The sequence below is a fragment of the Diospyros lotus genome, chromosome 3 (genome assembly GCF_014633365.1).
Source record: "Diospyros lotus cultivar Yz01 chromosome 3, ASM1463336v1, whole genome shotgun sequence".
Classification (NCBI taxonomy): domain Eukaryota; kingdom Viridiplantae; phylum Streptophyta; class Magnoliopsida; order Ericales; family Ebenaceae; genus Diospyros; species Diospyros lotus.
This window is the reverse complement of record NC_068340.1, coordinates 27,644,143-27,750,004: the sequence shown is the minus strand read 5'-3', so window position 1 is coordinate 27,750,004 and position 105,862 is coordinate 27,644,143. Positions and strand designations below refer to the sequence as shown.

At 37.6% G+C, this 105,862-nt stretch overlaps 3 protein-coding genes and 3 non-coding genes across 8 annotated transcripts; 3 read left to right on the top strand and 3 right to left on the bottom strand.

Moving 5' to 3' along the window:
• Positions 1-352: 352 nt before the first annotated feature.
• LOC127797395 (UDP-D-apiose/UDP-D-xylose synthase 2-like) lies at positions 353-5,631 on the top strand. The gene is made up of 9 exons (XM_052330256.1): positions 353-783; positions 1,211-1,303; positions 1,478-1,585; positions 3,711-3,825; positions 3,911-4,044; positions 4,143-4,244; positions 4,323-4,415; positions 4,493-4,628; positions 5,116-5,631. The coding sequence occupies exons 1-9, from the start codon at positions 508-510 to the stop codon at positions 5,226-5,228; spliced, it is 1,170 nt and encodes a 389-aa protein (XP_052186216.1). The 5' UTR covers positions 353-507; the 3' UTR covers positions 5,229-5,631.
• Positions 5,632-5,889: 258 nt separating this feature from the next.
• TRNAR-UCU (transfer RNA arginine (anticodon UCU)) lies at positions 5,890-5,962 on the bottom strand. The gene has a single exon. It is a non-coding gene; the product is annotated as a tRNA-Arg (tRNA).
• Positions 5,963-12,121: 6,159 nt separating this feature from the next.
• Positions 12,122-64,783, top strand: LOC127796685 (AP-2 complex subunit alpha-1-like). 3 transcript variants are annotated; one of them, XM_052328967.1, is made up of 27 exons: positions 12,122-12,489; positions 15,340-15,471; positions 29,857-29,982; positions 34,715-34,777; positions 34,853-34,950; positions 35,029-35,236; positions 35,884-35,955; positions 36,036-36,128; positions 37,227-37,328; positions 37,480-37,577; positions 38,195-38,276; positions 38,422-38,510; positions 45,086-45,191; positions 45,283-45,348; positions 45,965-46,071; positions 46,167-46,271; positions 46,392-46,512; positions 47,192-47,371; positions 47,523-47,765; positions 60,120-60,200; positions 60,344-60,508; positions 60,595-60,681; positions 60,766-60,891; positions 63,402-63,482; positions 63,565-63,636; positions 64,035-64,114; positions 64,198-64,783. In XM_052328967.1, the coding sequence occupies exons 1-27, from the start codon at positions 12,358-12,360 to the stop codon at positions 64,340-64,342; spliced, it is 3,060 nt and encodes a 1,019-aa protein (XP_052184927.1). In that variant the 5' UTR covers positions 12,122-12,357; the 3' UTR covers positions 64,343-64,783. The 3 variants fall into 3 exon arrangements, with proteins under 3 accessions (XP_052184927.1, XP_052184926.1, XP_052184925.1); XM_052328966.1 differs by having other exon boundaries at positions 47,505-47,765; XM_052328965.1 differs by having other exon boundaries at positions 47,496-47,765.
• Positions 64,784-65,142: 359 nt separating this feature from the next.
• On the bottom strand, positions 65,143-87,789 carry LOC127796684 (DDT domain-containing protein PTM-like). The gene is made up of 9 exons (XM_052328964.1): positions 86,757-87,789; positions 85,645-86,343; positions 84,283-85,444; positions 69,711-70,005; positions 69,446-69,570; positions 68,850-69,316; positions 68,733-68,761; positions 66,462-66,947; positions 65,143-66,360 (listed from the first exon to the last, which is right to left on the bottom strand). The coding sequence occupies exons 1-9, from the start codon at positions 87,572-87,574 to the stop codon at positions 65,438-65,440; spliced, it is 5,004 nt and encodes a 1,667-aa protein (XP_052184924.1). The 5' UTR covers positions 87,575-87,789; the 3' UTR covers positions 65,143-65,437.
• Positions 87,790-97,975: 10,186 nt separating this feature from the next.
• TRNAG-UCC (transfer RNA glycine (anticodon UCC)) lies at positions 97,976-98,047 on the top strand. The gene has a single exon. It is a non-coding gene; the product is annotated as a tRNA-Gly (tRNA).
• Positions 98,048-98,182: 135 nt separating this feature from the next.
• Positions 98,183-98,265, bottom strand: TRNAL-UAA (transfer RNA leucine (anticodon UAA)). The gene has a single exon. It is a non-coding gene; the product is annotated as a tRNA-Leu (tRNA).
• Between the last annotated feature and the right edge of the window lie 7,597 nt (positions 98,266-105,862).

Genomic DNA, 105,862 nt, shown 5'->3' with positions numbered 1-105,862 from the left:
TATTCTGTCAGTATATATAGTACGATCTTTCATTTTTATTGAAAAGTACTATAATAACTAAATTTCTAATACCCTTAAAAATAACAAATTACTAATTTAAGTATTAGAATCTTTTCTGAGTTTTCACTAAGTGAACATGAGCCTACAATACCTCTTTAACTATTTTGTTAATTATTTTCATGGAGAAAATTGTGTAATAGTCTATTATTATTATTATGTGACCCTAATTTGCTTTTTTTTTTTAATTATCAATGAATTATAATTTATAGATATATTTTTTTATTGTTGGACTTGAAATGTTATCACTTGAATACTAACGAGTACGACAACAATCAGAGCCACAGACGTTGGGACTCTTCTCGCCTCTCCTCTCCTCCCCTCCCTCCTTTTTCCGTGCTTTAAATATCCCCAGACGAGACGACGCCAGTTTGATATTCTAGAGACGACGGAAAGAGAGGCGATAGATTTAGAAAGAGAAAGCGCGCATTTGTAGAAAGAGAGAGAGGCATGGCGTCGGTGGCTAACAGAGTAGATCTGGACGGAAACCCTATCAAGCGTTTCACGATATGCATGATTGGGGCGGGGGGATTCATTGGCTCGCACCTCTGCGAGAAGCTGATGGCGGAGACGCCGCACACGGTGCTCGCCGTCGACGTCTACAGCGACAAGATCCAGCACCTTCTTGAAGCGCCATCCCTCCCCTGGGCCGGTCGTATCCATTTCCACCGCCTCAACATCAAGAATGACTCCAGGCTCGAAGGGCTCATCAAGATGGCAGATCTCGTATTATTCTCTCTCCCCTTCACTGTCTCCAACTCTGCATGCGTTCTAATTCCGGATTCCCCGTTCAAATGGTTTTGGATGTCTGTGGAACTTGAATGCACGTTTAAATTATGCGCTTCTCCATCGGCATCCCTTAAATTAAGCTCGGTTCTTTTTTCGTTTTTTCAACTTTCCCCAAATGAATACACTTTCTTGATGGTTCCTTCTCTTTTCCTTTTTCAATACTTCTTGTGATTTTAGGTCTATGTTGATCTATGTGCATTGAAACTCGAAGGGCGAATGATTTCTTGAACTTTTTTGCCTCTCAATCACGCTATTTACGTTTCACGCATTTCTATTTCTGTTAGCAAGCGGTTTGGTGCCAATTAGTTCATACGCGCTGCATGCATACAATTCTTGCTCGTTGTTGATCCTTTTTGTCATGTAGACCATAAATCTTGCGGCGATCTGTACTCCAGCGGATTACAACACACGTCCTCTTGATACGATTTACAGCAATTTCATCGATGCGCTTCCAGTGGTATGCATTTTAGATTCTGATTGCTGGTGTTGAATTTGAATGGAGTTCAAGTTTCTGATGTCAACTGCGGTGGCTCTTGACATCTTTTCTGTCAATTACTCAATGTTACGAAGTTAAGGATTTCTTGCTGTGATTGGTTGAAGTTGACGCGGGTTTTGGCTGTTTGCTGTTTAGGTTAAGTACTGTTCAGAAAACAACAAGCGTCTCATTCATTTCTCTACATGTGAAGTCTATGGGAAAACAATTGGAAGCTTTCTTCCTAAAGATCACCCTCTGCGGCAGGTGAGGCTTCATTTTCTCTTCCCTTTTCCCACTCACCGAATTATTCTCATATGAAATAGATCTATGTCATTTTTCTTTTCATACTTGGGTCATATGCTGGTAACTTACGCACCCTGAGGTTTTATATGATTATTTATTTGTTTTCATTTCTTATTTAATACGTAACTTTTGCTAGTTGGGCAGCGTCCTAAGTGATTGGTCTGAAAGTCAGAAGCGTGTTTGTTAGTTGGAATGCAGCGTGTGGACGATTAGCATTCCTCTAAAACCATCTCCTTTCCCAACATGCAGTTTTCTTTTCTTTGTGGTTAGCACAGTGGCAAATCTCACTGGAGAGTTCTCCTTTCCCAAAACTGAGTTTTAACTAGGGGGCAGTTTCCTTCCAGTGTGATCTTTTGCAAATCAAAATTAATTGAAACATTTCCATTTTAGTTCCTTTTATTGTTATTCATGATGAAATCCGGTCAAACCAGCATTATGTAAGAAAAGGACTGGCTTGAGACGTTAGGTGTGTCATATATAATAGATCAGGCATACTAAAAATTCTTTGATTCAATCATTTGAATTATTTTAGTTTGTGTTTTGGAAGGATTTTAGCATCATTTCAATAGTGTTCTAGAATGATTGATATGACTGGAGCAATTTATTCATATTCATGCAAAGTCTTAATCTACTAAATGACACCCATTAGATAGCATTCGTTAAATTTTTTTGCTTCTTGTTTGAATGACATATTTTATCAGTGAGTAAAAAATACTTCAGAAATGTTGATCCAAAAAAAAAATTGGGAGTGATTATTAAATCGATTCACATAGTTTTTCATCTAAAATATGTTACTTGGCTAAAGAGTTGACAAATTACATATTGTTGTAACTAATGAGTTTTACTTTGAAATTACAATACCATAGGACGTAGACAAGAATGTACTTTATTTTTTTATATGCATAAAAAGTGTCAATTGAATTTGTTTTAGGTTAAAGGGGAGTGTCTTGCTTCTAGAGTTTGAAATATTAGAAGCGACTAAACAGTTAGATGAAAACAAAAGTTTGGTGCTAGAGGTTATTACCCCTTAAATTAAAATTTATGTGATAGATGATTAAATCTTTGAACTGTGAAAAGAATGTAATATGATGGTTCAGAAACAAAATTTGTGGGTTGATGGTAGCCCAAGTGGTTTATGGCGGTTGGTAATGTTCTCAAGGTTAAGTGTTTGAATCTTGGGGGTGCCTCTTTCACTACCTCTCATGGCTTGGTGGTGCCCTGGCCATATGATCCATGAGTTTAATGGGGTGGGGGCTCATGATGTTACTAAGGAGGACCTAAGTGTAGGAGGTTTGACTTGGGAGCTATGGACGGTCAGGTGTCCAACCCATGGGTTTAACGGGGTGGGGGTTTTTTATGGTACCAAAGAGGCCCTAGAAGGGGTTTTACTTAAAAGTCATGGGCAGTCAGGTAGCTAGAATAAATTTTTGTGTAAATGCACACACGGGCACACCACATGGGGTGCCTACCCTCTCAGGCAGCAATTGAATGGCCTCACCAGGTTAACCATACTCTTGATTGAGCAAAAGAACAAAAACAAAATTTGCACATCTAACTAGGTTGGTGTAAAATTGAAAAGCAAATGAAACTAAAACTACTTGCTCAACTAGTATAATCATGGGGCCCTCTTATGGTGCTTGCATTTAAATATTTTGATCAGCAGAAAGTGCTTAACCTTTTTGAGTTTATGTATTGCTGGGCTGATGTGATCTTTATGTCAATATCATTAACATGCTAATGGTCTTCTAATTGCAGTTCCCCTTGGAATTTCATAACCTTTTATCTCTTTTATGAAATTTGTTTTAGATGATCATTAACTAGTTATTTATATTGTTTTTATGGAAACATGGCCTAGTTATAGATTACCATAAGATATATGTTTGGACCATGGTAGCATTCGTAACATTGATGTTGCATGTGTAAATAGCTATCCCAATTGACTTTTTATTTCTCGTTCCTATATTTGTAGTTTTAGGATGATGATAACTTGTAACTTTGTATCAGAATTGGCATCATCTCAGTGTTTTCTAACATAGTTCATGCAACCAAGTGGAAGTTCTGAATATGTGTTGCTGTGATCAAATAGGACCCTGCTTATTATGTTCTTAAAGAGGATGCTTCCCCCTGCATTTTTGGCCCCATTGAGAAGCAGAGGTGGTCCTATGCTTGTGCAAAGCAATTGATAGAGAGGCTGATTTATGGCAAGTTCACCGTTAAGCTGCACTGGCTGCTTGCAAGCCTTTCTTAGTGTACTATTCTTATTTACTTATATTTTGTTGCTCACAGCTGAGGGTGCGGAAAATGGACTTGAATTCACAATTGTGAGACCTTTCAATTGGATTGGTCCCAGGATGGACTTCATTCCTGGCATTGATGGTCCCAGTGAGGGGGTTCCAAGAGTTTTGGCATGCTTTAGTAATGTATATATTCGAATCCCTCCCAAAAGAATTTGAAACTAGTTTTTGTGTTTCTGTAGTTTTTTTATACTTTGTACTAATCTTGCTCTTTTCTGCTTCAGAATCTTCTTAGAGGTGAGCCCCTCAAGCTTGTGGATGGTGGCCAATCACAGAGAACCTTTGTTTTTATCAAGGATGCTATTGAAGCAGTCCTGTTGATGATTGTACGTGTATTTTCCTTCCAATTTTGGTTGTCTTGATTGATCCAAGAAATAGTATTTGATTGGTGGTGTTGCTCACAGGAAAATCCGGCCAGGGCCAATGGTCACATATTCAATGTGGGCAACCCTAACAATGAGGTCACCGTGCGGCAGCTTGCTGAAATGATGACCAAGGTGAATGAGACTCATTTTTCATCCTGGCGGTTTTTTTCCGGCATTAGTTTTCACAATATAATTCTTTCTTGAGACAGGTTTATTCTAAGGTGAGCGGAGAACCTCCTCTGGAATCACCCACCATTGATGTAAGCTCTAAGGAATTCTATGGAGAAGGTTACGATGACAGTGACAAGAGGATTCCTGATATGACCATAATCAATAAACAACTTGGTATGCACTGCGGCCACTCGCTTATAGTCATTATTTCAAGGAAAAATCTTACTGAGCCTCTTATAGAAAGAGGGCAAAAAGACAAAATTGCCCCCTCAAACTTTGCAAATTTGCAAAGCATCACCCCTGCCCCTGCTCTCTACTCGCTCCCCTCCCATGGCTGCGCCTTTGCTACCTTCGCCACGTCGTCGCCTCGCCGACCGTCGCTGCATCTTCCAGAGACGGCTGGCGATGGCAGTGAGGCGACGACGACATGGCAGCGAGGCGCTGTGGAGAGGCGAAGGCAGCGGAGGGCGCGGCCATGGGAGGGGAGCGAGCAGAGAGTAGGGGCAGTGCTTTGCAAATTTACAAAGTTTGAGGGGCAATTTTGTCTTTTTACCTTCTTTCTATAAGACACTCGGGTAAGTGCATCTGGCCCCGTAATAAGACTCTTATTTCAAGGGTCGGTAATAGTCTGACAGAAGGGTTGGTTTTGTTCAAATACCAGGTTGGAATCCCAAAACATCTATTTGGGACTTGCTTGAATCCACCCTTACCTATCAGCATCAGACATATGCGGAGGCCATAAAGAATGTCACCTCAAAACCAGTTGCAAACTAAGGGAAGAAACTTTATTAGTCTGCAAACTAAGGGACGTGGCGTATTGATGTTGTGCTCAACCCCATTAATCATGTATGCGACACTATTTTTCCATATGTCTTGTGTTGCTGCTCAATGGTTACATAAAAGTTAAAACCCGGTAATTTGTATTTCTAATACTTCCAGAAGACAGTAGATTCTATTAGCGAGTATATTTTGAAATCTTGTGTTAGGGTCTTTATTTTTTTTCCCCAGTGATACGTTGAGTGGGGGGATTATACAAAGCAAAAAGGCTGGTTCATTTCTTTGTTGGATTTGTTTGGATCCTGGGATTTTGCTTCTCCTTTGAAAGGAGCATGTTGTACCATTTGATTTGACCCATTGAGGATCCTTCCTTAGATAAGATTTAAGTTATTTCTTTCCATGATTAGTGGACTATGCATTACAATATAATATCATATATTTGGATCAATTATACCACGCTCCCTCAGAATTGGCATGAATATAGACTCATGTTTTAGAATAGAAATTATATTAATTACTCTTATGGTTGGCATATATCAAGAACGGCGTGAATTTACGCAGCAAAACATAACAAATCTTATTAATAATGGTGGATTAGCAAAACTCGAAAACTATTATATTATATATAGGAACATACACACACTCACGGGCGGACGCACACGCCCGGTGGGACTCGAACCCACAATCGCCTGATTAGAAGTCAGACGCCTTATCCATTAGGCCACGGGCGCCGGTTATTTAGTTAGATATTTATTATAATATTGTGTTTGTAAATCTACAAACTGATCATAACACACAATAAAAAACTTGATAAAATGAAAATTTTAAATTTTTATCCTATATTTTACGGGTTTTTTCACGTGATTATTTATTTATTTTTTTATTATACATCTGAACTAATTTTATAATTAATTTAATCTCTATATTTTATTTTTTATTTTTTTTAGTAATTCAAACTTTTTGTTTTTTAATTATTTTTTAATCCATTTAACCTTTAAATTGAGTAAAAAATATAGATTCAATAATGTAATTAAGATAATAAAAATTTTAAATGAACACACAAAAAAATTATAGAAGTATAAGAATAAAAATATAAATTTGATCAATATAAAAATATTAAAAAAAAATTAACTGCTTGAAAAGGTACAACAAAATTATAAGTCTAACTAAATATCATATTATTAAGAAATTTATAAGGAACTTAGAGATAAAAAAAAAAAATTATTTTACTTTCCAAAACACTTGATCCCATTGTTCATATAAATTTTGTCAATAAAATTCACTTAAATTAATAACATTATAATGTAATGTCATTTTAAATATTAATAAAATTAAAATTTGAATTTATAAACTTAAATTCGGACCAATTCATATATATATATATATTATTTTTATTCTATTAAGCTACCATCTTTACATGATTGGTTTGATTTCGAATTTGCATCCCAACTAACCTCATAATCGCTCCACATTCTTTTTCTGAAAATGCAAATAAAACCCAATTAGCGAGGGCAAATAAGTGATTTACTACAAAGATGCCCATCCACTACATACTTGATGATGTGTTATGCATTGATGCGTTATATTTTATATTATATAAATATTTAAATATTATAAAAAAATATTACAATTTAATATTTGAATAATATTTTTATAAAATTTATGAACCATGGTGAATTTATAATTTTATAAAGTTTGGGTAATTAAATTTAATTTTTTAATTCTTAACTATGACATTTAATTTGGTGGACTGGAACCACTAAAATAAAATAGTGGGTAAAATATATGAACCAACCTAGATACTACACATAATTCTATGGTCCATTTATTCATGATTTAAAAGTTGTGTTATCAATTATTTTTATTGTAATTTTTTTTTTAAATATGGAAAATGTCTTATTTGATAGCGTTTTATTTCTCTTTCTCTCAATTTATCTTTATGTCATCCTTTTCTTTTTCTTTTTTTCTAGCAATGAGATGTGACTTTTTTTTTCATCATTTGTTCAAAAATTTAATGGTGATGAGTTTTCTTTGATTTAAATAACTTATAATATGTTATATATATTTTTTGCTTGCATGAAACATGAAACGAGTTGGACTTAATCCAACAAGTCGCCCCAATTTCCTAAAGCCCACATAGGCCCAAGGCCTAGGTTGTTAGATACAAGTTGCACGTCACTTACTCCTAGCTCAGACTGGGCAATCATGCGAGCTCCCAATAACGCATTAAGCTCGCAAACCGTGGAACCAACCTAGCTCGCAGGTCGACCATTCAGCTCGCATATGCAAGAAGGCCACAAAATAACTAGAGAACAATCATGGGCTAGACATCATTCTAGCTAAACCGTCTAGGCCCAATCTAGCCCATTTCTCTCGACCCATGCCGGTCTCATCCTGGCCCTATACCCGCATGCAGCAATATCATTGCAGCCTCTACTGGGTATCTATGTGCCCGCCTACATCCACTTTAATGAGGGTTCTGTCAACACCATGTTGTCACTTGGGAACCCCTACCGGCACCGATATTCAGTCTCATCACCTACAAAAGCATGATGCAAACAGAGAGGATATCTCCTCATATATGAGCAGGCTCTCTTCAAGGTCAGGGTATGTTTTCCCTGTTAGCCTACTGATACACAGTTTCTCCCTACTTTTTTACTTACTTCAGCATTGGAGTGCTTGCAGGTACCGGTGACCGGAACACTGATTGAACCACAAAAAGTTCCCTGATGCGTCTTCTCTTCTCCCATTTCATGTCCATTTCTCAGAGCGGGCAAACAAATCACGGTCGACCAAATCCGCACGTTGACATTTTGGCGCTAGAGGAATGGCCCGTTCTGATCGCCGATCATGGTGAGAGGAAGGAACACACGAATCTCTAATGCAGTGGTCGATTTGCAGGAGATTCACTGCGGTCAACCTCATGATGTTCCGCCAGTCTTGAGAACCCATTGTTTCTACAACGGGTGCCTCTGTTCCGCCACCAACTGGGGTTACCGTCGGTGTGCCCCCATGGGCTCCTACCCAACCTATTGCTTCGATCCTAGGGATGGAGACGATCCATGCCTGGCAACAATGCTAGGAAGCGCTGGAAGGTATGGTCACACAGCTCGCTAACGTGGTTAGGACATTGGCTCAAATGCAAGCTCATGCAGCCCAAAAGCATGTCGAGATTATGCCATCCAATGGTGTCTCTTAGCTTCGGGGTAAAAGACATGTTCCAGACAAAAGAGAAGCTAAAAGAGCATCTCAACGAGTTGAATCAGTGCATTCCTCAAATTTGCGATCTCTAGTGACGAAAGAACAATGATGTTGTGATGGCAAGCTGGAGGTGCACCCCACAAACCTGAGGATGAGGGTGAATCGTTATGGAGATCGCAGTGAGGAGGTTCATCAAAGGAATCGACGACGTGAAAATTCGTGCCGGGAAGAAAACTCGGTTAGGGTTAGCCAAGACCATGCCACATGTCGCAACTCCCGAGACCCCGAGAATAGAAGACGGCGTATGCCGTGAGATCGCCATTCCTCGAAGCAAGCCAACGGATGGGAGAAGCAATCTCATACCGGGCGATCTACGGATCCAAACCCCACCGTGGAGGGATTACTGCAGAGGGTCCAACAGCTGGAGGCAAGACACGAGATCCATGATCGGAGGGAAGGTCGCGAATAGAGGACCCCACTCTCTAGAGAAATCAAACTAGAGCCTCTCCTTCGCAGACTCAATACCCCCAATATCCCTCAATACAACAGAGACGTCGATCCATATAATCATCTGGATGCGTTTAACGTCCAAATGAACCTTTAGACTTTAAGTTCACTAGTAAAGTGTTGCGTCTTCCCCGCGACCTTGGGAGATATACCTCAGACCTGGATAAGGAGTCTCTGTCCTCACAGCATTTGTAGCTGGGAGGAGTATCAGAAAAAGTTTATAAGTTGATACAGGTTGCTTATGAGGCAGCTCGCCCCGACATGTCACATCACTACAGTGTTTCAGCAGCCCAATGAATCCTTGAAAGATTACATTGAGAGGTTCAGGCATGAAGTCAATAATGTTGAGAACCCATCGGATGAAAGTACTCTGATTGTGATATCTGCGGGGCTCCAAAAGGATGAGAAGCTCTATGAGAGCATCTACAAATCCCCTGTGATGGACCGGGGCAAGTTCTACGAATGAGTTGCGAAGGAGATTAGATGGGAAGAGACATTTTGCTCGAAGAAGTCGGGTGACCAGACGGATGAGACTATAAGCACCAGCCAGAACGAGAAGAGGGATAATGGCGACAATGATCAGGTAGCTAAGAACTCAAGGAATGAGCTAGGAGAAATGCAACCTGCGCATCGAGGTCACTACGAGAACTACAACATCCTATTTGACACTTAAGATATGATCTTCGCTATTGAGAAGAGCTAAGAGGATTTTGGGAGCCCTAATCCCATAAGGACTCCAAACATATTCAGAAATAAGGACAAATTTTGTGCTTACCACAACGAGACGAGGCACAATACCTCTTAATGTTGGGCACTAAAGGACGCAATTGAGGATTTGATCAGGAGAGGTCGCTTGCATGATTATGTGGAGCAACCAGAAAGCTAGCAGTCTCAACAGCCAGCTTAAGCTCTCGAGTAGGATTGAACACCTGCGTTAAGAACTATTTTTGCTATCCATGGTGGGCCTTGAATTGCAAGAACATCTAACAGGTCGTGTGAGGGTGATTGCTTATCAACTGCGGGCTGCGAGGTATTACAAACAGGAGGATTCAAGTTTGGTCCTATGACGTCGGTGATCTCGGGCTACGCATTGTTCTTCATGGAGCTCGCAAGGTCAGCAACCGAACACTAGGCCTGAACTGCGAAGGCCCCTATATTATCAAAGAAAGCCTGGGAAATGGAGCGTATCGCTTCACAAATAAGGATGGAACTGTTCTCCCAAGTGCTTGAAATGCGGAACACCTTCGTCCTTCCTCTCGACAAGCGTAACTGATTCTTACTTATGCTCCAACTTTTTTGTTACAATTAATTCCCGCAATTCTGATTGGAATTTATAAATGTTCATTCATCAATTTTATTGCACTTTATGCTTGTTAATATTCGATTGAATGTCCTTAAAAATGGGGGTAGAGACACCATGGTTTGCGAGTTGGGGCCCATTTATCTTAGTCTCTGTGCTATGGTTTGCAGCTTATATGAGCATTCATCTTGGTCCTCCCCCGGGTCGTGGTTTGCGAGATGAGACTTATTTCTCTTGATTTAATGTCATGGTTTGGCACCTACTGAGCAACCACTTCCATTAATGATTTCAAGTTAAGGGTTCACTAGTTGGGGTCATTTCCTCTTGACTCAGGTCGTGGTTTATGGCCTACCTAGGTGTTCCTTCTCGGCTCGTTAAAAGTAAGTAAAAGCCATGGTATGTTAGCTGGGATCACACCACGATCTACCTGGACATATATGTTGGCAGGATTTCTGATATGATTCAGATATTATCTCTCTATGACGTATCAACCAAGACTCAGATCGATCTAATTATCATCACATAAATCAACCATTCTTATCTTGCCATTACGGCTAAAAGCCATGATATGTTAGCTGAGATCGTAACACGATCGTCTTGAACATATAGCTTGTCAATGTAAGTCAGAATCATATTATGTAAGTGGGGATCTGTTATTGCTTGCCCGAATGATTACATTCCATGATCTGTTAGACGTGTAGCACGAGATGACATGATTAGTAGCGATTGGGCAGAAGTCAGAAAGGCAGATCGACAGATCGCATAGCTTGCTTCAACCAACATGCATTAGCTCTCAGTCTGTGGGTCGCACTAAGAGCTGGGGGGGCTAATGTTATATGTATTTTCTGCTCGCATGAAGCGGGCTGGACTTGATCTAGCATGTTGACCCAATCTCCTGAAGCCTACATAGGCCCAAGGCCAAGGTCGTCAAATACAGGTCGCACGTCGCTTACTCTGAGCTCAGACCACGCAATCATGCGAGCTCCTATTAACTTATTAAGCTCGCAGACCGTGGAACCAAGCTAGCTCCCAGTGACGCGTTCAGCTTGCAGGCCGACCATTCAGCTCGCATATGCAAGAGGGCCACGAAATAACTAGAGAACAGTCACGGGCTATGCATCATTCTAGTTAGACTGTCCAGGCCCAATTTGGCCCCTTTCTCTTGGCCCATGCCGGTCCTATCCTGACCCTATACCCACCTGCAGCAATATCATTGCAGCCTCTACTGGGTATCTACGTGCTCGTCTACATCCACATTAATGAGGATCCTGTCAACACCATGCTATCACCTAGGAACCTTTGCCAGAGTTGATATTCAATGCCATCACCTGCAAAAGCACGATACAAACGGAGATGATATCTCCTCCTATATGAGCAGACTCTCTTCTGGGTATGCTTTCCTTGCTAGCTTACTGATACATAGTTGCTCCCTACTCTTTTACTTACTTGAACATCGAAGTGTTTGCAGGTACTAGCAGTCGAAACATTGATTGAACTACAAAAATTTTCCTAGTGTGTCTTCTCTTCTCCCCTTTCGTGTCCATTTCTTATAATGGGCAAACGAATCACGATCGACCAAATTCACACATCGACAATATTAAAATTGAATTTAATACCCTATAATTATTTATATAATCATTTACTATAGGACTTATAAGTGAGGTAAAGAAACAAATAACTCATCACATGGGTTTTTCTTAATATTTTAAATGATTAATAAGTTAGCCTATATATGTTGAATCCCAAATTAAAAGATAATACGTCATCTCCAAATTGATCCAATGTTTCATTTTCTTAAGAAAAAAAGATAAAGAAAGCAGAGGTAACAAATTAAAAAAAATTAAAAAAAAATTGAAACACAGAGAAGTCGTCTCGTCTGGTGCTGCAGAGCAGACTTGTCCGAAATTTAGTCCTCGGTCTCACCTCCCTCTCTCGATCATAGTCCCCTCGCTTCCGTATTTGAACATTTCACACCTCTTCCATATTCGACGACGATATTCAACAGCATCGCTGTCGTCTTCGTCGCATTGATCATCCAACGCCCCGCGACGATCCACAGAGAGAATCGAAGGAGTAGCACCGGCTCTCAAGCGTCTGCTCCGGCGGATCTGAGCGGAGATGGCGCTGTCCGGCATGAGGGGCCTCTCCGTGTTCATCAGCGACATCCGGAATTGCCAGAACAAAGAGCAGGAGCGCCTTCGCGTCGATAAAGAGCTCGGCAACGTCCGCACTCGTTTCAAAAACGAGAAGGTTAGGGGTCTAAAATACGCATTTATGTATATGTGCAAGTATGATGTTGTTGCTGTCATTCGTTTTTAAAGTAATTCTGATTAGTTCCAAGGTCCTTTTGATTAGAGTGTATTTCAGCTTTTTGGAAATTGAGTCAGCTCGGGCTTTGACGTTGCTACACATGGACGAGTGAGACTTTGATTTGATGTCGAGACCGTAATCTGTGGTTTTGCATTGGTTGGGACAGGCAATGAGAAGCGCTGCTATGAGGAATTTTTCCTCCTTGGGAGTTTCTGTTTAGGCATGTTTAACTTTAGCACTAATGGAACTGTTAATGACTTCATTCAGCAGAACATTTGCATTTCATAAACAGGTCAATGCTGAGCTGTATAGTTTAGTGACCTTTCTAATTCATGATGTTATGCAAGTCATTAGTTGGACAAGCAGAGTTTGATGGACCTTGACCAATAGAGAGGAGTGGATATTGAACACAACTGGGTTGAGTATATCCGTGAAAGTTCTTTTTGTTCCTTCTACCTTGATGAATTACTAGATGACACCTAACCTTGAATTACCAATTCTCAGCTGTGCAGCCTTAATTTGCATGCTTGGCGCCTGGGCTTCTTCAAGTAATTATTGAAAATCATTAGTTAAGAGTTAAGACTGACTAATGAATAAGAAAGTCCACCTATTGGATTAGCAATGATAATGGGCAACATGTGGAGATGGAATGGTTCCATTTGGATTTGAAGGATTATTTTTTTAAGCAATAGTTCACATGTGTCAGATCCTAAGGGATACGGCAATTATCAATCCAGATCTTCTATGAATTGATAGAGCTTACAGAGGAATTGAGAGAATTCCCGAAGGAAAATGAGAGAGAAAGAGAAGATAGAATTGCAGAAAGAGAGAGAGAGAATTGAAGGGAGAATTCAAGAATATTTCATTAACAATCTAGATGCTTTCCAAAGTGGGGTAGGCTGCAATTTATAACCTTCCCCTCATATGTAAGTTCTTGCCCAAAGTCTGATAATTGCTTATGTACTTCCTCCTTATGCTCTACCTGCATACAATCTACTAAAGCACAAACCAAATTCTGTTTTATTTACTATTATCACCTTTACTAATGCCACTTGCAATTACAACGACGTAAGTACACAAAATACCGTAAGTACATAATAATACCCTCCCCTTGAAACATTTATTATCCTCAAGAAATAGTTAGTAGGCTGGTTGCTCTAGGGAATTGATTGAGTAGGTCTGAGAGGTACTCCTAGGTGTTGTTGTCCTCATGTGTGTGGGACCACTTCACTAGTACTTGCATGATCAGTGCCCCTTGCTGATACATCACCCTATCCACAATAGCAGCTGGTTCAGGGGAATCACTGACCTCCAAAGCTCCCAGAGGTAAGTGGGGACTCATATGCTGTCCCCGTACTGCCTTCTTCGGCAAAGATACATGAAAGATCAAGTGTATCTGGGTACTCTCTGGTAATTGAAGCCTATAGGCTATACTTCCAAGCTTGGCTACAATAGGAAAGGGACCAAAATACCTGGGGGTGAGTTTACAGATATCTTTGTTACAACAAACAAAGGTATATAGTGATAGTAAATCAACAATCAACATTGTGAAGAATCCGGTTCAACATGATCGCATGAAGCATGTGAGAATAGATGGAAGTTTTATAAAGAGGGAGATTGAGGAAGGAGGAATTAATCTATCCTATATTTCCACAACCAATCAAGTAGCTAATGTATTTACAAAAGCCATGGCAAGACTAGGTTTCGAAGCATTAATTGGCAAGTTGGGAATGACATGTATCTATTCTCCAGTTTGAGGAGGAGTGTTGGACGAGATTAAGGAATTCAAAGTTTAAAAAAGAGGATAAAGTGGTTGGATAAGATGAAGATTTTAAAAGAAAGTTTGGTAGATGGATAAAGCTCCAAGAATCAAGGAAGGAATTCAAGTTTTGAAGTTTAAATCTAGAAGATAATGGACAACCTAATTTGAATGTTAGTTACTGTTTTTAAGTTTGAATTTACTTCTATTTTCTAGGGGATAAAGTAGCATTTAACTTGTATAAATAGCTTCTCTCGGATTCAATAAATCGTCAAGTAAACTTTCAAGAATTTTAAGCTTATTTCAGTAATCCTCCTCTAACCCTCACTAAGTGGGGAACCTCATTCACTAGGGATGCCCTTATGGGATATACACCCAAAGCTTATATTATCACCCAATGCTTATTTTGTTTCATGAAGTATGCTCTGCATTAGCATCTTTTGTTTAAATTTCTTATAGTTGTTATTGTTAAAATTTATAATGGAGGTTAGTCAATGTTTTTTTTCTTCATTTACTTATTTATTCCTATGCCCCCAACTCTCTGTCTTTCTTCTGTATGGGTCCTCTCTCTCCCCCCCCCCACCCCACTCTGTTTACTGACCTTTTTCTTAATGTGGTTATTTCCGGGGGCACTTGACCGAATACTGTGTCATGTGGGAAATAAAGTTTGATTTACATCTGGAATCTTTAGAGGTTCGGCAAAAATAGTGGGCTGGCTCATTTTGGCAGATTTGGTGGTTCAGGGAAAAAAATTCTGTTGCATATTTTTAGCAGTCAGTTCTTTTGCTGAAGTGAAGCTTTTTTGGGCCCCACATTTTGAATTATTCTGCTGCTGTCTTTCTGGCAGTAATATATTTCATACTACTATTGTTTTCAATAAAATATGCCATGTTATATACTTTCTTTCGTTATTTATTCATGAGAATGAGTGCCTGATTTCCCATGCCCTTCTAAATGCTTACTTTCTGTTTACTTTATCGTGTGGTGTTAATGCGCTTGGTGGTTGTTTTGTTTTTTCTTGTTTTTGACAGGGTTTGACACATTATGAAAAGAAGAAATATGTTTGGAAAATGCTTTACATCTATATGCTGGGTTATGACGTTGATTTTGGTCAAATGGAAGCTGTTTCTTTGATATCTGCACCTAAGTATCCAGAGAAACAGGTCATGCATATCCAAATTATCCCTCTAATTTCTTTTACAATAATCCATCAGTTTCTTATTTTATTATGTAATTGGTTTCTGTTATAATATTGAAGGTGGCATGCAGTCAACATAAGTTGACTAATTGAATGCTAAGTTTGTCCTATTGATTGTTAGTCACTGTGCTTCGTAAATTTACTTACTGATACATTACGATCCAGTTTGACTAGGTCTGAATAAGACTTAGAAAATGAGATTAAGAATATTTTTACAATTATTACCATTTGTGAATCATACTTAAAATTGTATCAACAAATATGATAGGTTATATTGCATTAAAATTGTTAAAAGGAAAATGATAAAATATACTTTCAGATTTCAATTCTTATTGTGTAACTTACAAGAATCTATGATATCTATCCTATCATACCACATTCGAAAATATGTGCGCATCACATCTCCATTATTCATGCATTGAACTGGAACAATCTGCAGTGGCCAGCTCAAAGTGTGCAATGTATCAGTCCTAAATTGCATATATGAACAGTGATGCGCTTTGTTAGATAGGTAGGCTTCTTTATAGATGTTGAATACAACCAAGGCAAAGTAGTTTAAACAATAAGGCCTTGTTCTCTTTGCTATTTTCAGTTTTCCAAAACAGTGAAAACATGTTCAATTTTATATTTTTAAAAACACATTTTCTAAAACAAAGAAATTTTTTGTAAAGAAAACTCAAAATAATAAAAAGTTATTTTGGCCGTTTTCATCACAAACACGCTCAAAATTTCCAAAATGTAGAAAATGCTACAGACAAAAAGAACACGTTTTCAACAATCTCAAAATAGACACTCAAAACACAAAAACTGAAAATAAATTTAAAACTGAAAACTGAAAACTGAAACATGAAAAGAACAACCCCTAAATAGTTAAAAGCTACTAGTTTACTAAATTTCAGTTTCTAGGGGGCTGTTGCTTTCCAAGATTGCAGCCATTTCCCTTTCTTATTGGTTCCCTTTATGTTTTGACAAAAATTATCAAGTATCTCTTATCTCCTTGATTTCTACACAGCTCGTGTGAGAGGGATTGGGAGAAAAAAGGGGAGAGATTAGTCTCTCAATTCTATTATTTATAGGCTAATTACAATAAATGAGTCCTAAATAATGGAGCTAATCATGGAGATAATTACAACCTAAATCATGGAGACGGTAGAAAATACTTCTTTGCATAATTCTCAAAGAATGTACACGACCCTTTTTTATGGAGGGAGAATGAATACAAGAAAGGAAACAAAAAAGATAAGAAGAAAGGAAAACTACATATTTACAAAGGAAAACAATATACACAAACATTAGGAAACTTTCCTAAGACCAGATTAGGAAGTATCCTAATCTAGTTATAGAAACTTCCAAAGAGGCGTGATCACTTCTTCAAGACTTCCCATAACTAGGTTGCCGTATCCTTACTATAACTAGAGTTGTTGTATCCGCTAACAGAGACTAATTACCCTAATTATTAGCTAATTACCAATTGACTATGTACACATTCTATACATGTCTAAATACATGAAAGGAAATAAATCTCACACTCCTGCTTAATTTGGAGCATGTATATCATATGCGCTAAGATTGTTACAAATGTAATTTATCCGAAGATCCCTAAGTGACTTTGTGAAGGCATTTGCTAGTTGATAATTGGAGTTAACAAACTTAGTGACAATAACACCTTCAGCTAGTTTTTCTTTGATAAAGTGACAGTCAATCTCAATATGCTTGGTTCTTTAATGAAATAATGGATTTGAGGTAATATGGAGTGCAGCTTGATTGTCACACACAAGCTTCATGGGAGACGTTGCACACAATTGTCAAATCCCAGATCTGATAGGAAAATTCTTGGCTAACTGAGAATGAATTTGGTAGGGAAACGAGAGGGAAAGGTTGTAGAATTAGAGAGAGAGAGAAGGGGGGGGGGGGGAATTGAGGAGGGAATTTGAATTCTCTGATTGATCATTCATGCTTTGCAATGGCTGGGCCATGACATTTTATACTGACCTCATTAACAGATTGGTGCCAAAACGGTTACCAATCTAATACAACTTGCACCACTTGCCATGTTGGAACATTCCTCCAGCTATGCAATCTATTTTTATTCATAAGGCCTAATAGCCAAAGTATGTGACAACTTTCCCCTCCCTTTTAGCCATTTCTTGTCCTCAAGAAATGTGTAGTAGGCTGACAGTGTTGGGAAACTGCCTTAAGAGATCTGATAAGTACTCCCAAGTGTTGTTGTCCAAGTGAAGGGAATACCATTTGATGAGTACTTGGGTGAGAGGGGCTCCTTGTCTTTAAACAATTCGTTTGTTTAGGATAGTTGTTGGTACCACCGATCCCATTTCCTTCCTGAGGATAGGAGGGAGTGCTTGGTTGGCAACTTGTGTTCCAGTCGCTTTCTTAAGTAGGGAGATGTGAAATACAGGATGGATTTGCGATCTATCAGGTAATTGCGACCAATAGGCCATCGACCCTATCTTGGCAAGAATCGGGAAGGGCCCATAGAATCTGGGACTCAATTTAGATATTGGCTAGCAAGTTAGGGCCCTGACATATGGGTGGCTCAATTTTAAGTAGATTTCTTCCCCTACTGAGAATTCTCTTTCACTTCGCCTCTTGTCTGCCATTTGCTTCATCCTATTCTGTGCCTTAGCCAATTTCGTCTTTAATAATCTTAGGATATCCTGCCTTTGTTGCATATACGCCTCAACAGTTGCCACTGTGGATTGCCCGCCTATAGTTGGTAAGAGGGTTGGTTTGTAGCCTTAAAGGGGTTCAAATGGAGTCATTTTGATTGAATTGTGGTAACTTGAATTGTACCACCATTAAGCCATTGATACCCATTTATGCCACCCTTTTGGCTGAAGGAAACATAGGCATCTTAGGTATGATTCTAGGCACCGATTAACCCTTTCCAATTGACTGTCTGTCTTCGAGTGATGGGCGGTGGACATATGTAATTTTGTGCCCATAGATCATAGCAATTCTTTCCAAAATAAACTGGTGAACAACTTGTCTCTGCCGGGTATTATGGAGTGTGGTACCCCATGCAACTTCACCACATTATCCAAAAAAACTCTAGCAACTTCCTGTGATGTAAAGGGGTGAGATAGCCCAATGAAATGGATAAACTTCGTAAATCTGTCAACCACCACCAGAGTACAATCCGTCCTTTCAGATCTTGGTAAGCCTTCTATAAAATCCAGTCACATTAGTCCATGCATGCTTCGAAATGGCTAAGGGTTGTAGGAGACCTGGATGAGCCACTGTCTCATGTTTGCATCATTTGCAAACGTCATAGTTCATCATGTATTCCCAGATGTATTTTTTTAATCATGGCCAATAGAAAACTTGATTCACCTTCTAGTAAATATTTTGTATGCCAGAGTGTCCTCCCATTGGTGATCCATGCAATGATTGTAGGATTATGTTCTTTAAGACCTCACATTCCCCATTCACCAACCTACCCTTGTATCTTATCAATCCATTAACCAAAGCATAGTTAGGCCTGCTATTAGCATCCATGCTCAATTGCTCCAATAACTCCTTAGTCCATGCCCTCTTTTGATAGCTATCTGTCACTTCTTGGAGCCAATCTAGTACTATTGCTGTAATTGCAGCTGCCATTCCTTCCTCTTGGTAGCAAGACAATGCATCCGCTGCCACATTTACCTTCCCTCTTCTGAAGTGTATTTCATAATCAAATCCCATTAATTTGGCCATCCCTTTCTTTTGTAAATGAGTATGCAACCTTTGTTACAGTAGAAACTTTAGGCTCTCGTGATTTGTTTTGATGATGAACTGTCCTCCCTCTAAGTAGTGTTGCCATTTGTCCACTGCCATTAGGATTGCCATCAATTCCTTGTCATAGATGCTAAGTCCTTGGTGTCTTGGGGCTAGGGCTTGGCTAAGGAAGGCTAATGGTCTACCATCTTGTGAGAGGACTGCCCCTATTCCTATGTTGTTGGCGTCTATTTCCAGCGTGAAGGTTTGTTGAAGTCTAGTAACCCTAGCACAGGAACTTTACTCATTGCTTGCTTAAGTTGTTCAGAGGCCTTCTGTGCCTTGTGGTCCCAATTAAACCCATCTTTCTTTAATTGATCTATTAGTGGCTTGCTAATCAATCCATAATTCTTCACAAATTTCTTGTAATAACCGGTGAGCTCCAAGAATCCCCTTAGAGCCTTTATGTTAGTGGGCCTAAGCCATGCAGTTATTGCCTCAATCTTCTTGGGATCCATCCCCATTTGAGCACTATAAATAATATGCCCAAGGTATTCTACTTGTTTCTATGCAAAGGTACATTTTGACTGTTTGATGAACAACTAGTTGAATCTTAGGATCTCAAAAATAGTCCTAAGGTGCTTCAGGTGTTGGTCAAATGAAGGGCTATAGATTAGGATATCGTAAAAAAAGACTAGTACAAATTTTCTGAGGTAGGGTTCAAATATACTGTTCATAAATGCTTGGAATGTGGTTGGGGCATTGGTTAGGTCAAATGGCATTACAATGAATTCAGTGTGGCCATGGTGTGAAAAGTTGTTTTGGTATATCAATTGGGTTCATCCGAATCTGATGATTGCTTGACCTTAGGTCCAATTTAGAAAATACGGATGCACGTTTGAGCTTGTCTAGCAAGTCTTCAATGATAGGGATTGGAAACTTGTCTTTGATAGTGATGGTGTTGAGTTATCTGTAATCAACACAAAAACACCATGTCCCATCTTTCTTTTTAACCAAAAGGATTGGGAGGCAAAGGGCTATGGCTTGGTTTAATCACGGATTGGTTTAGCATATCTCTCACAAGCTTTTCAATTTTAGATTTAAGCTTGGGAGGATACTTGTAGGATTGAATGTTGATTGGTTCAGCATTTGGTTGGAGGGGTATGGAATGGTCCAAAGACCTCTCAGGTGGTAGTGACTTAGGCTTTATAAAGAGGTCTTGATATTTTACCAGTAATACATCAAATAAGGCCAATTCATGTACTTGCCATGTAACCTGAGGCTGTTTGTTGCTAATCACAGTGCATTTTCCTTCTTCTCCATCATAGTACTCAGTTTCCTCCCTGGCTTCAATTGAAAATAGTTGTGCCACTTGAGATATCTTCCTCCTGAATAGTTGTTGCAGCCTCTTCTCGTTAATCAACTTGCAAGTTCCCATCTCCACATTCCCTTAAAGAACTACCCTCCTTCCTTCCTTTTCAAGAGATACCTCAATCTTGTTAAAATCAAAATAGATCAAACTTATTGCTTTCATCCAATCGACCCCCAATACTATGTGGCAACTCCCGAGTTTTAATAACCTCAAATTAGCTTCTAATATTTCCCCTTGCATTTCCCAACAGAAACCCAAACAAACGGATGCACTCACCACCTTATTCCCATTAGCCACTATGACTGATAGTGGTTGTGTACTTGCCAACTGTCAGTTCATCTTCTTAGCTGTCCCTTCATCAATGAAACTGTGGGTGCTCCCATTGTCAATCAGAACCATTAGGGTGCTATCCTGCACTCTCCCTTCCACTTTGATTATTTTACTACTGGCCATTCGCTTGATTGCATGTAAGGATATCGCACCATTGTCTTCTTCTTCAAATTCTTCCACTATCGCTAGGCCTTTATCTTCTTCCTCTTTTTCTCCTTCCAATAGAAGCAATTGCTTCTTGCACTAATGTTTGGGAGAGTACTTATCCCCACATCTAAAACACAATCCTACTTGTCTTCTATGAGTTTGTCCTTTTGTTGCAAGGTTGGGGCAGATGGTGGACTATTTGGTATCGAATTCTTGTCCTTGTCTTCAGGAATTCCCTACCTTGTATTTTCCCACCAGATTGTATCAGCCCTTGATTCTCTCCTTTATTTTGTACCCTTTGTTTCCTCATAAGTGCCTCTACTGATAGCTCATGTAAAGAGGCCCCTTTTGCTGCCTCTTGAATAGTCTTCGGTTTTAGCATCTTCACTGCTAGCCAAAGCTTATCACTCAACCCCCCTACAAAACTTGACACTAAGTATTCCTCTAAGATGGTTTGGTCATGTGAGAAGGAGACCAAGAGACGTTCCTGTGAGGAGAGTTGATGAAATAGAACAATTAGTCAAAAAAAGATGTAGAGGCAGACCCAAGAAGACTTTGGGAGAGACATTAAAGTTTGATATGAAGTGTATGGACCTAAATGAAGATATGACAAAAGACAGAAATATATGGAAGTCTAGAATTCATGTAACCGACCCCACATAGTGGGATAAATGCTGGATATGTTGTTGTTGTTGTGTTGTACTCTTGTATAGTCCCTTCCTGTTTCAACCAATTGAATTACTCTGCCATGTCCATCATGCCTCGTTTGAAAATCTCCCACACAGCCAGCCCCTTGATAAAATCATCCCAATTATAGTTATCCCTCACCCTGGACCATCCTTGGAACCTAGATCACCCACATCATTGAGATAAGCCGATGCCATGGCCACTCTCTGGCTTTCTGCTACTTGGTGAATGCTACACAGTTTGTCGCATCACCCTATCCACAATTGAGGCTTCTGTCCCTCGAATGTAGGTAATTCCAGTTTTGGTACTGGAAAACCAAATTGATGTGGTGTAGTGTGTGTCTCTTGTCTCTTTTCAACAACATTTTCTCCCATCGTAGCTAGATCCACCTCAAACTTCGAAGATTCGGCATTTCGGTTATTAGTTCCAACCCCAGGTAGGATTGGTTCCTCCCTATCTCTGGGGGAAAAATCAGGTGAGATTCTTACTTGAATTTGGTTGGAAAACATAAGCATGAATTGTTGCAATTGATCGCGCAACATGTTGCCTTACTCCCGCATCTCCTCTCGTATGTGATTACGCATATCCCCTTGCAATCTTTTCGCAATTGCTTCGACCTTCCTCTCAACTGCCGATCTGATCTTGTCCTCCATAGATCCAGCTTGATTCTGTATCTCCGTCATTGTTGCTGTTACTTGTTGCAACTATGACTCCATTTCGTTTCATTTGGGTACCGTTGGCCATGATAACTGATCGCTTGTAATTTTGCCTACTAGGAACTTGCTCTAATACCAGAATGTTAGATCTTAGATATGATAGGAAAATTCTCGGCTAACTGAGAATGAATTTGGTAGGGAAACGAGAGGGAAAGGGTGTAGAATAAGAGAATAGAGAGAGAGAGGGAGAGAGAGAGAGAGAGGGAATTTGAATTCTCTGATTGATCATTCATGCTTTGCAATGGCTGGGACAGGACATTTTATACTAACCTTAGTAACAGATTGGCGCCAAAACGATTACCAATCTAATGCAACTTGCACCACTTGCCATGCTAGAATATTCCTCCAGCTATGCAATCTATTTTTATTCATAAGGCCTAATTGCCAAAGCACGTGACAACAACTTTAGTTATTATAGAAGTTGCTTAAGCCATATAAGCTCACATGTCGCATTAGCCATGGCTCGGTACTCTGCTTCAACACTTGACCTTGCTACTACAATCTGTTTTTTGCTTTTCTAATAAACCAAATTACCTCAAATCAAAACATAGTACCTTAAAGTAGATTTTTTATCAGAAGGAGATCCTGCCCAGTTAGCATTTGAATAGCACCAAATCTCTGAGTGTCCCCTATCCTCATAGAGTAATCATTTCCTCGATGCACTCTCGATATACTTTAGAATACGGAGAATAACATCCCAGTGAGAGTTGCATGGGGAGTTGAGAAACTGACTGACCACACTCACTGTGAAAGAGATGTTTGGTCTTGTTATTGTGAGGTAATTCAGCTTTCCCACCAGTCTTCGATATCTCCCAGGATTTGACAATGGCTCCCCCTAACCTGGTAGGAGTTTGACGTTAGGATCCATTAGAGTGTCGACTGGTTTGGAATCTAATAGACCAGTTTTTTCCAGGATATCCAATGCATATTTTCTCTGTGATATAGGAACACCTTCTCTCGACTGTGCCACCTTAATACCCAAGAAGTATCTAAGCTGCCCCATATCTTTTGTCTGAAAATGTTTGAACAGGTGTTCCTTCAACTACTGTACGCCTACTTGATCTCTCCTCGTGATGACAATGTCATCTGCATAAACCATGAGGTAGATGCATTGTTATGATGGTGAGTGTTGATAAAAGATAGAGTGATCGGCTTCACTCCAGGTCATTCCAAATGCTTGAACCACAGTACTAAACGAGTTAGACCATGTTCGCGGAGATTGTTTCAATCCATAGAGAGACTTACGGAGTTTGCAAACTAACCCAGACTCTTCTTAAACAACAAACCCAGGTGGTTGCTCCAGGTACACTCCTTCAAGTCACTATAAAGGAACACATTTTTAATATCAAGCTGATAGAGTGGCCAATGATGCATAGCAGCCAGAGAAAGGAATATACGAATAGAGGCCATCTTGGCCACTGAAGAGAAGGTATCACTATAATCCAACTCATAGATCTGAGTATGCCTTTTAGCGACCAAACGTGCTTTGAGACGATCAATGGTTCCATTAGGGCCAATCTTGGGAGTAAAAGTCCATCAACAACCAACTGTGGTCTTTCCTTGCAAGAGAGGAACCAAGTCCCACATCGCATTAGAGTGCAAGGCTTCCATCTCATCAATCAGAACAACTAAGATGGGATAAAGTTTCACCTGTATCTTTAGGAATGGGGACATAAGAAAGACTCAAAACAAAGGCACAATAAGTAGGTGGTAGGTGGTCATATTTCAAAAAATGATAAATGGGGAAAGGATTGAGAATAGACCGTTTACCTTTGCGTTGGGTAATAGGGAGACTGTCTAGGTTTAGATCCATGGTAGGAGGGACGTCTGGCGGAGAGAGTGAGTCCTCATGGGTTGGCTCAGTTGGTTAGCTGGCTCTAGGAGCAGGGTAAGGACGACAATGGTAAGTGAGAAGTGGAGGATCTGTGGGAGAAAAGATAGGCAAATCCTCTAAAGGGAATAAAAGGGAATGGACAAAACCTGATCAATGCTTGAAGAGTCGGGTTGAGCAACTAGAAAGAAAGACTGTTGTTCAAAAAAAGTGACATCAGCTGACATGGTGTATCTGTTTAACTTAGGAGAATAGCATTTATATAGCCCTCCTATAACCAAGAATAGCCTAGGGAAATACATTTAAGAGCCTTAGTAGTGAGCTTGTCCTGTCCAGGAGTTAGACAATGCACAAAACAAACACAACCAAAGGAGATGAAGAGAAAGGAAATAAAGTGGTTGAGTAGGAAACACAATACTATGAGGGATTTGATCATGCAGAACGGAAGAGGGTATGCAATTAATAAGATAACAGGTAGTAAGAACCGTGTCACCCCAAAATTAAGAAGGAAGATTAGCATGCAATAATAGTTCGGACTCTCTTAATGAAATGACGATTTTTCCTTTTAGCTACTCCATTCTATTATGGAGTATATGGACAAGAAGATTGGTGTAAAATGCCTAGAGTAGCCATAAATGTTGTAAATTGAGATGAGAAATATTTTGGAGCATTATCACAATGTAAGGCACAAATAGTTCTGCCAAACTGAGTCTTTATTTCAGCACAAAAGTTTGAAATATGGAAAACAACTCTGAATGACTTTTCAATAAAAAGAGCCAAGTACAACGAGAATAATCGTCAATAAAGGTAACAAAGTAAGAAAAACCCAAAGTAGAGTTAACACGGCTAGGACTCCATACATTTGTGTGAATAAGAGAGAAAGGGGACTCGGCTCGATTGGGGACTCTACGGGGAAAATGACTACGAGTGTGTTTTCCACGTTGACAAGACTCACAATTTAAAACAGATAAAGAGGATAAATTTGGAACCAATTTCTTGAGTTCAGAGAGACTCGAGTGAGCAAGGCGATGATGGACAAGTTCGGGAGAGGTGATACTGGTGCAGGCTACCGTCAAACGAGGCGTAGCAATATGGTAGTGATCCTACGACTCATGGCCAACACCAATCGTCTGCCCCGCACCTCGGTCCTGTATACAAACAGAGTTAGGAGTGAAGGTGACTGAGCAACTAAGGGTTTTAGTGAGATGGCTAAGAGTTGGGTGTGGCTTGACTTATCCCTTCAACTGCAATTTTGGTGCCATTAGCAAGGGTATCAGTCGGCAAAGTATTATAATAGGTAAGTGAGGAGAGAAGAAGTTTATTACCACACATATGGTCAGAATCTAGGACCAAGAGATGGACCTTTAGTAATGTATCCAATGAGGTTACTAGGGTGAGACTTTTGTGCGGCCTGGAATTTTGGGAAAGCATCATACTTGGCTGTAGACATAGGTATCAACTGTGAACTTTGTGGAGATGGGGCAGGACTAGGATTACTTTGAAACACACTAGCTGCACTGGTAGACAATGCAGGCGGAGCAACTGGGCGACCATGTTTCTTCTAGCATTTTCCCTCAAGATGACCTATTTTCTCGCAAAAGGTGCACTGTGGATATGGACGATTATTATTACATCCCTTGTTTCCTCCTAAGTTGGAGGCCTGAGATACAAGAGCCAAAGATTTGGATAGAGGAACAATAGTAGATGAAGAGGACACACAGTGCACACTTTTCTTGTTCAACAACCTTTTGAAAGAATCCTTCACAATAGGATTAGTGGAGCTAGTCAGGATTTGATGTCTGATAGTGTCAAATTCAGGTTTCAGTCTAGAGAGAGTAATAACCATGAAAAACTTATCTCTTTGTGCAATTTGTTCAGTGTGGGTGGTAGTAAGAGGAGAAGAGGATCAAATTCCTGCATGAGTGCTCGAACCTGCCCCAGATAAGATTCCATGGATGTCTCTTGTTTGAGATTCTTGATATTGGAGACCATGGCATACAAGCGTTGGATATCATTAGTATAGCACTTTTTAGCTTCTTTCCATACGTCAGCATAAGTTTCAAAGGGGCAAAAGAGCTGCAAGATTGATGGATCAATGGATTGCCATGAGATACTGCATAACCGGGCATCAACTTGTTCCCATCTAGCCCGATTGGTTGTTGGCACACTTTTAGCCTTTGTGGTAAGATGATTGGCTTGGTCTTGTCTTTTAAATCGTATTTTGGCAAAGGCTATCCATGAGAGATAGTTGGTAGACTCTATCAACTTAATAGTGGTGATCTTGGGTGTCCTTAGATTGGAGACAACAAAGGTTTGAGAGGCAGAGGAGGTGTCAGATGCTGAAATAGGCTTAGGGGGTGCTAGAGGTCCGATCTGGAGTGACCAGAGGCAAGATGACGACGGATGTGCCTACATGGAGGCACAAGCAAACTATGTGCGGTGGCGTAACACTTGGGGTAGGCAGATCGGAAGTGTCTAGGGATGATGGTGTTGTTGGTTTTGCGGAAAAGCACCAGAAAAAGTGCCAATAGGCTCAGCTAGTTGGTGGTAGAGAGAAAGAATAGGGTTTGAGTAGGGTTGAATTTGAGTCGGGTTGTGCTGAGCTGAGCTTAGTAGGGTTGAATTCAAGTCGAGTTGAGCCAAGCTTCGCTAAGCTCGGCAAACCTAAGCATTGGCTCGGGCTCAGCTTGTTAATTCAGTTGATGAGTCAAGCTCGGGCTTGCCATAGAGAGGAGGATGAGCGGCAGAGAGGGAGAAGTGTGTAGCAGTGGCAGAGATGGAGGATGAGCGGCGGTCAACAGCAAGAGGCAAGGCTATGGCGAGAAGCAAGGCGACAGAGAGAGGTGAGGCAACGACAAGGGGCGAGGCGATGGCGAGAGGAAGGCAGCGAAGGGAAGATGGTTGGAGAAGAAGAGTAACAGATGGAAGGGAAGAAGAGAGAGCAACAGACGACCAAGGGAAGGGAAGAAACAAGGAGAGGGAGGAAGAGGAAAAGTGTGTTAGATTTGAAAAGCTATGGCACACACCAAGAGGGGGGGGGGGGGAGTGAATTGTTATATTAAAAATTCTTTTAATGAAAAGGAGATGTCGTCTATGAAGACCTTGGCTTTGTTAAACCTCAAGACCTTGAAATGGCATGATGAGGTATCAACCGAATAAAGACAATCTCGTTTTGACAATTAAGAACACAAGAATGAAAAATATGAAATCTTTTTCAATGAAAGGTTTAAATGTATGAATCAAGTGAGGCAAAAGAAATGTTTTGAAAAGATAAATAAGTAAAGATTGCAAGCACAAAAGAATACAATGATTTATAGTGGTTCGGCTTAACTAAGCCTAGTCCACTACCTTAGTTCCTCACTAAGGATTTTCAAGCAAAACACTATAACTCTCCTATCACGCCGGATAGGCCCTCTAGCACTAAGCTAGGAAAATAGAAACCTCTTGCTTGAACAAGCAAGCCCTCTAGCAAAGTTAGGTATCACAAAAACCTTCTACAAGCAAAGTAGGCCCTTTAGCAAGACAAGGTAGGAAAATACAAAATGTTGCAAAATACGAGAGGCTCCGAGAAACAATATTCTCAGTTACAGTTCTCTCAAAGATGAAGACAAGGCTCGAACAAGAATTACACAAAATAAATAAATACAATGCCTTGAGAAGAGAACAAATTTACCAATGAAGCACAACAATGATTTTAGCACTTGGGAGCTTGTAGATAGATTGCTTGGGTGATTTGAAACTTCCTTGCGACTTGTATTTATAGCCTCTTGAAAGCCCATGTTTGAATCAAGCCATTGTTAGTGGAGAAAGCACTTGAGTGCAAATGATGAACTAGTCGTTATGTGTTTCTGCGAAGCAAACGGTTGACAGATGCAAGGCATCGGTCGACAGATTAGTAAAAATTCAAAATTCGATTGATAGATCATTTGCAACTGTTGACAGTTCCTTGAGCAAGCATACTGTCGGTCGACAGATGGCTAGGCATCGGTTGACAGATGGCTTGCTCACCATAAAAGCATCAAGGATTGGCATTTTGTCGGTCGACCGATGCTCTTGCATCGGTCGACAGATGAAGCCATTCTTTTAGAACACACATACTGCCAGTCGACAGATGCAAAAGTATTGGTCGATAGCTAAAGATCAATACAAAGGACCGGTCGACAGATTACAAGCAATCTGTCGACAGATGCATAAGCATCGGTCGACAACTGGGCCAAAATTTAAAAAAACGGTCGACAGATCATATTGACCAGTCGACAGATGGCCTACTAAATTTGGAGAAAATGCTTCTTTTGGAACTTATTTTGACTAACTGCACTTACGACCTTTTGAATACGGTTTTTCATAAGAGTATGCTTTGAAGATATTTTGTTTTTGATAATGACAAATCGTTTTTAATAAATTTTGCAAAAGGAAGAGATGTTTTTCATCATTAAAACTAAAGTTAGAAAATTTGAATCATAGATCTTATCATGTGATTCATCAAAGTGGGTTTCCTCTTGGGCAGAGAGAGTAGGTTTCTTGGGGAGAGAAAAGTGATATAATATGTATGTATGTATGTATGTATGTATGTATATGTATGCATGTTAAATAATATATCTATAAAATATATATCTAATATATTATACATATATTTTATTATATCTAATCGTGAACTTCCAATTGGGCCTGTTCACAAGCCTCTAATTGAGCCAGCTTATGAGCTAACGAACTGAGTTTTACTGAGTTCAAGCTCGGCTCATTTACAAATCAAGCTTCAAATTTAGGCTCAAACTCGACTTGTTTACCTTAATAAACGAACTTGAACGAGTTTTTTTTGAGCCGAGCCATTCATTTGTAACCGTAGGTTTGAGTTGCAAGTAGAGAGAGAGCATAGGGTTTGAGTGCTGCTGGAAATAGAGACACAACAGGGGACTTTAGAATTTTCTCAACACAGGCTCTAATATCATGTGAGAGTGATTGGGAGAGAAAGCTTGGGAGATTAGTCTCTCAATTCTATTATTTATAGGCTAATTACAATAAATGAGTCATAAATAATGGAGATAATTACAGAGATAATTATAGCCTAAATCATGGAGACTAATTACCCTAATTATCAGCTAATTATACTGACTATATACACATTCTACACATGTCTAAATATATGGAAAGAAATAAATCTCACAGCTTGCTTTGGTTTTCAGTACTTGAAAGACATTTACTTTCTTATTGAAGCTTACTAACTAAATATAGGTCCAACAAGTTTTCGAATCTTTGTTATCAAATGGGAATGTTTATTCTTTGCTCATTTAATAGGTGAAGTGAGTCAGCTCTGTCCAAATGTCTTTTTGTTAGCCTCTGTGTTAGTACACTTGATAATGATCGCAAATGAAGCAAGATACTGTGACATTGGGTACAGTATCACTATATTTCCAAAATGCAATTTAAAGTTGATGATATGTTCCCTGGGTGATAATTGGGTTTTCATGCATGCTAGACTATTTTCTTGCTTTTGTGTTTGGGGAAGGGTTATGATTCTTTCCCAATAAAGTTGACTGTTTACAATGACTGCAGGTTGGGTACATAGTGACATCATGTTTGCTCAATGAAAATCATGATTTTTTAAGATTAGCAATTAATGCTGTCCGCAACGATATTATTGGCCGCAATGAAACTTTTCAGTGCCTCGCATTGACTTTGGTATGGATATGAATCCCTGCATTTTCATTATTTTTCAGTTTATTATGGGTCCTATAATTTATTTCTTGCAATCCTGCAACTGTCATGAACATATGCATCATATGCATCATCTTATTTATGTTTTGAAGCACTTCTGTCCTAAACTTTGTCCAAGGTATTCAAAGCATTGGCCATTCATAAGCTTGATCTTTTATTTCCTTTTCTTTTTGGGTAGTAGCACTGCACATTCCTAGCTCTTTGATTATTTTCTTCCCCTCTATATTCTTTCTTAATATTTACTAGGGTAATGGTAGTGCTTTTCCAAAACCACAAATATTCCGGAGCCAGAATGTTTTACACTTTATGTTGATACCAGTATGCAGCTTCTGTCTTTATCATGGATTTTGTTATGCAGGTTGTGTAATGCCTTACGTGTTTCTTAACAATTTCCATAATTTATTTACAGGAAAAAAAACAATTTCCGTCATTTATTATAACCACGACCTCTGCATAAGCTTGAACTCTTTCTATAGGGTAATTACAACCTCCTTTGTTTCGCCCAAACTGTGGTACAAAACTGAACCCATGATGCTTATGTAATCCAGATAATCTGTAAAATGGACTGAAGTTTGTTAGTAACTATGCATGTTCTGCCCGAGTGAATGACCTGGAGATATAATTTTCTAAGTGGACCACTATAAGGATGATTTCCCCTCTTTATGACATATATGACCTCAGAATCTTTTTTCTCATGCTATGCTTCTCCTTTTCACACTTTATTCTTCCTTCTTTCTTCTATAACAGATTCAACCAAATTGGATATTCCTCATTTTTCTCTTTTGTCTTCCTTGTTCCTTCTTCCTATCAATGTAACTCTCCCCCTTTCCCCCACCCCCCAAACCCAAAAAAAAAAAAAAAAATCATTATTTTGCATTGTCATCTGAACCTCTCTGCCCTTACAGCTGCCACCATCCCACTTTCCTTCCAAAAGATATCTTACTGTTAGTTTTATAGTGTTGTACGGGCTTAGCCTTGTACATAGTTATTAGCTTTCCTAAGTTGTACCTTGTAGAGTAGTGTGTATACCTAACACATGAATAAAATAAGATACTTTTTGTCTCTTCCTCAAAACACTTACAATTATTTGTTATCCATTAACCTATTATTGCAACCCATCACCATGCTGCTATATCTCAACTATTTGTTGAACTATTTCCCAAAACCATTCTCAGTCCTGTTGCCCATAAAGCCTTCCAAAACCAAGGAGACATGCACAGATCCATATAGATATACACCTCCCCACCATCAGGCAACTACTCAACGTCAATAGTAAATTAGATTGCAGCCCTTCTGTTTGTTCTTCATTTTCTAAGTTCTCATACCTATTTCACTGGAACCCAGAAACACACTGAAAGATGCATGTATATGTGTATGTGTAAATATAGATGTACTTTATATCCATTTACATGCTTAGGCCACCAGGGCCGCCACCAGTAGGGGGGGCAGGTACCCTTTTTGATTAGTGTTCCATGCTCAGCTTCAGATTGGTGTCATGAGGTGGCAGAGAGTTATGAAATGGATGACCAGACCAAGGCCCTACTGGAATAGCTAATTGTGGACCCTACGAGCAAGAAGGGGTATACTCTAGTGAATGGTTTGATACGATATCAGGGAAGGCTAGTCACTGGGGACTGTGAAGCACTCAAGAAGAAGAGCCTACAAACCTTGCTTGAATCTCCCCTGGGGGGACATTTGAGAATACAAAACACCTATCATAAGGTGAAGCAGTTTTTCCATTGGCCTAAGCTCAAGGAATCGGTGATCAAGTTTGTTATGGCTTGTGATGTGTGTAAGAGGTGCAAGAATGAGACGGTGGCTTCAGCTGGACTGTTACAAACATTGACAATCCTAGGATAGGCATGGGAGAGTGTCTCAATGGACTTTACAGAGGGGCTGCCAAAATTTGAGGGAAGGGATTGCATTTTTGTAGTGGTGGATCGGTTTACGAAGTTTGCTCATTTCCTAAGGCTCGCCCACCCATACATAGCTTAGGAAGTGGCTAGAATTTTCCTACACCAAGTGGTTAAGTTACATGGCATCCCCAAGACTAGTATCAGACAGAGATAAGGTGTTCACTAGTCTACTGTGGCAGTCACTGTTGAGATCCCTAGGGGCTAAACTGAGCATGTCATCAACCTACCATCCCCAAACCGATGGATAGACTGAGAGGGTCAATCAATGTCTAGAGACTTACCTATGGTGCCTATGCTTCCTACACCCTAAGGGCTGGCACAAATGGCTGTCTCTAACCCAATGGTAGTATAATTCTAGCCACCATAGTTCCATTAAAATGTCTCCCTTTGAAGCATTATTTGGGTACAAACCACCCCTCTTATTGGCCCTCCTAGAAACTGCAACTGTGGCAATAGTGGTTGAGCACCTTCAACAGAGATAGTAGGTCCTACATCAACTAAAAAGTGACTCGGTCAGTGCTTAGAATCGTATGAAACAATTAGCAGATAAAGGGCGAAGTGAAAGGGAATTCACAATTGGGGAGGAAGTCTACCTTAAGCTAAGGGCACCCCACCTCAAAACACTAGCAACATGCCCCATTTTCAAACTGAGTCTCTGGCATTATGGCCCTTTCCCTATCACGCCAAAATTTGGGAGTGTGGCTTACAAACTCCAATTACCTGAAGGATCCCAAATTCATCCGGTGTTCCACGTGTCATTGCTTAAGAAGTCTGCAAGATTATAGCTTGTGAGCCCTACTCTACCCCCGGGAGTCATAGACACTAGCCCCCCTCCAGAGCCCACTGCTATATTAGACAAAAGGGTCATCTACAGATAAGAAGCTCCAATAACTCCAAGTGTTAGTAAAGTGGTTGAACCTACACTCGAATAACAATACTTGGGAGTACTTTCTGGATTTACTCAACCAATTTCCCAAGGTTGCCAGTTTGCTCACCATTTTTGGAGGACAAGAAATTCCTCAAAGGGAGGGTAATTGTCATGTACTTGCAAATTGTACTCGTGTTATATAGGTGTATGGAAGGTAGTTATAGACTGCTATTGTATGTTGTGCCTAGGAAATGCCTTAACATGTTGTACACAAGCGGTTAGGCTTTTGGGTGGGAAAATGCCCATGTGATAAGAGGATCAGTATAAAAAACGTTGATCCAACTATTGGAGGCATCCAGAGAAAGTTCAATCAAATTCAGTTTTGAATTTCTCCCTCCAATTCTCTCTCTCTCTCATTCTTTCTCTCTTGATCTCTCGTGATTTCTATCCTATCGGAGGAGATCAATTGCCAGATCCCTTAAGATCTGATAGTGTTCTTTGCACAAGATAGATGAATGAGCTTTGATTGTATGGCTGGATTTGAAGTATCAATTTATTCATTAATCTATGTATAATTTCCCTTTTGCAATTTTGCTTTAATAGTAAAACAATTTCTTTTTGCCTACCATGTATTTTGTAATAGATGGATAATTGTTAATAGTGGATATCTACATATTAAAAAGACTTTGACTAGACACTATAATACAACATACCAGCCTTTATCCCACTATGTGGGGTAGGCTTCATGTTTGTTTTTTTGATCCAATGAGTTTGACGTTGGCTACCTAACATGATCCTCCTTTGTTTATTTGACCAGACACTATAATATTTTTAAATATTTAATTTCTCTTTTTCTGTGTTTATTATATCGGGAGCTTATTTAATACTAACTTCCCCTGAGCAATTATTATCTGGAGATTCTAATGAAGTTCTACATGTCAATTTTCCATGAAGATGAAGTGTTCCTCAAGTGTATATAATTAAGATCATATCTTTTGCAACTACATGCCGCAAGTATTCATATTTCCCTCCATATCCTCCTGGAAGTGTAGGAATATCAAAATAAATTATTATATTGTGGAAGTAATATCCTTAATATCATGAACTGGTGCTACTAAAGTTGACTCGTACTTGGGAAAAATCAAACTCACTCCCTCTTGATAAGCCCTCAGCAGTGTTCTAAAATGTGGCCTAGGCGGCCACTTAGGTGCCGTCGAGGCGTTAGGCGGCCCTTGACCGCTGTGAATACGGGGAAGTCGATCTCCTAGGTGCCAAGCCCGATTAATCGGACTCAATCGGCGCCTAGGCGGTGCCTAGCCACTGGTCTCCTGACTTTTTTTTGAGGGCGTCGTTTTGGCCAAAGGCCAAAATGATGTCGATCCCCATAGAAATTCCCCCTTTTCCCTACTTCGCGTGATACTTCAACCTTTTCCTCAAAGAAATCCCTAATTCTCCTCACTTTTCCCCCTTTGCTGTTGCCACTACAGCCTACATCCATCGTCTCTTTCCCCCATCGCCACCAAATCGTTCTCTTCTCCCTTCGCTGCTATGCAAGTCTCCTCCAACTCGTTGTCGTTCTCCTCTTCGAATCGGTCCTGCCGTCATTCTCTTCTCCGAACCTAAACCAACCCATCTTCGCCATCTTCTCATCATCGCCGTTCTGTTTGCACTTTGCAGGTATATTTTTTAATCCTAACTGGGGCTACATTTGTGATTGAGTATGAATGCTAGATCTTTTTGGATGTCTTTTTCTGTAAATATCTTTTTCGATATGTCAAGGGCTAGGTTAAAGATCTTAACCCTATTATTGGCACATGCTGGCAGTGTAAAACAAGCAATCATGCTATTTATGCATCCAATATCTTGTATACTTTGCCTTAATGATTTCCACTTTTTGGTTTTTATGCTGCAGGTTGGGAATATTGGTGGGAGAGAGTTTGCTGAATCATTAGCACCTGATGTTCAGAAGTTACTTGTAAGTGCACAACATTTTAGGAGTTAAATTGAAACTGATTTGAAATGATGATAAGTCTTTATTTTATTCCTTCAGACTTCCAGTAGTTGCAGACCACTTGTGAGGAAGAAGGCTGCCTTGTGTCTCCTTCGCCTGTATAGGAAGAACCCTGATGTTGTTAATGTTGACGGTTGGTAAGTGTGGCTGAGATTCTTGGGGCAGGATTGTGGTAACTTAAGCTTTCATGATTAGGTCTTTCACCTTCTTTTCAGGTCAGATCGGATGGCACAACTATTAGATGAACGTGATCTGGGTGTTTTGACATCTTCTATGAGCCTTCTTGTTGCTTTAGTGGCAAATAATTATGAGACCTATTGGAGTTGTCTTCCAAAATGTGTTAAAATATTGGAAAGGCTTGCTAGGAACCAGGATATTCCACCAGAGTACACTTACTATGGTATCCCATCTCCCTGGCTTCAGGTTTGTATTGCTTTCATTTAAACTCTATTAGTATTATGAGGGCCAAAGACAAATCCAAAGATGAAGCTGAATCAGCTGATATGTGAATGATACCCTCATAGGTTAAGTTCATTTGCAGGATAAGTTAATGGGGTAACCAATATTATGGGATAATTAATAAAATTAAATTTCTTGATGGATTATTATAATATGTATTGTCAAAGTGGAATAGTGGACATAAATAGAAGGGGGAAGGTTTTTTGGCTGCAGAACTGGGGATGGATATAACTTGGAACCTAGTAATATTACTCTCCAGTGATATTATAAATCCCCAAAATAAAGAGAGGGAATAGTTTTGGTACTTGGGATTGAGGATGGAGATAAACCACAAACCCCCCGCCCCTTGCGAGCAATGGTGTTTGCAAACCCCCATTTTTAGGGGGCAGTCATCTAGTTCGGAGGACAAATCCTGGACCATTTTTATAATTGTCCCAAAAATGGGAAGTTTTGCTGCCAGTTGATGCTGTTGGAATCAATGCAAGCTGGATGTTCAAATTTTAATGTATTTATGTTCCTTAAATAATAGCTTTATGGAACCATCTGAAAGTTTGACTGTGTATAGTACAGCAAACTTATAATTGATCCTTACTAGTATTTGGTCAATGCAGGTTAAGACAATGAGAGCCCTTCAGTATTTTCCAACTGTGGAAGATCCAAATGCTAGACAAACATTGTTTGAGGTCCCTTTTCTTCTCCAGGAAAATCATTTATTTGTCAACTGATTTTGTCATTCTAAAAGAAACCCTTTTGCTTACTGTAGGTTTTGCAAAGGATACTATTGGGAACTGATGTTGTAAAAAATGTAAACAAAAATAATGCGTCACATGCTGTCCTCTTTGAAGCCCTTGCTCTTGTAAGTTTTCTTCCTTTTCTTAAAGCTGGTTTGGTTATAGTGTGTGAAAGTGGCTGTATGATTGATATGGCTAAGCAATTTTTCATTATGTGATCAGTTATAATACAATTTGTCATGCAGGTTAAGACCATGAGGGCCCTTAATTATTTGGCTGAGAGTTTTTTGATGTGTTTTATTGTGTTCTAATTCTATCTATTCTTGAGTTCATATCCATGCTTCTCATCTAGAGATTCTCTGTTTATGTATTGGTGAAATATCCATCTGGAAGGATCTTTTATTCAAGCAATGTTGTCTATTGATTTTATCTTGGAAAAATATTATTGGACAATTTTTCTTTGTTCTAGTCTAAATGGGAGTTCACCGAAAGAGCATTACTAGACACAGGCCAATCTAAAAAGGACATCTGTATGACTTTGACTTTTGGAGGGACTTTTAACTTTTCAGTTTTCTTCTGTAGTGGGATAAAATGATAGATGTGCTGTAGTTTCCTGAATCTCTTTGTTCCTTTTTGTTCACTTTAGTTGTATTGCTTTTAGAATAAGTAATTATAATATTTTGAAGCTACTGTTAAAACATTTAACTTCTAGCCTGAGAAACACAAACTGTTGTCACGTTTCTGACAAGTGGGCTCCAGGATATGTCGGGTTTCATTGAAACTCCACTGTTTCTCATTATCTTTATTCAAACAGAATTTGCATTTGATTGGAGCTGTGAATGACCCTACTGATATTTTTCCTCTCCTTTTTTGAGAAAAGTTTCTGAAGTAAATGTAGTAGACAGTGGATTCTATTGTCAATGCTGCATGCAATACTGGCAGGCTTGTTTGTAGCATTTAAACTAGTTGCCAGTCAATCAGTGTTCCTGCTTGAGTCTCAGTGCTTCTTCCATATCTGAGTTCTTCTTTCAGTGTTAGTGATTGTGGAATGCAATTTTTTTCCACCTCCCTTCTCTGTCCTTCACAACACACACATACACACAGAAGCAAAGGGCTATTGGTGTTAGTTATTTTGCAATTTGTGTTGACATTAACCTCTTTGCCTTGCTAAGGGTTTTTAGCAATTCTTTATGCTTTTTAATGTTCGAATTGTCTTATCACAGGTCATGCATCTTGATGCTGAAAAAGAAATGATGTCTCAGTGTGTTGCCTTGCTTGGAAAATTCCTTACTGTTCGTGAGCCAAATATTCGATATCTTGGTTTGGTATGTTCTGGGAATACAAGAGTTCTGCTATCTAGTCTTTTCTATTACTTATTTATGTAACTTATGTTTAAATCATGTTAAGTTGAACATGCAAATGTTGTAGTTTGAAAGGCCTGTCTGGTTGCATAAGTTATTGCTTACCCTAATGCAGGAGAACATGACCCGGATGTTGATGGTTTCAGATGTTCAGGATATCATCAAAAGGCATCAAGCACAAATCATCACTTCATTGAAGGATCCAGACATCAGGTTACTTAATGTGCTTCAAATTTTGTTGGAGATACTTTCTCCTCCACCTCTAGGAGTAATGGTTAGTTACACATTAGGAACAGTAGCATTAAAGCAGTGGTTAGTTACATGTTAAGTAACAGTAGCATGAAACCCCTTTTCCATACTCTATGCATGCTGGTTTCTATGTTGAAATAAACATGAAGCATTTTGTAGGTTTCAAGCTGTTCTTTTACCTGGATCTCTTTTCCTAGCATTGTAGCTTGTGGTTCTTCTAATACTTACAATGCATACTTAAGAAAAATAGTGATGCATCAGTTAGGCTAGTTATCATATTAGTTATTATCAAGGATATTTGAGATACTTCATTCATCATGATTGTAGAATGCTACTGATTCTAACTGATAGTCATATAACTACCATCAGTTAGGCTAGTTAGGCTAGTTTTAAGTGTCTCCTAGCTGGACTCCCAAAAACATTAGGGGTGCAAGTTCCCTTGATATCCATCAAATGAAAAATAAAAAATCTTGTTCATTATTTGATCTCATAGTGTGGTTGCTATTCTCTGGAAAGGTTGTAATTTAAGTTGTTGTTCTAAATTACTGCATCTTACTGAAACTGATTTGCCCCTTACTCAGTATTCGGAGACGTGCTCTTGATCTGCTTTATGGCATGTGTGATGTTTCTAATGCAAAGGACATAGTTGAAGAATTGTTGCAGGTAAAAAATCACCGGACATGACATTGTAACTACTGATCTCAGTTTACAGTTCTTTCTGATGCTCCTTATGATTTGCTACTGATGATAGATTGAGTATGTTTCTGTTAGAAGCGTGAGATGCATGCCACTGACAGTTTGTTTTCAGTATCTTAACACAGCAGATTTTGCTATGCGTGAAGAATTGTCTCTAAAAGCTGCTATTCTAGCAGAAAAGTTTGCGCCTGACCTGTCATGGTAAGTATTGTAATCTGTGTGATGGATAGGTCATATTTCATTATGTGAAGGAGCTGCATCCATGATACTGTTGAATGCAATTCTCAGTTCCTGCATAGTTGGCACTGATACTAGTAAGCTTATGGATGCTTTTGAATATTTAATCTTTGTTGTGCTTTACATAAAATTAATTACTCTTTTTAGCAAATACAATCAGTCTGTAAGGGCCCTTTTGGTTCACTGGAATAGAAGTAGAGGGAATGGAATGACCATTCCATTATATTTTCATGTTTGGTACAATCAGTAATAGAATGGCCATTCCACTCCATTGTTATGTTTGGTACATTAGACCTTGGATGGAATGAAATGGAAAAAAATAACTCTATGACGAAAATGGCCTTAGACTAAAAAGTAATAAAATATTTTTTGGGTTAATAAAAAATTATATCCATTTTTTTGGTGCTAATAAAATATGATTTTTATTTTTTGGGTGCTAATAAAATATGATTTTTATTTTTTGGGTGCTAATAAAATATTATTTTTATTTTTGGGTGCTAATAAATATTATTTTTATTTTTTGGTTGTTAATAAAATATTATTTTTATTGTTTGGGTGCTAATGAAATATTATTTTTTATTTTTTGTCTAAGGAGATTTAGTTATTTTCGAAAAAATGTAAAAAAGTAATTGCAACAATTTTTGATGGAATGGGATGAGGATTCCATCCATATTTGGAGGGAATTCCTATTCCCACATATGACAGAATGCACTGGGCATTCCCTAGAGAGCGGTCATTCTCTTTCCAAAGCCATACGCACTTACCTCATGCCCATTCCCTTCATCCCCATTCCAGCGAACAAAATGCTACCTAAGGCTTTGTTTGGGAGAGATTTAGTAATGGAATGGAATGAACCAAACACTGCCTTGGGAAATTTGGAGCTTGTTTCTCTCTATTTTTGGTGTCTAGTGGGTTATGCTTGCTATGGTCTTGGAGCTCAAAGTTTGGGCAGTGCATGTCCTAGAAAAGAGGTTATGCTTGTTTGATCACTCCTTTTGTACCATGCTGTTTATTTGGTTTGAGTGTAATTTGTAGAGCTTTTCAGGGTATAGAAAGATAGGTTTTAGTTCAAGGAAAATATTCTTGTTTCCTTTTTTTTATTTATTTGGGCTGGATGTACCTTTTTCATTGGATACTCGACTCTTTTGGGTGATGTTTCCATTTAAGTAGTTCTGTTGGTTTTCTCTTTAATTTCTTTCCAGTTGTGCACTGTCCATCCCCTCTCTACTGGTGTTTCTTTTTTATTATCTTTTCTTTGATGCTTATAAAAATAAATAAGTAAATGACAAGTATTTAAAATGTTGAAATTTAGCTTTGTCCTTGTGACCTTGGATTTGAGAATTAGGCAAGTTTGACGCTTGTACCTACACCTAGCACCCAGGCATTTGAAAATTAGGCAAGTTTGACGCTTGTACCTACACCTAGCACCCAGATTGTAGTCCATGTAAAATAGCTTAAATATCCAGATATCTGAATGCTCTCACAAGATTGATCTATTGTTCACATTCTCTATTCTGAGGAAGAAATGCATGTTCTCTGCGTAAAACTACAGCATTTTGAACTGCCAGGAGCCTAAGAACATCTCTATGCCACTTAAGATCATCTTAGAAGCTTTAATCTTTTGCCAAATCAAGCTCGGGATACCTTATACCTTGTACTCCCTCTTCCAATCATCTTATGCAGAGAGCAACTTATAGCTGTATGTTCTCGAATCTGATGGGTGAATTCTCCACCTAATAAAGTAGGAAGTCCTCAGACACTGATCCATGAAACAATCACGGAGCCACATTGGACATGTTCCTTCCAATCAATCAATACAAAAAGATATCAATTCTAGACATCGAAGGCTTCTCCTGATCATCATCATGTAATGGAACTTCCTGAAAAAGGAAGTCTGTGAGGCCTCTATCACATTCCTAGGGTTTTCCTAGGACTCTAAATAGAATTAGGGAATAGATCGGAAGTGAGAGAACGGAAAGGAAGGAAGAAACTAGAAGGAGGGAAAATTTAGAGAATGGAGGGACAATTTCTAAAGAATCGAGAGACAAGAATTTCAAATTCATTCATTCAGTCATATCCTCTAGTCTGAACTCGTTAGCCTATTTATGGGCTGTTGCATCCCTTTTAGTTGTAACAAACTGAAAGTACAATCCTTTAACAGCCTGAGGTACAACAAAGAAAATTACATGCAAAAGAACAATTACTCCTAATGCCCTTGGGGTCTTGATGATTCCCCCCCCCCCCCCCCCCCCCCTTGAGAGGTTTCTTGTTCCCAAGAAACTTATTACCACTAAGCTGTTGTTTCTTTATCCAATTCCCGTTTTCGCTATTTGGTTTATCCTGCGCCTTTTCTTGCTCTTTCTCTTACTTTCCTTTTCCTTCGTTTTTCCTTCTGTTTTTCTTCAACAATTTTATCTAGCCAAGACTGGATTTGATGCTGCAGCTCACCAAAGGAAATATGAACAATAGAAATAGCAAGACCCTTGTTCCCAATAGCAAAAAACTCTTCCAATCCTCCCTTCATCTTGTTTCAATTTTTCTTTCTGCATCCTCCTCTGTTCCAAATCATGAATGTACTGTTGAAGAATTTCAATGTGATCAAATTTGTCCAAACGCGAGCATCCTCCATCAACCTCTAACCAAACTTGAATTCTCCATCATTCACTGCCATTAAGGCACGAGTTTCTTTACAATTGACTGATTTTTCAGTCGGAGTTACCTCATCCCGTGTAGGTAATTCCGCAACGTCTTTCGGTCCTGATGATGGATTGTCTTTTTCTTCAAGAACAGCAGATTTAAGATCTTCAAAATTTAAGGCTGTTGTGATCTTTTCCATTATGTAGAAAATACTTCTTTGCATAATTCTCAAAGAATGTACACGACCTCTTTTATGGAGGGAGAATGAATACAAGAAAGGAAACAAAGAAGATACAAAGAAAGGAAAGCTACATATTTGCAAAGGAAAACAATATACACAAACATTAGGAAACTTTCCTAAGACTAGATTAGGAAGTATCCTAATCTGGTTATAGAAACTTCCAAAGAGGCATGATCACTTCTTCAAGACTTCCCATAACTAGGCTGCCGTATCCTTACCATAACTAGAGTTGCCATATCCATTAACACATTCCAATATCTTTGGCTTTCGGATTGCTGGCGAACATCTCAATTTCATCTTCAACAGTTACCTCCTCCAATGGTGTCACGTTGATATTTCCGGCAACTGCTTTGGCATCCAGAATTGCCTGATTCGATTCTTGCTGCACACCTGAGGTAACAGGTTCTGCTAGAATCAGTTCAGCAGTGGATGTTGAAAGAGGTTCCACTGGTAGGCTGATCTAGTATTTCTTTTACCTCAAAATTAATAGGCCTTCCAGCTTGTGGGGGAGGTTAACAAGTTGATTGCATGCTTCCTTGATTTCTTTTCTTGTCACAGTGCATTCTTCTGTGATTGCTTTTCTTGTTGCGGCACATTTTTCTCATAGCAACTCGCCTCCACTTGGAGCTGTCCGAAACCTATTACCAGATTGTTTGTCCTAGTTTCCAATCGTTTCATCTGATTTTCTTCTTCCATAACCAGTGCTTGCCTCATTGGTACACCTTCTGCCATCTCCGATGTCGCCACAACATTTGACTGACCACTTTGAAGAGCCCCTGAAGGTCTCCTGCAGACTGCCTAACTCACAGCCAAGGACCGATCGAACATTAACTGCCGAGAAGTGTCGGGAAGCACCGGTCGAGTATTGTCAGGAATTAATAGTTGGGGAGAAAATCGTCACTGAGAATCAGCCTGTAGGTATCGCCTCTCAGATTTGTTGCTTATCGTCGACTTGATCGCTTGGATTTGCGTTGGACGGGGATTGCCTAGCCCTAAATAGCTTCAATCAGATTTGCTGCTCACCATCGATTTGATTGCTTGAATTTGCTGCTCATCGTCAATTTCGGAAACCTGTTGTGCAACTTTTGAAACCAACACTTCCGAAAATCGTTGGCCTGTCAAATTTTCTAAAATCACTGATCTGAACAGCTTCAATCAGCTTCCAGGAAACAGTAGGCTTTTGCAATTCGCCTAAGAGAATTTGAGCTTCCGAGAACCAGTGGCTCTGATACCAATTGTCACATTCCTAGGATTTTCCTAGTACTTTGAATGGAATTAAGGAATAGATTGAGAGTGAAAAAATGGAAAGGAAGGAAGAAATCAGAAGGAGGGATAATTCAGAGAATGGAGGGAGAATTTTAGAAGAATCGAGAGAGAGAACAAAATTTCAAATTCATTCATTCAGTCATATCCTCTAGTCTCTACTCGTTAGCCTATTTATAGGCTGTTGCATCCCTTTCAAGTGTAACAAACTGAAAGTACAATCCTTTAATAGCCTAAGGTACAACAAAGAAAAGGGAAATTCTATATGCAGCCACCCCTTTTGCTTTGACAACAACATTCTAATATGACTAAAATAACCTAAACGGAAAAGCCATTTTTACCCTCTATTCTTCCACTTGCTCACCCAGATTTGCTTTCTCTCGAACTGTAGAGTTCTCAAGTCATCCCAGAGTTCGAGGCATCCCAGGGAGTTTTGTGGTTTGCTGATGGCTAAGTTTGTTTTTTCCCACACCCAAGAGTTCGGGAAGTTGGCTTTCCCCGAACTCTAGGGTTCGAGAGTTTTGCTTTCTCTTGCACCCTAGAGTTCGGGAAGTTGGCTTTCCCCAAACTCTAGGGTTCGGGAGTTTTGCTTTCTCCCGCACCCTAGAGTTTGGGAAGTTTTCCTTCTCCCGAATTCTAGGGTTCGGGAGGTTTGATTTCTCCCAAACTCTAGGGTTCGGGAGTTTTTCTTTCTCCCAAACTCTAGGGTTCTAGAAGTTTGATTTCTATTTTTGCATATTTGCGAATTACAATTGTTCTATTTATGTTTCTATCTTCTATGTTCCTCTGCTTGTTTCTTTTTGTAATTATTTTTACGAATATGGGAATGATCAATAAAATTTAGAGAACGAATTTTGCTTAAAAGTCGTATTTTGCTTGTAGTTTGGGAGCCTGCAATTGTTCCTCTCAAACTTCTTTCAATAGCAGCAATTCCTCTATTGTGGTCCCATGTGGCTCTACTAGCCTTTCTACTATCCATATTGACATGTCAACAGTACACAAGCCTCTTAAAGAAAATTTGAAAACATAAGCAATAAAGAAGAAAAAGCAAAAGAAAAAGCTCCCATGCAATATTGTCTCAACTGACCTAGAAAACATTTATTATGGAAGTTTAGAATTTGAAACTAGTTTTGTTAAGAATACTCATGTTGAGATTGATTCTTTTCCATGTGCAACTCGGCGAACAATTTCATTGCCTGTGCTCAGTGACCACATCAATGATTTTGAAGGAAATAGTAGTGGCACCATTACCTCTTCTGAAACACGAGAGACATACGTATCTTACATTGATGAAGTGGATGAACATCCTCCATCTTATTCTAGAACTAATGTTCAAACTAGTTTTCCAAAGTTTTCTATATTAAGTGGATTGCAGGATACTCGAACCTTGGGGTCCAGGTGCGGTGGTTCTCTAGCATGTTGTCGTCTTCTTCGACGTGATGGGCGTTTGTCGATCTAGAAGCCGCTATGGCTGTGTGATGGGCATTTGTGATCCGGTGCGTTGCCATCTTCTCTGAGGTGATGGGTGGCCGTCGGCGTTTTGCCTTCTTTTTGTTCGATTTTTCCCTTGTGATGGGCGGCCGTGTTTGTTGCGGCCAATGGAGGTCCATTCAAGTTGTCGGCGACCGCTATGGTGGCGACCCTTTGCCTTCCGCTCGCTGTTGCCGTCTTCTCCATGTGGGTTTCGCCATGGCCACCGATTTGTTGCCTTTGTTCGTTTGATTTTGCCCTTTCCTGTTCTGTTCTTCGATTTTGCCTTCTGTGAAAAATCCAAACCCAAAGGTTCAGGTGTTCTATGCATAATTAAAAAGGATGAACGCCTACCTCTCTAAAGCGCGTCTTTGTCACAAAGCACCGGCGGGCAATTCGATTGGGTTGTTAGGGTTTGAGGGAAAAAATTGTTGTGGGATGGTTGTGTGCGAGAGGATATTTTGGAAAAAAAATGGCTGCGAAGAGTATTTGAGCGTGGGTGCGAAGAGCGAGTGTAGCATGTTGTTGTAGAGAGTAAAAGAAGTTGCTGCATATAGAATTCCCCAAAGAAAATTACATGCAAAAGAACAATTACTCCTAATGCCCTTGGGGTCATGACAGTCTCAATCATCAATAAAAAGGAAAAAAATTCTTATATGCTTGGGCAAGTAGGAATAGGCCAAGGTCTATTAGGTGAAGTGAATAATGTTAAAATCAACTACCAAATGCCAAACGTCCTCCCCTCTGAATGAAATCACAGATAATTCCTCCCGCAATGGTTCCCTGAGGAGTCCACTTGAAAATGTAAACCTGGGACCACCAACCAGAAGCCATCATCACTCTTGAGCTGCAGGACACAAAGTATTATTGTAACCATTCTGATGTAGTGATACAGTACTAAAAATATTATCTTGTAAACAATTTGCAGGTATGTGGATGTGATCCTTCAGCTGATTGACAAGGCAGGAGATTTTGTTAGTGATGATATTTGGTTTCGTGTTGTGCAGTTTGTTACAAACAACGAGGACCTACAGGTGACTAAAACCTTTCTTAACATTTCACTTTTCTTCATTTTTAATTGAAATTCATCGCATGGCTATATGCTTAGACTTCATATTTAATTAGCCTTATGCAGCAGTAAAAGCCAGAGAGTTTCTTGACAAGCCTGCTTTACATGAGACTATGGTCAAGGTAATTTAATTTTGTATCTTATTGTGAAACAATGATATGTTTTTAGTATTTGGAGGTGCTATTTTCCATGTTAAATGGAGGATGTCTATATTTCCTCTGCCATATCCATTGTTATGGTATCCTTTCCTTTAGTTGAGCTTGTCTGAACCTTTTTTAGCATTGCATGTAAACTGACAATAAAAATTAATATTTGGGCAATATACTGATGCTTATCAAGAAGGATGCTATCATAGGTGAGAGCAGAAAATCCTGAATTGAGATGAAGGTGACATCCAGGAAATTTAAGCAGAAACCATTTATGTTTCCTCTCTCCATTGGACTACAATATTGTACCTTTAGTAGTTTGCTGATTTGAAAATTACATATTATATTTTTTACAGCAGAGGGTTATCTTGGCAGCTCCATGATCACTAATAGGATGATTTAATCATTTTGCCTCTCTTTGAGCATTTAGACCAAGTTCTGAAACATTTCATAACTTAATTACATAGCTATAATTAATAATTGATTCTACTCTTTTTTTTTTGGGGGGGGGGGGGGGGGGGGGGTGGGGGGGCATCAAATCAACTTCAAGGCATAAGTATATTTGGCATTTTTCTTTCCTTTCTTGGAGCAGGTCAGTGCTTATATCCTAGGAGAATACAGCCACCTCCTGGCCAGACGACCTGGGTGTAGTCCAAAGGAAATTTTTACCATCCTACATGAGAAGCTTCCTACAGTTTCGTAAGGGCACTTGAATTTCTGCTGTTCTATCCGTTTTTCTCTGTAGTATGTGACATTTGTCATTACCTATCTTACTGGGCATTTTGGATCAACAGGACATCTATGATTCCCATTCTTCTTTCAACGTATGCTAAGATTTTAATGCGCACTCAACCCACTGACCCAGAACTGCAGAATCAAATTTGGGCAATTTTTCACAAGTGAGATTAATATATTTCAAACAGTTATTCCTTTTTCCCTTCTTTTTTTATCGGAGCCTGTTATTCATGCTTTCTCACAAAATTCCTTCAAATTCTTGCACTTATTCTGCACTTTTTCAGATATGAAAGTTGTATTGATATTGAAACGCAGCAAAGGGCTGTGGAATATATTGCATTGAGTAGAAAAGGTGCAGCCTTAGTGGATATAATGGCTGAAATGCCTAAATTCCCCGAGCGCCGGGTATGTGCTTTAGTATCTGTGTGCAATCAGCGTCAGCTCATTCTCTTGTGGGTTCTGTTGGTCTAGTTCGTCAATCTGTTTGATGGAACATGAAAACCCCTATATTTGTTATTAGCATGATTGACATGGTGAGAGAGTAGCGCATATATATATATATATATATAGAGAGAGAGAGAGAGAGAGAGAGAGAGAGAGAGAGAGATTTATAGTGGTTCAGAGCATGATTTGTGCTTGCCAACCATATTAATTTAATTACAAGCAAAAAATAAAACATGTATGGCTAAACAATAAAGTAAAACCAAAAATTATAAGTATATTGTTAACTATGGTTATTAGCCTTTTGCATAAGCAGCATTTTTTTTTTATTTTTTTTTTTGGAGATAGTAAGAAATGGAGCTCAGCTTAAGACAATTGATGGCCATGCTGTATGTTGAGAGTTACGGTAGCAGAATATAGCAGACTTGAACACTATAACAAGTTCATTTGTAACGTTTATCTTGAACTCTTTTATGTTAAATGCCAGACAGAATTCCGTGGTAAAATGATATAAATCTAACTGAAGAATAAATTTTTTATTTTTACTGACGTGAGAATGACATAATGAATATTTTTGCTCATATTTGTTTATCTGTATGTAGACGTTGTATGAGACTAATTGTGGTATTTTCTTGATACATAGTCAGCATTGATCCAAAAAGCTGAAGAGACTGAAGCTGATACAGCAGAGCAAAGTGCTATTAGGTTGCGAGCACAGCAACAGACTTCTAGTGCTCTGGTCATGACTGAGCAACGCCCTGCCAACGGAATGCCACCTGTTAGCCAGCATAGTCTGGTAAAAGTGTCTAGGATGAGCAATGAGGTGAGATTTTTTTACGGGATTTTGTGAAACCATTGAGTTGGAATTTGGAAATTTAAAAATTTTTTAGTACATAATCAAAAGAAGTTATTTTTGAGATCCTATAAAAATTAGCTTAGTTTCGAAGGTGATCCAGGGTGGAGTATTTCAACAGGACCCTAATACAGCAGGTCAAGGGGTGACTCAAGCAAATGGGACTCTGAGTGTGGTGGATCCCCAACCTCCTGAGCCTTCAGCTGATCTCCTTGGTGATCTCTTTAGTCCACTAGCTATTGAAGGACCTCCAGGTGCTGCAGTGAAATCTAAGCATAATATGGCGTCTGGACCACAAGGTGCTCCAAATGAAGAAGAGATTCTAGCACTTGCACCTGTCGAAGAGCAGACAAACCCTGTTCAGGTTTTGTTGCTATCTTGCGTTGTCTATTTAATCTTGAAAATAATTTCCTGTTGAGTCCCTGCTAGACTGCAAAACTAAGACTTTTTTACCAAAATGGAGCTTGTTACCATGAAATGTTCTGCTTTTATGACCTCTTAAAACGTGCTCAAAGCAAAACTAATCATATTGTTCGGTTATGATAAACCCTCAAACTTTTGGGCATGTGAAGCTCTTTAATAACTAATGTGCCCATCAACATATTATCTTATGGTCTAACATGTGCTTGCTTCATGACATTGAAGTTTGTAGAGAATGTGTCTTTTGAGTCTTGACCATCCTCTCAAAGTATCAGCATGTTGCCCGTGAAATTAACTCTTCCATGAATGTGCTAACACCTAACTCTTTGCATAGATTGACAATAATACAACAACATATCAAGCCTATGCTCCACTATGTGGGGTTAGCTATTGATATGCCTCTAGTGCAGCGGACCTATTAGAGACGCTTCAAGAGGCAAGGGCAGAATAGTAACACAGCTGAGCTTGCATAACAGCCAGCATGTGCACCAGGGGTAGAATAGGAACATAGCTGGCTGGCGTAACAACCAGCATGTGCGTAATCAGATGCAGTTATAGAGGAAAGAAACAACCTATAAATAGGAGGAAAAAGAGAGAGAGTGGTAGGCAAGAATTTGAGTGTAAATCAAGGAGAGTTCTGGGCCTCTCAAATGCCCATTTTCTTTCATTTGTTGTAGTCTCGGATTGATACTCTAGCTGTGTTTCTTTACACTTATGGTAATCCTATCAATTTTTTCGGTGATTCCATCATTTTGGTATCAGAGCCCAACAATCCCAATGGTGAATCTAACAAACAGAGTTGGGGAATTGGAGGTGAAGATGGAGGGTATGTAGAAGGGAGTTGAAGCCATGAGAGGGGAGGTGTAGACGATGGAGAAGAATGTCGTGATCATGCTAGACCAGTTCGCATACATGAGAAGTAGATGGGAGGAACAAGAACAGGAGAGGAAGAACAAAGGGAAAGAAGGGGAGCTGCCAAGTGAATTCCGAGGTGTCACTGAGAATTGGAGTGAGCAGGGAGTTTGAGGGCGGATTCAGAGGAAATTTGCAGCCAAAAGTTCGTGGTAGAAGGCTGGAGATGCCGATCTTTGAGGGAGAGAATCCTGATGAATGGATTTTTTGAGTCGAGTAGTACTTTGCTATAAATCAGCTATCAGAGAAGGAGAAAGTTGAGACAATTGTTCTGTGTTTCGAAGCTGGAGCACTTGCATGGTTCTAGTGGGAGACAAGGCAGAAGGGGGTCCGAAGCTGGGATGAACTCAAACAGGGGATTCGCAACAGATTTCGTTCCACCCAAGAAGGAACGTTGGAGGAGCGTTTCTTGGCTCTCCAGCAAGAGGGGTTCGTTAGAGATTACCATTTGTTGTTTGAGACGTTGGCCATGCCAGTTACAGAAGTTTTGGACGTGTTTTTGGAGGGCCATTTCATCGTCAGACTCAAACTCGAGATACGGGCCGAGATCTGGGTACTACAACCCCAAGGGTTGGAGCAAATCATGACAATGGCCCAAAACATCAAAGATAAGAATGTAGCACTCCAAAACTGTTTTGGCTTACCTAGCCCAACAAAGGGTAAGTATTCCCACTTCTCTACTTCAAACCCCACCTGACTCTCCATGGTTCACACTAGAAGCCCAATTTTCTCCCCTAGAACCACAACCCCTCTAGGACCTAGGCCTCGGGCCACTGGAGGTGTTGGTAATCCCCCCTTTTAAGTGGCTTAGTGAAACTGAATGGAGAGCCAAGCATGAGAAGGGCCTATGTTTTCGTTGCGATGAGAAGTATTCTATAGGCCACAAGTGTAAAAACAAAGAACTCCAGGTCATGATGATCTATGATGAAGAGGTAGGAGAAGCAAGGGTTGAGGAGGAAACATTGGAGGCAGAAGAAGGGGAGCTGGTGCGGGGAGGTGAGGTAATTGAACTTTCAATGACTTCTGTCGTGGGATTGACTACACCACAAACGATGAAGCTGAGGGGGCAAATAAAGGGGTTGCCCATAGTGGTTCTTATTAACGGAGGGGTAACACACAATTTCAAAGTTGTTAAACTTTAGGAGAAACTCAATAATCGTATTCATCCCAACTATGAACACAATCAACTCTCTTATAGAGATGGAATACAACAACAAAGGAAACAACAAGAAAGGAAAGATAATCAACAATAAGGAAAAAAGGAAAGATATATACAACCCTTTAAGAAAAAATCCTAATTCTAGTTTAGGAATTAATCCTAACCAGATTCAGATATCTCTAGAAGGAAGGTTTTATATTAGACCAAATCTCCATTGCCTTAGTCTCGGATATCCTCATGATCCAACACATAGCAACCGAGCTGGTGCAGCAGTTGGGTTTACCAAGGACGGAAACAATAATATATGAGATGATAATTGGGACAGGAATGGCAGTGCAAGGGGCAAGTATTTGCAAAGGGGTGAAGCTTACCCTCCAAAATTTGCAAGTTGTGGAAGATTTCCTACCACTTGAATTGGGCAGCTCTGATGTAATACTTGGAATGAAGTGGCTAGTGACGGAAAACCCGTGTATGGCCGTATGGAGAATTTTAAAATTTTATGCACATTAGATGTGCGCAACGGAATATATACATACACGTAACTTGAATATTTAAGCAACACGTATATTCATCATATGAATATAAATACACACATACCTGCAATCCGATAAAGGGTTGGTACAAAAACTATTTTTGTACTGAGACCACTCCACCTCACGTTGTGGTGGTCGTATTCGGCCCACACCTAGCACGCTGGTTGGTACCGTTCTAGTTTCCCCTTCCCAAGCTAGACACAAGGGTTACCATATCCCTTGTACTCGCATCTCAAATTTTCCTCGTGTTAACAGTTACGCATATTAATTTATGGCGGTTACAAAATTTACAGAAACAATAGAAGTAGAAGAAGACAACAGCGTGAAGCAGTAAACACTGCTTCTCTAATTTATTCTACCTGAATTAGCCACTGCCTCACCCCTAACCCCCCTCCAATCGGCTAACACCGTGGCACCCAATTGGAGCGGTAGTTGGGTGACCGAAAGTCGACTTTTGCCTTGGTTGAAGTCGACTTCCGTCACCCCGAAAATTGACTTCCACCATAGGAAAGTCGACTCTCCAGGCCAGCAAGTCAACGTTTGACCCGTCAATTCTTGAGACACTTTGGGCACAAGATGTGGTTACCAGACACGACACTATATGGTGTGTGACTTTTTAGATTCACTGCCCTCTAGCAATCATATAGTACCAAAACCCCTTTCGGTACTGGGCAACTCCTTGACCTATCACCAAAATCTCTCCATATCCTGATGACGATCCGAGAGTTTCTGAATAGCGCCTAGCTGCGGTTCAGGACAGTATAGGTGGTAGTGAAGTCTCACTTCAAGTGAATCTATTTCGGCTGACGATTACCGTGTGCTATAATCCTTCCATCACCTAACGTCCCGACTAAGCGAAAGTCATGGAGTGATAAACTCATAAACTCAATAACTATGTTTCTAATCTCGTCAATGTGACTAAATTACACCTCAAGAAACTCCTTTCCTGATATTTAATCTGCCCCTCAGGGACTGTCCTGTCACACTAACAGTAAATCATATAAGACGTTCATCCCATCAATTACCGACGAGGGTGATGAATCCTATTCCCAACACCCATTTCCATATACCAGCAATACGGAACCACATAGATGAATTTCTCCATCTCCCAATTAGATGGTTCGGCTCATTAGCAAATCTCGCACACCAATATACAAAACAACTGTGCTAGTTCAAGTCCAAGGACCAACACACCATTGCAATCTGATGATAAGACTATTATTCACTATGCCATGTGGTCTATCATTGGCGTTACATTCGGTTGGTTGTTCCCCAACAACCACCCACAGGTCTACTAGCAACATTTCATGTCACATGGCATGTGACACACCACCCTCCCCTCAGTATCCCATACTAAACGAGACAATAACCCCTGTGCTAGTCTAATTGAAATCCCCATCCAAAGAATTTAAGAACTAGGAATAATTTAAGACATCCTGTTATCAGATAATCCTTTTACACAGTCTCAACACTTTGAGAATAAGATTCCTAAACAGAATATCAAGGGACTCATTGATGTGTTAAATTGGAGAGCTTGTGAATGAAGAAATTTGCCTTTTATAAATATATACAAAGATACAATGAATGTGACCAGATACATGCCCGCTAGATGTCATCCAAATCTAGCATATTAGGGCACACAACACTAACAACTAGTTGCTATGGGAAGGATGAATGTAGACTGGAATATCTTAATTATGAAGTTCCAGGTGGGGGGGATGGTCGTAACCTTGGAGGGAGACCCCAGCTTGAGCAAGACCTTGGTCTCCTTGAAGGTTATGATGAAGGCCTTTAAGGAAAATGTAGAAGGGATGCTGCTGGAGTTAGGGATGATGGCTACAAAATTCAATGAGTTTAAGGTAGAAACTCCGTTGTTCCTTGAGGAGGTGTTGGTTGAATTTGAGGGGGTGTTTACAAACCTGGAGGGGTTGCCTCCTTCTAGAAAAAAAGACCATGCAATCAATCTGCTGCCAATCACTGCTCTGATCAATGTACGGCCTTATTGTTACCTTTATCTTCAAAAAAATGAGATTGAGAAAATGGTATGTGAAATGTTAGCAGCAAGGATTATACAACCGAGTTCCACCCTTTCTCTAGTCCAAAGTTGCTTGTTAAGAAGAAGGATGGGGGGTGGCATTTTTGTGTGGACTACAGGGCTTTAAACAAGGTGATAGTCCCTGACAAATTCCCAATTCCGATAATCAAGGAGCTGCTTGATGAGCTACATGGGGCCATGATTTTCTCCAAACTCAATCTAAAGTCGAGTTATTATCAGATTTGGGTCAAAGCAGAAGATGTCTCAAAAATAGCTTTCAGGACACATGAAGGCCACTATGAATTTCTCATCATGCCTTTCGGGTTGGCGAACGCGCCAACCACTTTTCAATCACTAATGAATAACATTCAGGGAGCAATTGAGGCACTTTGTGTTGGTATTCTTCAATGACATACTAGTTTTCAACAGAGATTTTGAGCAGCATACGCGCAACATTTGCGTTGTGTTTAGAAAGTATTGGCAGAAAATCAGTTATTTGCTAACTGGATGAAGTGTTTATTTGGGTAGTTGGAAATTGAATATTTGGGCCACCTCATATCCCAGCGGTGTGTTTCAGCTGATCGCAACAAGGTGTAAGCCATGTTAGATTGACCCACTCCTATAACATTGAAGGAGTTGAGAGGGTTTCTAGGGCTCACGAGGTATTATAGAAGATTTGTGAAGGACTGGCAAATTGGCATGCCCCTCACGGAGAGACTACGGAAGAATAATTTTTTCTGGGATGATGCAGCAAAGCAAGCCTTCTAACGTCTTAAGGCTGCAATGGTGTCTCTACTAGTTTTGGCTTTGCCTGACTTTGGCAAGCCATTTGTGGTGGAATCAGATGCGTCAGGGCAAGGTATGGGAGCAGTATTAATACAGGATAACTGACCTATTGCATATTTCAGCCATGCTTTTAATCAGTTGGGAAGGAGAAAATCTGTTTATGAGAGAGAACTGATGGCCATCGTGTTTGTTGTACAAAAATGGAGATATTACCTTATGGGAAGGAAATTTGTGATTCGAATTGATCAAGAGTCTCAAATTTCTGATGGAGCAGCAGCTAGTGAGTCCTGTATATCAGAAATGGATGATGAAATTAATGGGGTTTCAGTTTGAGATACAATGCCGCCCAGGATTGGAAAATAAAACAGCAGATGGTCTTTCCAGAACTAGCCACTCCACAGCCCTGTTAGCCATAACCGCTCCTAAAGTGATTCAACTTGATCAATTGGCTCGCGAAGTAAAAACAAATGAAAAGCTACAAAGAGTTGTCAGGGACCTCCAGCATGACCCTTCCTCCTGATCCCACTTTCAAATGGTGAACAACCAACTCCTTTACAAAGGACGGTTGTACTTAACAAAGGGCCCTTCTCTCATTCCTCTGCTACTTCATGAGGGTCACAATGGGTGTGGGAAGGCACTCGGGATTTTTGAAAACCTACAAAAGGATTGCAGCTAATGTCTATTGGCCTGGAATGAAATGTGACATCCATCGGTATGTGAGTAATTGTGGTGTTTGTCAACAAAACAAATACCTAGCCCTAACGCTGGGAGGACTCTTACAGCCCCTTTCTATCCCAAATCAAATTTGGGACGATATTGCCATAGATTTCATTGAAGGCTTACTGAGGTCGGGCAAAATGGACTCAATCTTGGTGGTGGTGGACAGACTCAGTAAGTATTGACATTTTATTAGGCTTAAACATCCTTTTACAACAAGAGAGGTGGCAGGGATTTTTATCAAAGAAGTTGTGAGGCTCCACGGCCTGCCTCGATCCATTGTTTCAAATAGAGACAAGATTTTCATGAACAGATTTTGGGAGGAACTGTTTCGCCTCCAAGGCACGAAACTCAACCGTAGCATAGCATACCACCCGCAAACGGATGACCAAATGAAGGTTCTTAATAGAACCCTAGAAACATACCTACGTTGTTTTGCTTCCTCCTAACCTAAAGCGTGGTACTTGTGGCTGCCTTGGGCTGAATTGTGGTACAACGCTTTATATCACACGGCTTCAAGGCTAACTCCATTCCAAACAGAATATGGCGAGAACCACTAGCATTATTGAGGTTTGAAAGGGGATCTACTCCTGTTTCTACAGTTGAGCAACAGTTGATTAAAAGAGATCAAATTTTGGAAAAACTTAAAACGTTGCTGCTAAGGGCCCAAGCGATAATGAAGAAGGGGGTAAACATGAAAAGAAGAGATGTGAAGTTCAAGATGGGGGACTTAGTCTATCTGAAGTTAAGGCCTTATCGCAGAAAAACATTGGCTTCCCGTTTGAACGAGAACTTGGCTCCTAGATTCTATGGACCATTCGCAATTGAACAAGAGGTAGGGCTCGTAGCCTACAAGTTAGCATTGCTATCACATTGCAATATTCACCCCGTCTTCCACATGTCGCAGCTACATGAGGCAAGAGGGGCGTTGAAGGTCATTGTGGAAATCCCCAGCCAACTTAGTGCAAACTTGGAGATGCTGGTGGAGCCAAAGGCGATGTTGGGAGGTAGGCTAGGAATGGGCAATAACCTATGGGGTTTGGATGTTCTCATTCAATGGAGGGGGTTACCATTGTTGGAAGTGACTTGGGAGCCCTACAACATGATTCAACAGCAATTTCCCACTTTTCACCTTGAGGACAAGGTGAGAGTTGGGGAGGGGAGTAATGATAGGCCCTTGGTGCAGCGGACCTATCAGAGACGCTTCAAGAGGCAAGGGCAGAATAGTAACACAGCTGAGCCTGCATAACAGCCAGCATGTGCGCCAGGGGTAGAATAGGAACATAGCTGGCTTGCGTAACAACCAACATGTGCATAACCAGATGCAGTTATAGAGGAAAGCAACAACCTATAAATAGGAGGAAAAAGAGAGTGGTAGGCAAGAATTTGAGTGTAAATCAAGGAGAGTTATGGGCCTCTCGAACGCCCATTTTCTTTCATTTCTTGTAGTCTCGGATTGATACTCAAACGGTGTTTCTTCTTTACACTTACGATAATCCTATCAATTTTTTTTGGTGATTCCATCAGCTACATGAATTCTGGCTCTCCATTCATTTCTATCTATAGCTTTATCTTCTGTAAGGCCCATAAAATTAATATCAAATCTAAGTGTCTTTAACCAAAGTTTTGTTTTTCTTCCTTTATCTCTTTTGCTAAATATTTGTTCTATTCCATCCACTCTCCTCATAGAAGCCTCTATTGGTTTCTTTTCACATGACCAAATCATTTTAATTGTTTCTTACACATTTTATTTTCAATATGAGCTATTTCGACCTTATTATAAATAACTTCATTTTTAATTTTATTTTTTCTTGTATGGCCACACATTCTCATTTTCATTACATTGATGTTTTGTACATGGTGCTTTACTACATCCCGTGCCATACAACAAAACTAGTCTTGTAGTGAAATTTTCCTTTTAGCTTATGGAATCTTACCATTACATAAAACACTAGATGCACATTTTCATTTTAACCATCATCCTCATTAATCTTCTCATCTTTTTGAATGGTTGATTCCAAAATATTTGAACTAATCTTTTCTTGGTATGATTTTTTTTCTAGTTTTACCATAACATCATTCATACATATTTCTACTAAGCTTTCCACATATTTGGTTTTCGTTCTACTTAATCTAAAACCATTAGATTGAAAACATATTAGGCAGAAATTTGGTAAGCTAGGAAGTAAGCCATTATTTGCATGAGATATTAAGCTAAGCAGTATGAATATGTTAAATACATTGTGAACAATTGCTTATACAATCAGATATTAATTATATTATTACTGTGCTCATCACCGAAATGATTTAGATCTGATTTGAAGGTTAAAAAAAAGTTGGAAATCAACTACCAGATGAAAGCAAATCACTTGGATGGGTGATCCTGTCATCCAGATCATGGCGCAAACCATGCTAAACCTGGAGACTGGTTTTCCTCAGAAGAGTTGAAAGGAGTTGTTTCAAAATAATGAGAAACCTTTTTCCCCTTTCTGTATGTTGGAAAAGAACTTTGAATTAAAATTCCATTTATCATTCTTAAAAATTTAGAAGCAAACTGGAAGTCTTCAGGCTCTAGGCCTAAACTAAGAAGTCTAAAGCTAGAATGATTAACAGGCACAAAAGGGCAATGTTTTTGTTTTGATTGCTGGTCCCTAAATTATTTTCTTCTAACTTCTGTTGCATTTTACATGCATCTAAGCATCCTGATCTCTCTCCTATCCATCCAAGATATGCCTACTAAAAATATCAAGAAATAGACATGTCTGAAGTATTGGTATCCAGTGCATCCTGAAACTCAGACAACCCCATTTTACAAATGTTGGTGCTTCTTGGCTGTTCTTGTTATGAGCAGTCTCAATATCACTACAAGAACCGCAAAGTTGTAGCTTTCAATACAAAATGAATCATTTAGAGCCTGGATTTCTAGCCCATCATATTTTGTTTTGGTAGTTCCACCACAGTTATTTCAACTACATTAAATGATCTTTCAAATTGGTCAAGACTCTAGTTTATGGCCCCTTCTCTATGGTGGATGTGGACCTCCTAAAAAAAGACTGTGTAAAAATGAACATTGAAGAAATTTCAAGAGAAATAAACATCCTCTGCAGTATTGGGCATTGGAGGTATTTATCATGCACCTCTAGGACCTAAGACTCTTGAAGAATCTTTTCCATTCTCTGTAACGCAGCGTGTAGCGCATGTGTGAAAAAAAACACACCAAAATAAACCCTTGAAATAACAAACTTCAATGGTCGAAGTTTGGCTTTCAAGAAGACGCAAAAACAAAACTATTTTGCTAAGAAAATCCAAATAGGTTGCTAAAATTTGATTGAGAAAAACTTGATTACAAACTCTAGATCCTAGACATATTTATAGTATTTGGCTAATCCAAATCCATCTAATATTTGTAAACAAAATCCAACTAAAATCTTAATATTAATAAATTCTAAGTAAAAGTTAACTAGAATCTTAATAAAAATAAAACCCTAATCAAACATGAAGTAGAATCCTAAATCAAGTAGAAACATGAAGTAGAATCCTAAATCAAATAGAAACATGAAGTGGAATCCTAAATCAAGTAGAATTCTAAAACTTAAGAAGTATTAAAATATTGTTCCGGCGCTACTATTTTGATTTGGTCGGGTTAAACTTGGGCCAGGTCTTGATTGGTGATCGCATCATTCACCTCCACTTGAGAAAAAATTCGACCTCGAATTTTGATCCGAGTAGGACAAATCCACGTTCGACAAGTACAAAGAGAGATTAGCCACTTTGAATGTTTAGAAATACCCATATGATTAGGCAAATCCACAACATAAGCATTATTACTGATCTTCTTTGTAATCTTGTACGGATCATACTTTTTTGGCTTGAGCTTGTTCTGCTTTCCTGCTGGAATCCGTTCCTTCTTCAAGAATATCATGACTTCATCTCCAACCTCAAATACCTTGTGCTTCCTATGCTTGTCAGCTGTCGGCTTGTATTTCTTATTTATGCAACTTTTGTTTGACATCTTCTTGAACCGCTTGAACTTTTCTGCTAAGGGAACATGAGCAAAGACATTCCTCCCCTTCTTAGCTATATCTGCGTTGGCATGGGTCCAACCATTGCCATGTTTGTTGCCCTCTACCTCCACTGTATTATTACTGTTAGATTGAGGATGTTGAACATTCTATCTTGAGTACTTCTCTAATTTGGTAGATTCTATCACAAGTCCTTCTCTTCTCATTAGTTTTCTTGATTTTGACTCCTCATCAGCTTCTGAATTCATTCGTAGATTTTTCTTGCCTGAAGAAGCATTCTTTTGCAACTGTTTCGAATAGAGGCTTATTCCATGACTACCAGCAGTGACTCCATCACTTAAAATATTGATGCTTGAATCCTCCTTTGGTCTAAGCACTTGATCAGGTATAGCAGCAGCTGCTACAGCATTCTTAGTTTTAGAATCTAATTTCAAATTAATACCGAAAGTAGTTGCACTATTCGAGTTAACTAGCCTGGGAGATCCAACACCTCTATCCACAAAGAGACCCCTGTGACCATCTTGCTTTTGCAATCGCAAAGGTGAATATGTTCCTATTGCACTCGGTTCAACCATGCCAGAATTTGAATAAACTGTTGGAGAATCTGTTACCATGGCCTCCATCTCCTTTACAGTCGCAAGCTGATCAGAAGAAACGCCACCATCATTGGGTTGTGAAACAATGCTTGAGCCCTCGGGACTAGAAAATACCCTGGTATGAATCAATAACTTTGGAGTTTTTGTCATGTTAGCAGCATAAATCAGACCTAAGTTTACAAACGTTGAGATTGCTGGGACAACATAATCTTCGAAATCAAGCTCCAAACTCATCGAAAATCCATTCTTTAGTTTATACTCATCGTTTCCCCAATGGTTGTGTTGTTGTGCATTCCTCCTAACCCCTCTACCACTAGAGTTGGCTATCATATGACCAAGATCATCTTTATTGTCGCTATCATCCATCATTGGTCTTCTAGGATAAATGAGAACAAGATTAATGACTGGTCTTCCTGGTTTAACATAACTGGCTTGATTCACACCATTAGTCCGAATCTGATTATCCTTAACTCGTTGTAAAACGCCCAATTGGTTGCGGATTCGCTCCAATTGTTGCTCCATTGTACAAGTTATTTCCCGTTGTTCTTCGATTGCTTTCCAAACCGCGGGCAGCCCTCGATCACCGTCACGAGGCTGGTTGCTACTATTACCTTCAAGATTGGCCATCTAATTGGTTGATGAACCGCTCTGATACCACCTGACGCAGCGTGTAGCGCCTGTGTGAAAAAAAAACAAACTAAAATAAACCCTTGAAAGAACAAACTTCAATGGCCGAAGTTTGGCTTTCAAAAAGACGCAAAAACAAGACTGTTTTGCTAAGAAAATTCAAATAGGTTGCCGAAATTTGATTGAGAAAAATTTGATTACAAACTCTAGATCCTAGGCATATTTATAGTATTTAGCTAATCCAAATTCATCTAATATTTGTAAACAAAATCCAACTAAAATTCTAATATTAATAAATCCTAAGTAAAAGTTAACTAGAATCCTAATAAAAATAAAAGCCTAATCAAATATGAAATAGAATTATAAATCAAGTAGAAATATGAAGTAGAATCCTAAATCAAGTAGAAACATGAAGTGGAATCTTAAATCAAGTAGAATTCTAAAACTTAAGAAGTATTAAAATATTATTCCGGCGCTACTATTTCGGTTTTGTCGGGTCGAACTTGGGCCAAGTCTTGATTGATGACCGCATCACTCTGGTTATGGAAAGATAGAAATAAAATGACCACAATTAGTTTGAGGATTTTTTTTTGGTTATTGAGGCTGACGTACTGCATTGTTGAGCTCCTCCCGCCTCTGGTGCTCTGTACTACACTTAACCCCAAGATGGTATTTGAGTCCCTTACAGGAAATTGGCATCACTTTGACTGGTTGTCTTTTACATTCTATATGGTGTTTTTTCATTGACATATAAAGCAACACAGACAGCACCCTATGGGATTCTAGGTTATCAGCATTTAGAAAGTCTGGTTAATAGCTCTCCTGGCTGGCTGTAAAATCAAAAGCAGAATTTATGTATGCTATTTGTTCCTCTTTGTTTTTACTTTTTATTGACTTATTTCATTTCACAGCCAATAGGAAATATTGCAGAAAGATTCCGTGCTTTATGCTTGAAAGATAGCGGTGTATTGTACGAAGATCCTTACATTCAGGTATGCAGCAGTTCTGGAGTTGGACCAACTGTTCCAGATTGGAACTTGATTATCTATTATGTTGTTTTGCTAGGAACGAATCTGCTTTAGTGGTTATGTTGGTAAACAATTCCTTTAATAATTTTCTTTTATACACTTCCTAGATTGGTATTAAAGCAGAGTGGCAAGCTCATCAAGGCCGAGTTGTTCTTTTCTTGGGGAACAAGAATACTGCTCCACTGCTTTCAGTTCAAGCTCTGATATTGCCTCCGTCCCATCTAATGATGGAGCTTTCATTAGTACCTGAAACTATTCCTCCACGGGCACAGGTCAGATAACTGGTATTAATTATTAGATGCTTATTTTCATTTATTTGTCCTATATTGTTTATTGCAACTAATCTTTTGGTAATTAGGTGCAATGCCCGCTGGAAATCATCAATCTCCAGCCAAGTAGAGATCTAGCTGTTCTTGACTTTTCCTACAAGTTTGGAACTCATGTGGTATGTCACCTATAAATGAACTTTATCTGGTACTCATCTAGCTTTGTCTATATTTTGTGTGATATTATGCTTATTTTGCCACAGATCAATGTCAAGCTCCGCCTTCCTGCTGTTTTGAATAAATTTCTTCAGCCTATATCAGTGTCTGCTGAAGAGTTTTTCCCTCAATGGAGATCACTCTCTGGAGCACCATTGAAACTTCAAGAGGTGGTATGTATGCAACCTTATTTTAGCCTCTATGCTTTCAAGAGGACGTGCATTTATTCAATTTAGTCTCTTTGGGTTTCCCAAGTATTAGTGTCTTTCAAACAGTTCAGTAATAGATAGTGATTATTGCTCCAATGTAGGTCAATTGAGGAGGAGGAAGAAGAAAATGGAAGGGGAGAGAGAGAGAGAGAGAGTTGCTATTTTAAGTTAAGTTGATCAATGCATGCATTATCCAACACTTAAGAAGTATCAAACGTTGAAATTCTCCATCATTATCTTTGATCCTAATTGTTGCCTAAAAAAATACCCAAGAGGGGGATGAATTGGGTTTTTCGAAAATTAATACGTTTAGCTCTTGTTGAAAACTCTTGAATTTGTGATTTTAATATGTGGTGATTACAATATGAATAAGCACAGTAAAATCAAGTAACCACAAAGAGAACAAGAGAATATTTATAGAGATTCAGCTCTAAAGAGCCTACTCCTCTCTCTCAAGACGTAGCTGAGGTTCTACTAGGAAGAATCAACATTAACTTTTAATTGGAGGTAGAACTAATATACAATCCCTTGTCTAAGTAAAAACTACTAACACACTAGCTTTTAACTAGAGTTAGAACTAACATGCAATCCCTTGCCTAAGCAAAAACTACTAGCACACTGCTAGTAAATACAATCCCCTCATACACCAAGTGAGTAAAAATAACAAACTTACAACCAGAAACAATATCAAACAAGTCACCAGCGGTTGAGAATTCCACCAGCCAACACATTTCCAGCACTTTGAATCTTCTTACTCTTATTTGAATGCTCTCTCAATAGTTTGTTCTTTTTATTGTATTTCAATCACCCTTTGAAGCCTTTGAACTTATCCTTTATATAGACAACTTTTAGAAAACTAGTTGTTACAAAAATGGTCAATATGAAGTTTGAAATTCAAAAAATATTTAGATTGTTTACAAATAATAAGGAACAAAACAAGGGAACATGTCAACCAACAACCCATCTTTAATGAGAAACAAATAATATTTTTGCATGAATAATATACATTTATCAAGATATGAAAATTCAAACATAAGCACCTTGAGACAAAAGGATTAAAACAAGGAGACATGTCTAAACTCTAAAGACAACTTACCTTTAATTCAAATATACTTTTTGCATGAGAAAAACATGCCATAAAATGAAGAACAAGGTGTTAGCATATAAGAAACTATCAATGGCCATGCAACAAAACATGATGCAAAAACAATGACAACAAAAATGACTGTTGAACTTCGGTCGACTGAACACACATCTTCAGTCGACTGAAATTGTCCAATAACCTTATTCATAACTTCGATTGAAGGATCAGTCAACTTAAGACAGAGGCCAAATATTTTGGCCTAACTTCGGTTGACCAAAGAGCAACTTTAGTCGACTTAAGACAGAAGCCAAACATCTTGGCCAGCTTCGGTCGATCGAAGAGCAACTTCAGTCAATTTAAGATTAGAGACCAATATTCTGGTCAATTTTAGTTGACCTAAGAGAAACTTCGGTTGACCTAATATATTTAGCTATTTCAGCATACACATTTTTTCAACATAGTGAGTTTTCAACACAATGAGTTAGTAAAATATATCTCTATCATAAAAATAGTTTTGTTATCATCAAAATATATCTATTACATTGCAAGAGGCTAATAAAAATATTTTTGTTATTATCAAAATCTTATTTACTTACCATTGAGCTTAACACTAATGTTGGAAGTCAATAAGACGTTGGGCTAGCTATGAACATCTCCATTCACTTTGCTCATTTGTAACAAATTTATTCTCTTCTCCTCGCATCCTCTATTTGTCTTAGAATCAACTCTGGGGAATTTGGTTTTCTAAAAAAATAATAATAAGGGAATGAGGGGATGGATATATCTATTTCAGCTACTTAAGAGACATTGGCACCTTGTTTCAATACATCTGTGAGATGCATGTAATCTCAAATGAAATTGCATTTATTCTGATTGAGGTAATAATTTGTAATATGGTTTTAGAAACGCATATGGTAGGAAGGAGTGGCTTTATGGCTGTGCTTGCTATTGTTGCCCATAACATTTGAATGTCCCTAATGCATGAGGTTCCCTGTTCTTTGTGAGGGTCAAGGAAGAGTTGTTTTTATATGCAATCTTACCCTTGATTTGTCCTTTTAGTCAGAAAGGAACAAGTTTTCATTCTTCATCAAATTTAATTTAACTTTTTCTATGGTCTACAGGTTATAGTTATAGTAATCTCACCTCTTGTGTACTATGAATTAATTGTTATATCCAACATAATAAAGGAGATAACTTAGTGTTGCTCCATTTTGATCAACCGTGCTGGGCCAGAAATGGAGATGTACCTAACCTTTGACATTATTTGCCCAAGGCTATACCATATGACCTAAACCAGCATTCTTATGCTTCGCAGCTTGGCATCTACCACTGCTGCGACCGTTGACAAATATATAACTTTTCTTCTTTTTCTCTTTCCTTATGATTGCAGGTTAAAGGTGTAAGGCCAATGTCGCTTGCTGAAATGGCAAACTTGTTGAACAGTTTCCGACTAATGATATCTCCTGGGCTTGTAAGTTTTTGTTTCCCTCCACTGGGCTCCCCTTCCTGAAGCATATGAGTCAGCTAGCTATTTTATTTCCTTTATGTTTCAGGATCCAAATGCCAATAACTTGGTTGCAAGCACAACTTTCTATTCAGAGAGTACACAAGCAATGTTGTGTTTGGTAAGTGTTGCTTTTTTTTTTTTTTTTTGTCTATGCTCCCCCGCCCCTTCCCTTCTTTTATTCTTGGACCATATATAATCCCATTACTAGTAATGATAAATAGGGCATTTGAGGACCTTGAGGCGGTAGAAGCTAAAAGGGATAGCCTCTTTACTTTCTATTCATTCATGCTTTTTCTGAGTTTGATTTAAGCCATTCAATAAATTTATGACTTTTTTTTGCATAGGAAAAATGCCATACTTGTCAAATTACAAGAAGTTTGTCAAAGTTGTCTCTGATCTTTAAGTGGTGCACTAAGCTTCAAGTAAAATCTATATATGGAAAAATAAGTAACGCCTTTGTGATGTGCTGCTGACTGCATTTTTCTTTTTGTGTTTTTCCTCTGGCTGATATTCCAGATAAGAATTGAAACAGATCCAACAGATAGAACACAGCTGCGGATGACTGTCGCCACGGGGGATCCCACTCTAACATTTGAGTATGTCTCCAACTTCCAAGTTTCAACTGTACAATTAAACTTCATTTCAACTTGATGCAGAGTATTTGGCAACTTCTGTACAGATTGAAGGAGTTTATTAAGGAACAATTGATTAGCATTCCGACAATTTCCCGGGCACCAGCAGCAGCTCCTCCACAAGCCCAACCCACCAGTCCAACAACTATTGTATCTGATCCAGGGGCCCTGCTTGCCGGCTTGCTTCATTAAAGTGGATATGGATCTTTTTAGCAACATTTGTAGAACGGATTATGTGGTATTCCACCCATTATTCCCCCAAGCTCAAGAGGAGTGATGAACATGTAAGATGCAACGGCTTGGGCTCGCTGGCTTAATGTTTCGACTTGGATTTGGGTCAGGCATTCGAGGTTCTCAGCAAAGAGAGTTTTCCTGATTTGAGACGAGGATTTGCCCTTTTCTTTTACTTTCTTTTGTTTGTTTGTTTGTTCATTTCCCTTTTGTATTCAATTGTATTATGTTTTCCTCTAGTGGGGTTTCTCTCTGGGTTGGTGGCTTCTGGAATATGGTTAGTCAGTCCATGAGCAGTTGAACTCAAAAAGTAATGCCGGTTGTAAAATTTTTATTTGTTTGTGGATAAATATTGAAGGGAATAAAGCAATTGCAAAAGAATAGAAAATTCAATGCTATTAATTATCGAGGCATGTGGGCTGGAACTTGGAAATCCCTTGGGTTTTTTGGTGGCCAAAATCGCAAGGGAAGAAAGAACGTACACAAGAGTTGAATAAAGAGTTCAACAATTGCTATTACATGGGTAAAAGAGTTAAGTAAGATCGAAATCCTGGCTGATGGTGTGGGGTTTCTACTTCACACAAGCGAAAACAATCAGATAAGCATAATAAAAAAAAACACCTGCTTATCCTTCCTACATGGGGTAACTATTTCAGTTCCACGATGATCCTATATTCCCCCAGTTCTCTAATCAAACGAAGAAATTGGCAAAATCGGCCAAAGATGTTGTGGAGCCTAAAAAATAACCAACCCCCAAAGAATTCAATCATCAAAAACCGGATTTTAATCAATCAGATGAGAGATTTCGCAAGCAAGCATTTCTGGATAAATGCAGCAACCAACTACCTCCACCGGATAACCTACTGTGTATCTCCATCTGCAGAAACACTCAAAGCTCCCAAAATTTGCAATGGATGATATTAACAATTTAGTTCTACCAATGTAGAAAAGTGCTTCTGCCAATCCCCTATCTTGCGATAAAGCCCAATCTCAATCAGCAAACTTCGCTTAACCATGGTCCATTTTGTAAACTCAAACGACCATAATGAGATTTAACTATTGCCACTCTCGGCAGGTTCCACACCTCCAGTTTCCCTCCATAGATGATGATGGCTCAACCCAAGGGGAACAATGGCTGTGTATGCATATCCCACAAATCTGGCAGGAAAGATCAGCACTGGGTTCTGTACGGGAACAGATGCGACAAGGAACTATATCACTGCCATATTCTACAGAAATTGAAGGTTCTTGCTGATTGTTAATACCCGCTCCAAACTGGTCCTGAAATCCCTCCCGGAATGTATTAACTTCATCCACCTGGCGGCCATCATCAGATGCCAAGAGCTCGGTAAAAGAGAAGTAGGTCTGCGGTTCAAACTCCATATCCTCATAGTTTAGACCGTCATAGTCAAGCACACCATCATCAGACTCATTTTTAGAAACATCCCAGTCCATGTGAGGAGATAATGATTCCTCAGCAGGGTTCAGGAGATTGTTTCGTTCAATAGGTGTGGATAACTCAACCTGGGGCAGATTACTTGTTGAGATTTCATCTACATTCATTTCATTCTTCATATGCCTTCTAACTGGTAGTTTCTGAGGTGCAGTACAAGGAGTCGCAGCCACAGTATTCCATTCAAAATCAGTCTCTGAATTTTGTTCCGCGAATTCCTCAACCATTGAAAGAGAAAAAAGAAGAGGGTCATCCTCCGCAACTTCCTCGTTTGCTGGCAACATTGGAGGGCTAGATTCTAAATCTTTAGGTTGCTCATAGATGGTGCCATTATCAGGCTCCACTTCTGAATTTCCTGCCTTCAGAATTCTAGCACGCGGCTTCTTGGCCTCTAATGTTTTCTTACTTTCTGGATCCAAATAAGGGCATACAGGTGATCTTATCCTACGACATTTGCAGCACTTGAATCCCACCAAATTAAAAATTTTTGACTCCTCAAGTTCTAGAGCTTCAGCGTGATACCATTCTGTAAATGACAAAAAAACAAAATGGAATTAATAAACAGAAACTTACCAGGAGGGAGGAAGAGGGGGAAGGGGGAACATTTATCAGGTAAAGCTTGCTTACTTTCGCATGTGTTACAGTGAATATACATGAGATCAGAATTGTAAGGCCTTTGGCACAGGACACAAACTGGTCTTGCCCAACTCCCGCCTGAATTGCCCTTCAAGAGAATGTTATTCAATCGGAAATCAATGCCATTATCGTCAGTATTCTTCTTTTTCCATATCAAACCCCAAGAACATAATTTTCGTCTGTCTTTTGGCACCAAAGCAGAACTGTGCGTCGCTGATTTCATCTCCGAAGAACTCTCTACATGTTTGACAAATTTTTGTGGCTGATTAAAGCTCTTCAGTTTCGTGCCTTTGTTGATTGTAAGAGCATTCTGAAATGCTACCCCTTGCAAGAGCAAAGGACTTGTTGGTGAACCATTAATGGTTTCTCTCTGAGGGAGAGTTTTGGGTAAGGAACATTTTTTGCAGGTGATCAAGGACCCAACAATGCCATTCCTGTGACTCATTGATTTGATAGTGCAATGTTCATGAATAAAACCTGACAAAATAAAATGATTAGCTGACTGCTATTGACCAACTTCAGCCATAGATATATAATCTAAAAGTATAACAGAAAGGTGTCTCTCCAAGTTTGCACACGTTCTTCCAATGCACCATCAACATGCCATCATGTTATGGCAATAACCTCTAACGTGAAATAGGTCATACCAGGCATCCTTATAGATTGCACAACTGTTCATTATGCAGGAGTTCTTATCTTTATGTTAGCATGGAAAGTTATAGTAAAAAAATCAAAATCAACATAAAAATTGTACTTACACTTCACAAATGTTAACCTCACTCCATTCTAGGATGTTCAGTCATAACATGAGTAACACCTCTATCCAAATCCAGTGATCTTGTTTAAATGGCAGACCCAGAACACAGCTTTCTGTGTTTCTCAGAAATTCAGTATATTCACATCCCATTTATATTATGTATTTGTAGGCAAAACATCCCACCCTTTTTTCTATTTTTCACCATTAAGATATAGTGAATAGAATTTAAACAGAGGGCAATCCTTGGTAACAACAATAAGGTTGGTCCTTTGTGATTGGAAACAAGTTCTAGTTGAGGATACAGCCTCCTTGAAAAGCAAGAGTAAGGTTGCATAGAGAATCAACCTCCCCTGACTCTGGCAAAGCAGAGAGCCTCATGTACTAAGGATACCTTTAAATAGAATTCAAACAAACAGCTAGAATCAAATTTATATTATGTATTTGTAGGCACAACATCCTGCACTTTTCGTTATTTTCACCATTATGATTAAGTATATTTTAGATACACACACTCAAGCTCCTATTTCTTGCATTGCCAACAATGATCAAAAACTGCAGTACTTGTCAAAGAAGCACAACAAAAAGTATAGTTCAAACACAATGAATAACATTGAACAGCTATTTGGGAAACAAGGGCACAGGTTTGCAGGAATATGGCAAAAAAAAATGTTTTTGTAACAGATTGGCCCATAAATATAATATGCAAAAGCATAAAAAATATTAAAAAAGTAATATCAATTACATGCCGTTGCACCACAAACGTAAGAAACATTTAGAGTTAATAGGCAATACGTCATCAATTAATAATAAATAAAGTCAATAACAAGCATTTCTAGTCTCAGACTTTCAAATAGACTCAAATTCAATCAAGTCATCACCCTTGGATACACTACATGGTGTGGCAAGAGGTATTTTGATGTGTCTAATTAGTATCCATGTCCCAAATGTGGATCCAGTAACTCATCTTAGAGTGTTCATCCTTCATAGATACTGATAGTATACCTTTTTACTTCTTTTAATACATAATTGTTGTAATATTATGAAAGCATTGGGTCAATCTCTAAAAACATATAGCTTAAAGGAAGAGACTAGCAAATGGATCTTTCTTTTCTTTTCCATGCCTCCTTTAATTTTCTAAGATGTGATTACTATGGGACTTCTGGTTTACAAATGGGAAGACCTACAATTTGAAGGAAGCTCTGTGTGTGTCATAGAGTAACCTAGGCGGAAGAGACAAGAGTCAACAAAATGGAGAATGATGGTAGCATTCCATCCAGGAAATTGTTAGAACTTCTTTCTTTAGATAGATAAGAATAGGACTGTAGGATTTTTGCTTAAGGGATAAATGAGGATTATACTGGAGCAGGAAGGTAGGTATTACAAATAATTTAAAAGGCTTAGAATCAATATTTGAATGTGAAACTAGCACATTTATACTAATCTACAAACTTAATGACATAAATATCTTGATGAATGGATGTGAGATAGTTCTCTGAAAGCTATACCTTCACATAAACTGCACTTGACTGCTTTCCTGAAACCACAATAGAGAACATGTTAACTAACTGCAAGAGGAAGAAGGAAAGGTAGAGGAGGGAAATTCAATATATTAGCAACATTACCCAAGTAAAACATCCAGCTCACATGAAGCACAATAGCACTTGACTAAATTGTCTCTCTTACATGAAAGGTAGGAGAAAATATCTTTACGGGAAGCTTTCAGCTGTTGTCTTTGTAACTTGGAGAGTGCATTCACAGGCTTGTCGGCCAATGGCAGATGCACTTTGTCTACATTTTCTTCATACTCTTTGATCAAATATAAAGGAATGCGTAATTCAGAAAACCAGTATTTTTCCTTTCCATCTTGAGTTTGCTCTATTTCTATCATGTTCTTCATGACACGGGACGGGAGATGTTTCTGATTTCCAAAAGCAACTCCATATATAATATTGTCTGCAGCAATTTTCTTGTCACAAACAGAAGCATTTCTAAAAGCAGAAGCTTCTGTTTCTGGACCTTTTCCCTCTTGAAGGTTCTGTTCAGGACGAACGAGATCACTCCATCTTATGTGAAGGTCTAGGTACCTTACCTGGAAGAAAGGCCAACTGTATTGTCAAAGGCTATGTGTATACAAACATCACAAACGTCACCATAAACAGCCACAGCATTGGGCAATGAACATAGAGAGAGAAAGTGGATATGGACAATAATCACACACCTGCAGTGCAAGCTGTGATACATTCTTACTCATTTCCACAGCACCTCTCCAAAAACATTGTCTGCTTCTTTTAGGAATCTCAGAACCTTCAGCATAATAAATGCCTGGAATCTTTCTACAACCACCTAAAAAGTAAGCATAGTGCTATCTGTAAGGAATTTAATGTTCCAGAAAAGGACAAAGAAGAAATATATAGACTATATCCAACAACCCAACAACTCGTATGGCAGTCAACCTCATTGCAGCGAGATAGGGTCAGAGTTACCTTGGTGAGCCGCTTTCTTAACCACTGAGCGTGGAAGAATGCCCCTGTGCAATATGAGCTTTGACAAGATTCCTCCTCGCCACCAGTTGAAGTCACCCAAGTTGTCAAGGAAATCATCAGATGCGACTTCAGATATAGCAGCTGGTTTTCTACCTCGCCTCCCACTTGGTCCACGTTTCTGAGTTGATGCAGCAGCAAATGTACCATTCTGGCTTGCAGGAGATCCAACTGACCAGTCATCCACCAGCTTAACCCAGTCTCCAGAAAGAGCAACAGCATGGATGTTTTCCTCAAGCTGCAACCATAAACAAGATGGTAGTACGAGCAAGGACAACAACACAAACTCTTAAATAAGATTTCTGCTTATTAAGTCTGTTTGTTTAAACTTTAAATTTCAACTTTTTTTGGTAAGTAAAGTTCAAAGTTCAACTCATCAGAAGGAAACCATTCAAATATTTTCCTGGTGCTTGTATAAAAATGCAGACAAGACAGAATATTCTTATTTGAATATTATAAATTTCAGGATAGGATTCTTATGTGTTGATGTGTCTCACGAGAAGGACCCTTACCATAGCTCATTTAAATTTGTTACTTTTACTGCTGTAATTCCTAATGTAGAAGTTAGTTTATTTACTTTTACTGCTGTAGTTCCTAATGTAGAGATAGTTACTGCCATGTGCAAGGAAGTTGGGAGAATATCAAGTTTGTTAGGGTGTAGGGCCCACCCTGGAAGGAGAATCTCTCCTCCCAAACGCCTTGTGTATATTCTCCAATCCTTGGGATGGATTGGACTAACAAGAATATCAGAATTTCTGCAACATCTCTCTTCTCTCTGTTCTCCCTCATTCTTCTCTTTGTTCTTCCTCATTCTTCTCTCTTTCTCTCTATTTCTGCTCTCTGTTTTGGCGTTTGATCCTTCTAATTCTTATTGGATTAGAAGGGAAGGCATTATCAGGCTCACGCCATGACAATCTTGGTATCAAAGTAACGATTCTCGGCCGGTGCTTTGTGGAGAGGTGCAATGGTGGAAGGAACCAGCATGAAGAATCTGGAGTCGCTGCAGGAAATCAGCTCGACAATGAACGACTTCCAGAATTGAGTAGACCAATTGGAGTTTAGGGCTACTCGGAACCATGAGGCGATCATGGCCATTGATCGTAAATTGGAAAGTTCTATGGAGGGATTGGAGCAGAGATTGAAAGGGTCGATCACATGAGTGCGGGAAGAGTTGGGAGCTCAAATGCAGCAGTTCATGGTGATATTCATTCGCCAAAACTCGGTAAGGGTCTCCCCCAACTTCCCTCCTAGAGAAAGGAATGAGCCAATCCTCCAAGGGAATAAAATGAACAGGGGAAGTAGGGCCTCTAAGATTGAGGTAGACGTGGAGGAGGAGTTGGCAAGGATGATGGGTAGGGACAGAGAAGAACTGCACCACTCTCATCATCCAGGGATTCCTATGCTCCAAATGGAGATTTCGATATTTGAGGGAGTCAATCCTCGATGGTGATTGAGGAAATGCAAGAGGCTGTTTGAGTGGTACAACATACCTAGGATGCAGAGGGCGAGCTTGGCCACCGCGTATTTCAATGAGGTAGTGGATGTCTGGTTTCAAGGGTGTTTAAGGGTGAGAGGAGAGTACGCATGGGAAGAGTTCTTTGAAAAACACTATGAGCACTTTGGGGAGAGGAGTATGGTGGACACCATTGAGCAATTTAATAAACTAAGGCAAACAGGGAGTGTAGGAGCCTATCTACGTAGGTTTGAGGAACTCAGGTCTAATATGATCGGCCATAATCCTCACCTCTCAAAAGCTTACTTTGTGTCAAGCTTCATGAATGGTCTGAGTGAAGAGCTACAACCAATGGTCAAAATGATGAAGCCCCAAACGGTAGAACAGGCATCTGAGAGTCCCCCTTACAAGAGATGCTAGTGGAGGCCTTAATAAAGAAACAGAGGCAATAGCCAAGGGGGGGGTTGCAAGAACATCTAACATGGGAGGAAAGGGCTATAACTAAGATCCGGCAAGGAGGGCAATGGAGTGAAAAATGTGATCGGGTTAAGCTCAGTTCCCTTCGGGGAGTAACTCAAGGAGCAAAGGAGGTTAACTGGCCTTTGCTTTCTATGTGGGTGTTGTAATCACTTGTATTAGATTAGCTTTTGGTTATCTCAGGAGGATGTTTTTTGCTGTTAGCATTTGTATATATCACTCGTGTTATTCTAGAAGGGTTAGTTAGCATTTTAAGTCCGATTAGTTGGTTGTAACTACCGGTTTAGTTAGCTTTTGTTTACCGCCTCTATGATGTATAAATAAAGGTTGGGTGAGAGGAGTACACGCAAGGTTTTACTTGAAATCAAAGAGGGTATATCTTTGTATTCTTGGGTAAGGAAACTCTTAACAATTCTGGGTATAAGACTGTTGAAGAGTTATAGTGCATGTAATCCTTGATTTGTTCGTTCAAGATAGTGGAGATAATGTGCCTAAGGCAGTCCGGATGTAGGTCTTCTTTAGAAGACTGAACCAGGTTAAATTGGTGTTGTTCTTGTTTCGGTTTTCATGTTCTTTATTTTCTGTGTTCCATTAATTCTTGTTGCTGAAAGGGTTTGAGAGATTTTGTTGGTAGGTGTATTGTAAGTGCGAGTGTCTTAAGAGGGAGCTGTGCGATTATTCTATAACAGTGGGGATAAGTACCATCCCGGACATCAATGCAAGAGGCAAATCTTGTTGCTAGAAGGTAATGAAGAGGATGAACAAGAAGAGGCAGAGGAAGAGGACTTTGGGGATATTGGGGCAAAGAACAATGGAGAGATTTCCATTCACGCCTTGAAGGGAATAGCCAACAACAAGATCATTAAGGTGGAGGGGCAAGTTAAGGGCAGCAACCTCATGATTCTAATAGATAGTAGGAGTATCCACAGCTTTCTTGATAAAAACACGACAAAAGGCTAAAGTGTCAACTCACAAGGACTCCACCCTTGAGTGTGACAGTAGCCAATGGCCAAAGGGTGTTGAGCAAATCAGCCTACAATGGCTTTTGCTGGGAGATGCAAGGGGAAAATTTTGAAACAGATTTGAGACTATTACAGTTGGGGGGTTGTGATGTGGTTCTAGGAGTGGATTGGATGAAGGGGGTAAGCCCCATTAGCTTTGATTTTAACTGGATGGAAGTATCTTTTGAGAATGAGGGAAGAAAGATAACATTATCAGGGGGAAAAGAGACTGAAACTTGCAGGATGATATCGGGGAAGAGATCACAGAGGGTGATTAAGGGAAAATGGAATCAACCAGCACACCTTTTCTCAATTGTGGCAACCGAGGAGGTACAAGGAGATCAAGTACTGCATAGGCAAATCTACCTAACAGTTAGCACACCCCAGGGGATGCCAGATCAAGAACATCACTTAGGTCTCCTTAATAAACTACTGGTAGAATATGAGGATCTTTTCATTGCACCCCAATCACTCCCTCCTACCAAAATGTTTGACCACTCTATTAACCTAATATCAAACACTGAGCCTATTAACATTACAACTTACCGTTACCCTCCAATTCAAAAGAATGAGATTGAGAAAATGGTTAAGGAAATGCTCCAACAATCCATTATTAGACCTAGCTAAAGCCCTTTTGCCTCTCCTATCCTATTGGTCAAAAAGAAGGATGGAACATGGCGATTTTGTGTGAATTACTGCCAACTAAATGCCATGACCATCAAAGATAAATTTCCTATACCCTTGGTGGAAGATATTTTGGATGAACTTCACCATGCCCAATTCTTTTCTAAGCTTGACCTATGCTAGGGTAACCACCAAATTAGAATGAAACCTGAGGATATCCACAAAATAGCTTTTAGAACTCACCATGGGCATTTTGAATTCTTGGTGATGCCATTTGGGCTCACCAATGCCTCGGCCACTTTTCAATCCCTCATGAACAGAATTTTTGAACCCTATCTTCGAAAGTTTATACTAGTATTCTTTGATGACATACTCATTTACAACTCCACTTTTAAACAACATTTAACCCACCTTAGAACTACCCTTGACATCCTCAAATCTCACCAGCTTTTTATTAAGAAATCTAAGTGTGCATTTGGTCAAGGGCAAGTGGAATATATGGGACACCTTATATCAAAAGGAGGGGTGAGTACCGACCCCAGAAAAGTGAAGGCCATGGTGCACTGGCCAAGGCCGACTTCGATGAGGGCTTTAAGGGGATTTTTAGGGCTAACGGGGTACTACTACCAGTTTGTAAAGAACTATGGGATAATTAGCAAGCCTTTAACCGAATTGTTGAAGAAAGGAAGTTTCAACTGGGGGCCAGAAGCAGAAGAGACATTCAAGAATTTGAAAGGGGCCATGAGTAGGGTGCCAAAGCTAGGGCTTCCTGATTTCAATAAGTCCTTTATTCTGGAAACAGATGCAAGTGGAACAAGGGTAGGGGCAGTTTTGGTGCAAGAAGGAAGGCCTTTAGCATTCTTAAGTCAGGTATTGGGTCCTAAACACTTAGGGCTCAGTATATATGAAAAGGAATTCCTAACGGTGTTGATCATTATTGATAGGTGGAAGCACTACTTTGAGGGGGGTAAATTTATAATCAAAACGAACCATAAAAGTTTGAAGTTTCTATTACAATAGAAACTTCAAAAGCAATTGCAAAGGAAAGGGATGGTGTTGTAATCACTTGTATAGATTAGCTTAAGATAGTCTCGGGAGGGTTTTCTGTTGTAATATCAGTGGGTTGCATTTGTATATCGCTTGTATTATTCTAGAAGGTTCGTTTCTAGAAGGGTTGGTTAGTGATATAGACCGATTAGTTGGTTGTAACTACTAGATAAGTCTTTTATTTTTACCAACTCTATACTTTATAAATAGAGGTCGGGTGAGGAGCATTAGGAGATTATTCTGTCTTGTGATACGGAAGAGTGAGGAGTATGCGGAAGGGTAACTTGAGAGAAACGAGAGGATATCTTTATAATCTTGGGGTTTGGAAAACTCTATACAGTTCTGGGTATAAGGTTGTGGGAGAGTTGTAGTGCATGTAATCCTCATGTTCTTCGTTCAAGATAGTGGAAATAGCGCATCGAACAATCTGGACGTAGGTCTTCATTAGAAGACTAAATCAAGATAAAATCTGGTGTCTTGTGTGTGTTTTGCTCACTGTGTTGTTCTAAATCTTGGGTATTGTGTTTTTGGTTCCTGTTCTTATCGTGTGAGGTTTTGAGACTTGTATCTTGAGTGATTCTTTGGTTTGCTAGTCTAAGATCCTAGGTTAACAATTTGGTATCAAAGCTAGGAGTCTTGTCCGGCCAAGAAACCAAGATTTTCAAGAAAGAAGGGCCATTGATTGTTAGGAGAAATGGCGCCACAACCGGCAACCCGTTATGATGTGGAGAAGTTCGATGGGAACAATGATTTTGGTCTTTGGAGAATCAAGATGGAAGCCCTCCTATGCAATCTTGGATTGGAGGGGGCATTAGAACAAGATGACACACTAGGAAGTGGTGAACCCGGGAAAGAACCAAGAGCTCCAACAGCCGAGGAGAAGGAGATAAACAAGAAAGCATTCAGTATGCTAATCTTGAGCATTGGGGACAAGGTTCTTCATGAAGTTTCAAAGTTAAAATCTGCTACAGAAATTTGGAAGAAACTAGAGGACCTCTATTTGAAGAAAACCCTATCAAGCCACCTCTTCTTAAAGGACAGGTTCTTTAATTTTAGAATGCAAGAACCCCAAAAACTGCATGAACATTTAGATGAATTTACTAAATTGTGAAGATGAGGGCAAAGCCCTAGTTCTTCTATATTCACTACCTAAGTCCTATGAAAATTTCGTAGACATCCTTCAACATGGCAGAGATAAGCTTACATTAGAAGACGTCATAGGTGCATTAAATTCTAAAGAACTAAGGTTTAAGATGAATGATAAATCATCTCCTAGGGATGCCTTAACAATTAGATCAAGAAGCTCTAAAAAAGACCAAAAGAATAGGGGTAAATCAAGGTCTAGGTCTAAGACTGGAAAAGGCCAAATAAAATGTTACTACTGCCAGCAAAAAGGTCACATTAAACGGCTGTGTCCAGAGAGAAAGAAAGATCTAGCCAAGAAGGAAAATTCAGGAGGAGGGGCAAACTATTATAACTTAGGTTATGATAGTTCCAAGGCCTTAATTGTTAGTAAAAGTACAGATAGCCTAGAATGGGTCCTAGACTCTCGCTGCTCCTTTCACATGACCCCAAAGAAACACTGGTTACAAAACTTTAAGGAAATCAATGGTGGAAAAGTCTAGCTTAGCAATGACCATGAATGTAAAGTCCAAGGGGTAGGAGATGTTAGGTTAAAGCTTCACGATGGCTCTCTTAGAACCCTCACATCAGTTAGATATATCCTTGAATTAAAGAGAAATCTGATTTCTCTTTGTGAGCTGGATAGGAATGGCCTTAAGTTTAAGGGTAAGGGTGGGGAGCTGTCCAGATTTCAAAAGGCTCTCTAATATGTATAAAGGCTGTTTTAAAGAATGGAATTTATATCCTGCAAGCCACCACATTATGTGGTGAAGTTGCAGGTGTTAGCATTTCCCCTAAATCCAAGGCAAGCTTGTTGCATTTAAGAATGTAACACATCAGTGAGCAAGGGCTCAAGGAACTTGCAAAACAGGGTATTTTGGATTTAGGACAGTCCCTAGAATTGAGCAAGTGCGAATCGTCCATCTTGGGGAAGTCAACTAAGGTTAAATTTAATACAACAACAATTCACTCATCAAAAGCACCCCTAGATTATATACATTCAGACTTATGGGGCCCAGCTCAATCAGAAACTCACGGGGGTTCTCGGTATTTTCTATCTATAATAGATGATTATTTAAGAATGCTATGTGTATATGTCTTAAAATCTAAAGATAACACTTTTGAAACATTTAAGACATGGAAAAGTATGGTAGAAAATTAAAAGGGCAGATCAGTCAAGATTATAAGAACAGATAATGGTTTGGAGTTTTGTAACAAAGAGTTTAATCAAATGTGTAAGGATAGTGGGATCATTAGGCACTTTACAGCTCTGGAAATCCCAAGCAAAATAGAGTGGCTGAGAGGATGAATAAAACCCTCTTGGAAAGGGTAAGATGCATGTTTTTCCATGCTCAATTACCCAAGTCCTTTTTGGGGGAGGCTATTGCAACAACAGCCCATGTTCTTAACAGAACACCCTCTAAAGCCATAAACCTCCAAACCCCTTATGAAAGATAGACAGGCCATAAACCAAACCTTGACCACATAAGTAGCAAATAGCCATGAGGTCAAAGATTGCATCTCTCAACAAAAATCAGACTTGGGAATTGGTCGAAATACCAAAAGGGCATCGAGTGGTAGGCTACAAATAGCTGTAAAAAATTGAGGGAACAAGAGAGAATTCTAAGCCTAGGTATAAGGCAAGATTGGTTGCTAGAGGCTTTACCCAAGTGTCGGGTATTGATTTTAATGAGGTGTTCTCCCCGGTTGTAAGACACACCTCTATAAGAATCCTGTTATCCATTACTGCTCAATTAGATTTAAAACTTGAGCAAATGGATGTCCCAACCGCATTCCTTCATGGGGACCTAGAGGAAAGGATATTAATGGAACAACCAAAGGGCTTTAAAATTAAGGAAAAGGTGGAGAAGGTATGCCTTCTTAGAAAGTCCATTCATGGGCTTAAAACAATCCCCAAGACAGTGGTACCGAAAGTTTGATTTGGTCATGTTAAGCCAAGGGTACTCTAGAAGCTCCTATGATTGTTGTATCTATTATAGACACATTTCCCCTAGTATTTCCATATACATGTTGCTTTATGTGGATGACATGCTTATTGCAAGTCAATCCACACAAGAAATCCAGCTTCTCAAGCAAAGATTGAAAGCTGAATTTGAGATGAAGGAATTAGGTGAAGCTAGATAAATTCTAGGGATGGAAATCTCTAGGGATAAGAATCATAGGAGGTTAAACCTATCTCAAAAGGCCTATTTAGCCAAAATGTTGTCCAGATTTGGTATGTCAAACGCAAAGGCAGTAAGTGTGCCATTTGCATCTCATTTTAAACTATCCTCGGATCAATCCCCTAAGGATGAGTTGAAGAAGAAAGAAATGGAAAATGTTCCATACTCGAGTGCAGTGGGAAGCTTGATGTATAGCATGGTCTGCACTCTGCCCGATCTTGCTCATGCAATGAGCGTTGTGAGTCGGTTTATGTCTAAACCAGGGAAAACCCACTGGATGGTTGTGAAGTGGATGATGAGGTACCTTAGAGGGTCCTGTGACTATGTCTTGTCCTATGGTGGAGATAAAATAGGAGAGTAAGCTAGTATCCTAGGCTATTCGGATGCCGACTATGTTGCCGATTGAGATAAGAGAAGATCTACAACCGGGTATGTGTTTAGGTTGTGAAACTCTACAATTAGTTGGAAATCTAGTCTCCAACATGTGGTAGCATTGTCTACTACCGAGGCTGAATACATAGCAATTTTAGAGGCAATTAAAGAGGCTATGTGGTTAAAGGGTCTAGTGAGTGAACTCCTAGGATATGATGTGAAAGCTACTTTGATGTGTGATAGTCAAAGTGCAATTCACTTATCGAAAAATCAAGCACACCATGAAAGGACTAAGCACATAGATATAAGACATCACTTCATTAGGGAAGTTATTGAAAAGAAGACTGTTATTCTAACCAAAGTTTCAGGTGAAGAAAATGCAGCAGATATTTTTACAAAGGTTGTACCTGTTTCAAAGCTAAAGCATTGCTTGAAGATATTGCAAATGGTTCCAAGTCAAGACTGAAAATGAATCATGGTAGTGTATGAAGGCGCAGGTAGCAAAAAAATATCCTAAGGAAGCAAATCAAATCAAGTGGGTGGAGAATTTGTTGTAATCACTTGTATTAGATTAGCTTAAGTCTTAAGATAGTCTCGAGAGGGTTTTTTGTTGTAATATCAGTGGGTTGCATTTGTATATCGCTTGTATTATTCTAGGAGGGTTGGTTAGTGATATAGGCCAGTTAGTTGGTTGTAACTACCGGATAAGTCTCTTATTTTTACCGCCTCTATACTTTATAAATAGAGGTCGGGTGAGGAGCAATAGGAGATTATTCTGTCTTGTGATACGGAAGAGTGAGGAGTATGCGCAAGGGTAACTTAAGAGAAAAGAGAGGTTATCTTTGTAATCTTGGGTTGGAAAACTCTATACAGTCCTGGGTATAAGGTTGTGGGAGAGTTGTAGTGCATGTAATCCTTGTGTTCTTCGTTCAAGATAGTGGAAATAGCATCTTGGGCAGTCTAGACGTAGGTCTTCATTAGAAGACTGAACCAAGATAAAATCTGGTGTCTTGTGTGTTTTGCTTATTGTTTTGTTCTAAATCTTGGGTATTGTATTTTCGGTTCCTGTTCTTATCGTGTGAGGTTGTGCAACTTGTATCTTGAGTGGTTCTTTGGTTTAGTAGTCTAAGATCCTAGGTTAGCAGATGGTCAAACAAATTGGATTCGATTGCATAATACAATACAGAAAAGAAAGGAAAATGTAGCAACATACGCACTTTCAAGGTGCCATGAAGAAGGGAGTTCTGCAGCTATGACAATGGTGGTGCCCCAGTGGTACTAAGAGGTTATTGACGGCTATGAGGGGATGAGAAGCTTAGAACCTTATTGGAAGGATTGACTATTGGGGCCAACGAGGCAAATGAGTATACTTAGAGTGGAGGAATGTTGAGGTACCAGGGGAGAATAGTGATTGGAGATAATGCAGACCTCAAAAAGACAATATTACAAGCCTTGCATGAGTCTCCCTTGGGGAGGGAGGGGGGGCATTCAGGGGAACAAATTACTTACCTGAGAGTTAAGCGGATTTTCCATTGGCCGAGGAAGAAATTAGAGGTTAAGGGATTTGTGCAGGCATGTGACATGTGTAAGAGATGTAAATTAGAAATGGTGGCCTACCCTGGGCTACTACAGCCCTTGCCTATCCCAAAACAAACTTGGCCGAGTGTGTCTCTAGACTTTGTGGAAGGATTGCCCAGGTCAGAGGGTAAGGGCAGCATTTTGGTAGTAGTGGACGGACTGACCAAGTTGCCCATTTCATAGGGTTGACTCATCCCTACATAGCTCAGGAGGTAGTTAGGCCTTTCTTGGATCGGGTGGTTAAGTTACATGGGACTCCTAAGTCCATAGTTTCAAACAAAGATAGAATTTTCACCAGCTTGATGTGGCAGGAGTTGATGAGGTCATTGGGAACAAAATTGAGCATGTCCGGAGCTCATCACCTTCAAATGGATGGACAAACCGAGAGGGTGAACTAGAGCCTTGAAACCTAGCTAAGGTGCATTTGCCACTTACAACCCAAGGAGTGGCACAGATAGTTATCCCTGGCCCAATGGTGGTACAATACTACCCACCACTCCTCAATTAAAATGACCCCATTTGAGGCCTTGTTTGGGTACAAGCCACCTATTCTACTTGCAGTGGGGGAAGGATCCAATGTGGCTTCAGTAGATGATTATTTGCAGCAGAAAAAGAGAATGACCCAACAACGGATCAGGACTAGTGCTACTTTGAGGGATTCTTAAAGACCGTCTTTATCAGCTCACTCTAAAATTTGATCATGCTTATTCTAGAGTTAAGTCAAGAACACCAGCTGTTAGTACTAGTTCTACAAATGTTGTTTCTTCAAATAAATGTAAAGGACAAAATTTGTCCCGTTTGTCTTCCTTCCATGTATCTTCAAATATTCATAAAATTTGTCAACGGTGGCATGCCAAGCTAGGGCATCCTTCGTCTCATGTACTTCAGTTGACATTGAATAGAATTGGTGTTCCTTGTTCAAGTTTGAATCTATCATTTTGTGATTCTTGTAAAATAGGTAAAATGCATCAACTTCCCTTTGCGATTGTCAAATTACTACAAAGGCTCCCTTAGAGTTGGTCTGTTCAGATATATGAGGTCCTACTCCAATTCTTTCTACTAAGGGGTATAAGTATTACATAGTCTTTGTGGATGCTTGCAATAGATATACATGGTTATATCCATTAAAACAAAAATCTGATGCCTTAGCAGTTTTCAAAACCTTTCATACCTTTGCTAAACTGCAATACAAATCCAAACTTAAAGCTCTTCAAACTGACAGTGGTGGTGAATTTAAGGGCCTTTTTACCCTATCTTACCTTTTGTGGTATTCAACCTAAATTCACTTGCCCTCGTACACATCAACAGAATGGTGTAGCAGAACGAAAACACAAACATACAGCTAAAATGGGTCTTACCTTGTTAGCCCATGCTCACATGCCCTTAAAGTTTTGAGTAAAAGCATTTAAAACTGCTATCTACACCATAAATCTCTTACCAGCATCAACTCTAAAGTTTTAGTCTTCATTCGAGCTCTTTTTAACAAACAACCTAATTACATACAATTGCAACCCTTTGGATGTGCTTATTTTCCTTTTCTTCGACCCTATAACAAGAAAAAGTTTCAATTTCATTCTACCAAATGTGTGTTTCTTGGTTATAGCCATGTTCAAACTGGATATCAGTGCTTGCATCCTCCGGGAAGAGTATATGTGTCCAGACATGTTCAATTTAATGTTGATGAATTTCCTTTTCCTCACTTGTTTTCTAACTCATCAATTAGCTCCCCTCAGTTAAGTTCCACTGGTCAGTCTACTTCCGTTCTTCATTCTATTTAGTCCTTTCCTCACAGTTCTTCCAACTCTCGAGTAGCACAATCCTCTATCTCAACTCCTAATGATTCTTCACCTACTGACTCTCCTCTACATACAACTGCAAATTGCTCATTACCTAACTGTACTAATTAGTTGTCTCCTTTTCCAAGATCATCTAGATCAAAAACTATTCCTGCCCCTTCAATTCATCCTATGATTACCAAATCTAAGTTAAAACATCTAGTTGTTTCTTCACTTCATGCCTTAGTATGTTCTTCTGAACCCAATTCTATTCAAGAGGCTTTCTTAGACCCTAAATGGGTTAGTGCTATGAATGATGAGTATTCAGCGCTTCAAATAAATAAAACATGGGATTTGGTTCAACCATTTTCATTTGAAATGAATTTGATTGACTGCAAGTGGATATTTCGGGTTAAATACAATCCTAGTAGATCTATTCTTAAGCATAAGGCTCGGCTAGTAACTAAGGGTTTTCTTCAAAATTCTGGAATTGATTATGCTGAGACAGTGTTGTGTTTCCATATTGTACTTGTTGGTTTCACCATATCAACTAAGTGATAGAACACAACTATATTAATTATCTTCATTCACCACCCACCACCATCTCATGAAACTTCTCCATGTGAAGATGGTGTTCAAACTTCATTTCATCATTACTCTGCTAAGGGATATTATCCACTGCCGATCCCAAGCCCGGATAAAGGAGGAGGGTTGCGTTAGGTAGCCAACAGCCAGCGTAAAACCTAGTCGGATCCAAATATGAATTCTAGACAAACTATCTGTTGGGATGTAACCCACATAGAAGTCTAAAATTCATGTAGCCAACCCCACATAGTGGGATAACGGCTGGATATGTTGTTGTTGTTGTTTTTGATTATGCTGAGACATTTAGTCATGTCATAAAGGCTCCTACCATCAGGGTTTTATTCTCCTTAGCTATCTCTTTTGGTTGGGATATTCAACAAGTTGATGTAAATAATGCCTTCTTAAATGGTGATCTAAATGAAACAGTTTTTATGACTCAACCGGAAGGATTTGTTAATCCGGAATTTCCCACACATGTATGTAGATTGAAAAAGTCTCTTTATGGACTTAAACCAGCTCCTAGAGCTTGGTACACAAAGTTGAAGTCTGCCTTACAAGATTGGGATTTCAAGAAGGCAATTTCTGATGCTTCCCTTTTCATTAAGAGAACCTCTAAGTATGTGCTATTTGTTTTGGTATATGTGGATGACATTCTTGTAACTGGTTCCGATTCTTTGGCTCTTCAAGGGTGCATACATGATTTGGACACACATTTTGCTGTCAAAACTCTAGGATTGGTTAATTATTTCCTAGGGTTTGAAGCATATCGAAATTTCACTGGTATATATCTTACATAGTCTAAATACACACTAGATTTATTGAAAAAGGCATCGATGCAAGATAGTAAATCATGTGGCACACCTATGACTTCGGGCATGTCCTTGACAGATGAGGATGAGATGTTTTCAGATCCATCTTTCTACAGAACTATTGTTGGTTCTCTTCAATACCTAACTTACACCCGGCCAGATATAGCCTTTGTAGTTAACAAGTTAAGCCAATTACTATCCTCTCCTAAGCAACAACATTGGTTGGCTTGTAAAAGATTGTTGTGGTATCTTAAAGGGACTGTTAATCTTGGTCCTGTATTCACTCCACCTAAGAATCTATCTTTAACTGTATACACCGATGTTGATCATGCAGGGTGTAAGGTGACCAGGAAATCAACCAATGGGCTGTGTGTATTCTTTGGTTGCAATTTGTTGATTTGGGGTTCCAGAAAACAGTCAGTAGTTGCCAGGGCAATAGGCGAAGCAGAATATAGGGCAATTTCCCAAGGTGTGATCAAGATTTTGTGGCTAAAATCACTGTTATTAGAGTTAGGCTATCCTTGTACTCAAACTCCAATTCTTTGGTGTGATAATCTAGCAGCTAAAAGTATGGCTGAGAACCCTATTTTTCATTCTAGAACAAAGCACACTGAGATTGATGTGCATTTTGTGAGAGAAAAAGTTAAAAATGGAGAAGTTGATATTCGAAATGTGCCTACACTTCATCAAATGGCTAACATTTTTACAAAAGGATTATCCAGGGACAAATTTGTGCTTTCATGTACCAAGCGGGGCTCAAGAGGTCACCTATGTCTAACAATAACACTGATCCTTCTGCTACTATGACAGAAAATCTACCGCCTACAATTACTGCAAAATTTATTTCCTCATCACCTACAGAGCTTGATTTGAGGGGGAATGTGAATGATATAAGCTGTCAGTAGCAGGCTGCAATTGTGCTCTTAGTTGCAGCTGATTATATATGTTATAATTGTTGTAATGATTAGTTTGGCGGTTAGATAGCTTCATTAACCTCTTGTATGTATAAGGATCAGTTAGCTCTCACAATGTATTGGCTGTCATATTATTCATTCATTTCAATAACAATTCTCGAGGTATTTTTTTTCATCTCTTGTTGTTCTCCTTTTCGATTGTGAAGCTCTCGCTTCACACTTCACTACACTGTCTATCACACAGAAAAGTAAGCCTATATCCCCTCCCTAATCCTGAAACTAATATAGTGTCTAACCTCGACCCAAATCCTTGTGATTGTGCTCCAGAGGCTGAACCCAAAGGGTAGATCCAAAAGATCTCCCATTCCCCCCCCCCCCCCCCCCTCCCCCCCCCCCCCCCCCCCAAAAAAAAAAAAAAAAATCTCACTTGTCATAATCATGGGAAGACCACCTAAAAAGAATTTTCATGATCAAACCAAAAAAAAAAGTACAGATGATACAATTAAACATCACATGTAACAGGAGAGATGATGTTATTGTGTGCACACTGGAATGCAAAGAAACAGAGTAGTTACATCAAGCAAGAGAGGCTTTATTGCACCACAAGTTGTAGCCTGTTCTACTCGTTCACGCCATAGCTTTCTATATGTAGGATTCCAGAAGGGACCACCAGTCAGACCATGTAAACTCTCCTCCATTAACATAATGTATGATGCAATGGCAGAAAGGTTTCCCTCCCTGGTCTTTACAGGACGAAGGCAAGCGAGAATCTTCATGGCCCCTTTTGTGGCATTTGAGGCAGCTGCATTCAACAAGCATCCTCTCTTGCTTGAAACAGAAGCCTCGCAGGAAAGGCACCAACCACACCTTTCTCTCGGAACTTCCACAAGTTTCTTTTCAAAATTCGGCCAAAAAAAACGTGCAGCTACTGATGAGAAGGCTTTTATTTGCAGGGAATAGTTAGCAGACACTTTCCTCCGATTGTCTGAAGCATGAGACTCAGAAACCTGGTTTTCTTCAGATGAGAGAACAGCCAGGCCTGTAGCTGCAGAAGCAGCAAAGTCTCCATGTGTATAGGCATTTATATATGCCTGAGGCTTGAAATTTGATCCCATATATAAGTATTCATCGGATGAATTCCTGTAACCTCCTCCAGTAACTACCACATTACTTTCTCGGCTTTGAGAGCATGTATTTCCCCCGCACATCCCACGCGAATGTCCTCCATAACTCACACTGCTATTTCCTGAAGTAGACATAGCAAATTCTGTCAAGCTTGATTTTACAGACAAGCTTTGTTGAGTCAAGTCTGCAGAATCAGCCTGCTGGATAACCGAGCTTGAAGACACAGTCCAATCAACTTTAACCTGCTCTAAGAGCTCTGTATTCTTGAAACAAGAAACCTGTTTTGTCAGAGTGTCACTGCTCCTTTGTTCGCTGGGATTTTCAGTTTGAGTCATTATACCCAGTAAATTCTTGTTAGACCCAGGCTCTTTACTAGAGTTTTCCAGACATGAAACAGTAGTGTCCAGGTTTGCTGATTGTTTTTGCATTTCAACTGTTTCAAGAATACGCAAAAGATCTTTTTGGATATCCCAATACTGTAAAATTCGTTTGCAAATCTCAGAGTACAATGCCAGATGCTGCATAGATGAATACAGTGCTTGCAGGACCTTTGGAATATCACGCTGGCTGTAGTATTTGAGATGTGGTTCTGATCTGATTGAAAATTTAAGCCTGCAATCAATTGTTAAAACACATCGTAAAAAGGATTTAGCACGATGGGGGAACAATAACGTGACATATAACGTCAGCACAGCATGCACTAACCAAGGTATCAAGTATAAAAAGCGATCCAGATAGAACATCACAGATCATGATATCCAAAAAATTGAAGGAAACAAAGGAGTGCGTGGACTAAGGTATCAAGTACATACACGAGTAAATGGTCACAAGTTCCCAGAAACACTTGTCCATATGAATCAATTCCAAAAACCTCTGCTCCTCTTAGATATGTACCCCTTGTAATTGGTGGCTTAACCTTATTGATTGTACACTCTGGGCAATACCATGCCCCTCCTGGTATAGACATTTTGCTCACACCTATACATCTATGGTGATAAGCTGACGGACACCCATCACAGCAAAGCAAAGTCCCACCTATACCACAAAGTCGGCATTCATCACCATTACCGTCATCAACAATATCATCAGCATTCACTTCTCTGCCTTTTACATCCAAAGAAGTTGAGCTACAGGAGCACTTTGCCCCGTGATCTGCTATGATCCCCATAGCTTCTTCATTCTTGCAAGCAGAAGTCTTCGAGTATCTAGGATGAACCCTTCTTGGCCCATTTTCGGCAGCAACAGTTGCAACAGCATCTGAATCTGTCCCAACTTCTGCTTCTTGACGCATGTCTATTTCTGCTCTTAGCTCATCAGATTCTAAAACATCATCACACAACATCTGCAAAATTAACAACTTCCTACCTGCAGATAAGGTGTAATAATCCTTCTCTAATGCATCAACATAAAATCCTTTCCAATCGGGTCCATTAGTGTATCCCATTATCATTAAATATTGGACCAAGTAAACTGGCCAAGTTAATGTATCAAGCAAGCTCCAATCATTAAACCTACAGGCAAGAGTATAGTGTTAGTCCTAAATTCTGATCAGTTACTGTTTGAATAAATGCTTCTCATATTGCAAAAAACAATAACAACAATCCCAAGCCTTTATCACACTGCAAACTATGCTAATAAAATGGATACAAACTAGGCACATAGATCATGCCATCCAGTTTAGGCTATGCATACCCAAAACATGCTTAGCCTGCATGGCAACCGATAAACTATCATTCCCTTGAAAAGTCTCTTTTTCCATGAGGATGATTAAATGAGCAAAATCTTTGACCAGTCATTCAATGTCTCAAGAAGAGAAAATGATATTTGTCAGGCACCAAAACAGATTTTTCAACAAGAAAGGAAACTAGAACTAAATAATTAAATGTCATAATTTTGTGAAAGAAATCAAAAGAGCAACAAATACCTCAGACATTTGGATGCCAACTCTGAACCGTTGGAAGAGAGCATTTCAAGATGACGCTTCATTACACGCATAAGAGCAACATGAATAGCATCCAATAACGTGTTTGAAGCAGGACAATTTAGTGATCCCACGAAATCATCAAGTTCAAAGGGGCTCAAAAACAGCCGTATGCTGAATGACCGCAAGAAGCCATACACAGAGAAAAGGTGTGAAACAAACTCCTCTTGTACCCCAATATTTCCAGAAGAAGGAGGCAAATGTGGTGGGGGAACAACTAGGGTGTCAGCCTCTGGGCTGAAATCCTGATATTGTGCATGCTCGCATGAATCACTTGATGAATCAGCATCATCGTCAACTTGAACAGCATCACCTTCATTAGCACATTCATTACTTAATTCACTCAGTGTAGGTGCCTCGATCTTGTCTACAGCATCCACAGGCGCCTGTATATTCTTCTCTACCACAACCTTGGCCTTCCAATTTCTATTTGCTATTAATTCATCTAAGTTCTTCCTCCTTAAGATCAAGCCATCGTCTAAATCAGCATCCTCAATAAGAAACTGTCTCAATTCGGCGCTGTCCAAATCCTCACAGTCCCCATCTTCGTATTCAACTCTGTATAAACCGGTATCATAAGATACAATCTTCCCAAGAAAAACCCCACTGCCCTTAAACTCTTTCTTCGCATACCTTCCGACATATGCCTTCGACCTTGTCTCAACCACCTGCTTCTTCGCTTGCCGATCATCCAAACCGTTTTGTACATCCTGCTTTCTTTTCCTCCCTCGCCGTCCCGATCTAACCACCACAGGCTCCATTTGGCCGAACGGAATTCGATCAATCCCCTAAAATGAATCCACACTTCCCCGAACCCTACCTTTCCGGGAAATAAAAAAAAAAAAGCCCGTAAAATTCAACGAAGCAATCCAGATTTTTAACAAACCTAATTAAACAAAACAGTACACAATTTAGGATTACTGCAGATCTCGCGAACAAGCCTTAATCTAGTAAAAAGATTTAAAACTAATATAATAAACTAACCACAATAATTGACTAATCTAAGCACCAATTATCGATATGACTCTTAACTATCACAAGTCGTTATCTACGCATCTAGACATGTAAAGTCGTATTCTATGCAAATATGCACATTGATGAAAATGAACTCTAATAGTTCACAAATTGATGACTTTTATTTGACAGATTTTTGATTTTTTTAGAATGAAATAAAAATAATAAAGTTATACCAATAATTATAAAGAATTCTAACAAAAAGAAAGATGTGTGAGTTATAAGGAGCACGAATAAATACGATTTGGTTTAATAGAGTTGGAGCTTGGCCTGCTTAAGTTTTTTATTCGATAACTCATTCTGAGTCATGATTCAAGATTTTAATTTTTCTAATATATCTCAATAAAAATTGACTAATAAATATTTTTAATAACCTCAAATAATGTATATTTTATTTTCTCCCTTTATGAATGTGCATAAATATAGGGTTATATGTATTTATATAATAAGATCCTATTCTAATAAAGAAATGAATATATATATACTAAATATACACCAATTATTATTATTATTATTATTATTATAAAAGAATATATAGTTCCCCAGACTGTGGGATTCTATTCTAATAAATGAAATAATATATGATGAAAATGGACAAACTATAGGAAATTATATTGTATTTATTAACAGTCTCTGTAAAGCCATAATTGTTGAATTTAAAATGAAAATAGTAAATTTTTGCATTGTCTATTAATTACAACAACTTGTATTGTTTTGGATTTTAAAAGATCAAATGAGTTTTTTTAAATTTTTAAAAATGTACTAAGATTCTTTAGCTAAACACCCAATTTTAAAAAATTCAAAAAATAAAATTAAAAGTTTGATATTTATTCAATTGTTATGGGATATCCTAAAAAAATCAAACAAAAAATCCGAAGATATATGGAAGGAAATATAAATCTATTCACATCTACATTTTTAAGGGATTAATCTAATAAATATATCAGCTCCCCGATTGACTGAGTGTTGTCAAATTTTCCTTTTGTCCTTTAGGTTCGGACGTATCAATTACAATTTCTTTTGGCCATGGTATATGATTTGGTTCGGGTCTCGTTCAAAAAAATTAATCTTATTGATATTGATTTAAGTTTAAACTAAATTCTAGAATTTAATGACTCAAGTTGAACTAATTTGTTCTTAAAATTTTATCTTAAACCGAGAACCTGTTTTATGTTTTAATTATTGCATTAAATAATTTGACTTTTAAATTACTTTTGTTCAATTGGTTTGTATTTGTTGCTCCTTGTCCAGAAGAAAGGCGATCAAACGTGAGCTTCTGACAGCAAGAAATGGATTTTGAGGGACGGTTGACACCTATAAGCACTTCGATCTTCAAGTAAGTAAGAGAGTAAAATAGTAGAATATCAATAGATTAGAGAATAACATATATTGACTTTGATGAAAACTGGTTTATATAGAAGGATGAAAGGTCATCATGCATGTATGCGTCGTGTGTTTGCAGGGTGATGAGACTGAATATCCGACTCTGATGAAGTTCTTTAACGATGGCATGGTGCCAACGAAACCCTCATTAATGTGGATAGGATCCGCTATTAATGATAATGAAATCTACCATTAATGAGAATGAGATCTTGAGTGAGTACAAGAATATCTAATTTGCGGCTACAATGATACTGTTGTAAGCTGGCGCAGGGCTAGGATCGAGCCAAGGGCCAAGACTGGGGCACAGGCCGAGATCGGCCCAAGAAGGAGTTTGATTGGTCTGTGGACCAAGATAGAGCTAGATTGGGCTAGAGGCTCGATTTGGGTCGATAAGTCCGTATCTATTTAAATAATACTAATTTTATAATTATCCCCAAAAATCAATCTTAATATTTTTGTATCTCAAAGGTTTTGAGATATGAATTGTCTTTTTAATGATTCTAAAATAGAGATTAACTAAATCATATTAGAGTTTGAAATTTAATTTTGATCTCACTTTACTCATGGTGTAATTTTATTGAACTATGAAATTTTTAAGAATAAAAAAGCATTTTCTTTTAGTATATTCATGAATTTAATTTATTTAATTGAATAACATAGATGACAATTATTTTTATTTAATTCAATGATAACTTGACAAATAAAGGTCTAGATCATCCAAGTGGAGCTATGAAGCAGTACTATTTTGTTCGACAAATATATAGAGGGACTTATCGAATGGTGTTAAAAAGACTAAATTGCTCTTGTATTGAGAAGATGACAGCGACAGTTGCATCGATAGCTATGGGAGGGAAAAGAGAAGATAGCAGCGAGTAGTGACAGATTTTGTAAATTTGTAATTTGGACGAGGGCAATTTAATCTTTTTAACATCTTTTGATAGGCTCTTCTGTACATTTATCGAGTAAAATAAATTAATTTAGTTTATCTCTCTTTGTGTTTTATTTTAATTTTTTTTATGAAGGGTGTATTGTTGTTGGTTAATTGCCAGTAAGATTCATTGACAGGTGTTTTTTTTAATATTTTAATATTTGTTATATTTTAATTTTTTATGACGAAAGATAAAATACCATCTCATTTATTTATTTTGTTCATTTTTCAGTAACAATATGTAAAATATAGCAGCGACACGTAGGCATGTAAATTTATGCGTTTGGACAAATTATAGCTGAATTTTTTAAGCAAATTGTCGATGAAATTTGCAATTCAAATGATCGAAGCTTGATATCTTCTCATATTCCATACTGTCAATCAGACAGTCTATCAAGTCAAAAATTGTTTCAGGTTCATTGGGAAGGTAGATGAAGGTACGCAGTATCGCGATGCATGCGATTATAAATATTTATACATTTTGAACATATTAATAAATTTATTGATTAAAAATATTATCAAACTCTATAAATAAATAAATAAATAATATAAGACAGTTATAATTACTTTGATACTTAAATCAGACATTAAAAAATTAAATATCATATTAAAATTAGTATTAGACATATATTATAAAATAAATATTTATTTATTTATAAATAAGCATAAAACTTTTTCAAATTTACTAGAATTAAGATTCTTTTAATAGTCTACGTTGGAAATATTTTTTATGGGCTATCATTAATTGAGAATTATTTTATTTTTTTAAAATCAAGTTGATAATATGGTCAGTTATATTTTAAGAGATATGCACTACAATCTCATTATTAATAATGATCTATCTATTTTATCAGAGGGTGTTTGTTAAAATAAGTAAAATTAGAAATATCAAGATAATTTTGAAATATTTTCTAAATTAAAATATGGAATGATCAAGATAAGATTGGAAAGCATTCTAAGATTTCTATCAAACTGTTTGTTAAATTTTTTAGAATTTACTAAAAATTATACTTTTTCTTTTTATGTGTTTGTTAATCCATATGATAAATACCAAGATAAGAGTTTTTTTTTTTTTACCAAAGTATCTCTATTACCAAATTTACTCAAAATTGTTTGTTAATATCAAGAAGAAATTTATTATTAAAATAGTATTTTATGATTAATATGAATTGTCAAAAAAATTAAAAATAATGTTTTATTCTCTAAATTCATGTTTAAAAATAAATTTAAAAAGAGTTGAAAAATAGAAATAGTTATTGTTGGAATTACAATAATTCCACCTAGATAATTATGGCCAAAACATATTTTCATAATAGATAATAAAATATAAAATTGAATAAAATAATTTAAAAATTGATGAAAGAAATTGTATTAGTTAATAAAATATATATAGAGAGAGAAATTTAAATTTTAAAAATTGATAAAAGGAATAATGTCATTTAAATTTTAAAAATTGTCAAAACATATAACAATTTAAAAATATATAAAATAATATTAATTATAAGACTTAAATGAATAAATTCTGTTAATAAATTTAAATTTTTAAAATGTATTAAATGGCATTAACTATCTTACATAGGGCATACAGGTAATTGAGGCTTATTTGCAAAATGTCAAATAAATTTATCTGATGGGGGAGGTCAGATAAATTTATCTTGAAAGAGAGAGATAAAAGATCACGTGAGGGTTTTTCTAAAAATTGTCAAATAAGTTTAACAAAACATTGAAAAGATCAAACATCCAGAATACTTCATATATCTGACATTTTCTTCCTCTTATTTTGGTTAACAAGCACCCCCTTAGTGAGATGTGCACATCAATTTTGAATTTTAAGTGTGGCTCGAGATACAGTGTAGAACATTATCTAATTAACTCGTAATAGGAAAGTTATTAGATAAATATTTTAATTGCAACTAGGTCCTTCTCCATTACTTTAAATAGTAATGTTAAGTCAGGTCTTCTCTTGTTATGAAAAGAATTGGAGTATTTATTTTTTTGTTCATTCATTTAAAATGAATAAATTAACTCCAAAATATATAAAGAATTTGATCTTCATTCATAACAATCTTCATCTTTTATCAAGGAGCACCTTTTAATATTTGACGAGAAGACAAATATATGAAATGTAGGTGGATATGAGTTTAGGAGTATGAAAAATGTGGATGTTCTTGAGTTTGCTAGCTCTTGTTGGATGAATCAAAGTTGGAGTTTGTACTCTTTAATGAAGATATTAATGAGTCTGCAGAGATAAAGAATGATGAAGTGGATAAACTTTTATAAATTGTATTATATTTAATTTTTTTTACATCTATTGTTTACTTTTAATTACGAAATTATGATGAACAACGATAGAACTTATATTTATATTTAGTTGAATACATTATGAATTTTATATTTATGTTTGTTTAAATGCATTGTGGAATGAATTTATGTTTACTTTTATATTGAATAACTATTTTTTTTTTATAATTTTCTATATTAAAAATTATGTATATGAAAAAAGCCTCTATAGTTTTTTATTTACGCTTTTACCTAGCATTTTCTTTTCTTACTTTTTTGAAAAAAAAAATGTTGTTTCCTGTTTTCATTTACGTGCAATCTAATAAGAAGGCCTATAAGATCCAAGAGGTTTGTTATTTTTTATGATTTCTATGTCTATCTTGGGAAGTTTGATTTTAATATTGGACATGTAATTGACCCAGATAACTTTTATAGTGCTGTCAATTTTACATAGTCTGATATGTGGATTAGTGTTATGAAAGACAAGAAGTAGTCTATGGATCAAAATGGACTTTGGAAACTGGTTGAGCTCCCTAAAAATTGTAAACCCATAGATTGCAAATAGGGTTATAAGGCCTAGAAAGACTTGAAAGAAATAATTGGGCGTTTCAAGGCAAGATTAGTGGCGAAAGGGTTCACAAAGAAAGAATGCATTAATTACACTAGACCTTTTCCTCTATGTCTTCCAAATATTCATTCAAAATTATTATGGATTTAGTTGCACATTTCAATTTAGAGCTCTATCAGATGGATATGAAAACAACATTTTTTAATGGAAACCCAAGTGAAGAGGTATATATATATGAAGCAATCTAAAAGTTTTGAGGTCAAAGAAAAAAAAATCTGGTGTGCAAGTTACAAAAGTCCATTTATGAGTTGAACCTCTTGGAATTACATAGATCTTATTATATGCGCAACGGAATAAAAATTTAGTTTGCATGTATCTCGTTTTTTAGAAAATATGGTTTAATAAATTGAAGGCATAAACGAAAAAATACCTTTTAGATGAAATCTTATTTTACCGTTAGGTTTCTTGTTGTATAACTCTATAAATGTAGGATGTCGAATTGGTCTACTCAAACCACTTCTATCCAAGAATACCAAGAGAAAGATAAGTAGAATAAATTTTTCATAAAAATTTATAACTTACCTTTTGGATTCACACACAATTCTTCAAAACTCTCTCAACACTCTAAATGTTTCAAAACAGAGAAATGAAGAGTTAATGAAGTTATTTGTAGAGCTCCAACATAACCTTACTCATTGAATGGGTTAGGCTTCTCAAACCCATTCCATTTAATGCTATTGGGCCAAACCCAATACAATGGTATTTATTTGAATCCAATTCAATAGTGTCATTAGGCTAAGCCTGATGTGCCAGCAAAATGTCCAACCCAATTAATGATTAAATAATTATATTCACAATATAATTATTTAATTATTCTTATTTATTTAATAAATAAATATATTATTATTAATAATTATAAAATTACTAATTTATTTATTTTCTATTTGAAAGTAATTTTTTTTATGTGAAATTTTCTAAATTCACAAATAAATTGGCAACGAGAATAATCAACGATTAATTCTCGTAAACCACGAGTGACATCTAGCAATATGTCATGATTACCCAATTTATTATGAAACTTTTACTACGTTATCATGCAATATAGTCCTTTTATCATCCTGTATTTTGACAAAATATGAGATTATGGTCAACAGGTTGAATCTCTTAATCTTGTCATATGATCAAATCCCAAATTAATCTTGACTAATTATGACACAACCCTTATAGAATAAATTCCATCGTTATATTACCCCGGCCAATGATTTATCGTCAAGTGATTATTGGATCGCATAGGATATCCTTCTCATATATCTCAAGGTGATAGATTTCATGTCTGATGCACACATATCTCATGTATCACTGAATTAGGCACATAAATACGTATAATTATTCTTGATTAGAACAACCATATAATATCGCTGATATCCTAATCCACCAATATATAGATATCCATATCATTTCAGGTCTAATGACTAATTACAAATCTACAGCTAACATTGAATCATTGACCAGTGAGAAATAACCAATGTGATTTAATGTTAACAGTCACATTCAGTGAACTCATTCTTATAACCAGCACCCACTTATCTTCCTTCTATATCTCATATAAAATGACACGAGACTCACAAACCTTACGTTTCAGCATCTCATACTGAACAAGAAGGAAGACGATGTCCTTGCCTTTACAAGTTGTTATTATCCAGATTAAGAACTCTATGGTCATGAACTTGTTTATAGTATAGCGAATTATAGATTATCCTTAACTTGTATTCTTAACTCTTAAGAATGATATCTGCTCTTTATTATACTAATGGATATATGTTTTAGAATTTAAACCATATTATAATTTAAATAAAAACATAAACTTATCATTTAAAGAATTACAAGATTGAGTTCCTTTGTGTCACTAGAATTGGTCTTTAAGGATCATATCTAATAGAAGTAAGCTTCACGACAACAGTGCCTGCAATTTGATAAAGTTGTTTTATTTTTGAGTTTTGTGAAAAATAAAGTTGATTAATACATCTATTTTAAGGTCAGTGGAAGCAGGATAACTTTTCTCGTATTGTATGTCAATGACATATTAATTGCCAATAATGACCTGGGTAAACTCTTTGAGATTAAGCAAATGCCATCAAACAATTTTGATATGAAAGACCTATAGGAGGCTTTTTTTTTGTCTTGGGAATTGAGATGTGCAGGGATAGATCTCATTTTTTTATTGGGTTTATCTCAAAAAACATACATTAATTGTGTCATTGAGAGATTCAATATAGCAAATTGCAAACCTGGTATTGTGTCTATTGTCAAGGGTGACAAGCTAAGCAAGAATCAGTGTCGCAAGAATGATCTGGAAAAGAAAAGAATACTTTTTATGTTACTGTTGTTGAGAGTTTGATGTATGTTTAGGTTTGTACTAGGCCAAACATATATTTTATTGTTGGGGTTCTTGATAGGTACTTTCTCATCTAGGATATGATCATTGGGTAGTTACCAAAAAAGTTATGAGGTATCTATAGAAGACAAAAGAACATATGCTTGTTTATAAGCATGTGAAAAACCTTAAGGTAATTAGATACTTAGACTCAGATTTAATTAGATGTCCAAACTTCATGTCGTTGGCTCTATTTCAAAACCATTACATATCTATTGTGACAATACCATTGCGATGTTCATTTATAAGAACAATAAAATGTCTAGTGGATCTAATAAAATATTTGACTGTCAAAGATCCTGTAAAAATAAGGGACATAACCATAGAGCACATTGATACTAGCATGATGTTAGTGGATCCCTTAACCAAAAGACTTAGGTCTATAGTTTTTACTAAACACGTTTCTAACATGGGTGTCCTAAGTTCTTTTGATGTACTTGGAGAGTTTTGTTATTTTCCTCCTAAGATTGATTTATTTGATTTTATATTTATTTATTGGCCACATTGGAGGCGAGGTATCACCTTTAAGCTTAGTGTTATCTCATTATCATCTTGGTGATGGTTGTGAAATTTTTCTTGCTCCTATCATTTTGAGTCTGTTTTGAGAAGAAATTAATTTCTCTTATTCCTGAAGTTCTAAGCATTTCTAAGAGAAATTGGGAATTGACAATGAAGATAATATATTTGAGACCACATATTTGATTCTATTTTCTTACTACACTGCCACACCTTATAAACTCATGTTGATATTGTTTATAATATTTGTAATCATAGAAAAAAGCTGTGTTGAAATTAATAATGTAATGATTGTCTGGATCAATATTATGAATTTTATTGGATGGAGTCGTTTTTTGATGTTGTCTCTTCGACTATATTGCTTTATTAAATCGTGGCCATGTTACAAAATTAGTTTTTTAACTTGAGAGTTATTTTATAATAAAATGTTTCAAAATCACCCTGTTGCAATTAGTGTTGTCTAAGTAGGAGATAGTTGAAAATATTTTTTATGGACTATCATTAATTGAGAATTATTTTATTTGTTAAAATCAGACTAATAATATGATCGATTATCTTTTAGGAGACATGCATGACAATCACATTGTTGATAGTGGTATATCTAATTGATTAGCGGATCTCTGCATCAATTTTGAATTTTAAGTTTGGCTTGAGGTAAAGTGTAAGTCATTATCTAATTAACTCATAATGGGATGGTTATTAAATAAATATTTTAATTGTGGCTAGATTCTTTCTCTACTACCTTAAATAATAATGTTGGTTAGGTTTTTTGTGCCCAACTTTTGTATGCTTGTCCCATTGAAAATTTGTTTGTCTAAAATGTAGTGGAAGGAAAATCTAGTCTACCAAAAATCTATTTTGACATGAGATTTGTGTTCATATAAGTGTAAGATCGAAACATTCATAATCTTATTCTATAGTGAATATAGGTATGTCGTCTATTGTCTATATTTGGTGTTTTATTGAATTCATATAATTATATTGTTTAATTATATTATTTTATAACCTATCATAATATTCCAAAATCTTCTGAACTTAGAATTCTTAAAGATAATGTTTATTGTTAAAAGTATTTTCAAATATCAGAATTCTCATGTTCATGTTTTGTTCGAGGAATCCCTCGCTTAAGGAAAAATTTATATAGTGACTTACAATTTTTGGGAGACAAATAATTTCCTAATATAAGTATCCGGAAACCAATGCTTCAGGCACCAAGCGGTCTCCTAGCCTTCATTGGTTGAGAAATCAAGATATCTTGACTTAATATATTACAATCTCCCAACTCTAAATCCCAACCTTCAATTTTTTGGGACTGGCCTTTTGCATGATTATACAAAAATGTTTAAATTTTATTTTTGATTTTATTTTACGAGACATCATAAAATATTATATATCTCATGTTGAATATTAATATTATATAAAGATTTATGCATTTGAAAGGTAAATTTATATATTTGATTCAAATGATAGAAGCTTGAATGTTAGACTCGTCATTAACTTAGTTTTTATTAACTTAGTTTTTGTAAAACATACGATGTCACAATAACATAAATGATCGGTATTACTTATTTGTGTTAGTATTTCTTGACTAATCACTTAATTTTAAATTTATCTTTTCATGTATTGAATATTTACTTACCAAATATTTTAGTTCTAATTTATTTTAACGTGTAATAATAAATACCATGTTATTGTAAATAATAACTTGATGTGTGTATATTATTTAAATATATTCTGTTGATAAAGATAAAATAGTATTTTATATTTATTAAAAAAATTAACAATAACCCAATGTCTCGTTAGACCATAAATGCAGTTAACCCAATGTTATGGTTGAATCTATTATTTGTATTAAGATAAAAAAAAAAAAAAAAAAAGGTAGCTTCAAGTTAAAAAAAAAATAAAAAAATCAGAGAAAATGTTTATAGTTGATATTGTCGCAGAATGTCTATTTCTTTACTCTCTCTTTCCAAATTTGTCAACACTAACGAGTAAGAAAATTAAGTTAAAATGGAAACAATAAAACAGCCAGGCAACCGGCGTTTGTAGTCCAACGGTTAGGATAATTGCCTTCCAAGCAATAGACCCGGGTTCGACTCCCGGCAAACGCATGGGTTTTTATTTTTAATTTATTATATAAAATGATTGTTGTGTATTTTTACTTTTGAGTTTGTGTTGAAAGAAAGGTAAAGGAAATTGTACCCTTTTTTCTGTTATGTTGGTCTGATAACATAATTAAAAAAGGGTGGTGGCTGTGGGGTTCGAACCCACGCGCACTTATGTGCAGAAGATCTTAAGTCTTCCCCCTTAACCTCTCGGGCAAACCACCTTCCTGTGAAAGTTTTGGGAAAGACAATATATATTATCTATTACTAATACTGATTTTCACTTCCACTCCGTAGGCTGCAGATGAACAGACCGCCGGTTAAAAACTCACAGGCTAAGCTTATTTATTTAGCTAGACAAGTAAAGTCAAGTCAATTTTTTTTTTTTAAGTTTGTTTAGTAATTCTGTAAAAATTTGAGTTTGAATTTTAATTTTTTTGACTTATTTAACCTGTAAATAAAATTTATTTTAATGAAATATTGATAAATTTACGAGCAACCAGACTCAAGGAATTGGGGGCCTTAGGCCATCATTAATTTAGGAGTCCCCAATCCCTTAATAAAAAATAAAAAAGTTATTAATTTATTTAATAATAAAATTAAAATAATTATTTATTAGAGTCAAAGGTTGAGGGCCTAGACACATGCCTCACCAACTTCTCCCTTAAGTCGGCCTTGTTTACAAATAAGTTTACTTGTCTCCGTTAATAAATTTAAATTGTATTTCTTTGGAGAGATAAAAATATCCTCTTTACTTCTAGCCACTTCTATCCGTAGGAATTATCTCAGTTTTTTTAAGTTTTTCACTTCAAAAATATGTCTTAATTGTCTTTTGAGATTCTATATTTCTTGATTATTATCTCCGATTATAATAATATTGTTGAGTTACATGATCTATGTTATGTTCTCATAGAGTATTAATAAGTTTTGCATTAGAATATAGAATATGTTAAGCTTATATTGATTGAATATATGTTGAGGTCATCTTCAACTCTTTTAAGATCAAGGAACTTTGATATGTTGATTGCCTTGAAAAAGAATCTTGATATGTTGATTGCCTTGAAAAAGAATCTTAATAGATTTATCTTTAAGTATGATTTGTTTGTTAACGTTCTCTTAAGCACTAAATTTGTTTTAGCCATATGTTTTATTGATAATTTTCTATGCTTTTCTTTAGGAATACATGAGTGCTCTTTGGAACTCATGATGTATGTGACAACATTATTCAAGTTTTAGAGTAATGTATTTTATACATGTTGTCTAAATGTTTAAGTATTAAACATCAAGTCAACATCATACCGTTTGTATAAAAGATCATATACTCAAGTAAAGGTACTTGAGCTTTGTTTCATAGGATTTATATTATCCCATTCTTCATGTCAAGGTTGTGTTAACAACCTTAATATATTTGTGATTAATCCTATTTCCATATGCTTGATATATTAATAAGTTGCTCTAGGGATATGTTAAGTATCCTAATGTATTAGTGTCATAGATAAATGCCATATGTCCTCATGACACTTAGAGTAAGTTTAAGGTTGAGAAATATCTTAAACACTCTAAATATGTGAAAACATTTCTCTAGTTTAAAAGCAGTGTGCATTAGTTAATGATTTAATGTTATTCATAGGGATGACAATTGCAATCGAAATCGTGGGGAATTGAACTGAAATCGAATCGGTCAACGCAGTTAAAAATCGTTTGATTGAGTAATGATTTGATTGTGATTTTCACTAAATACAAATCAAAACTCGAATCGAATGTGTGAGTAATCAAACCAAATTGAACTAAACCGAACCGAATATACATATATATAATAGATATTTATTTATTTAATATATTATATATACATAGAATATATATTGACTAATGCATTTTTTTACAAGTATTTTAACTAATGCATTACAAATATATAAAATATTTAACATTTATAAAGTAATTAACAAATAAAAATAAAACCTAATCTTAAATTATTTTATTTTTATCAATTAAATAATTATATTCAAGAAGTTTGAAGTTAATTTGTAACTTTATGCAAAAAGAATGTAACTTTATTAGAGCAACTCCAACATTGAACACCAAATCCAATGCTAATTTGGTGTCCAACAGTGTTTTACACCAAAATTTTCAACACCAAATTGGTGTTGTCTCCAATGTGTAACACCAAATTGGTGTAAAAGAGAATCTTTAAAGAATTTATAAATAAATATTTAATAAATATTAATTTATTTATTTAATTTAACATAATATAAGAATAGAAAGCATTTTATTTTTAAGCCATATTGTTGTTGTTTTTATTTTAAACTTTTTTTTATTTTCATCATGTATTTTTAATTTAAGTTAATGGAAATGTTATTGTTTTTTATTATATTATTGAGTTTTTGCATTAAGAATATTTTCTTTCTATTAAGTAATTATTAAAATAAAAAACTTTCATATGCATAAACAAAAATAGTTCATTTTATATTAACATGGTATTTATAAAATATTTTAAAATTTATTCAATATTATACTTATTTTATAGATCTTAATAAAATATTTACATCGGTATATATATTTTTATAACAATTTAATTTATATTTCTAATTATTAATCAAAATATACAAATATAATAAAAGTGATAAAGGATATAAAGGGAATAAGTTATTTTGAAATTATACAAAATTGGTAAAATTGGAAATAAAATAAAAAATAAAATTTGGTGTTGGTGAATACTCAACACCAAATTTGGTGATTGGAAATTGTGCCCAACACTAAAATGGTGTATTCGTTGGAGAGCTCTTCAACGCCAAATTAAAGTTGACGCTGAAAATAGTGTATTCCTTGGAGTTACTCTTAGAGTTTGTCTTTGTTTGTTAGTATGGATCAAACTAAAAAAACTATAGTTAAAATCGAAACCGAATGGTTTGGTTATGGTTTTTAATTTTTAAAACCAATGGGTAATTGTTTGGTTTTGGCAAAAATCGAAACCAAATCTAACCATTGCTAACCCTAGTTATTCATCATTGTTCTTGAGTAAATGTATATATATGCTTAGGCAAGTGATTCTAAGTTTTGTATCATAGTGCCTAATTTGTCTATTTGATATTTAATATCAATTTCTTAAGATTCTCAATGTTCTAAAATTTAATAAAAAAAAATACTTGAAGAACTTATAATATTGAATGCATGTTGCTTGATAAGCAAATCATTTAAGTACTTATAGGATTAATATATGTCTTTCAAGAAATACTTTCTAAGTGTTGCTCATATTTAGGATCAATAAATTTGAATAATAGAATTATAAAATGTGTATCTCTCAAGAATTATTCAAAGTATGCATTAGTAGCTTTTGTATATGATAGCTTAGAGCTTAGAAATCATATATGTTTTGTCAATCTTATATGTGTGCTCATGTCTTGATGAAGATTTCATAATGATCAAATTATGGTTTCTTTGTGATATATGTTATGTTTGAGTGTCATATGTTGTGATCAACATATTTGCAATATTTTATATGATTTGCTTGTGTGTGTTTCAACATTGTATAAATGATTAAGATATTTGAGTGATTGTATTTATATGAAATATGATTATGTGTTTCTACTTTGATAAATGAAAAATCATGATGCTTAAGCAAGTGTATTTTAGTGTTTTTACGATGAGCTTAGTTGATTAAGTAACATATTAAGAATATATATTTGTTTGATTGATATCCAAGTAAAGGAATTGAGCTTAATTGATTATATTTAAATGTCTCTCGAGTGAATGCTATTGGTAATCACAAGTGTTTTTTTGCAAAGTTTTGGCTATTTCAGAATTAATCAGGTATATTCTTGTATTAATCGAATATCTCTGTTCCTAAGTCGAGTATGATTGCTTACAAGGGTTTAATTGAGTATTTTTTAGAGCAATCAAGTGTATTTTGATGAATAATCGACTATTAGTGAGTGATAGTCGAGTATAATATGCAAGCTCTTTATATTTCAAGTTTAATTAAATTACTGAAAAGTTTACTTGAGTATCTAATGAGTTTAGTTGAGTATCTAAAGTATTATAAAGTGCTAACAAAATATACTCGAGTATGAAACTTACACAATCGAGTATAGATTTCATTAGTCTAGCGAGGGCCAAAAATTAGTCGAGTGAATAAGTATTAAAGTTTAAAAATATAGCCGTTAAACCAGTCGTTGCACTTGCTTTTAATACACTGTCTTAACCGTTTAGGCTTCAAAAAGGCTCCAAATATTCCATAAATTATTGGGTATAATATTTGAATATTCTAATAATTATTTTATAGAAAAAGAAAGTTGCCCTTGCAAATTACACATCCTTTTGACAGCAACTATAAAAGAAGATGAAGTTGAAGATAAAGGCTGTCGTTCTTGAATTCTTCCAACTAACTTGAGCCAAAAGAATACTTCCAAGTTCTTATCTTCAATCAGAGAAAGAGTGCTTATCTATTTCTCAATCATTTATCTCTCTTTTTTATTGTGAGAAGCATATTTTGTATTTTATCTCAATCTTGTGAGAGATTCTCAACTAAGCTTAAATTGTAAATCATCTTATATCTTGTTGTGGTTACTCTTGATCCCTAAAAGATAAAAGGTTGCGTCTGATTCTTTGAAAAGACAAGAGGTTATGCCTGATCCTGTAAAAGATAGTGATTTTGGTTGAACTCTTAAAAACTAATTGTATTGATTACTGTTGAGCCAGTTAAAAATGGAGGTTACAACTGCAAATGTGAAAAACTAAGGTTATAGCTAAACTTGGAAAATGTAAGTGGATTGTTAAATCCTTGGTGAATAACCAAAGGAGTGGAGTAAGCTGGTTGGCCAAACCACTATAAATCTATGTGTGCTGCATTGTTTTTATTCTTTCATTTCATTCCAACATTTTCATCTTTACTTCAGCAAGTTTTACTTTTATTCTCAACAAGTGTTTTCTTTGAGTCATTTTTCAACATCCTTGATATCAGTTTTAAAAATCTTAGCAACAGTTCTATGAAACATTAAAAGAATCAATTCTTTTGTGTTAAATTTATTTCACTTTAACACATCATTTTTGTCAATATTTTATTTAAAGCATCAGTCTTTAGATATTAAAAAACTCAAATTGTTTTATTCAAAGAGTCTTTAAAATCTAAGAAAAAGTTTTTAAAACCCAATTCACCCATTCTCTTGGGTGTCTATCTATTCTTTCAAATATCATCCACATAAACAATTATAATTGTCTTTTTTCCATCTGCAGCATGTTTTGTAAACAATGTATGATCAGCTTTTCCTTGTTTATACCTAAGTTGGTCCAAAGTGACACTATATCTTTTGAACTATGCTTTAGAAGGGGACTGTTTAAGGCTATATAGGAATTTCTTTAGCTTGCAAACTTTCCATGTCTTGTCTTCTGTCTCAAAACTAGGAGGAATTCTCATGTAGATTTCCTCTTTTAGTTCACCATTCAAAAAGACATTCTTAGTATCGAGTTGGTGTAATTTTTAGTTTAGATTAGCTACAAGTGAAAGCAAGACACATATAGAATTTAACTTAACAATTGGAGCAAAAGTTTCATCATAGTCCAATCCCTGAGTTTGTGTGAATTTGTGGGTAGATTAACCTAACCTTGTACCTATCAAGACTTCCATCTGACTTGTATTTGATTATAAACACCCACTCGCTACCAACCACCTCCTTGTTATCAAATAAAGTCACAATATCTCATGTACCATTCTTCTCTAGTGCCTACATTTCATCCATGACAACAGTCCTCCATTGTGAGTCCTGTAGAACAATATATATGTCTTTAGGAATCTTAATCTCATCAACACTAGTAGTGAATATCTTGAATTTGGGGATACTTTGGAATATATTAAGTGTTTAGAGATGGGATATTTGGCGCATCACCTCACTCATGTATGTCCAGATCATCAAATTTTGCAAATACCACATTTTCCACTTCTTTAGTCTCTAAACTTGTCTCCAGAGGTGACAATGAAACTTATTGAGGATCACGAGATTTTCTAGAATAAACCAAGATTGGTTTTTCGGGAACTTGTGCTTGTTCTTCCCCTTGATCGATTACATAGATTTGGATGAGTAGTGACTACCTTAGGGTTGTTAGTTTGCAAATGAGGAAAAAATGTAGTATCCCAATACTGCTCTACACTAGATATCCCTTCTTATAGAGAGATGTTGGGATAAAAGAATTGATTCTCAGAAAAGAGACATCAAAAGAAATAAGGAATTTTTGGGTGTAAGGACAATAACACTTGTATCCTTGTTAGATAGGAGAATAGTTAACAAACACATATTTTAGGGCTGTAGGAGCCAATTTGGAATGAGAAGAAGAATGTATACCCAAAGACTTTTGGGGGAAGAGAACTAACTATCCTAGTATGATGAGGAAAGAATTCAAAAAAGGTACACAAGGGAGTCCTAAAAACAAAGGCCCTGGAAATGAGTCTATTAATAAAATAAGTAGTTATAAGAATTGTGTCCCATCCAAAAAAGAAATAGGAACTGAGCTGGTAAACATTATAGAACGAGTAGTCTCAAAAAGGTTAGAGGTGTAAGGCCAATGTCTCTTACTGAAATGGCAAACTTGTTGAACAGTTTTCGACTAATGATATCTCCTAGGCTTGTAAGTTTTTGTTGCCCTCCACTGGGCTCTCCTTCCTGAAGCATATGAGTCAGCTAGCTATTTTATTTCCTGTTTCAGGATCAAAATGCCAATAACTTGGTTGCAAGCACAACTTTCTATCCAGAGGGTACACAAGCAATGTAAGTGTTGCTTCTTTTTTTTTTTTTTTGCTTTTTTTTGTTTATGCTGCAGCCCCCTTCCCTTCCCTTCTTTTATTCTTGGATCATATATAATCCCATTACTAGTAATGAAAAGTAGGCATTTGAGGACCTTGAAGCGGTAGAAGCTCAAAGGGATAGCCTTTTTACTTTCTATACATTCATGCTTTTGCTGAGTTTGATTTAAGCCATTCAATAAATTTATGACCTTTTTTTTGCATAGGAAAAATGCTCGATACTTGTGAAATTACAAGAAGTAATTTGTCAAAGTTGTCTCTGATCTTTAAGTGGTGCACTAGCCACTAAGCTTCAAGTAAAACCATATATGAAAAAAATAAATAACGCCTTTGTGATGTGCTGCTGACTGCATTTTTCTTTTTGTGTTTTTCCTCTGGCTGATATTCCAGATAAGAACTGAAACAGATCCAGCAGATAGAACACAGCTGCGGATGAGTGCCGCCACGGGGGATCCCACTCTAACATTTGAGTATGTCTCCAACTTCCAAGTTTCAACTGTACAATTAAACTTCATTTCAACTTGATGCAGAGTATTTGGCAACTTCTGTACCGATTGAAGGAGTTCATCAAGGAACAATTGATTAGCATTCCGACAATTTCCCGGGCACCAGCAGCAGCAACTCCACAAGCCCAACCCACCAGTCCAACAACTATTGTATCTGATCCAGGGGCTCTGCTTGCCGGCTTGCTTCATTAAAGTGGATGTGGATCTTTTTAGCAACATTTGTAGAACGGATTATGCGGTATTCCACCCATTATTCCCCCAAGCTCAAGAGGAGTGATGAACATATAAGATGCAGCGGCTAGGGCTCAATGGCTTAATGTTGTGACTTGGATTTGGGTCAGGCATTCGAGGTTCTCAGCCAAGTGAGTTCTCCTGATTTGAGACGAGGATTTGCCCTTTTCTTTTACTTTCTTCTGTTTTTTTGTTCATTTCCCTTTTGTATTCAATTGTATTATGTTTTCCTCTAGTGGAGTTTCTCTCTGGGTTGGTAGGTTCTGAAATATGGTTAGTGTAATATGGTTAGTA

Coding starts and splice junctions, on each gene's coding strand:
- LOC127797395 (XM_052330256.1), top strand. CDS start 508: ATGGCGTCGGTGGCTAACAGAGTAGATCTGGACGGAAACCCTATCAAG. Junction 4,245..4,322: donor AAGCAGTCCTGTTGATGATT/GTACGTGTATTT, acceptor TGTTGCTCACAG/GAAAATCCGGCCAGGGCCAA. Junction 4,629..5,115: donor CATAATCAATAAACAACTTG/GTATGCACTGCG, acceptor TTCAAATACCAG/GTTGGAATCCCAAAACATCT.
- LOC127796685 (XM_052328965.1), top strand. CDS start 12,358: ATGGCGCTGTCCGGCATGAGGGGCCTCTCCGTGTTCATCAGCGACATC. Junction 35,237..35,883: donor TCCCATCTCCCTGGCTTCAG/GTTTGTATTGCT, acceptor TGGTCAATGCAG/GTTAAGACAATGAGAGCCCT. Junction 64,115..64,197: donor GATCCCACTCTAACATTTGA/GTATGTCTCCAA, acceptor ACTTCTGTACAG/ATTGAAGGAGTTTATTAAGG.
- LOC127796684 (XM_052328964.1), bottom strand. CDS start 87,574: ATGGAGCCTGTGGTGGTTAGATCGGGACGGCGAGGGAGGAAAAGAAAG. Junction 69,571..69,710: donor TAAGAAAGCGGCTCACCAAG/GTAACTCTGACC, acceptor CTTACTTTTTAG/GTGGTTGTAGAAAGATTCCA. Junction 66,361..66,461: donor TCACTGTAACACATGCGAAA/GTAAGCAAGCTT, acceptor TGTCATTTACAG/AATGGTATCACGCTGAAGCT.